Source organism: Neolamprologus multifasciatus, chromosome 19 (genome assembly GCF_963576455.1).
Source record: "Neolamprologus multifasciatus chromosome 19, fNeoMul1.2, whole genome shotgun sequence".
NCBI classification, from domain to species: Eukaryota; Metazoa; Chordata; class Actinopteri; order Cichliformes; family Cichlidae; genus Neolamprologus; species Neolamprologus multifasciatus.
This window is the reverse complement of record NC_140457.1, coordinates 14,750,606-14,894,784: the sequence shown is the minus strand read 5'-3', so window position 1 is coordinate 14,894,784 and position 144,179 is coordinate 14,750,606. Positions and strand designations below refer to the sequence as shown.

The following is a 144,179-nucleotide window of genomic DNA, read 5'->3' as shown; positions in this document are numbered from 1 at the left end:
CACCCAACCAACGTCATTGCCAAGTATGCCAATGAAACCACGGTGGTTGGGCTCATGGATGGATGAGATGCACCGTACAACAGAGAACTTGCCCTGCTGGTGCTCAGAAAATAAGCGGACGTCCATAAAACAAAAGAACTCATAATGGAATTCGGGAGGCACTGCCAGATCCACTCCCCTCTGATTGTAAATGGAGAATGGGTGGAATCTTCAGGTTTCTGGGCACCCACATTTCCACCGATCTCACCTGGACTCACAACACCAATGTCCAGTAGAAGGCCCAGCAGCGGCTGCACTTCCTTTATGTCCTAAAGAAGAATAACCTGGACTGGAAGCTGCTGCTGGCCTTCTTTCGCTTCTCAGCGGAGAGCATGTTCTCCTACTGCCTGGGTGTTTGGTACACAGGAGCCACGACTGAGAACAGGAACGCTGCACAGAGGGTAATTAACGCTGCCCAAAAAATAATTGGCTGCCCCCTGCTACCCCTTAAGGCCATTGCCAGATCCTCCTGTCTCAAGAAAAACATTGCCACACAGGTGACCCCTTGCACGTTGCTCACCTCCTGTTTTACATGCTGCCCTCTGGTCGGTGCCTCAGGTCAATCAGGTCCCACACCACCATAATCACAAACAGCTTCTTCACCCGGGCCATTCGGACTGTCAGTAAACACTAACCTCACACATCCCACACTGCCGAGTCATCTCAATAATCTAGTCCATGGTATGACCAACCCTGATCTCTCAGGTCACTCACACACAAACTCTTCAGACCAAGTTTTTTCTTTGCACTACGTCTGAGCACTTTGCAACTCTGTTGTGTACCTTTCTCTTGTTTTTATATACCCCTCTTGACTGTATAAATTTCTCCTTTTTGCTATCTACTAGCTCTAGTTTATCCCAGCACAGTTGGTGTGAAGCACCCACAATGTTGTTGGACATGTACAATCACAACAAAAGGCTATTCTATTCTATTCTATTCTATTCTATAAAATACAATTCTGAACGTAATATGCTTCACTTACTTTCTGTATGTAACAGTGTTTCTCATATCCAGATAATCCAGATGTTTACTTAATAGAAGTGCTGCCAGTCTGATTCAGCTTGAAGTAATGAGGTTTTAGTTCTCTTTGAGTATTTTCCAGATGGGACATATCCCATGGCTAAGAGAAGGTATTTCAGTGGTTTTAACTCTGACGCTATGTGCTTTGTGGTATTTTTTATAGGAAACCCATTATTATACATGGGAGTGTTACATAAAAACTGGAAGTTCAGACTGCTCTTAATTCTAGAAGTTTTTCCTACTCTTGGTTGTGCATAATGTAATGTCAGTGAGAGTGGATAACTTGATACAATCATCTCAAGCACACAGCTCTGGCTGCCCCAAACAGGTGCTGTTCAAATGCTGGCTTGTGAAGAGCAGCCAACCAAAAGAAGGTGGACTTCAATGGACCGTGAAGGCCCTTCAGTAGCTTAGTTAATTTTAAAATCCTCAAGATGGACTGTGCTTTCTAATAGAGAAACACATAAACAGTTTTCAGTACAAGACTGAATGTTTCTGTCACTAATGCATATCACAGAAATATAAAATGAATTATAAAATTAATTAAATTAATTGACTTAGCTGGTCACTAGCGTGTGTAAATATATGTGTGACCTGCATAAGATCGCCAACCATTGTCTGGGCATCTGTCATTGTCAATAAAACGGGGCCATAGTTACATGCCTTCCTTTGAACACTGGCACAACTGTTTCCTTTTTTCCAGTCATTTTGGAATCTGCTTCTTCGGATTTATGACTGGAAAAATGTGTTTCCAGGCTTGTCAGCAAAGTCACGAATGTTTTAATGATAAAAGTATGAAAACCACATATATTTTCCCCTTAAGTTTAATAGTTCCTTTAATATTTTACTTTATTAAACTGATTCCGTTGTACATTGCATTATTAGTTACTGCAGAGCACTCAAAATTTCAGAATTTATTAAATTTACTGTAATTGAATTAAGAATAATTGAAGTGTGTACTATTTATTTTCAGTTAATCCGTTTCCTTTCTGGTAGATGATGGGCAAAAGAAGAAATGAATAGGAAACTCTCAGTTTATCTTTATAATGGCTTAGTTGTGTGGGGTTGTGGACCAAGAGAAAGGAAACTGTGCCATAATCTTTCTTATTTACATTTGTGTCTTATTTAAATATTCTCACCATAAAAGGCAAATTCTCAGCACATCGCTCTTCTCTTGTCCTAAGCCCTCATCAAATCTTTCCTTGACCTCAATGAAACATCATCGAGGTTAAGGAAAGGAAAGGAAAGAGTTTAGGAAAGGGAGGTAGGAGGGAGTTTTGAAAAGCAGCCTCTGTTTTTCCTCCATGTCGTGTAGTTTTACTTCCTGTCTCTGCCCTTGCTTATTCCCTGAGTATCCTCAGCTGTATTTTATTTCCCACGTGTTTCATTTCCTCTCGTCACTACTTGTGTAAACATTGTCTCTGTGTTGTATCCTTCCTGTATTCTAATCTTGGATACATTGTGCTTTCTCGTGTATTTTCCAGGTAAGTTTTGGCTTTGTGGATTTTCTGGTTTTCTTTTTTTCCCTAGAATTTGTGTCCTTAAGACTAAACAACATTAAAAGCTCCCTTTTCATTTACATCTGTCTATGATTCCGGCATTTGGGTCCTCAAGATGAATTTGACTTTCAGAAAGCTAGCCTTGACCCCAAGGATCTCACATATTCTCTGCACTCAGACACAGAATCAAGAAATTTAATGAACTCAGGAGATTGTGTTAGATTTTAGTACTCTTCAGTACATTTCACTTCACCAGACCAATATCCAGATATCTGAGATTAGGACCATCATCTTCAGCTTCATCATTTCTGTTTCCATGATCTTCTTCTGTACTGTCAGAATTATTAACACACTCCAGAGACTTGAGCTAGGAGTGAGTTAAGCAGTGAAGTGGCAAGGAAACTGAAGACACAAGGAAATCAAGATAAGTACAGAGCACAGATATAAAAATATGGCCTGGTTACCACCATGAGATAGTCAAGATACTGACTATATTTTTAAAATGATGTACTGGCAGACTGCCAGGCATTCTTGTCATGTTTCAACACAAATATTAGAAAAACTGTTAAAGACGAACGCCTGAAAGTTTTTGCAGGTCTTTCCTGCAGTCACAATGAATCAGGATCTGGAGTTTGGAATAGACATGTAAATAAAAGTCTCCTTCTTAATTAGCTCATGTTTTTCTGATACATTTTCATCTTCACCGTTGTCTTTTGGCTGCTCCCTTTAAGGGTCGCCATAATGGAAACCCAAATCAAAGTCTGTGTATTCCTGAATCCAGAGGTTTGATCTTCAGTCACCACTGCCGCTTAGATTTATTTGAGTAACTTGGCTTTAACTCATTTTGCTGCGGTGTGCTGTTTGTCCTGCTGGGCTGATTATATAACAGATGCTTTTCAGTGAAATCCTATGCAAAGTGTCATCAGTTGTTATCAACATGAATGTGCTCTGCAGCGTCTTCTTCCTTGTTCTGGTTGGCGTAGGTTCTGTGCTCTTAAAAATTCTTCAGCAGGCTAAAGGAAGGTTTCTCAGAATGATGTTTTGAGCTGGGGTGTGTGTTTAATGGTTTAAAATGATGAAAGGAACAATTATTTGTCTGAATATGAGAGAACCATTGGTGTATTTCTCTCTAATAATCTTACTGTATCAGGTCTAATTTAAATTCTTTATGTAACACTGTTTTTTTTGTTTGTTTGTTTTCCAGTGATATCCAGACATGGCATGTTAAATTCATAGAAGTGATATTGGGGAGCTGTCAGTCAGTAGTGAGGTTTGAGTGGTTTACCAGTTGTTATACAGCCCATGCATTTATCTAAGAGCAGGTAGTGTACTGGCTTTCAGTAACTGAAAAGTTACACACTTTTATGCTTTATTACTGGAACCTCATGCTGCTTTTTCATATTTTCTGTCATATACTGTTACAGTGGCAAATACATTAAACAAGTCCATATTTAAAAGGCTGAGGTCTGCATATGTGGGAGTGATCCTGAAAGCTGGAAAGTCATACTTCAGACTAATCTAACACTCAGGTTCACATGTTTGATTTGAGCATTTGAGGCAAATGAGTGACTTTTCACTTGCCACACAAATGTGTTAAAAACTAAATGCACATATAAAAAGGAGTGGTTTTTTTTCTTTTTTTTTTTTTTTTTAATCTTCATGAATACAAAGATTTACATGGTTGTGGGAACATGTTTCACGTAGTTTGTGTTGTGAGCAGAGGTGGCAAAAGTACCGGCTGTCTTTACTTAAGTAGAACTACTAAAAAAAATACTCCAGTAAAAGTGCTGAAGCAACTTCTTTACACAAGTAAAGTACTCAAAGTAAGAAAGCAAAAAGTAGCTCCTGATTCTAACAATTTTTTGTATAAAGGTAACAGAACCTTGTTCTAAATATATGTATACTAATATAATGATAAAATAATATATTAGCACAACTTTTGAATAACACAAAGTTAGTGTTGTTTTGTTTGTTTTGCAGGTTGTTTCACAAAATGAAACTACATTATTTATCAAATCACATTATATACTACCACCTTAAACACACCATGCATACATGCCACTACTGCACATTCATTAGGTATATCGACTTTAGCACAATTCTCGGAGCATGTCAGGTTACATTTCACTGTGTGTTATACTTGTAAAACTATGCATGTGACGAATAAAGAACTTTGAAACTTCAACCAATATGTGGTTAAAATTCTGCCATGTGTTTTAAATTTGCAGTTTATCGAGCATCACTGAGCACTCCTTACCTTTAAATCTAACCTCATGTCGTGCCTGTCTTCCTTCATCTTTCTCAGAGTAAAGTTATCTCTCACTCTTTCTCTCCCAGTGAAAGACAGCAGCTGGGCCTTTAGCTAGCAACACACTGTGCGACACAGCATACAAACAGTTTGTGTGTTCGCTGTGTGTTGAGCCAATAGAATTTAAAATTACCTGCCACTTTATTTGCACATAAGTGAAGTTTCTTTTTAAAGTCAATATTTCAAGATTAAAGTCAAAAATGGATTTTTAGAAAAAGGTCTAAATGTGGAGATTACTGTTGCTGTTTCAAGACAAACTGCCATGGCTGCTGTACCCTCTAAAAACACCATGTTTAGTTTGTTAGTGAGACAAATCGATCAGCCGTCTTGTGATACATCTTTATTGCACGAGGCTGTGACCATTGATCACCTTGCATCTGTCCATTACAAACCGTTTCCTTTTGTGCAAATCTACTCTTGCTGTAAATTATGAATCCTAGAAAATAAAAACTGGCCATGAACGCTTTCTAAACTGATGATAGCCTAAAATAAAGTGAAATACATTGAAAAAAAATTATGTTTGTCACTGAAAGATGAATGCTGTGAAGTGCCAAATCATCTATCATCATCTAACAAAACTACTGAAAATATAAGCAAAACATCCGACTATCTATGATCTGATAACAACCATGGCACAGTTTAGAGAACCAAACACAGGTCTTGCCTATTATAAATATAATTTATACATACATAAATATATAAGTGAGGTGCACCTACACATCGCTTTTTAAAGGAGTACCCTCAAACACTGTTATATAGAAATATATTTATCAATATAAATAAATGTTGGCTGTCATCTTAAGTACCAAAGGAACAACTAATCTTCTGGCATTTGCTGCAGAAATTAATTTTTTGCATTTCCAACCATTTTCATGTGCAATAGTGCTCCTGTTTATGAGTGTATATATGTGAGGTGTGCTGTGTGAGATTCTGGGCTGATAACAGATGGTTTTTCAGTGATATCCTATGCAAAGTGTCATCAGCTGTTATCAACACGAATGCATTCTGCAGAATATACTTCCTTGTTCTGGTTAGCATAGATCATTATGTTGCACCGGTGCTTTCCTATGAGAGGAAAAGTAGGGCATTTTACACCATAACTGGGATGTCTGTTTGTGTGGGCTCTTTACTCTTCACGCATTCATTTACTGGAAGGTCAAAATTCACCCTGAGTCAAATGTTACTAAATGCACATTTAACCTCATAAAAGATCCATATCTAATGATGGAGAGGATGCTGATTATTTTTAGTTTTATCATCCCTGTTATCATCATTTCCTTCTGCACAGCATTAGTCAAGTTCTGAGAAACAGTCTAGCAGAGGGTTTCAAACTCAGAGAATTAAGCAGCTGTCTTGATTTGTGGTTTTTCTTGGCTTATCTTGCGTCTTCTTCTTTTTGTTAGTGTTCCTGTGATTATTATTGCATTTCTGGGTGCTGTCAGAAATATCACTCCTTCTGGCGTTATTTTAGTTCCTGTAGTGAAGCTCACTTTTTTGTTTCTTCAAGTCTCCAGTAGTCTGCATTTGGGGCAACACTTTTTCCCAGCCCCATACAGTAATTTCATTTGCATGAATATATTCATACAAATGTATTTGTGCAAACACACACATATAATAAAGTCTTCAGGAATTTTTAAGTGGCTGCAAAGGTTAGAATATGTATACTCATGACTTGATGTTTCAGATGATTGTTGGTGTGAAAATGACACTGTGAATTGTAAAGCGCTCTTGGTACGGAAGCTAGATAAGATCTCTGTAAATTATGTATCCTATAAAATACTCAAATAACGTTATTTCCTGGAAAAAATGACCATAATCTGAAAGTAAGTATTTTAGAGTTTACATATCTCATATATATCTTTTTCATGATTCACACTAAAATCTGCTTGGTTTTAGCAGATATTCTTTTCAGCATTTGCAGCCATTTTTATGTGCAGTTGTGCTCCTGTTTACAAGTGTGGTGATCACGCTGTGGGCAGGGACACAGCTGAACCTAGGTAACCTATGATCCACCGACCTATGATCCTGGGCCTGCAGCTTTTTGTGCCACTGACTAAAACTAGATAATGAAAAGTTTTGTTAGCCCAGCAAAAACAAACATCACTACATAACTACACTATCAAATCACAGAGCTTGGATTTTGCCGCTGCTTTCTAAAAATTATTATTTTGATTCAGCCTCTTTGGGAACTAATTGAAATATGAGCATTTTGAGTATTTTGGACTGAATATCAGTGTTACTTAAATGGACGTGCATCTCTGCATCTCCAGAGTAACAACATAGTAACGACAACATGCCAGAAAAGCGACAGTTGGCTTCAAACTTAAAATGATATCTTTTCTGGTTTCCTGTTCTCTTTTTTTTTTGTTTAGAATCCCATCCAAATTTGACTCTGTGACGATATCTGGAAACCAAAACAACACAAATGACGAAGTCATTGCACTCCTGATATAATTAGCTTGTTGACGGTGATGTTGATGTTTCCAGTGTACATGCTGGTCATCAGTGTGCTTGGAATCAACTTTAAGGGTTTTTTGTTGGGGAGTTTTGCATTTTTGCTAATGGTATTCTGTGTAAGAAATGGCTATGACTGGCCTTTCAGTGAAATCCTACGCATATAGTCATCAGCTGTTATCTGCATGAATGCGTTCTGCAGCATCTAAGTCCTCATTTTCCTTAGCATAGATCCTTATGTGGCACTGGTGCACAGACTTCGCCAGGAGCGGAAGAGTAGCCTACTGGGGTCTTGACTTGATCATTGCTCAACATGCATTCATCTACAGGAAGTTACAATTACTCAGTTAGCTAGAATATTAAAAATAAAAGAGAAATGTACAGTATTATTCAAGCTCTTAAAAAAGCAGGCCAGTTTAACTGTTTAAAAATTGATAAGTCCATCACCAACCTGGCATTTATCCTGGTTCCTAATCCACTGCCATTTCACATGAGCAGGATACTAGATTTACTCCAGGACATTCACATTCTCGAGTGTCACATTGTGCAGGTCATCTTCTAACTCAGCCTTCTTCTACTGTGTCCTTAACTCCGTTCTCTATGTTAGTGTAGGAAAAACCATCCAGAAAAGAGCTGAGGAACTCATCCACCAATGAAATAAATAAAACATCCAACTTTATGTCCTCACACGCACACACTGAATTGCAGTATTGAGATATTTTAAGTTAGGACGTGTGCTGTGATGATTTTAAACGCCGAATGGGGGATTAAGTCTGTGAAGGTTCTCAGTCATCCAGGTCATCGTAGTCAAAGGAGCTTGCAAAGAAAAGCGTCTGGACTTCTTTAAGTTACTTGAAGACGTTTCACCTTTCATCCGAGAAGCTTCTTCAGTTCTAAGGTCAAATGGTGGAGAGTCCCAGATATAAACCTAGTGGGAGTGTCACCCGACAGAGGGACAAAAGGACCCCCTGATGATCCTCTAATCGCCTGAGCCAAGGTGTGGAACTGGGTGTGGGTCCCAAACAGCCAGAGTTTTGGGTGAGCTCATTGTGAAACCTGGCCCCACCTTATCATGCGAATTCCTGAGGTCAGATGGCCCAGGGTGTGAGTGGGCGTTAAGGCGTCTGGGAAGGGATCTCAAAACTGGATTATAGATGGTAGAGAGTTGGTGTCGTAAACCACCGCCTCTGTTCAAAGATGGTCGCTCACAGTGGACATAGATGGCTTCTTTCACTCCTCTTTCAAACCATCTGTCCTCTCTGTCCAAAATGTGAACATTGGCATCCTCGAAAGAGTGTCCTTTATCCTTAAGATGCAGATGGACTGCTGAGTCTTGTCCTGTGGAGGTGGCTCTTCTGTGTTGTGCCATGCGCTTGTGAAGTGGCTGTTTGGTCTCTCCAATGTAGAGGTCTGGGCATTCCTCGCTGCACTGTACAGCATACACCACATTGTTAAGTCTGTGTTTTGGCGTTTTGTCTTTCGGGTGAACCAGTTTTTGTCTGAGTGTGTTGCTGGGTCTGAAGTACACCGGGATGTCATGCTTGGAGAAAACCCTCCTGAGTTTCTCTGATACACCGGCTACATAGGGGATGACAATGTTGTTGCGTCTGTCCTTCTTATCCTCCCTCGCTGGTGTCTGATCTTCTTTTCTGTGCCTCTTTGCTGACTTTAAGAATGCCCATTTAGGATAGCCGCACGTTTTGAGTGCTTCCTTTACATGTGTGTGTTCCTTCTTTTTCCCTTCAGGCTTAGAGGGAACATGTTCTGCCCGGTGGTGTAGGGTCCTAATTACTCCAAGTTTGTGTTCCAGAGGGTGATGGGAGTCAAACAGGAGGTACTGGTCCGTGTGTGTGGGCTTCCGGTAAACTTCGATGTTGAGGTCAAAGGAGCTTGCAAAGAAAGTGTCTGGACTTCTTTAAGTTACTTGAAGACGTTTCACCTCTCATCCGAGAGGCTTCTTCAGTTCTAAGGTCAAATGGTGGAGAGTCCCAGATATAACCCTAGTGGGAGTGTCCCCCCACAGAGGGACAAAAGGACCCCCTGATGATCCTCTAATCGCCTGAGCCAAGGTGTGGAACAGGGTGTGGGTCCCAATCAGCCAGAGTTTCAGGTGAGTTCATTGTGAAACCTGGCCCCACCTTATCATGCGAATTCCTGAGGTCAGATGGCCCAGGGTGTGAGTGGGCGTTAAGGCGTCTGGGAAGGGATCTCAAAACTGGATTATAGATGGCAGAGAGTTGGTGTCGTAAACCACCGCCTCTGTTCAAAGATGGTCGCTCACAGTGGACATAGATGGCTTCTTTCACTCCTCTTTCAAACCATCTGTCCTCTCTGTCCAAAATGTGAACATTGGCATCCTCGAAAGAGTGTCCTTTATCCTTAAGATGCAGATGGACAGCTGAATCTTGTCCTGTGGAGGTCGCTCTTCTGTGTTGTGCCATGCGCTTGTGAAGTGGCTGTTTGGTCTCTCCAATGTAGAGGTCTGGGCATTCCTCGCTGCACTGTACGGCATACACCACATTGTCACCCGAAAGACAAAACGCCAAAACACAGACTTAACAATGTGGTGTATGCCGTACAGTGCAGCGAGGAATGCCCAGACCTCTACATTGGAGAGACCAAACAGCCACTTCACAAGCGCATGGCACAACACAGAAGAGCGACCTCCACAGGACAAGATTCAGCTGTCCATCTGCATCGTCCCTTCCCAGACGCCTTAACGCCCACTCACACCCTGGGCCATCTGACCTCAGGAATTCGCATGATAAGGTGGGGCCAGGTTTCACAATGAGCTCACCCGAAACTCTGGCTGATTGGGACCCACACCCAGTTCCACACCTTGGCTCAGGCGATTAGAGGATCATCAGGGGGTCCTTTTGTCCCTCTGTGGGGGGACACTCCCACTAGGGTTATATCTGGGACTCTCCACCATTTGACCTTAGAACTGAAGAAGCCTCTCGGATGAGAGGTGAAACGTCTTCAAGTAACTTAAAGAAGTCCAGACGCTTTTCTTTGCAAGCTCCTTTGACTACGATGACCTGGATGACTGAGAACCTTCACAGACATTTCGATGTTGAGGTTGCCATTCTCTTCAATGTGCACAGCGCAGTCCAGGAAAGGCAAACAGTCGTCCTTTGTGTCTTCCCTGGTGAACTTGATGTTTTTATCCACAGCGTTGATGTGCGCAGTGAAGGATTCCACTTCTTGTGTCTTGATTTTGACCCAGGTGTCGTCTACATATCTGTACCAGTGGCTGGGTACTCTTCCTTTGAAAGAGCCAAGAGCCTTCCTTTCCACTTCCTCCATGTAAAGGTTGGCTACAATAGGTGACACGGGGGAGCCCATGGCACAGCCATGTTTTTGTCTGTAATAGCCTTCGTTGTATTTGAAATATGTAGTGGTGAGGCAGAGGTCTAACAGTGTGCAAATCTGATCGGGTGTGAAGTTGGTCCTGTCCTCCAAGGAGTTGTCTTCTTGTAGTTGTTTTCTCAGAAAATGACTACAAGAAGACAACTCCTTGGTTGAGAAACTCCTCCTGTCCTCCAAGGAGTTGGAGGCCTCCTGTCCTCCTACAAGTTGTCTTCTTGTAGTCGTTTTCTGAGAAAACGACTACAAGAAGACAACTCCTTGTAGTCGTTTTGTAGGTTGTAGGTCTCCATGTAAAGGTTGTAGCCAACCTTTACATGGAGGAAGTGGAAAGGAAGGCTCTTGGCTCTTTCAAAGGAAGAGTACCCAGCCACTGGTACAAATATGTAGACGACACCTGGGTCAAAATCAAGACACAAGAAGTGGAATCCTTTACTGCGCACATCAACGCTGTGGATAAAAACATCAAGTTCACCAGGGAAGACACAAAGGACGACTGTTTGCCTTTCCTGGACTGCGCTGTGCACATTGAAGAGAATGGCAACCTCAACATCGAAGTTTACCGGAAGCCCACACACACGGACCAGTACCTCCTGTTTGACTCCCATCACCCTCTGGAACACAAACTTGGAGTAATTAGGACCCTACACCACCGGGCAGAACATGTTCCCTCTAAGCCTGAAGGGAAAAAGAAGGAACACACACATGTAAAGGAAGCACTCAAAACGTGCGGCTATCCTAAATGGGCATTCTTAAAGTCAGCAAAGAGGCACAGAAAAGAAGATCAGACACCAGCGAGGGGGGATAAGAAGGACAGACGCAACAACATTGTCATCCCCTATGTAGCCGGTGTATCAGAGAAACTCAGGAGGGTTTTCTCCAAGCATGACATCCCGGTGTACTTCAGACCCAGCAACAAACTCAGACAAAAACTGGTTCACCCGAAAGACAAAACGCCAAAACACAGACTTAACAATGTGGTGTATGCTGTACAGTGCAGCGAGGAATGCCCAGACCTCTACATTGGAGAGACCAAACAGCCACTTCACAAGCGCATGGCACAACACAGAAGAGCCACCTCCACAGGACAAGACTCAGCAGTCCAACTGCATCTTAAGGATAAAGGACACTCTTTCGAGGATGCCAATGTTCACATTTTGGACAGAGAGGACAGATGGTTTGAAAGAGGAGTGAAAGAAGCCATCTATGTCCACTGTGAACGGCCATCTTTGAACAGAGGCGGTGGTTTACGACACCAACTCTCTGCCATCTATAATCCAGTTTTGAGATCCCTTCCCAGACGCCTTAACGCCCACTCACACCCTGGGCCATCTGACCTCAGGAATTCGCATGATAAGGTGGGGCCAGGTTTCACAATGAGCTCACCCGAAACTCTGGCTGTTTGGGACCCACACCCAGTTCCACACCTTGGCTCAGGCGATTAGAGGATCATCAGGGGGTCCTTTTGTCCCTCTGTGGGGGGACACTCCCACTAGGGTTATATCTGGGACTCTCCACCATTTGACCTTAGAACTGAAGAAGCTTCTCGGATGAGAGGTGAAACGTCTTCAAGTAACTTAAAGAAGTCCAGACGCTTTTCTTTGCAAGCTCCTTTGACAATGGGGGATTAAGTATGAGCAAAAAGTACCTAAGATTTGGAAACATGCTGTCATTGTTCCAGTTGCTAAGGACAGTTCACCTAAGGTACTGAATGATTTTAGGCCTGTGGCTCTGACTTCTTTAGTGATGAAGTCATTCGAGAAGATGATTAAGAAGGAGATTTTAATGCATGTTGTCACGTAAAGGAATGTTATTTTACTGTCACTATGTTATTATTCACATGCACGGTCATTATTTCATCATTACTTCATTAGTCTGCATCACTTATCATCAGGTTATCACCCATATTATCATGTATTATTTATCATTTAGTATATTTGCCAGAGCACGCAGAATAAAACACATTCACAGTAAGTCAGATGAGGACGCTGAATTTTAGTTGGCCTGGACCTACAATCTCACACAACTGCACACTCGTCTTACACAATTGTTATGTTCCCAAATACTGATGATTGGAAACATCTGGTTTTAAGTCTGGGAAAGAGTTGTTGTTCTGAAGAAGGTGACTCCCAGGAGTTGTTCTGACGTCATAATGGCTATAAAGCTTGTTGTAGCGAACAGAGAGAAGAAGTCCGGCTTCCCACACTGTATAATACGTGTGTGTTTAATAAATCACTTTTTGGACACTCCCTAGGACTCTGTCTGCGCTTACTTTTCCTTCCAAATCAAAAAGAACCTTACAATGTTGAACACCATCTTGACCCCTTCCAGTTCGTCTATAGAGCAGGGAGAGATGTGGAGGATGCTGTTCTCACACTCCTGCATTTCTTGAATAAGCATCTCGAGGCTCCTCACACCCATGCAAGATTATTATTTGCTGACTTTTCATCGGCATTCAACACAATTGAACCCTTCTTACTTGCTCACAGACTTTACAGTCATTTTAAGCTTTGCGCTAGTCTGATTGGCTGGCTGACAGACTTTCTGACCAATAGGTCACAATGAGAGTGAATCATGTATTTTCTGACGTGCTCTCCTCCTCTACTGGATCTCCCCAGGGTTGCTGCCTCTCACCCCTTCTGTTCATTCTGTACACAAATGAGTGTTGCAGTAATTTCTCGAACAGATATATCCTGAAGTTTGCTGATGACAAAGTGATCGTCAGTCTTCTTGTGGGGGATGAGTCAGGCCATGGGAAGTTTGTAGATGATTTTGTGGATTGGTGTGATGAGTCCTTCCTTTCACTAAATGTGTAAAAAACTAAAGACATGATTATTGATTTTAGGAAGTCCTTTTATAGCTCTTCACCTACTATCATTAAGGCTGCTGATATTGGGATTGTGGACGGTTATAAGTATTTAGGTGTGATACTTGACCATAAACTGTGTTTTGAATCTCCTGCTGATGCCACTACTAAAAAAGTTCAACAAAGACTGTTCTTTTTAAGGAAAATTAGATCCTTTAATGTCTCATCTGAGATGTTCTCTTTGTTTTATAAGTTTAATTGAATCTGTGATGTCTTTTTGTATCGCTGTAACCTGAAAGTGAAGAATAAGAATCGGTTGGGACTTCTGGTAAGAACTGCTCGTAAAAGTTCAGGGCGCTGGCAGGATGGACTTTTGGCCCTTTACAACAAAAATGTGCTTAGGAAGGCTCTTTCTATTGTTAATTGCTTGAACATCCACTTCACAGTGAGTTTGAGTTGTTGCCTTCTGGCCGCTGCTTTAGAGTACCTTTGAGGAAGACCAAAGACTCCAGGTTTCTTTTATCCCTACTGCATCCCATCTCCTTAATGGCAAATAACCGTGACCTGTGACTTTCTATTACTATTATTGTCATTATTATTTTATATTATTGTTTTGTTTACGTTTTTGTTGCCTGCTGCTAAACTAAACTAATTTCCCCTTGTGGTAAAATAAAGAATTTGAATTCAATTCAGTTCAATTCAATGGAAAGCATTTGATAAAATATAATTTAAAAATACCTCAGTGATACTGTTGCACGCGTTCTAATGAAACACTGTCAGGGTGCACACCATCAAAGGCTTCATGAGTCACTAAACCACTCAGTATATCTGCAAGGCCATCAGTGTCTTATATGACATCTCTAACCTTTTTTTTAATAGCATCAAAGAAACACTAATAGAAAATCAGCGTAATGTAAATATATTACATATCATAAGCCTAATTTAATCTCATGCAGGCCAAATAACAAAGGTACTGTTAATTGTACAGCTTCATAAATACCAATAATTTTGGACTTAATTAAATTTACATAGTTGTTCATAGTCAATGTACTTACAATATTTAAAAGTATTTTCTCTTTCATGTTGAAACTATAGGAAAGCTGATGAAATGCCGACAATCAGGTTTCGCTTTGTTGGCTTTTTTTTCAAGCAAAAAATATATATATATCATCACCTGAAATAAAGGTAGATTTAAGTTATTGCATTTGGATTTGTTTCTCTGCAAACATGACAGTATGTAAAGAAATGAAAGTTTAAATATGTAGAAATTTCAAACAAGAAGCAAGGTACGGAAGAGTAGAGCTGCCACCCAGGCAAAAGAAAAATACAAGTGTATCACGTTATAACGTGAAAAGTTTATTGTTCTAACAAGATACTTTTCCTGTTTGTACAATATACTATCATGTTTGTACAATATACTTTTCACGTTTGAACAACATAAAATCACGTTATTACAATATACATAATTATCACGTTCATACAATATAATATTTATATTGTACGAACGTGATAATTATATTGTACGAACGTGATAATTATGTATATTGTAATAACGTGATATTATGTTGTTCAAACGTGAAAGGTATATTGTACAAACATGATAGTATATTGTACAAACAGGAAAAGTATCTTGTTAGAACAATAAACTTTTCACGTTATAATGTGATACACTTGTATTTTTCTTTTGCCTGGGTGGCAGCTCTACGCTTCCGTACAAGGGATGGTGCAGAGTTATCTTATAAGGCCTGAGTTCTGCACCACTATAAATAAAGACAGAGTCAGACAGAGTGTGAGAGAGTTCAACACACACCCCCTTCCCTAATCCCACAGTGTCTTTGAAAATGTAAATACCTTGTAAATTGTCAGCAGCAGCATGTTTAAAGACAACTTTGGAACTCTTGTGGACACGTAAATGATTTCCAAGAAAATACTACAAAAATAAATAGTGCAAACTGCTACACTGTTGAGGCTCAAAAGTGCCAAAATTAAATGAATATTATTAAATTAATAAATAGATAATTATGTCATGTGCCATTAATTATTTAAAATAGTAAATGATGCATCATTAATTACACGTCTTTAAATGTGTGATTGATTGATTAATTAATTTCGTTTACGTAAAAACACATTTAATTTGTTTCATTTGAGGTCGTTAGCAGAATCTGTTGTTTGTGCTTTCAGTCACTGCTTACTAAGCAGAAAAACTGCAAAAAGCTGTTAATGAATGCAGATAAAAGTGATAATGACCAAACCATTGTCACAAGAGGGATGCCAAATGAGCAGCGTAAAGTGGTCGTTAAACTGAGTCAGGAGCCAAAGTGATATATAGAGTAGTAGACATCAAAAACACCAGGAAAATTAGAAGTAAGACACTCATAATTATCTGTAGGGACAAGGTCAGTCATCAGATCAGGCAAAAATTACAGGCCAAAAGTTGACAAGCACATTGACTGAGGACAATAAGATTGTCCTTGGACTTATTTCTGGTGTGCCGACAGCTGTTAGAGCTGAGCAGACCAAAGAAAATATAGTAGTCTCTATGGTAACCAAGGCACAGCGCTTAAAGACAAGAGGAAATAGAGATTAATGTGACAGTTTAGCTGTAATGCTAAAGTGTGTGAGTGTGTGTGTGTGTGTGTGTGGGGGGGGGGGGGGGGGGGGGGGCGGTGAAACAAGCAATGAAGAGTATATGAGCTATGCACTTAGACATTATACATCCCCAGAGGTTTTAAGGGCCAAAATTATATTAAGGGCACATTGCTGCTGTGTGTAAAGGAAAACAAAGTTAAAGTGCTAGTACTGTGAAGGACAGCGCATCTCAGATTACTGTGGCTGTGAGGCATGTACTGGAGCAGTAGTGGGAAAAAAAGAATCAGTGAAAAGAGCGTCCATGCAGTCACACTTAATGAGATCAACATTTAACTATACAGCTTATATGTCAGTATCACATTTAAAACTGTTTAAAGCTACTGGAAACTTCTCCACTGGCAGCTGTATTGGTGGATATTGGATAAATGCCACTTAAAATTGGGAGTAAAGTTTCCGCTTACATATTGGTTCAAAGTCGAGGGGCATAATGAGAAGAAAAGGCAATCTTGCTGTAGTGCTGGGAGTGTCGTAAAATTTACTTTATGAGTTTGGATGGGTTTCAAAAGTAACAGGAAAGTCCAATCAAACAACAAATGAAAAAATTTAGAATACGCATGGTGTAGCTATAATGTAACATTTATGGGGGGGGGGGGGGGTTATTATCAGAAAGTTTATCAGCACTTCAAGGTTCAAGGTTACTTTATTTCCATTTAGATGTTTCCTTATGTACATGACAATGTAGCAGCACAGTAGGGCAGAATAGTGCTGGTGGAATTAATGAGGTATGAAGTTCACCAGTCTTACAGTCTTCTTGAGAATTGAACCTTGTTGTTTTGGCCTTGATAATCCACCTCCTGCCAAAACCCACATGGTAAGATGATTTATGGGTTTCTTCAATGGAAAGGATTTTGGTACGAGTATATATATGTATATATATATATATATATATACATACACACACACACACACACACACACACATATATATATATATATATATATATATATATATAATTTCCGTTGAATTAATGACAAAATTATTTGCTGAAATGTTTATTTATTTCATTCCGGCACGTTAGGCCCTCCGTACCACAACGGTACTTAAACAGAGAAAAGGGAGGGATTGACCAAAGTGCGTGGCAGCAGCGCGAGCCATCGGTTTACTTTCCCCTCGAAGTCAGCGACAGCCACAGTCAGTAGCACAAGGTGTTGGATGTGTATAGTTGATTTTTTTGGACGCTTTCTTTTTTTTACCTAGGTACTCTTGCGTACAAAGTATGAACAAACTTGTTTTTTACTTTTCTGTCTGTGTTTTTTTTTCTTTCTTTCTTTCTTTCTTTCTTTCTTTCTTTCTTTCTTTTTTTTTTACCTTTTTTCTTCTGCAGTTTAAGGTTAATTAAATCATAACTACAACTTAACAGTATACATAATGATTTATAATGAAACGTGTTTTCTGCTTTATATCATTACTTGTGACAAATAACAAAGTTTTGAGTTAATTTTCTGGCTGTGCAGGTTATGAACTCTGTCATGTTTGTTTAAGGTGTAACTGCAGATTCTTAACTGGATTTGTCTCAACACGTTTAGCGTTTTGAGAACCTTTAACCAACAGTTGGTTTCTGTTTTGCTGAACCGCAGTAAGTTCAAAATGTGAATAACTTTGGGTTGTTATCGTTTATGTGCAAAAACAAATACAAAATACTACATAGGCGTGGGGGGGGGGGGGGGGTTAGAATTAAGTACTTTTAATACAAAAAAAAGTTTTAAAAGCAACAAAAACAAAGTTCAGCAAACCTTTAGAGAACTGAGTGTTTGAGTTATTGTTGGTGTTGATGTTACTCAAGATATAAATTATCTGTCATTAACACCAGATTTTCATAGAAAATCTATTTTCTATGAAAGATTGAGTTTGTTTATTTTTTGAGGAGGGGGTTGTTTGTTTGTTTGTGTATTTACTCTGTTAAATGTCTAGGCAAGGGGAAAAATCTGTTGATTTTTATTTATTTAGCACCAGTTTGCACAAACTGTTCCCTTAAGGTCTTTATAGTGAAAGATGAAGACTATGATAGAGAAAAACCTGACACGCATACAAGCCCCTGGGGGGAAACACTTCTTTGAGACAGGAAGAGGTCTTTGGCAAACCCCGATTCAGGAAGGGCTAGCCATCTTTACTGTGAATAGTTGGGAGATGAGTGGAAAAAGAAGAGAAACAAGTGGTTCATGGATAAGCAAAGGAAAACACAAACTATGGTAGAATGTAGATAAAAGTTTATGAGAAATTGAAGGAAAATACTTTGTGCATCATAGTAAGTTGTCTAATTGGATGAGCCTAGAGCAACTTCAGTGTTAGGCTTGGCAGTACAGTGGTGCAGTGGTAAGCTCTGCTGCTTCAAAGTACAAAGCTATTGGGTTCAAATCCAGTCGGGGACCTTTTGCATAGTGTTTCTATCCTCTCGCTGGGTACTCTGGGTTCCTCCCACACTCCCTGAATTGAATAAGTGATTGCAAAAAAGTATGAATGGTTTGCCGTCACCTGAACCAACCCTAATTGCAAGGGGGGTTTTTTGTTTTGTTTTGATTTTTTTTAAAGCGAGGCTTTAATCCTAATCACAAAACTAAGAAAATTAACTCAATTAACAATTAACTCATTGTTTTTTAATTTTAGTAAGGGTTTAGAGATGGTGAGAAAAGTTCATTAAAAAAAAAAAAAAGATTTTCTTTCAGGACAGGTTCTGTGCCTGAACTTGCCACAGTGTTTATTTACTAGGAACGAACTGGAAATACAGCAACAGCTTTTGCATTATGAGTTTTAATGACAATGAAGTATATCGCTGTGTTCCATATAACATAGCATTTCATAATGTTTTACCTGTGTTGCTGTCCTCTCTCTGCAGCATCCGTTCCAACTCTTACTCAGTCAAGATGTCTGGAGACCAAAGCAACACAAGTGAAAACCATTGTATTCCTGAAGACAACAGCTTGGTCTTCACTCTGGTTCCACCCTACATCCTGGTCATCAGCGTGCTTGGAATCATCTTTAATGTATTTGTGCTGATGGTTTTCTGCCTCCACAAGAAGGTCTGCACTGTGGCTGAGATATACCTCAGCAACCTGGCTGGAGCTGACCTTGCTCTGGTGTGCTGTTTGCCCTGCTGGGCTGAATATACAAGAAAGAGATACGACTGGCCTTTCGGTGAAAGCCTGTGCAAAGTGACATCAGCTGTTATCTACATGAATGCATTCTGCAGTATTTACTTCCTTGTTCTGGTTAGCATAGATCGTTATGTGGCACTGGTGCACCCGCTTTCCCATGAGAGGATACGCCGGCCGTTTTATGCCAAACTGGGATGTCTGTTTGTGTGGGGTCTTGGCTTGGTCTTTGCTCTCCCCATATTCATCTACAGGAAGTTAGAATTCAACCCTCAGTCAAATCTTACTCAATGTTCACTTGACTTACCTTCACTAAATCAATATCTGGCATATGAGGTGACAACCATAACATTCAGCTTCATCGTCCCTGTTATCATTATTTTGTTCTGCACTGTCAAAATTATTCAAGCTCTGAGAAAGAGGCTAATGGAGGCTTTAAACATTCAGAAAACGGATCAGAAGGCCACCACTCTCATCCTGGCAGTTCTCCTGGCATTCCTGATCTGCTGGGTGCCATTCCACGTGACAAAGATACTAGATGTGCTCCAAAACACTGGCATTCTGAAATGCCACATCACACTGATCGTCATCCAACAGATCTCTACGTACTTTGCCTTCTTCAACAGTGTCCTTAACCCCATTCTCTACGTCTTAGTAGGGAAAACTTTCCAGAAACGAGCAAAGGAACTCTTCATGTTGTGGAACAAGAATCAAACAGCATCTTTCAGCCGACTGTCCACACGCCTGACAAGTTTTAAATTGTGATCATAGCTCAAAGTGATGTGCAGGACTCCAATCTTTTGAATGTGTGCTGTGATGGTTTACCCAGTTAAATGGACAATTATTTACTCAGGCAAGGAGAAAAATGTTGTTTTTGTAATCTGAATGTTTGTTGTTTTTTTTTTAACATTGTGCATGCATTACTTTTTCTTCAGAAAGGGATATTTAGCCATAACATGTTTATTTCCTAGAGGTGGTAGTGAAAGACTGTCAGTCTGTCTCTGCTTGGTGTAGTGAAGTCTGAGCGTTCTTTGACCGTTTCTCCAGTTGGAACATAACTCCTGGCTTTGGCTAAGAGAAAGTAGCATGCAGAAGACAGCTGGCATGGAAGAAAGGCTAAAGATAACTAGCAAGTCGTCTGAAATGTGATTCATGCAACACTCATGAAGTTAAAGAATGAAAATACACTGTTAGAAAAAAAGTCACAATAGGACCTTTTTATTGTCTTGGGCTTTGTTCCATGTTTCATCAGACTCCGACAGAGGAGTGAATAACAGGAGACATTACCTCATACCTCAAACAAGTTTTGTTTTACCAACCGTCCATGAACCCATATCTGTTTAGATGTCACATTTTGAAAAATATAATTATATAACTATAATTGCAAATAATTACATTTAAGGCCATATTTGAGCTTTCGTTTGTGCTAAATTTCAATGAAGTTAAAATTCAAAGGCAAGTAAGGGTGTGGTTGTTCTTCAAAACCAGTGATCCAGTATAGCTTTCTCTTGACATCCTGTTGACATTCGTAGCATGACAGGATATGAAGCTCAAATTTCAAATGTGCCATTCTACTGCTCCATTATCGGATCAATTATCCTCTAATTGATATCTATTAGACACAATTTCAGATTTAATGCTATAATAACCCTGCTACATAATTGAATAGCATTCCCACCTTTATTTTATATTGCACATGTGATAAACACAAGCTGAGATAATGAAACAAATATGCAAAAGAGACGGCAGCAGTTTAACAGTGTTTATACTATTAACATAATATTTGCATGGTTAGATTTTCCACTTCACTTGTGTGCATGGTTATGTAGTTGGAGTGCTCTGTGCTGTGGCATGATCCAGATTTACTGCTACCAACTTGGAATGTTTCAGTGATGAACTTAAAAAAATTCAAAGAGGGATTTTTTTTTGCATTATATTAAAGTATTGTGCTTCTATTCCCGTTACATCAAAAAGAAACTCTGCGTGTATATATGCAAGGGTTTTAACCTCCTAAGACCTGAACTCTTTCATGGCATGCATTTTTAATTTTTTTTCGGGCTGACTGGGACCTGATGATTGTAAAAAAAAAAACAAAGAATTATGTGATTTTCTTTTTTTTTGACCTGATTTTCATTTCTAAGAAAAATAAGATCCACATATGAGGACATTCGCTTTAAATTTTGATAGAACAGTAGCAGTATGTCCTCACAAGTGGATATTGGGCCCTTGTAGAGAATAATAAAAAAAAACAGTCTGGACAACCCTAAAATGTGATGTCCACATATGTGGACGCCAGGTCCTAGGAGGTTAAATTTACAGTTTAAATACAATCAACAATGCTTTAAGTAGTTTATTTACTGTTTAAAATCACTGCTGGACACTGAAATGCATACCTCTTTTTCACAGCACTTTTAATGTAACACTCAATATTAATCACTTGTAGACAATAAATAAATAAAATGTTCCAGACTTCTGTTGTCCCTTGTGGTGTGGTTCTTTGTAATTTTTAATGCTTCTTTAAGCTGCCCATCATGAGTCTTACACTTTTTAAAAACAAGTCTGTATCCTCTATACTTCAGGTTCAATCTGTGGAATGAGCCCCCCCTGGTGGGCCAGTGACCCACTACAAGTGAGGATGTGGACAAAAAGTATGGAATTAAAGATTCTAAAGATAAGGAAAAATTAACATTTTGCAGATTTATAAGCAGTCTGCAGTTACTTTATATCTGTGCAATTTCAACGTCAAATTCTAATAGAAACCACCAAAACATTTTAAATAAAATGCAATTCCTAAATTTTGTAACAGTTAAATGTCTGTGTTGCACTACATGTCCCATGTAGTGCAACACAGAGCAGACGCAGACACAGAGCAACACAGAGCAGATATGGCCACAAATCAGAGATGGCATGAGTTTTATACACCGGATGGCAGCAACTCCAACAAGCCTTTATTTGGTAAGCAAGAACCAGCTCTCTATGCAAGATATGTGGTTAGTGGGCTGTCTATGCCTGCTTTGTCTCAAGAGTGCACATTGCAATATCCAGAGGTGGGAAGTAACGAAGAACAAAATATTTTGTTACTGTACTTAAAATTTTCAGTTGCAGAACTTCAGTATGCAGCTGGCCCTGCAGGGGCCAGTTCAGAGGGAACTGTGGTGAATTCAAAGTAAAGTGCGGTGTGTGACTGCACTTTTAATGTAACACTCAATATTAATCACTTGTAGACAATAAATAAATAAAACGTTCCAGACTTCTGTTGTCCCTTGTGGTGTGGTTCTTTGTTATTTTTAATGCTTCTTTAAGCTGCCCATCATGAGTCTTACACTTTTAAAAAACAAGTCTGTATCCTCTATACTTCAGGTTCAATCTGTGGAATGAGCCCCCCCTGGTGGGCCAGTGACCCACTACAAGTGAGGATGTGGACAAAAAGTATGGAATTAAAGATTGAGTAGGAAAAATTAACATTTTGCAGATTTATAAGCAGTCTGCAGTTACTTTATATCTGTGCAATGTCAACGTCAAATTCTATTAGAAACCACCAAAACATTTTAAATAAAATGCAATTCCTAAATTTTGCAACAGTTAAATGTCTGTGTTGCACTACATGGGACATGTAGTGCAATACAGAGCAGACGCAGACACAGAGCAACACAGAGCAGATATGGCCACAAATCAGAGATGGCATGAGTTTTATACACCGGATGGCAGCAACTCCAACAAGCCTTTATTTGGTAAGCAAGAACCAGCTCTCTATGCAAGATATGTGGTTAGTGGGCTGTCTATGCCTGCTTTGTCTCAAGAGTGCACATTGCAATATCCAGAGGTGGGAAGTAACGAAGAACAAAATATTTTGTTACTGTACTTAAAATTTTCAGGAGGCTGTACTTCACTTGAGTATTTATTTTTCCGACAGCTTTTTACTTTTACTCCCTACATTTTTAAACAAATTTCTGTTCTTTCACGTTTACATGTTCACAACAGGCTTATTACTTTTGGTTTAACAGATTTGAAGGCTGTTATTCTTAGGTCACTGTGGGCCTTCGAACAGGAAACAGATTAAAGCCTAAACAGTAACACATGAAAGGCAGTCCTGTTCACCTATTAATCAACAGGGTATGTGGCACACAAAGAGATGAAAAGGGGAACACTGCATGCCATAATCAACTGTTAAAGTGGGCTGGTGTTTTTATTTATTCATTGCTTATATTTATGTTTTTTGGCACAGCACCATGACAACTGCAGGTGTCCACAAGTTGTGGTTGCAGAACTTCAGTATGCAGCTGGCCCTGCAGGGGCCAGTTCAGAGGGAACTGTGGTGAATTCAAAGTAAAGTGCGGTGTGTGACTGCACTTTTAATGTAACACTCAATATTAATCACTTGTAGACAATAAATAAATAAAACGTTCCAGACTTCTGTTGTCCCTTGTGGTGTGGTTCTTTGTTATTTTTAATGCTTCTTTAAGCTGCCCATCATGAGTCTTACACTTTTAAAAAACAAGTCTGTATCCTCTATACTTCAGGTTCAATCTGTGGAATGAGCCCCCCCTGGTGGGCCAGTGACCCACTACAAGTGAGGATGTGGACAAAAAGTATGGAATTAAAGATTGAGTAGGAAAAATTAACATTTTGCAGATTTATAAGCAGTCTGCAGTTACTTTATATCTGTGCAATGTCAACGTCAAATTCTATTAGAAACCACCAAAACATTTTAAATAAAATGCAATTCCTAAATTTTGCAACAGTTAAATGTCTGTGTTGCACTACATGGGACATGTAGTGCAACACAGAGCAGACGCAGACACAGAGCAACACAGAGCAGATATGGCCACAAATCAGAGATGGCATGAGTTTTATACACCGGATGGCAGCAACTCCAACAAGCCTTCATTTGGTAAGCAAGAACCAGCTCTCTATGCAAGATATGTGGTTAGTGGGCTGTCTATGCCTGCTTTGTCTCAAGAGTGCACATTGCAATATCCAGAGGTGGGAAGTAACGAAGAACAAAATATTTTGTTACTGTACTTAAAATTTTCAGTTGCAGAACTTCAGTATGCAGCTGGCCCTGCAGGGGCCAGTTCAGAGGGAACTGTGGTGAATTCAAAGTAAAGTGCGGTGTGTGACTGCACTTTTAATGTAACATGAAACCACAGCCGTGTGGCTGTGGTTTCATGGTCAGAGTTAAGTTGCATCAAGTGTAGCAGAGATTAATTGAAGTTAAGCTGATGATGCTTAAATTCAATCAATGAATTCCACCTTCATGCCACCTAGAAAAAAAAGACAGCACGTAGTGTACTGTCGGTCAGTGGCGGTCCTAGCCTGTTTGGCGCCCTGGGCGAACACCCCCTCTGGCGCCCCCCCCCCCCGCCCCCCCTCACACACACACACACACACACATGAAGAGAGAGACAGAGTATGCATTGTATGCAAATGGCTACTAAACAGACATCATAATTCGTCATACAATGAGAACAGGACAAATCAACAATTGACACTGACTAATTAATATTATATCATTGTATATATTGTTTGGAGTTTAGTCTGTTACTGTTGCTATTTTTACCATTTCTTCTTGGAGGAACTGTAACTCACATAATTTCCTTAGGGATTAAGAAAGTATCCTGATTCTTAATGTTTTAGGATACATGACCTGCCATTATCCAATGACACATCTTGACACACCTGTATCTTTTGCTCGTTTCTCCTTGTAGGAGTCATAATTAAATGTACTGAATTTTAATGATCACTGGGTTTTCATTTGTTTGGTTGCTATGGTGATGTGTAATGGGAGTCACGTGGGTGCTAGCTGCGACATCAAGAGGGCGTTGTCAGTCTGTCATAGTGTAGAGCCTGTGATGTTTTAAGAGTTTGAATCGCGAGCCGATCACATTGCTCTGTAAACTTTTCAAGCACTTTAATAAACAAGCGAGCAATTCCACTTCTCGCATTATTGCGAGAAGTGGAAGTTAACAGGCAAATAGGCAGGCTCAGTCCCCGGCCTCTACTCCTCCTATTCTTTTCTCTTTTTTTAGAGTTTAAAAACGGGTTGTGTGTAAGGCTTTAAATCAACAAAATATAAAATATCCATTTTAAATTGTTATTGATCCCTTTACTCCTGGTCCTAAAGTGTATATTTATTTTCTTACTCTTCTTATATATATTGTTTGTTTACTTGCACTGCTGTAACTGGAGCCTCGTCGTCTGGACTCTCTATATACTGGACTGTATGTAGCGGAGATGACAATAAAGTTTACTTTGACAGGCGCACCGAGGGCTCTCGCGCTCACTTTTCGCGTATAGAATTTTGAAAAAACATCGGTGCAAATTATAAGTCTGTATTATAATGTCGTAATATTATAATTTCGTGTTTTTTGGTTTGTTTGTAATTTGTTTTATTTTGCGAGTTGGTCATTTTTGCTGCTCCAGCCAGCCAGAGCATCCCCCGCTCTCTCCTCCCTGTGCCGCAAGCAGCAGGCGCACCTCGCAAACGGAGGGCGCCCTTACTCCCAGCAAATGGGCGATAGAAAACCAATGCCATTCCCAATATGCGCTGGGATGATGGCAGCATGAGAAAAGGCCGTGATGCCGCCCCCACCACGATGCCGCCCCGGGCAACCGCCCGTGTCGCCCGTATCTAAAACGTATCTACTGCTGTCGGTGTAGAGAATGGAAATACAGGACAACTCATGAAACATCTGCAGACATCTTGTTGAATTCAGTTGTGTACATCCACAAACAGCAGCAGATCAGGTTATCGCAGCCTGTACACTAAGAAAATCTAGTGGAGCCCACAATAGAAATTGTGAGTTGTGACTGTTTTTCCACATTGAGCAGTTAAAGCAGATTTTAGGGCTCCCCTGCCTACTGAATCCCACAAACCTCTTCCCTACTCATTTTCCCGTTTAGAAGCAAAGTCACCCTCTACAATATAGGCAACAGAAAATAAAGCTTTTTTCGTTACTTTAGGTTCAAGGTTATTTGTCACATGCATAGTTATACATGTATAACACACAATGAAATGTAGCCTGACACGCTCCTCGACATGTGCAAAAATGTACATACATACATAGGGTGGATGTGCAGTAGTAGCAGCAAGCAGGTGAATTCTGTACATTAATATGAATAGACATCTGACTATTTTACAGAATAGACAATATACACATATTTAATACTTTACTGATTCAAGCTGAGTACCTTTGTTAATGTGGTGGCGCGAAGGAGGATAATCAGTTAAGGCAGGGGTGTCCAAACTCCGGCCCGCGGGCCAACTGCGGCCCGCAATCCATTTTTAATTGGCCCGCAAGTAACTTTATAAATAGAATAGAATATGGCCCGCACTTCAACTTTTGCTTGAGTGTATTGCACTTCTTAGTTTTAACACCAGGGGGAGCTACTGTCGATCAAGGCAGTTGCTCCACCAAAAAGGACAATCACAGAAGAAATTTACCCCAAGTTACCAAACATGGCAGAACCAAAGAAGCGAGACGTAGAAAGTGAATGCAGAAAATTTCAGACATGGTGGGAGAGTGAATATTTCTTCAAAGAATTCAAGTTGAAGTGTGTCTGTTTGATCTGCACTGAAATTATGGCAGTTATGAAAGAGTATAATGTACGACGTCATTATGAAACCAAACATTAGGCCTATGCATCCTACACTGGTGCTGAGCGAGAGCAGAAATTAAAGCAAAGGGTAGCTCTCCTGCGGGGTCAGCAACAGTATTTTTTTCGTGCTCAAAAGGTCCAGGAAAAGGCTACAATAGCCAGCTATGAGGTCACCCAACTCATCGCAAGACATGGCAAGCCTTTTTCAGATGGAGACCTCATAAAACATGGCCTCGTTAAAGTCACCGAAATAATGTGCCCGGAAAAAGTGCAGGACTTCAACAACGTCAGCATGTCCAGAAATCCAGTTGTTGAAGACTTGTCAGCTGTGCTTTTGATTTTTACTCCATCGCATGCGATGAGAGCACCGATGCCACAGACACTGCACAGCTGCTATTTTTTTGCGGGGAGTGGACGAGAGCACGAGCACTTTAGGTGAGTAAAAAATATATTCCACAGTACCCATGTGTTAATGTGCAGGTACACATGCTTCAAATATCAGTAATGCGCATCAAATCTGTCACTACCCTGTTTTTGCGCACCACTTTCTTATATGCGCTTTTCTTGTTAACACACAGAGTACACACCGCTGTGCACAGAGCACGCACACGCAAAGTCAGCTGATCTCACCTGATGCAGATTTGCTCCTTGATCAAGTGACATTTGTCCGGATTTTTGGCACGAGTGGCGTACGATCAGCACCGCAGCTGGATGGCCCGATTTACATACCCAGCGCAGCTGATACTCACCAGAATAATTTACTAAAATTTTATGCACTCCTGTTATTAAGTCCAGTTCAGTCTGTTAATGTTGATAACGGTTTCAAACGAACGTTAATAGGTGTGTTGCTAAGCCTAATAACTTAAATAACAAACTTGAAATGTACCCGTCCCATTTTCCCCTTTATTGTTTTTTCTCTGTACTGTAAATCTTCTGTCTAAGAAGAAATCTGAGGCTGCTGTTCTGAGAATGAGCTACCAAAGCTTTTTCTGAATAAATCAATAAAGATCCATTTATGGAAAGCTGTGATGAAGGCAGTTTTGTCTTTAATTATATTCAACAATGTAATATATTCGACCACTTTTAAGTGATTTTTCTAACTTTAATACACTAAAGTTAAGGTTATATACCTAATTTCTATTAAGTGGCCCAGCCCCTCCAATATTTTTATGTATGTGGCCCTCAGTGAAAAAAGTTTGGACACCCCTGAGTTAAGGAGACCACAGGATGTTGACAACGCCACCTGGGGAGGGAGTTACACCCCAGGAAAGATTTTTATAGCCAATGTAAATGTTACACTAGCTACCAAAGCCCATAGGCTCGTTATTAATAGCAGAGGTGAGGCTGATCAATTTTACAAATCAAAATTTATTAAGGAAAACTACTAAAAACACAGAACTGTAAAATCAGAAAGGTTCTTAAGGTAACAGGGCTGAGACTGCAAGACTGTTAATTAGAACACTTTATTAACAAACAATGATTAACATGAACAGGCTCGCTGTCACGATGCTACCCTAGAACAATAACAGCTCAATAAAATAACTAAACAAATAGTGGAGAACGACCACTTGAGCAGGCAACCTACAGAGAGGAGTGCCCAAGGGTGCCACCAATTACTGACCCGTATAGTTCCACTGCAAACCTCACTGTCACTCACACTGACATCTAAATGGTGCAGTCTACCTATGCCCGGTGTGTACACTCTCACGCATCGGGGAGGGGATTCCACCTCACGTGCCTAGCCCCTCAACAAGCGGCCGCACCTCCACTAAAGCAACAAAACAAAGCATAAAACGTTGAACAAATTAATAAAAGAGATAAATAAAACAAACACACCCTAAGATACAGTTCTTTATAAACGCAAGATTAAAATATATCAAACAATTCCGAGTAAAAGACTATAAAACCAGGAGTCAGTCAAGGCCAGTCCATAAGATGACAACAGGCCACAACAAGACAGAATAAAAGCGAACAAGACGGAACAAGACAGCAGCAGTATGGCACAATCCTGTAACAAACGAGGGAAACAGTCGTCAAGTTCCACCCTACTATATGTCACATTATAACAAACGCAAGAGTCCCACTTAACACTCTCTAAGGCAAGGGCGTAGATTTGGCATGGACGGAAGGGACATGTCCCCACCAATATCCAGCGATTATTGAATTGTCCCCAACAATAATTTGATCTCTTCGGGTAAAGAAAATCAAGACCGATAGAAAGAAAAGAAAAACGATCTGTCAACGTCTCATTCACCCAGCGGTGCAGAAAGAGTTAAATTACGTTCTCTACTGGAGTCCTACCTCATGTGACAAATATGGCCAATGTGATTGGCTGTGCCTTTCAGGGAGCTCTGTTTAGTTTTAGCAGCGGCAAGCCTGCGCTGCGAGGCCCTGCAAGTAGGAGAGGAGGACGGCAGCAAAAAGGAAGAACCTGGATATAAGGAAGTATTTTTCAAAGAAACCTGTAAGTTTCTTAAAGTCAAGTTCACTCATATAATGTGTCCGTCATAATAATGTTACAGGCTATATAGGCTTTGGCCCACATCAATCTAAAATTGTATGTAACCATAAATAACGTGTTTTGGAAACTAACTGCACAACAGGCAGCACTATTAGTTATCTCAGTCTCAGAGTAGCATTTCTAATTTTGATTGAAGCTGTCAGAGAAAACGGCAGCCTCGAGCAGGCCAGGATGTTAGTTTACAGAGGCTGTTAAAAATATATGTCTAACATTAAAATGTTGGTGACACAATAATTTCATCCTAATGGTACTGACATATACTGATATATTCATAGGGTTCATTTCTGAGAGAAAATGTAATGAGGTAGTCATGATTTTACAAATATTCCACCTTATAGTGCAGTTTGCACAAATTGTTTTAAAAATTCACTCACCCTACAAACATTACTGATGAGTCAAGATCTTCACAAATTGACAGAAACACTGAAGCAGCTACACATTTTATTCTTATTGTCATGTATGTCTTATTTGTCAGGTGACAGAAGAACCAACACAAAGTTCAGAGAGCAATGGTGATACAAGATCACAGGTGAAACTGGATGATGACTTGTTGGTTCATGACTGTATTTGAAGCACATGTGTGACTGCATGTATTTGGAATTTCTCATTGTTATTTATCAGGTGACAGAGGCAGCTCTGCCATGTTGTAGCTCGGACAGAGGTGAAGAGGCGAGGTCACAGGTGAGTGACTAATGTTTTGGTGCTATAGATTAACTAGTATTTATTATCATGACAGTTGTTAGGCTGCTGATGTAAATTGATTCATTAGTGTATATTTGGCAAAGAATCTGAATTGACATGTCTCACTTTTTATATGGCACGAATCAATGTGTTATTTTATCAGGTGGCAATATGTCCTAGTGCAGTCAGAGGGGAAGAGCCAGGGCCAAAGGTGAGGCACATCAAGCACAGAATAATAATTGTAATCTGAGGATAAAACACATGTACTGAGGCTGAAAGAAGCTTCAGTGCTCTCAGAAGACTAAAAAGTTGGGTAAGGTTAATAATGACTCAAATGAGATTAAACAATGCTGCTGTATGTCCACCAGGAGAGACTGGGCAGTATAGATGTAAAAAAAAAAAATGCCAGCAGTTTATCTCAGTTAACGAGAGGAGAAGGCATGTGTTTGGCTCCTTCACATAGTTGACATTGAGTTGTTGTGTGGGACACCAGTAGTCCATGTCTGTTGCTGTAACAGTAGTTCATGTTTAGAATAAAAAATCCCAGCTCACTGATTTGATAGCGGCAATAGTGCCTAAACTGTTGCATAATTTTGCTGAGAGATCTTTTACTTTGTGGTAATCTTAGATGAGTAGTTTTATGGACAAAAACCACCAGGTCATTCAGTGTCCCATTAGTGCTAATGTATCAGAGATGTTGGTGTACTATAACTGAGTAATGTTGTTAAGTCCTTAAAGTCATATTCTTTTATTGTCATGACTGTATTTGAAGCTATTTTTATTTTTGTATGATACCTGATTTATATGGAATATAGCTGAAGTAAACTAAATCCAAAAAATACTTAGTCATTTGTTTAATAGTAATTTAACATTATATAATTCACATATAAAACTATGAATTGTGATTTTAAATGGTTTAAAAGCATGTAGAATAGCATATGTAGGCAAGTATATTTCTCCTCTTTTTATTACGAAGCAAAAAAAAAAGAAACAGGGCAGGGTTGAATCATACGTCCCCACCAGTGCCAAAACCAAATCTACGCCCTTGCTCTAAGGGCAATACTAAAATGAGCGGCTTTCCTGAAGAAATCAAACCGCTCTGCAATGCTTAACCACTCAACGCTCTTGGCCACCTTAGATGGAAAAGACTGCCAAATGCCTCCGTGCGTAGTGAAGCGCAGCTGTTTCTTATAAGGCCGCTAATTATCAGCTGGGAAGGTGTGGATGTCAGTGCTGCATTCGCGGACATCGGGTAAAATCCTTCCCAAAATCTACTTCACTACATCAAAATTAAATTTTAGACTTAAATAAACTCAGTATTCCTATTTTCTTTTTCACTTTCAGAAGTTGAATTAATCAATCAGAATCAGCATACTTTATTAATCCCTAAGGAAAATATGTGGGTTACAGTTGCTCCAGTATAAATAACAGTAACAGAAACAGACTACACTATTTAACAATAGCATATGTTACACATTTAAGACATTTAAGCAATGGCCCAATATATATATATATATATATATAGGTCACTCAATAATAAATATCAAGGATTGACAGAGTTGATTATAAATAAATATCAAGAACGTTAACAGGATTATTACAGAGTAGAAAAGAGCATGTGCAAAAAGGATGTAACTGTTGCAGTGTTTACAGTGTATCAGATGGAGGAGTTTTACAGGAAGATGGCCACGGGCAGTGGGTCTTTTTAGTACTTTAATTAGTGTTTTAATCTTTACTGGAGTATTTTTTAACACTTGTATCCATACTTCCACTAATGTACAGAATGTCTATACTTTTCCCATCAATGGCCATATCCCACTTTAATCCTCTGAGCTACACTGGCAGAACACCATGACATGCAAATGCTGTTCCTGGAAAGTTATACAAATGTGTATAGAATGGGGACACTCTAATAAAGTAAATGATACATTTTGGCACATTCAGAACAGTCCCACGGTTTAAAAAAACACAAATATATACTTGTGAAGTGTTTTCTAATTCTGTTGCATTTGTGGGATTTTAGATTCACCTGTACTCAGACACGGAATTAAGAAACTTGATGAGCACATTTTGCTTATGTTGAGACAACGCCGGTCTCTGCGATTCTTTTGGTCCTGGTAGAGATCACTCTGAGATGTTTCCATGTTTTACACAATCCTTTTATTACCCATTATTCTTACAGATGCATCTGGAGATCAGCACACTGCATTCCTATGCAGTCCTATGCTAAAGGCTGATCTAAAGAACTCCACACAGCAGTTACAGTTATAACCTCTGGTCTCCTCCCCCCCTACAGTAAACACCCCCACAATGGAAATACACTAGTACAGTGGCCAAGGGCGCTGACACCCTGACCCCCACCTCCTTTTAAGGTAGTGTCCGTTTGCCCTTTGTCTGCCCCTCACCCTCAGTAACTCTTGCTTCATGCCCTGGGGGTGGGGGTTGATTGTCCTTCTGCCCTGCACCTCAGTTCTTTGTTCCCATCCCAGGCCTATTTTCTATTTTGTATCCTTACACCCATTACCACAATATTATAATGCTGCAAGCGATCACAATATATTCTCTTTAACGCTGATGTACATTAAGGAATCTATTCTCAACACTTAGTACTGTAAAAACAGGACAGCTTCCGTAAATCATCAAACACTGTTTTTATTTTGAACACAACAACACTTCCCCATTATTTGCATTTTCAGATCTCGAATCGAATGAGCTTCCCATTCGGGCTTCAGTCACCGCTGTGTCAGGATGGACTTGACAATCATCAACAACACAAACTCATGCACGGCTTACTCATGGGTGCAGAGGAAGATGTATCCAACGGTGTACACTCTTTTTTTTAGTGTGGGCTTTCCAGCCAACTGCCTGTCTCTGTATGTGGCCTGGATGCTGATGAAGAAGGGGAACAGCATGGCAGTCTATCTTGTCAGCCTGTCCATTTCTGACCTACTATACACAGTCACTCTGCCTATTTGGATAGTACAGGCCATGGGGCAACACATAGGTGACGAACTTTGCAACCTCATGGCTGTAATCATGTACAACAGCTTTTTTGTTGGTTCTGGTCTCCTTTGCTGCATCTGTGCTGATCGCTATCTGGCAGTGGTCTACCCACTCCACTTTAACTGGATCAGGGAGGTGAGGACAGCAGTGCTTGTGAGTATAGCTGTCTGGGCTTTGGAGATTGCCATCCACATTGTCTTACTTCACCACATGGGGGCGCTGCAAGCTTCAAGATACTTGTGTGATCAGCACATACCCATGACACAAGAAGATGCCGCTGTTGCCCTTACAAGGTTCGCCTTGAGTTTCTTGGTTCCTACCTTCATCATGACTTTTTGCTATCATAACATCATGCGCTCTATCAAACGTAACACCTCCATCCAAGTGGAAGAGCGCAGGAAAGTGGAATGGCTGTTGTTGCTACTCCTTCTAACCTACATAGTGTCTTTTATGCCCTACCAGTTGGTCATGCTGCTCAGGGCTATACTGGAGCCTGGGACCTGCGTCTGGGCAACTAGGCTCAAAAGTGCATTCATGGTGACAGTTGCCACCACAACGCTAAACAGTACACTGGATCCTAAAATATACTGTCTAATCAATGAGAGCGCAAAGACAGAGATTAAGAAAACTGCACAAAATGTGAGCTGGCTTTTTATGCGTGGAAAGCACAGTGATAGCTCTGTTTGAATGATTTCTTTCCCCTTCTTTAAACATAAAATGTAAATATAATGAAAATCTAATTATTATTTGGGGCTCTGCAACCTATATGTAACCTACACGTGAACTAAGTTTAGGCATATTATTTATTTATTTTTTTTATTTCTTATGAATATTTGTCTTTAAGGTGATGTTTAATTTTAACTGTGATTTGTGTAATTTGAAATATTTGGCTGTGATGTTAATGGTTTCATTTTGATCCAGTGTTCAGTATAATTGTGTATCACTGCACTTGAATATTTGAGTGTGGTTTTGCACAAAGAGAAGCACACTGTGGAATTTTCCTACTAACCACTTGTATCTATAACACTTGACAGCTATTCATGCTTCCATGAGATACTAATAAATGAAAGCACTTGTTCTTTTAGAGTGTGCAGTCATTGAAACAAAACCATAAAGCCATATCTGCGCTGTTCAAACAACAAGCTGAAAAGACATCTATCACTTTATGGGACGATTATTGGCATCACCTCTACCTGAGTTCATGTCTGTTGACACGCCAAACAGACACACACTTTCATATGGGCTTAAATTAAAATCACCTGGTTCTGTAGTTTGTTTTGTCATATCCTGTCACCCAGTAAGTGATACAGTTGTTAAGGATAAAATGCAGCAACTGCTGACCCTTCCTCTTCTTTCTAGCAGATCGATTAAGCGGTGCAGATGAAGAAACAGAATACGTCAGCCTTTCATCTGTTTTATTGGTTTTATGCTAAGAATTTATAGAAATTTGAGTGGAAATACAACTTGATACAGAACTTTGTTAATATGATTTTATGGTTTAAAGGAATACTATAAAAAATATATATATAACTAGCCCTATCAAATAATTCCATTGCAATAAAAATGTGACCTTAGGATTTTCTATTATGTTGCAATTTCAATGAAATATAACTCAGAATTTAGAGTACTTAGGAAAAGTTGTATTTGCAACTTTTCACATGTTTTTCGTGGTAGACAGTATAATGTAATATAATATAATGTAACTGTGAGGAAAAGTGAAACACAGTGCCAGTGTAGCAAGCTTGTTCATTTTCATAATTTGAATCTGAAATAGCACACAACCAAAGCCTAAACAAATCTTGTAACACTGACAGAAAATTGTTTTACAGTAAGGTATTTGGTGAAACGTGATAACAGGGAAACGGACACGAATGAGTTTGTTACAGGGGAATTGACATAGGAAAAAGAAAACTCTAAAGCAACCAGGAACTGAGAACAAGACTAAACGGGAAAATATATATAGAACAATATAAACAAAAATAAATGGTAACTAAGGAAATAGTGGGGTCGGAGCAAATAAAGCAAACTAGGAGCGAATAGAAAATATTTAAATATAACAAAACTAAAAACTCCATGAACTCAAAACACTGGGTAAACAACCCAATGCTGCAAAGGCGAGACTATTGTAACAATTTAATTGCACTTGCATAAGGTTGACTCACACTCATGCTGAATGTCAAATTAATCCGCACAATTGAAACATTCTGCCTTTTAATCTTAAACAACCAAAACAAAAGGGCTTACACTCAACAGCATCTTTCAACTACTCTTTCTAAAAAGTAAATTTTCCACTTTTTAAAAAAAATAGTGCATAGGTAGAGTTCTCCATTTCCACTTTCCATTGATAATTTGTAGTCCCCAGTGGTGTCAGACTTGAAAACTTTAAAAAGTCCTTTCATGAGTTGAGATGTAGTCACGTGGCAGGTTTGTGAACTTGGTAGAGACTCTTACAGGTATTATGTATTTACATCCATTCATGTATTGCTTCCTTATTTTTCTACAAGGTGTAAGCATATGAACACAACCTCTACAATGGAAAACTCAACCTTGACCAGTAATCATTCAGAATGTAACCTGGTCGACGACGCAGCCAGGAGAAGTTCATTTCTGTTGTTCTACATGGCTGTCATCGCCATCGCCATCCCTTCCAACACCTTCTTCCTCTACGTGTCCTGGCAGCACATTAGAAGGAGGAACGAGCTCGGTGTGTATCTGTTCAGTCTGGCTCTGAGTGACCTAACCTTCACTGTTTGTTTTATTCTCTGGTTGGACTTCCTGTGGCGAGGAGTTTGGATCCATGGGCGTTATGTTTGTGTGCTGTCCATATATATTCTCTTCACCAACTTCTACACCAGCGAAGCTCTCCTCTGCTGCATTGCGGTTGACCGCTACTTAGCAGTGGTTCACCCATTAAAGTGCAGATGGTGGAGGAAAGTTAGCACTGCAGCAGCAGTCACTGTTACCATTTGGTTGTTGGTGGTTTGTTTCAACACCAGCACCATCTCCTGGGAGGACTCATACCATGAAAAGAAAAACTTTTCAGTGTGCTTTGACATTTTTAGTCCGCTGTCAGCGACTCTCCTCCGGGCTAATGTAATGCGCTTCTTTCTGGGGTTTATTATACCAGTTCTCCTAGTGTTCTTTTCCACCTGGAGGATTTGCACAGCTGTAAAATCCAATCAGGCCACTGACAAGCAGGAACAAAAGCGGATTTTAAAGCTATTAACATTGGTTCTTCTTGGCCTTTTGTTCTGCTTCGGACCTATTCATGTCATGATGCTTCTTCGCATACTGGTTAATGACTGCAGGAACATTGCATGGATCCTCTATCCCTACAAGATCAGCGTTGCCCTATCAAGCCTTAACTGTCTTGCCGACCCACTGCTTTACTGCTTCATTACTAGCACAGGACAGGCATGTGCCAGTCAGATTGTTCTCTTTTTGCAGGAAAAGAAGAGAGGAATTCTGTCACCTATTTAACCATAGGGATTGTGGCATATAAGACTTTTTGTCAGTAAGATTATGCAAAAAAAATACCAAGCAGAATTTTACTGAACTTTGTGGATTGGTGGAGCATGGCCAAAAATTAACAAGAAAGGCATTTTTATTATCCCATAACTTATATTTCATAAAACTGATGAAATGTTTGCTCTTTACTTTAATAAAGCTCAGTGACTACTGACACAGATAAAAATCCTTAGCAGTGACTTACTACTTCCGTGAGTGCACAACAAGACTGGAAAAGAGATATTTAAATGCCTGTGCTTATTTGCAACTGCTGATCTGATTTTGTCTCTTATCAGCGAGTTACTGGTCGGAGTGGTTTCACTTCAGCTTTTTAGTCACGTTGTTTGTATTTTCTGTCAGACAACTGTCTGGGTCAGGTGCCATGTGGAAAGAACATTTGCATTTAACAAACCAAAATAAATTTTCTCTTTCCATCACCACGCACACAACATTATGATCTAAAATGATTATTTTTCAAATAATGCACTTTTCTCAATTGTCAGAGTAAATGTTATATTCATTTTTGCACTCTTAAACTTTAACTGAAAGCAGTGTAAATAAAAGAACTTTGTGAAGTATTTGTCAGTGTTTGTTCTCATTTAGCATCCTAGTCTCTGGCAGATTTGCTGGTATCCATATGGGAGTTGAGTCATCTTAATGTGAGCATGAAAACTTAGAAAGAAAAAAGAAGAAGTGCAGCTCCCCCAAATGACCGATTGAGTTCTTAACCAACAGTGAGTCGGTATCCATGGACTCCCATTTTAAAAGATAAGCTTTGCAGCATTGTGCTTTTTGGAGAATTTGCACTGTTGTTATCTCACAAATAATTTGGCATGATATGCAGTTCATTGTCCTGACAGCTCATCCAAGAAGTCTGTGCTCATGTGTTGGTGAGTGAAATTCTCCTACTTCACTTGTGTGTTTCAGAAAACTTCAGAAAAACAAGATTGTGATGGTGATAATCCACATGTCCACAGACAAATCTTAAAAAAAAAATGATGGTAAGTGTTGTTCAAAAGAAAGAAAAGAAAATGATAAAAACTCAAAGGTGCTCGGTGGGAAGGCTTTGCTTTTTTTTCCCCACATGTATTTAAAGTGACACACTCCTCGGGTTGCTGTTACACAACAACAAAGCTGTAAAGTGCATGTGCTCCACCTGAGTGTTCTTTTTGCCTCTTTTTTTCCATCCAGACTATCAGATAAGCATCGCCTATCACTGAATAGCCTTCACCTTCAGTTCCCCTTGACTCTGTAACAGACTGGCATCTTTATAAGTAAAGTAAGCACATCAGAGAAGACAAGTACCTCTGGATCAATAGGTTTTGTTAGTGAAGCCCTACCTCTGCCTGGATGTTGGCAGCGTTTCAGCAGTGGCACGTGTCAGACAGCCTGCTCTCTCAGGAATGATGGATAAATGAGGCTGTAAATTGCACTGGTGGTCTGACTGTACAAAAATGTAACAGGATGAAGCAGTGCAAACTGAGATATGGTGCTGCAATGAAGACCGCTGACAGCTTGGCTTAAATTGCTCCCATTATGTGAGGGTCCACCTTACTGGCATTTGGAAAGCTAGCATTGAATCAGTGTGTCGGGAAGTATAACTACACTTTGACCAATCCTAGCGCTGGAAGCTGTGGCTTGCAGGTGTACTATGGGAGTACTCAAGGTAATATATACATGCACATGCACTCTATCCTATTCTATTCTGAGATAGGTCTCCTTTTTTGTGGTTACTCTTTTTCTTGGTACTTATGTAGACCATTAATTAGTAAAATCAGTTACCCCTAATTAGTCCATCTTTCTCAGACACATTTTCTTCAAAGCTACAGAAATAAAATTGAACTGAAATGAATTTTTCACTTAAAAATGTGACCTCACTCTCAGTTTGATATGAGCCCCCCTGACATGACCTCACAGACTCGTGCTCCATTAGCTGATAAAGTGTTTTTTCTTGTGTTGGGTTTTTTTTAACCCAAGCAGAAGAATTTTTTTTTTGTTTGGTCTGTGTCTTGTGCTTTCTAACAAATAAATTTCTGTACTGCTTGATTGATGTCAGCTGACATTATAGACGGTGACAGGAAAAAGAAAGAACTTATTACAGACAAAGAGCCTGTGGCCACCTGACAAACCCTAGAGTTGTTGTTGTTTTTTTTAGATATTTCTTTTGGCACTATTGGCTTAGACAGCTCGTGCAGTGTCACTTAAACCCATCATATACACTCACCAGACACTTTATTAGGTACACCTGTTCAATTACTTATTAATCTAGTCATCATTAATCTAAACAGCCAATCACATTGCAACATCTCAGTGCATTTAGGCATTTAGACACAGTCAAGACAACCTGCTGAAGTTCACACTGAGCATCTGGACAGTAGATCACATATGTGGCTTTGAATGTGATAAGGTTGTTGGTGTCAGGTGGGCTGATGTGAGAAATTCAAACCTCCTTATCTACTGTGACGTCCCTGCACAACCATTTCTCAGGTTCACAGAACATCTGAAAAAATAACAAAAGCCATTTTCACCTAGAAAATGAAAATGGTGAAAATGGCTTCTTGTTGTCAAAGGACAGTCAAACAGCTTCTACCTAACCTGAAAATAGCACCAACTCAAATAACCATGTGTTACAACCAAACTATACAGAGGAGCTTCTTTAAATGCACAACCTGTGGACTCTTGAAGCAGATGGGCTACAGCAGCAGAAGACCACACTGGGTACCTCTCTTGTCAGCTAAGAACAAAAAACTGAGGCTTTCCAAAACTAGACATCAGAAGAGAGGGCAAATGTTTCCGGCGTAAACTAGAAGAAAGCATTCATTGATCCGACCTTGGATCAGCTGCTCAGGCTGGTGGTGTTGGTGCAATGTTGTCAGATTTTGGCCCTCTTAATACAAGCTGAGCACCAATTATACCCCACAGTCTACCCGAGTATTGTTGCTGACCGTGCCTATTCCTTTATTACCACAGTGTGCCCATCATGGGTACACTCATGTCACAATGTTCAGTTTATCTCAAAACTGATGTCTTGAATTGTCTCCACACATGTTTGGACCAAAATCTGAGGAATGATTCCATTACCTTGTTGAATCTATGCCATGAAGACAGAAGCTCTGAAGGCAAAGAAGGGTCCACCCCAGTACTAGCAAGGTGTACCTGTAAGTAACCACAGAGTGTAGCTATCTCTGTGATACACCTTTTTTCCTTGACTTGTATAAATGACATCATATTACACTTTACTTCATTATCTCAGTTGTCAAGCAAGTCGTTATGCAGGTTTCACATCTCCCTCCTGTGATATTTTATGTCAAGCTTGCTCTGCTCCTCTAGGCCCTGTCTGACACTCCCTCCAACATTTCTTCTGTGTCATCCTTCCAGTCGCTTTTAGCACTTTCACACTTGTCTCTTCCTCACAAGTATTTGTTCTGAAAATAACCCCACAAAGCCCGGAGGCAAGATATAATCACATGTTCAAGTAGGGGAAACAACCTATGAGTACTGTAGTGGAGCCCTCTTTATGTATTAGTTTAATGTATTTGATGAAATTCTGTTTCTTTCCTTGAAGTGAAACTTTGTTTGTATAAACTACATATTTGATATATGAGCAACATATGAAATATCTATCAAATAGTAGTTTTTGTTTGGTTGGGGTTTTTTTGTCTCATATGAAAGCGTGTTAGAGGAAACAACCAGCAATTCAAATGTCGGAAAATTTGCATATTCCTTTAGCTGGTACTGGTTACTCACTGTGATAAATTTAGCGCTTTAAATTTGAATGAATTGCTTTTTGGGAATTAAATTCTGCATATCATTTTCAAGTCAAAAACCATGGCATTGTTTTGGACCATGATCTCAGGTTGCCATAGCTGCTTTCTATCACTTAAAAATATATCAAAAGTTAGATAAGTCTGCTCTAATAGTAACTATGAGAAATTGTTCCATGTATTTATATTAAGCAAGTTACACTACTGTAAAGGTCTATTTGCAGAATTATCCAAAACTTCAAAGAATTCTGCATGCTGCCGGCAGAATCATGACACATACACAGTAATTTCCACATTACCCCAGTATTGAAGTCACTTGATTGGTTCCCAGTTCAATACAGAAGTTGGTCCCCAAATACATCTCTGACTCTCTCAGTGTCTATAACCAATCAGGCCTCTCAGGTCATCAGGTGCAGTTCCCAAATTTAAATTGTGCTGGGGGTGTGTGTGAATGTTCAGTGGTGGTTTACTTCTTTTTAAAGTTTTATTTTGCTGTTTTCACTTCCATTAAGCCTACATATTTTTTTGTTTGTTTTTATCTTCTGGTTTAATCATACTGAGTTCAAGTAAAATGAAATTTGCTCGTCAATGCAGCATTTAAATTAGGAGACAGAGCGCACTTACACCAACATGGACTTGAGGATCCGTCTAGCTGGCATTTCAGTTAAAATTAGCCAGTTATTGTCACTTAAAATAATTTCTCTAATCTGTAAACATTTTTATTTCATAACGTGGAGAGCATTATTATAGCGTCAAGGTCAATGGACTCCCGTTTTAAAAGCTTTGTAGCATTGTCCTTTTTGGAGAGTTTGTACTGCAGTTATCTCAGAAATAATTTGGCATGATGTGCAGTTCATTGTCCTGACAGCTCATCCAGGAAGTCTGTGCTCATGGTGGGTGAAATTCTCCTACTTCACTTGCGTGTTACTAATTAGCATTTATCTGTGCCTGTGCATTGCACCTGGTCTACAGATAATGTAGCACAAGATGTAGTACGCTGCCATCTGGTGATAATATTCTCACACATCACTATTGGGAATTTTTCTTTTTGCTAGTCCAAATGTCAGACCAGAAATAGAAGGCTAAATACACTGTACTGTAAGCTTTTATGAAAAGTTATTATTACAATTTAGGTTGTGTTAGCTATAGTAATGTGACTTCTACCTTCTCACTCATGCTGTTGGGAAATTACCAAAAATGTCATAGATATTCCAACCATTCTGAATAATGAACATGAGGTCTGTCTCTGTCACATAGTTTGCTGGGCAAAATTTTAAGTTGGAGAAAAGCCGCAGTCTAGACTGCAGATTTGCTTTGTAAATGACTGTAAAGATATGATACATAAATAGGGAAAGTGTTGACCTCCACTGATGCTTTCATTGTGAGTCATTCATGGTCATTTTAAACATCTGCAAACGGAAAGGAAACTGAGCAGATTTCTCCATTATAATCCATCTTCTGGATCTGCTTACAACAGTGTGTGAATTTATTTCAGACCCGCTATCCTCCCATTGATTACCCTTGCTCAGATAAGGATGTGTGCCCACGCATGTTATTGGCCGCTTTGGATGGGATACGCATGCTCTCATGGACATTCATGCACGCTCTAACGCTGATGGATGACATCAGTCACAGTCTCCTTAAATGTCATTGTGCATGAGGGAAAACTGCAGCCATAAGAAATGCTTTTGGCATGAGGAAAGGTTTAAAAGCCTGGATGTCCATTAGTCCCACTCATTAATGTTTGCAGCATCAAAAACAAACAACACATTTGTGTGCGCAAATTCAATTTAACCTTCAATGAATTTAACCCTGACTGCGCCATCTAGTGGCCATTATAGGGGCAGCAGAACAGGAAATGAGGTGTAGCAGTTTACAGAGCCACAAGCTTGGCAAAGGTATATCATTTAACCATGATATTTACTCTTAACTCTTAATTATGCAGCATCATGACTGTTTGACTCTGAGGGATAAAAATGACAAATCACATATCAGTTCAATAGACATCAAAGTCAAACATCCCCACAACCTTATTCTTACCTACCTTTAGGACCATTTAGACAAAGGAGGCCTTTGGGTGAAGCCAGATTTAAGAATCCACTCATCATGATGCCCCAACTGCGAGATTTAGAAGTATACTGTCAGTAGATGTAAGCATCACGCTAAGAACGTTTACTTATTTATTTAATTTTGGGGGAAACTGTTTGTTTGTTTGTTTGTTTGTTTGTTTGTTTGTTTGTTTGTTTGTTTGTTTGTTTGTTTGTTTGTTTGTTTGTTTGTTTGTTTGTTTGTTTGTTTGTTTGTTTGTTTGTTTGTTTGTTTGTTTGAGTTTAAAGCATTTTAAATAAAATTTACTTTCAGGAAGTGACCTGATCCCTCTAAGAGTCAATGTAAAATTACTGTAAAGTTATTATGTCCCACTGTGTTTTGGTAAATTGTGTTTTATTCATCCACTTTTCTATGTGTGACTTGGCATATTAACCTTAGCGTGTACATGTATACCATGCTGCCGTACCCACGTCAGATCCTTATTATATTCAATTGAGACACAAAGTTAAGAATTTGTTAAAAATATTATAATATTTAAAAGTGAGACAATATGAGGATCTTTTTCTTTGCTTTCTTTTCTTTTTTATAGTTTTATGTTGAGTTTGATGTTGTTTCTCTCGTGTTGTAAGTGTGTGGGGGGTGAAAGTATGCTGCATATTATTTTCTAGCATTTTTGCTGTGTCAGATTTTACATACCTAACTTTATATGTTTGGTTTGTGAGTCTTATTGTAGGGCATTTTTATTACCAGCTCAATCACACACAGACGCGTCCATCAAATGAGCTCACCGTCCTCTACAATATAGACGACTCTGATTAATTGTTTGAACACATGAGTAAGTAGACTAATGAATGACACAGGGCAATAATGTTCAAGAGTGAGATTAAAATCTGCTGGTGATTCATTATGTGTAGGAAAGCCATTGAGATAAGGGGACAGAGAGACAATGAAAGACAAAAGAGAAAAGGAGTGCAGCAGGAGGAGGTCACATCACTATCTGAAAGAAAGTTCCACAGATAACACCAATTGTTAAATGCAGATAATTTCTCTTTCTTCACTGACCTGTCTCCATGGCATTTCTTTCTTTCTTTCTTTCTTTCTTTCTTTTTTAGGGCTGTCAGCTATTTTAAAGCAAGGTGCATGTGCATGAAGACCATGGTCTTCAGTTTTCTGCAACACTTTTCTGAAATAGTGTTGTATTAAACCACCCATCATAAAAACAATATATACAAACATTTTAGAACTCTGTCAAAAACTAGTTTTAAAGTTTTTTTTATTTATTAAGGTAAATAAAACTGAATGCCCAAAAAAAAATCATTCAGTGCCTAAAACTGCAGTTTCTGTTCTGTAAATAATTGTAATTTGACATCCTAATTTGAAAATAATGTGCTGTGCTTTACTATTGTTTATGCTATTTGTTAAACAGTAAATTTGAACATTCGTGGACAACAATAATAATTATATTTAGCATTAAAAATATAATTTGAATGAAAGAACTTGTGCACACTGATAGACTGACAATTACAGAAACAGAAGAAAATTATTTTGTGCCGTTAATTAGGGCAGCTTTGGCGTAAACCCCACATTAGATGGTGGTTAAATAAATTTGTTAAGCTCTGTGCATAATAATAACTGCAAAAAGCTTCACAGAGGAAGATTCACTATCATTACATATGTTATTTAAACAATTATAATAAAAAGTTTAAATGTTGAATGGAAATAAGAATATGTAACTTAAATATATATTATATATTATAAATAAGAACTGTCAAAAAATGAAAAGAAGAAAAAGAGTAAATCAGCAGTGTTGATGAGGCTGTTGGTGTTCACACACTGCCATTTTCACTCTTTATTTTTTATTCCAGTAAGCTAAAAAAAAAAAAAAAAAAGAAAGAAAAAGAAAAAGTCCTGCTTTCAGAAATCAGAAATCAGAAGCACTATTGTGTAGTTATCACAATAGTGCTTCTATTACTTTGTTTTTATTGGTGCAAAACCTTTAAAGCAAGCTTCATTAACTGTAGTTATCAATAGAATATGTGGTAAGGAGCACATTATGGAGGAGAAGAAGAATTGCTGAATTATATGTTTATATGGCTACCTTTAATCCAGAGCCTGACCAATCTAGGATCTTTAAGACCAATACTGATATTTGTTGATGTGAAAATCTGATATTCCAATCATCTAAACATATTTACATATTTTTTTATATATTTTATATATATATATATTTACATATATAAACATATTTACTTGCTTACATCCAGCTTTGCTCGGATCACATGGTCGTTACCTTCCAAACACGTTGCTTCGTCATAAGGGAAGTTACAGTGTGCCCTCTGGTGGACAAATTATGCAATGTCAACACTCGCAACATGGTTGAAGGGTGTTTCTCTCATCTTTTATTTCCTTTATTTGAAAGGTAATAAAAGATGCTATTATGTATTGTATATAATACTGGCCCATTAATAAATTGGTCAGGCTCTAATTTATCTTAGTCCAAATTTTGTCGATACTGCATTCATTTTCTGTGAGTACTTACAGAATGAATATACCTCTTATGTTTTGTTCATTTATTCTGTTTTAAAAAGGCACTCACTACATTTAATGTGACAAAAATAAACTGTACACAACAAACAGCCGCCCAGTGTGTCACAGGTTAGGGTCATGGAAAGGTTAATGCTATCAGATAAGCAGGCTACTGGAACAATCTGTGTGTGTGTGTGTGTGTGTGTGTGTGTGTGTGTGTGTGTGTGTGTGTGTGTGTGTAATGTTCACCTTGAGGAATGCATGCAAAGTACAACAGTGGTACATTTAATCCTGTAAAATTTAAAGCTTTTTTTGAGTGTCAGTATATGTTTGCAAAATACAAATCAAGTGGAAATGGACTAAAATTTTAAGAAATGCCCCCGTCCACATATAGCAGTGTCAAGATGCTTTGTGAGTTGTGTTGTTAAAAAAGCAATACAAAAAAGAAACACGTTCAGTATATTTTACAGTTCAATGAAAAATACAACTTGGGTGATTTAAAAAAAAGAAGTAAACATAGATGTAAACATGCTTGGCGAATACAAATTAACAGCATCACATTCATCAATTAAAATCCATCCAAACACTCTCAACGTGTTTGTGATCATTTGAATGTCATTAAAAAAATGCAATTGTGTTTTACATTACCGACAGTCTGCGTTTGTGTATGTTTGTCTGTGTTGATTCACAATTCAGAAAATGGTAACAATCATTACAGAGACACATTGTTTGTCTGTTGAGAGAAGAGTAGTAATGAAAGAAGTGTATTTTGCTCATTATGATAGCTGCAAATTCAAGCTTTCCAGTTAGTTTATGCCAGCAATGAATGGTTATGGTTGGTACCATGCACTTCAGATTGTTTTTTCAAGCTGTTAACATATTGTAGTTTTTCGCATCAAGCTACATTTTCAAAGCCAAACATAATGTAGCAACAGTTCTACATGTCATCTAGGTAAATACGGCCTGGTGATCCAGCAAAAACACAACCTACTTTCCTCTGTTCGATAAATATTAAAGTCACTTTGTAGCATGCTGCTGGGCTAAAAATAGACCCCTAGAGTATGAGATGACAACCCATAGATCAATAATATTACTGAATGAATGGCATGAATCTAGCTCTCAAACGGTCCTGCCCACATTGTTAAAAAAAAAATACGATTCAGCATGAACAGATGGAAGAAGAGCCTTGAGGGCTAAAAAAAACCCCAACAGAGCTGTTCAATACTGCTCCTGTAGAAATCAAAGTTCTTAAGTAGCCTATTTAACAGCAACATCTCAATGAGGTATTTCTACTGCACCCTCTTCTGCACCGTTAGTTTTATTCATTTTTGGCAACACATTTTCTTCCCATAGCTATGGCATGATGACTGACTTCTTGGGAGCAGTTCCAATCTAAGCATAGGAAACAGAAAGGCACATTTCTTGACATCTCAAAGGACTGTGCACTCTCCCAGTCTGAGTATCTTTCACTCTTCCTGTCTCAACACTCCTTGTATGTGGATGAAGTGTTTGTGCATTCAATACTTAATTATTCTCACTGTCTTTGGCCAGTGCCGGTGTGAACCCATTCAACTTTGAGCGCTCCATTGTGTACTGTGAGAGGTTTGTCAGACTGGTGTTTCCCTCTTTTCTTTCTTTGTTTTCCTCATCTGGCTCACCATCTTCTTCTTCCTCCGTTCTCTCCTCCCCGAGCATGGCGCTGCCATTGTTTATGCTTAAACTTGTCCGCCGAACATCTTCAGGTATGTTCCTCCGCAGTTCACGGTTCTTGTTGCGCCTGGCCAGCTTACTGAGGGATCCGAATCGTAGGTTGAAGAGATTTTCCTCTGAAGATGATGCGGTCTCTTGCGTTTGCTCGTTTCCCTGAAGATCGTACGGCTCGCATGCCCCCTTCAACCTCAGGTTGTTCAGTTTGCTGTCGATGCTCTCTTGGGAGGACGTCTTGAAGCGGCTAGCATCCAGACTGGCGAACAAAGCCCGTTTCTCTGGTGACAGCATGTCAAGGGAGTGAGCTCGCTGCTCTAGGCCAAGCTGACGGCGCTCCATGCTACGGATGGTGGCAGCCCGCTGGAGCTTGTCATGGATCTCAACACTCAGACGCCGTCGAGTTTCACGAAACTCTGCTCGGACATTTGCCTTCCATTCAGCAGCATGTGCTTTAAACTCCCCAACCTATGAAATATGAACATGGAAACAAAGCAACAGTTAAAGGATAATATACAGATTAGCAACAGTATCCCATATATAACATTCAATATAGCACCATATAACATCTACTACTGACACAAAGAAAACGTAATTTCATAATTACGAAAGTGGTCAAAAGTGGCTTTTTACAGGCAAAGTCTCCCTGCCACTTTCAACTGTATTTGCTATTCTAAAGAGGCCCTATTATGCTATTCTTTATTTTTTGTCATATATATATATATATATATATATATATACACACATATATATATATATATATATATATATATATATATATATATATATATATATATATACATACATACATATATATACCACTAATTTACCACTACACTGTTGGATACTTATATTTAATGTGGCAAAAGTTCCAGTGAAATATTGATTTTCAAAGTTTTGAACCAGCATACTGTTGAGAGAAAAAACGCACATATCAAAGTAATTCTAAAGCCAATAATTTATTGATTAAACATTAAGCTGTCAGAGAGCTTCACTGCTGAGCGTGAACTCTTCCAATATGTCAAAAAAGGTCCTTTCATTACTAACTTGGCACAAGCCTGTTTTCAGTTTAACACAAAAGTTTAGGAATGTAATAAATGTACGCTCTAGCAAAAGTGTTTAACCCTCATCGGGTCTGTGATGTAGTAGTCATTAATTACTAAGTTTGTGTGTTGCTTTTACTTAATATCTGAAACCTGTTTTGTTCATTCTAACTGTTGTGCTAAATTATAGCTTTGTAGCCATTAGTAAGGTTGGATCTTACATTTACCAATACCAGCCTTGGAAATATTAAAGAAAAGCTACTGTCTAAAAGACTGCACTCATGAATGTTAGACTCAATTGACCTATGCCCCATTTTCATTGCCCTTGCTTTAAATGCTACATTTCCAATTATTCTTCTTACTCTTACGCTCAGCTGGCGTCAGGTTGACATTGATTTGCTTAAATGTTCATGAAAAGACGAGATGATTTTAAAGAGAAGGGTCACTAGGGAAACATGCATATCCACTTGTTGGTTGCTGATTGGTTGCTGGGGGTTGCTGGAAGTTGATAGAGTGAAAACATTTGCAAACACCCACTGAAAAGTGGAACATATTGAAAAGAGAAAGCATCTGCCTTCAAAATAAAAGTTAAGTCTTTCTGAAATGTCTCTCTGAAATGTGTTGTTTTATATCTTTTTAACATTGAAGCCAAATAGTCTCTGCTTCCAGTGTCCATCACACTTTTTACAGTCGCACCACAGCTCAGAGAGTAAATGGCGAGGGTTTGCAAAATTACAGATGTTGGTGGAAATTTGCAATCAACCAAAGATATCAGAAGGGGGTTTTTGGTGCAGCACCCTCTTTATAACAGATTTTAATTAGTGACACACAGCAACCTCCAGCAAACATTACCAACCGCTTGGGGAAATACATATTTTTCCATAGTGAAACACTGCTATGCCAGGAGGATGCCACCTGGTCTCTAAGCCTGTGCGACTGAAGTCTTTAAGAGATGGAAGCACAAGACAATACAAGAAAAATAAGAAGGCTTTTAATTCTGAATACTGCAGCACCGTAGTGAGATCCTAAAAATAAAAAAATTGAGACGCAAACCACAGATAATTTTTAACTCACTATAAATATTTTAATAATTATAACATATAAGATGCTGCCTCTGAACCTTCAGATCCAGAGTAGAGTTGTAAAATAATACATATACAAGACTTACCTCCTCTTTGGTCTTTTTAGACAGTATTTCGAGCCAGTCTCCGATCATGCTGAGGACGGCTGCAAAGTACGCTAAACCTATGAGGATCCAGAACCACACCAGAGGCTTGTACCACTTCATGTAGTCGATCTTGCGATTTCCACCTGAAGAGGAAGGAAAATGTCGTTATGGTCAGAAATTAAGCCCAAAACTTCAACAGAACAGCTTACTGTGCCCGAATTTTGGAGCGTAGCTCTACCTGCCACATAGTCTCCTATTCCCACTGTAGTGAGCGTGATCACGACAAAGTAGATGGCATCCAGTGTGGTCCAGCCCTCAATGTGTTTGAAGATGACAGCAGGGATGGTGACAAAGACAATGCAGCCAGCCAGGATGAACAGGATAACGGATGTGACCCTTATCTTCGTCTGGCTAATCTGCTTGTGTTTTTGCTGAAAAGAACAGGAGGTGCATTTAGAACCAATATAAGCAACTAAAAAGATGATGTAAGAGTGACAGTGTGAGCCACAAAAAGCAATGAGACATGGCTCACAAACAAAAAAGAAGACACCATTACATATGCCATTAGGGTAAGAATAAAAATGCAGCTAAATGTTATAATGATATCTGCATATTTGACTTTTTTACACAGCCAGTAAAGAAGAAAACATCACAATGTGTTACTTGTATCTCACCCTGAATATCTTTTCAACTTTTAAGACGCTTTTTACAAAGATGGTCCCCAGCTGGTCTCCGATCCCCGCCAACAAGAAGCCAAAGAGAGGGATGCCAAATATGGCATAAAGGATGCAAAAGATTTTCCCGCCTTCCGTGCTCGGAGCTATATTTCCGTAACCTGTTGAACAATTGAAAGCGGAATGAGGAGGAGGAGGAGGGGAGAAGAAATGAAGAAACAGGACAGGAAGGTCAAAAAACAAAGCAGGGCTGAGAAGAGTGAGTGGTAAGATGAGAAGCAGAAGACAATCAAGACCTCCTTATGCAACATAATCAATTGAAGCCCTTATGTAATACCTTTCAGTTCCAGGAGCAGGGCTTGAGGTAAGTAATAATTAGATTCCCCTTAAAGAAAATTGAATTAATAATGACATACTATGATACAGGGAGGTAAAAAGAAGGAGCTTGAGGAGCGTCAGTGAGGCAGGAGACACACAAGTCTTAAGCCACCTCTCAATGCTTTTTACTTCTAATTGTGGATATTGGATCAGAAAATACTGATTAGTGAAAAAAAAGTATATTAGTTTTAAAAAAATGGAGTCAATGGCTTCAGCATCAGAAAAAGAAAGCATGCAAGGATCTGTTTCAAATTTCAGTCTCTTTAAGAGAAACACATTAACAGTATATATATTGCTCATATAATTTTTAAATGAGTGTCTTCAATTTTTCATCTATTTTCTATTTTCATAATAGATAAAAGGAAAAAGATGATGTCCTTAAGGAGGCTTCAATCTTATCCTGTTTATCTGTAGAGTTAAAGCCTCCCTGTTTTTGTTTCTGTAGAATGTCTAATTAATATTGATTGTATCCTGCTATCTTTGAAGGTCCTCTCAAATATTTTCTTTTTCCCTTAAATAAAAATACATATAATTTGCTTTTTTTATTATTATTAATGGAGGGGGTCCTATGGGGTGATATTTGTGTTGATCTTCTATTTGTGCACTAGATTAAATGAAGCAAGCTACCAGGTTAATTAAATTTCTAGACTACACCATTAAGGAGGTCGGGGACATGCTGTTTTTCCAGTCACCTAAAGGATGGTACCCACAGCTGATAGAGGGAATACAAACAGTAGTGCCTCAGCTTTGATTTTGTGATTGTATATCAAAGCCAGGTACCCAAAGTCTTTTTACTTTCATTTTTAAAAGAATTTCAGTGAGTCACAATTTACTGTTTCTCTTTAAAAAGCAAAAAGGGCAAAATGAGACAATTTAAAAAAAAAAAAAAACTCAACAGTGTCTTCATCATACACTGAATAATGAGTCAGGTCTCACATACATCTTCAACAAAATGACATCAGACTGAATTCTTGTGAATGGGACTCCCTCTCTCTCATATATACTTAAGAATGGCAAGGCTTAACATTGATGCCATTTAGTAGTCCTCACTACTACAAACTTTTCCTTCTTGTACATCCTCTTACATCTGTTCGCGCTGTATAAATGAAGACTGTGCTTTCGAGAGTACCTCGTGCATGTATTTTTTATGAGATTTGAGGTTCGCCTCAGTCTACATTATTCTTAGATTGTTAAAATTGAGTTCAAAAGGAATTTTGATGGTTCACACGTACAATGAAAATTGCATGGACTGTCAGCAATACAAGGTTCATCGTGTTTTAGAGTAATAAAGAGAGCATTATCTAATAGTTTTACCGATAGTTGTAATGACAGTTCCAGCGAAGAAGAAGGCACTGCCCAGGTCCCAGTGACTGGAATTGTACAATGTGTCTCCAGTAGGCCTCACTCCTCCACTCACAGAATCTATAGCATGCTGGAAAGTAGGGAAATATAGAAATTATATGGATTAAAATTATTTAAAATTGTTTAAAACTGAAATGTGTACTTTGACATAATTAGTGAAAGTCATGCCAAAATGCTTAATAGCAGCTGGCTCCTGTTTTGCCGCTGAGCTTTTACAAACTAATCAAGGTTATGACTGTATGCCAGCTCAGCTGATGACAACACAACAAACACATGTCTGCTTTGATTTCACTATACACGGCCCCAATGGTGTAAACAGAGTGAGTAACAACATCCTACTATTGTTTCTGTTACATGTGCCTCTATGTATTGCAATTGATTGCGTAACACTCGTGAGGAAACTGAGATTAGATCCAGTGCAACGATCTCCAACATCAGCCCAGAAGGTCACCACCTGAATACAAAGGAAAAAGGCTCTGAACAATAGAGGAAGGGAATGCAAGTTAAATGAGGTCTGAATCATTCTTATATCCATGGAACGAGCAGGGGCGCTACCAAGGGGGGTCCTTGGTAGCGGAATAAATAATTTATTAATTACTGCATATATGATTTTTGTCATTCATATTGTGTCACTTTGTAGGTCCCTCACAATTTATAGTCATCACCCCATCACCTCCGGCACTCCTGCACTGTTTTGCTTTTGGTGTGCCACCACAATATTTTTGGTGGTGCCCACATGGCCACCCCCATGAAGAAATTCTGGAGACGTTCCTGGCCTTGAGGCTGTGGATTGAGTTACAGTTAATTAAATCAGCTGATCACTGTTGTAGTTCAGTCCAGACTCATATTGTGTTGAGCTACCGTTTTCTGACTGTTGTGAACTGTAATTGGAAACTCAATAACTAAGCATTGCAATAAACATGTACAATTGCTATTTTTTTAATTTCCTCTTGATCATCTTTGGCTTGTGAGTTTAAAAAAGACTTGTTTGTTTTTTTTAAATGAGAGAAAGGCAGTTAAAACTTAAGTAAAAGGTGGTGCAGCAGGCTCTTGTGAGCCTTTCGAATTACTAATCGTGTGCACATCAAGTTGATCTGACCACAGGATGCGTTTAAACTGTTCAGTGTCTGGCTCTCTTCGAGGAGCTGTTTCTCCACACACCCAGTTTCCATGTTTTCACAGTTCACATGGACCAAATCCACACAGACTCTCACTTGCAGCCCAAACACTGCTGTTTCCCTGTTGTTCGTTCACGTCAGCCTTTTTTTCTGCGTTCCATCGACTAGTTTGTCTAGTGCAGGGAAAACATTTACTGCTTCATTATTTTCATTGATTGCCTTCTGTGCTGCATTATGCTGCCATGAAAGGTTAATTGACTATCATTTGGTCTTTCTACATTTTCTGTATATGGGCATGCTGTGTTCTCTACACAAGCATTTATAGTTCTTTATCTTTAGCCTCAAAACTTCTGCTGACATGAAAGTCACACAGAGCAGCCCCCATTTTATACAGTGAGATGTGAGATAACCTTTCAGAGAGTGCAGAGCAGTATAATAAAGTATGTATGAACTGGCGTGATACGCATTTTACAGCAGAGAGTCTGGGACCACTAAACACCTCGCTGCACATGCCTATTCAGAATCTTACATGTGATTACCTCGGCTCCATCAGTGCCCTCTCTCCCTAATGAGACGGATTTTTTGTATCTATAATTAGGCAGTTTCAATTATGTTACTTCATAGGTTTTAGCAGACACAGCTGCTTTATGGGGGCAGTATCAAAGTGGTAATTATATAATAAACCCCAAATAACCTAATTCTGGAGTCAAGGGAGAGCTATAAATAGCCGCACAATGTATCTGAATACTGTATGAGGAGATCTATTTTTGGCACTTGTCTGTTTCTCAGCCATGTTCATGCTTCATGAGAGAAAAATCCTCCTTTTGCACATGCACTTTGGAGCCATGAGGATGGTGACTTGTGTTGTGTTGCAGCACATTAATTAGCAAGACAAATGGTGTTTTCGTTTCACGACTCGTGCTCCTTTCTATTTTGATTTCACCGAAGAATCACTGCAGAGTGCTCACGAGTCCTCGTGGCTAATGTGTTTTCTGTTTCTTCAGTGCAGGATCATTACAGAGCAAACACACTCACTGCAGATTTTTATCCTCTCGGTGTGCCTTTCTACCCCACAGCGGGGGACAGCGGTGATCCTGCCAGCATGGTGCCTTACTCTATCCTTCACCCAACCTCATTGTGATACATTGCCAAGCACTGTCCTCTGCAGCACTTTCAACATTACTAATATCTAAAGCTTTAACCTAACCCCCTTGAAAACTTAATGCTTGTTGCAATGAAGGACACTGAGGTTCATCATATACAATCAGGGTAAAAAGAAAGTGCACGGTCTCTTTCTAAGGTTACGTATCACGGTATAATAATAATATAAAATCATCTGGTCCTTACCAGTTCCTAAAATTATTTTAGTTCCAGCTCAGATGAACAGCATCACATGATATATTATACCATTTTTTTTTTTAACAACTAAGCCGAAATACAGAAATAGTGGATTTAAACTAATTACATATAGTGATTCAGCAGGTTACAGAACCTTTAGCACCAGTAGCTTGAGTAATCCTTTTCAGTAATCATCATCAGTCTCTCACATCATTGTGGAGGAATTTTGGGATACATATAACTACAACATTACTTCAGTTCATTGAGGTTTGCAGGTGTCCCTTTACGCACAGCTCTCATAAGGTCCCACGACAGCACTTCAGTGCATTGCAACACCCTGACTCTTTCCCTTTTTAGCCGTTCTGTTGTAGTTTTGTTGCTGTGCTTGTAATCAAATCTTGTTGCGTGACCCAGTTTTGGCTAGAATTGATATTTGCAGGTTTGACTCACTGACTATAAGGTGCCCAGATCCTGTGGTTGCAAAACAAGTCCAAATCATTACGCCTCCACTATCATGCTTAACAGTTGGCATGAGGTGTCCTGATATGCTGAGTTTCGTTTTTGCCAAATGGGGCATTGTGCATGTCTGTTCAAAGCACATTGTTCCAAAATCGCATTGTTGTTTGTTCAGATGCAACTTTGCAAACGTAAGCCAGTTTTAACATTTCACCTGCTAACTTCGGGCCTGTTGACTCGTTGTCTAAACTTGTGAATTTGCTGTGATTTCCACTCCTCAGAAACTTTGGAGCTATCTTGAAAGCTTTCCACGTATGAATAATCTTTCTCACTGTGGAATGATGGATCTCAGATTGTTTGGAAATGCCCTTGATGGGCAGTAACAATTGGTTCTCTAAGATCATTGCTGATGTCTTTAATCCTGAATGCACACATCAGAAAGCTCCACATAAGAAAACTACCAAAACCTTTGCTTTTATAGATGTGCTCACACTTTTTCCTGATTAATTAATTTAAATGCACTTTTTTTAGATTATGTTAAATGAATAATGGCATTGTGCAAAATATCATGTGATTTTCATTATGTCCTCACAGAATGGTCGTATATGGCTGGTTTTTATGATTGACTTTTCATGTGGAACAAGTGATCAGATTCAAATGAAAATAGCAATATAATAGGGAAAAAAATAAAGGTTTATTATTTATGCTTAAAAGCCCAGTGTTAAGCTGTGGAGGTATTTTCAAGGAAAACCTGAAATGGAAATGAGTAGAAATGAATCTTTTTTGCCTTTCTTTTTCAGTGCAGCCATCTAAAGAGCTTAACCTTCACTAGTTAGTGGAGCATTTTGATTTCGCATTTGATCAAGTATGTAGAATTTGCTTGACGTTTTCCGGAAAAGCACAATTTGTGCTATATAAGATTATGACGGAAATGGCAACACGTCCTGACGTAGATTCTACTGCAGGTAGCTCGGTGAATACAAAAGTTTATTTTAAATAAGTGACTCATCAATAAATGAGACCTGACTGGTGTCAGTAACAGCACGGCTCCACATCGTGCCATAGTGTGAGTCATCAAAACAGCAACAGGAAAGCCAATTAGGTCTGCTGTCTTCGTGGGCGCACAGTGGGTGCGTGGACGACACAAATATTGAAGAAGACACGAGGAGGTCAACAGACGTGCATGGGCACACACTCACACACATTAAATCAACACACGCTGTGCCCTAACAAGAGCTTGCGATGTGATATACTGTCTGCTTCCATCTCAGGCATGCACATGCTTCCCAAGGTTGCCATTTTTCTGTCAACTCCTCCACCAAACAGTTTGACAACAGTGAGTCACCGCTGCTGTGTCCCCACATAAAGGCTTCGGCTGAGTGACAGGCTTGACATAGCACACACAGGCCGATAATGGAAACTGTTAGAGGACCGGGCAGACTTTTTGATGGAGTACTTGTGAAGCAGCATGTCCTCCAGGCTTTTGCTTGAGACACCAGGAAAAAAAGTGTTATTTGTTCATATGAGCTTCACACATGGCATACACTTAGTATTGGAATCCCATAACAACTCAGCAGATCAACATTATATCTACTGATTTACAGAAATTTCCATATTATGTTTTGATTATGTTAGTACCTCACTTATGAAGCTACGATAGAAAGGAGAGGAGTAGCAGTAAAAAGCTCATAATTATACATATAAGTGCACAAACCGAGCATGACTAATTTGCCCCTATTCTTAATTAACTATATCAGATCAATGACTTGACATGCCATTAAACATTTTCTTATCTATTTGAATTAGATGATTTGTCTAGAAGAATCTCGTGTCTATGATTCCAGCTCTTTTACTTTGAGCAGCAGGAGGTGTGCGTGCCTGCTGGTCTGTGTAATGAATAATTGATTCCCTCCGGACCCCAGGCACTCCATGCTAAAGGTTCTAATTTCCACACACTCCTCCATAAGACATACTGTTATTGATTTTTGAAAGCTCTTGATAGGGCTTTTGTGGCTCATAGGTTGAGCACTGCTAGAGAAATAAAAGAAGAAGCTAGAAGCAGAAGAAGAAAAGAACAGAGGTGGGTGTGGAGAAGGAGAGAGGCAGTCCGATATTCACTGGAGTAGTGTTGAAGATATTAACGTCAAATGGAGCCATCCTAGTGGAAAGTGGAACACACCATTAGCATTGCCATTTGGTTGTTTCCAAGTCTTTATTATTTTCAAGCTACATTCGAAAAACAGGAAAGCACAAGATTTCTAAAAGGCTGTTTTTTTTCTCTCTCTATTGCCAAGAAAAACTATTTTCAGTCTCTTTTGATTCCTGTTAATTGTGTGCTTGTGTTTATATTTCAGCTCTTGTGTTACTCAGTTCTTTTGATTGTCCAGAATGTTTCTTTCTTTTATTTCTAGATGTTCTCTGCAAACTGATTGCGTTTTCCCATCACTCCCTCACAAATCAAACTTCCCACTCACCCACTCGTACATCTCAAATCATTTTCCACTCCCCTTTCCAGTTGTAAGTGTCAGCTGGGTGTAGTGACCTTAAATCTTGATCCATAATTTTGGATGTGGTGCTAGAGAGTAATGTGAACCGCTGCCATAGTGTGTTATAAAGTGGCTGACACCATAAAAATGCATTGTAAAATGCACCGTTAAGTCTCAATGAGATGGGAATGGTCCTGTTTTGTGGGTCTGCTTGATAGTGCACACAATTATAAAAAGTTTCACAAGCTGGCTTGGTAAAATGTGGAACACTCTAAAGACAGCGTCAGACCATATGGTTTAAGAGTTATCAGACGAGTTTTTTGGGCGAACAGCTGTGCCCGGTAAAACACCGGCACCCTGCTTCTATACAGCAGATGCTGTATTGAGGGGGAAAAGCAGATAGTGACGGGATTTTGTGGAGACTGTTTAGAATATTGAGTTTCTGAAATCTCTCTTGGGTCTTTCAAGATTTTAACAATTTTTGTATGTCATAATAGAGCAACATCACACAGTATTAAAAAGAAAACATTGAAAAAAAACTTGGTTCCTGGCATTTCTCACAGTAAATATAACAGCGCTGTCACAGCCATGAGCTTGTTTCCTTATTTAAAACATGTGGGCGTTGTTAAAGCTGCACTCTGTAATTTCATACTGCACTAATACATCTATTATTGAAGGTTTTTTAGCTATTCAAATACAAGTTAGTTATTTGTCAAATAAAATGGGAGAAAATGGGCCTTATTGCTACCATTACTGTCTTTACACAGCAAGAAAACTAGAGAGAGCTGCAATTAAATAAAAAAAAATGTTTGTTGTGAATACAGCATAAAGGTCATTGTGAAGACATTTTTGCCCTCTTCTCAATGATCATGCTGTCTTTTGTTATGTAATATCAGGCTGCATGTGCTGGTGTATGTGTTTATTAGAAAACTAAATGCATTTAGGTTTCTACGGGAGGGTTGATTGTTATCAGTTATCAGCTGTTACTCAGGAAACCGCTATTCAATGGGAAGGGCAGAACAAATGTCTTGGTCAGGCTGTAGCAAGCAGCAGTCATATAATTCGATTAAAAGTGCCTCAAAAAGCCCTGAGAGCACAAACAATTTTTAAATTGTATAAAATTCAGTGGCTCCATTGAAGTCCATTTTTGCACTTACTTTAGTGCAAAAATGAAGGAGTTCACCCACTGTAGTTTTTATTAAGAGGGAAATTATCCACAGAGGTCAAAACTATTTTTGTGCCAAGCTTTAAATGTGTTCTTTAACGCTGTAAAGTTGGGCATTTTACCATGGGAGTCTGTGAGGATTGACTTTTGGAGCCAACTTTAAGAGACCATTATAGTAACTACAGTTTTTGGCACTTCCACATTCCTTTTATTTGACAGAAAGGAGCACTGTGCAGCCCACCGTAAAGGATGGCATGCTTTGCCATCCTTTTAAACTCTGCTCCCATCCAGGGGACCCTGCCTCCTGCTCTACGACAACTGGGAATAGCGCCAGCTCCCCATCCTTTTACCTCTACCTAATTGCTCTGTACTATAATAAAGTGCACAGAAGCTGCCAAAATGCCTGGAAGAAGGAAACAAACACCAGACAATCATGTCCACTTTCAAGCGCTTACCTTGATGATGGCGTCCAGCTCATTGGGAGTAACACATGGGTGTCTTTCGAGGAAAGAGGCCTTCTCCAGGGTGATGCTAGTTTTCAGGTTGCTCTCAAATGGCTGCTCCAGAGCCCTGAAGGCAAGACCTCCACAAACCAGGTAGAGAACAACCACAATGAACACCGCCAGCACTGTCTTCCACTTCATCACTGTGTGGGGCCCCGCTGTCGAGCCATCAGAGTTGGTGTCCATGCTAGCCACAACACTGGCAGAGCGAGATGAGATGGACAGACGTGGCAGTGGACAGTGACCACTGGCTTTCGGGTCGCAGCCCATTGGGTTTTGCATGGTGGCAACACTTGCCTGGACCAGGGTTGACTTCACCATGCCAGGCTGGACCTTTTTGGGTGGGACCAAGTTGGTCTGGACTGCCACTAGCAAAGAAAGTAGGAGGGAAGAAAGGGCTGCTGTAACGCATATTTTTTAAAATATAGATTACAAAGATGGAAACACTAGTGGTTTACTGCACGTTTGTCTCTCTGATGGTCATTTATGATGTGTTATAATAATTGGCTAAAGGCTCTTTTTGTAAGAACCTTTTACCAAATCAACAGGCATTTGGACATTTCATTTGTTGATTTGTTCACAGATTCTTTTTCTTATTATCACCTTTTCTCTCACCTTCAGCCTTTCTTTTGGTTTATATTTCGAATTTTGTGTTGTGGAGACATTAACATAATTTCATTACAACTGTTTAAAACCTATGTGTCCTTTATGAAGCTTTGAAAACATTTTATACCTCCTACACTGGGCTAATAAAAGGCTTTATGTAAAGTCAAACACTATTAGAAAAGAAATCTAGTTATCCAGCCTACAGCTTTGCCAAACATAGCAAGACTCCTTTGTCATCTCAGCAGCTTGTTATCCTGAGAATTTCTTCATGTAAAATGTATTTCAGATTTCACTTGTGAAAAGGAGTCCACAATCACTTGGCCTCACATCTGCCTTACAGATCATAATTTGTACTCTTATTTTAACATCTGATTTCAACCCTGCTCTGTTACAACACATGGATGGATGGATGGAATGACTGCCTGAAGCTAACACAGATATATAAAAAGCACACCAATGAAAACCTTACAGTAATGTTGGCAGAGGTGAAGGTGAAAATTGAGTTACTCTCTTTGAATGGAAGCAGGATCCAATTTTTCTAATAGACTGTAAGTGAGGGATAAGTGCCACTTTCAGTTATTGTCTTCCAAAGAGGTTTCATAACAAATGCATGTGTACTGTAGCAGGTCAACCATCAAACATCACCTATGGAGATAGCCAAATTTCGACTTCCTTAATGTATATAAAGCACTGCGTGAGCTTTTTCAGAGCTCTAGACTTCACCCCTGCCCTGACGCCCCCACAACTCTAAAAAGGGAAAGCATGGAGTGCCTCTGAGCCATGGGTGGAGCTTGTTGTCTGTGATGTAACCTTTGAAGGTAGGGATGAGAAATGTATTTGTTTTGTTTAATGGGGTGATATTACTTTTGGGATATGCTAAGTACAATGTACACATGCTTAATCAAGTATTTATGACTTTAGAGGAGGGGAAATGTATTTCTTTAATATTTCCTGGAGACTTATTCCATCTTGCCTAAACCTCAACTTAACACATAAGGGACTTGCTTTCTGTTCCCGTAGTGTGAGTGTTTAAACAGATTCAGGTCCCAACAGCATGACCATGCACTCGCACACACACACACACACACACACATCGACCCATGAGTCAAAGAATGTCCAGGAAGTGGCTTGTTCCCTGATCTAAGAGCTATTCATCTTCCGAGTCAATTCTTATATAAAAGACTGAATCAATAACACCAATGTGATGTCAGCTTAAGGTGGAGAAAAACACTTTTGGTTTACAGTATCTGTCTTTAAAGGTGCTGACTGCAATAGAGCACAAATCTATTAGAAAAAAAAAAGAGTGGGTGGTGAATCAGCTGAAAGACTCGGTATCGTATGCTATATTTGGTGCAGTGTTTTTTTAGAGATGAAGTGGAACAGTTACTGGTTAGTGAATTTCAAACTAGGCCAAGTCCATGACTAATCTAACTAAGATTTGAATTGCCTTTTATCACAGTGTTTGACTGCGTGAAATTAAATAAATGAACTATGATTGAATGTCATATATTTAGTTTATTTGGTTCATTTCAAAGTCAACTTCATGCACTCCTGAGAAAAAGCAGAGAATATGAAACTATAATCTATATTTTACAGCTAGAGTTGAAACCAAAAGTGCAGTGAGCACTATAAGGTTTGCATTTCACCTTTCTGAGGCTATGATCCATTAATGCAAAATCCTTTTTGAACCATGCAACAGCTTCGAATTGATTTTTGCAAATTAAATAAGGCTTGAGTGGAAAGTGGTGTTTTTTCTTTTTTTATCTGATCTCAACCTCTCAGCCCTCCCTTTGGATCCAAGTATGTCTGGCCAAAGCAGAGGAAATGTTCTCATGTAGTGATGCCCCTCATGTCGACCACAAAGATGGACAAACAAAGCATGTGGATACAGATGAGGAGTTTGATGACAGTGTCTATCATATTTACATCTGAGGTACAGTTAAGTGTACAAAAAGAAGTCTAGTGGTATTAAACATAAAGGCTCAGGCAAGCTTTAGGCCCTGTGGCACTGGGCAGGTTGTAGGCGTTTAATTCGGCAGCTGAGCCTCAAATTTCAAACATTAAATCAATCCCAGTGCACACCAAACACTTCCGGCAGTGACGGATTTCAAAATAAAACCTCTGTTAAGGGAGGCGCAAACAGCATCCTCAACACGATATCCATGCATAGTGTATTAAAGCAGAATTCCTTTCCAGCAGTGACTGGAGACTTAGCACGACTCTTATATGCTTTTGAAAGGGCAAGGGGTACATGAGTCATGATATTATTTAAAACAACAACAACAACAACATTTTTCTTCAAATAAAAATCGCATGTCTGAAATTCTTATAAATTCTATTCCGCTCTCACACTGGTTATTTCTGCCAGCCTGTCACTACCAGAGCTCCGCATCCAGCAGCGTTGCTTTATACGTCTGAGCGGACAGATAGTGCAGACTAGAAAAGCCGCGTTGTCGTATATGAATGGTAATTTTGCATCACAAAAGCAAATAAAGGGACCGCTCAATTAAATGAAAAGAAGCATAAATATGAATTTCTGTATATTGAGTCTGTGAATAATGCAGCCTGATGAGATTGTGTATCAAGTATTTCCATTCAGATGTTTAGGCTACTGACATTAAGAGTACTATTTAATTGCATATCTGAAGTTATTCCACAGTAAAACAGCAATATTCACCAACCTTGTTCTGGATCCCAGTTAACTTGTTTTCTCGGGTTTTCTATTGGAAATTTCATCTCTAGGTTTGGCTCAGTGAAAACGCAGGTAAATTCAGTCAGCGTGATCGCAAAAATACAGGAAAAAATGGACAAATCACAAGAAATTCATGTTGGACACATCATCTTTTCATCGAAGTGGGAGTGGATTGCACAAAGGAATAAACGCATCGCAAAACCGCATTGTCTGTCTTCCTTTCTTGCACCCCTCCTTTTTTTTTCTTCTCCACCTCGCCTGGACGCGTGGTGTTCGCCTGACAGACTGACAGAGATACGTGTGGCACCTTGCACTGAGCAGTGGCACCACTCCGCGGTCCAAACCACTTCCAAACTCACACTAGAGCACGCACGCAAATGGTCCGGTCCAGAAACACAGCCGGAGTGTGGCCCAACCTAGCAACTTTACGCACGCGTTACACCGGCAGCGAGAACAACGGGGGAGGATGCTGTCCCCTCCCTTTAATTCAAATAAGCGCTCTCCTCCACCTGCCTTCACTGTTAATGTGCATCGAGCTTTGCATCAGAGGCATTTTCTCTCATTGTGGAATGGTTCAATACTCACTCTTATATTTTCCCCCAAAACCAGATGATCCTATTATCATTACCGTAACCAGCGTCTGACCACATGGCGCAAAGATGATCACCAAATCAGAGGCAGACTTAACCCATTACATCATTCACGCATGTGAGGAACCTGTATTATTTATGAGCTTCAGTGGTACAGGGAGGTCACCTCTTCCGTCAGCCCCCCCCCCCCCCCCCCCAAAAAAAATAAAAATAAAAATAAATAAATAAATAAATCACTGCATCTTCTTTTATGAATCACTTAATAAAAGAAGATGCGGTCTTATGGAAAAATCGAAATAGATCATCGTGTGGATACACTGCAAATAAACAAATATATATTATTGTAAACTGACGTCTTTACGATCCTAAATGATCAAAGTCAGCTCTTTGAGCATCAAAAATATTGATCACTTTACAATAAAGTTATTGTCCAATGTAGTCATTGACCAGTTCTCCTTTGAACCTATGCCCAATTCAAGTGCCAGTAAAATATGTTGCCTGTCACACTATATTCTTTTGTTGGTAAATGACGCAAGGGGTTAAAAGTTAAATCAAACAATGCAAGGAAAATAAGAGAATTAACAATATGATGCTGACAGAATGTTCTCGTGGCCAACACGTACTCAGATGAATCATAACTTATATTTGTGGTACTGTATTTTCCCACATTTTACTGTAAAACTAGGTCACTGAGGATTTGGCTTTTTATGATAACAGCACACCATGGTCAGATTTTGTTGCAGTAATGAAGAAGAACGGCTACCATTAATGATACGCTTATTGATGATTTTGGTGCAACTGGAAAGGATCTAGTGACCCACACGGTGAATAAATTATGTTTGCTCTTAATAGCCACATGAACAACCAGAAAGCTGTTTTAGTCCATTGGAGGCAGTATTGGAGGCTTTGTCTGCAAAGCCACAAAACACATTAACCTCACCCACCAACGTAGAAAAAAAGTTATGCATTAGTTAATGCATTTTGAAATGAAAAGAAAGAAAGAAAACCTTTCAGTAAAGCAAAAATATGGCTGAAATCTGTCTAGCTGTTGCTTCTGCTTTTATTACTGTCACACTGTTAAGACTACTACTTAAATGTTATTTTAATACCTAAGCCCTTTCAGCCAGACATTTAACAAAATGTTATTTATTAGAGAGAAATACTTCAAACCGGGGGATCTGTGGAGAGATGGGGGATTTATTCTTGGAGACCAAACATGGGCTTTCAAGGATGATTTCTCACTTGATGACCTTTGAGAGGGTCAAGTGGTCCTGAATTTACGGCTGTATATGTTTTCCTGTTTTGTTTTGTTTTTTACACTGGCCCCACTTGCTCCCCCTGTTAGTCTGCAACTCCACACCCAGAAATCCCAGTGCTGAAACACAAATATTCACAGGAGATCTTTGTCAGGTTGTCTATTATTATTTTGTGCATGTCATGTCTTTATCATATGTACTGTACTCTACAGACTGTTGAGATAATTATTTGAAATATTTGATTTAATCAAGTTTGGATTTAAGGGCGTTTTTCTTAGGTTGTCATTTCGATTCAGTTTTCTCATTCATGTTGTGTGTGTGCGTGCTCCTGTTGTGCATCAACGTGATGACGACAGCAATCATAGCAACCAGCATGGCGACGGGGAAGCGTTACTTCGCTCTTCATTTGCTAAATTTGCTAAACCTTTAATAGGTTATTACTTGTACGGTATTTGATTGTATCACTACGTCAGCATGTTTACGGTTAAGTACAGTGAAATTTCTGGATGGATCCGAGCTCTGCCATCTCTCCCTCAGAATATTTCCGAGATTGGGATATGCTGAGTGTAGTATTATGGACTCAAGAATAGGTATGCTAATGCTATTAGCATTGGTTAGCCATGTAGCTGGATAATGAGTCGGGAGACGTTAGCACATTTAGCTTTTTTGCTTAAGCAGCTATCTAAAGATAAGCTCATGTCCACCGTATTCACTGTTAATAATATGGCTTCAAGTCGGTCAGCACAGTGGTTACTAGTCCCTTGTCTGTACCGAAAACAGCTTGTAAAACGATGCTTCAGTAAAGCCAGCTTACGTTTAGTGACATTTTTAACCTGTTAAATCTTTATTCGTTTCTTCTTGTTTCTGGTTTGAAGAGATCCACGATATCAGCTTAGTACTGCCCTCTATAAACTTAAAACCAGTATGTACTCTTATTGTTTGCTGGAGCTACGTCTTATTTATTTTCAGTGTTATTCAAACATTTACTTCAAATGATGTTACCACTTTTTGAGTATTTACTATTTTTATTTGTAAACAGTCAGTGTTATGAGCATTAAAACCTATAGCACAGAATTTACCCCCGAAAGTCTTGGAACCCCTTAACAGTATATTGCCAGGTCCAAAAGAAAATACTCTGTACTGTAATATGTTATTAGTTAAATGATCAAAAAATACTAGGAAACGTATAGATTCCTGTTAACTAAATTAGCATTGCCTTACTGTGTTTCTTGCTGTGGTAAACTTGCTGTTTTAGTTATCTAAAAACTATTTAGTCTTGAGAAGCGCTGTGCACCACATACTTATAAAATGAAATGATAAATGAAAAGTTTTTAATCATAAAAAACCCTGTAACTGATAAAGTGTGAGTCATAACACTTTTTTACATTTTAGGAAGTGTGTCATCTGGACTGGGGTACAGCCCTGGTGTGAGAGGAAAGGCTTTGAAAAGTAGTCGTAAGTATTATTACATGCTCATGAGTACTGGTCATCTGTAAGAAGAGCTTAATTTAATAGTTTATCATATATTGTTTTGTGTTTTTAGCTTTCTGTCCACTCTCCTCTAGCAAGTTGACACAATCCATCATTAAAGACCACATGGTGTCTCATTACAAAAAGGTTTACTCAGCTAAAGGTGAGCTGCATGGCAGGTATATTTTACAGATGTAAATGGTAATTTGGGGCTGTTAATGATTTATTTGAACTGTTCTTTTTTCAGGGTGCATTGATTTTACAGCATACATCTTTAATTACTTTTTAAAAAAAACATTATTGGATGGATTTGTTCATTTGAATTGTCTCAAAAAAGTCAAAAGTTTGCGTACACTCAGATACATACACTAACTTAAATTTCTTAATAACTCATGCTTAAGGTTCTTTTAATTTGACAAGGTCAAAGCCTATTAACATCTCATTGGCGATCATGATTAACAACTGGTAGTTTTTCTTTGGAGCATAAGAAGGTTGGTTTAACAGGACTCATTAGACTGATTGATATTCAGAACAGTAGGAAGGTCCAAGGAACCCACTGAAGATCTAAGAAGACCAATAGGAGTTTACTCTAGATTTACACAAGTTGGAGCCATTTCTAAACAACTGCAGATTCCAAGATCATCAGTTCAAACAGTTATAAGGAAGGTTTTATGGTTAGATCAGACAAAGATTAAGCTATTTGGCCACAATGACAAGACTTAGGTTTGGAAGATTAAAGGTGAGGCTTTCAAACTTAAGAACACTGTACCATTTGTCAAACATGATGGTTGTAGCATTGTGCTTTTGAGCTGATTTGCTGCCAGTGGTACTGGTGTACTGCACAAAGAGGATGAAATAATAAAGAAGGAGGACTACCTCAAATCAACAACCTGATGATTGAAACTTGGACACAATTGCGTATTCAAATGGGACAATGATCTAAAACACATATCAAAACAGATTTTGGAATGGATAAAGCAAAGCAAAGCCCCAGTCTCATAGTAAATGTGTGAACTTTGTATAAAAACTGGTTCTGCACCAGGAAACCAACATGTGAATGACCTCAACCGATTCTGCCAGGAAGAGTCAAATATCCACCTAGAATTGTACCCAAAGCTTTTTTAAGTGTTTACCCAAAGGATCTCGTCCAGGTGCAACATGCTAACGGATATTTAACCAAATACTGGTGTCGATTTATGTATATATTTGAGCCTGTCTGTATACTTCAGACCAAAACTAAGTATTGTGTTTAATTCTGTTGTGTAATAATACTAATAGTTTCTATCTTATCCACCAGCTGCCATTGATACCTCAGTACCCAAAAGCTTGCTGTGCAGTGTGAAGTGTAAGTATACATATATATGGTGGCCATACTCTGTTCTTATGACTCATACAGCAGGAGATGTTGGGACAAAATAAATTTCGATTGTGTCATAAGTTTAGATAATAATGAGACAAATAATGCCATAATTAGCAGTGCGTATTATAAATAAATAATAGGCAAATAAAGTAAAATACATGCTTTGCTGCTGGTGATAGTTCTGCAGTGCAGAGAATTGTATCTGTTGTGCTACTTCAGTTGTTTTAATACCTCTTTACAGACAATGACCAGATCAAGCGGGATAGCTTGAGGAAAAATGGCCGTCCTCAGTCAGCACCTGCACAGAGGAATAGCAGAACTTCATACTCTTCATCACAGGTAAGAAAATCTGGCGTTGTCATTGATCACTGCTTCATGTGATGCTAACAAATTTTTACTAGCAGATTTCAAGCAAACGCAAAGCCAACTTTATTTGCTTGGAATCTTTTTCAGTCTACACAACAACAGATTCACCCCATGTGTGTTTTTTAGAGCAGATTATCTGTGCAGTATGATGACAGCACCTACCTGTGCTCGAGGAGCTCCTTGGTCTCCAGCCCTAGGTTCAACACCACCTTTAAAGTCAGTGAGATGGTTTATCCATCGCTCAAAGTCAGCTCTCATCACACTCGCCCAGCATCAGAATTGAAGTATCGGAGCCCGGAGGCAGCTTTTCGAAGAAAGTCGTCAGCTTGTTCATTGGCAGCTTCTGGAGATCAGAGTTCCTACAAAACCTTCCAGGACCCTGTCCGGAAGACATACAGCGGAGACTTGCTACTGAAACATTCGCAGCACTTTACACAAGACAAACCTTTCACTCCTAAGACCTTAAAATCAAATAAGAGCTCATACCTGTCAAAATATCGCTACTACAGAGCACCACAGAGAAAACCTACTCAGGACTGCAGCAACTCAACATCATTTCAGCAGGAGATGTGTGATGGAAGGTAACAGCTGAATGTCTTGATAAGACTGCAGATCTAAAGATGTGTCTTGGGAGATTTTTTTTCAGCATGTGCTGCTTGTGTCTTCACGTGTCTTTTGGTTGTTTTCATACAGCGTAAAGAACAAGGACTGCATGCTGGATGTTGATGAGCCATCTCAGGTAATTTGGAGAATTTGATTTGATTAATAATGAATACATATCACAATTTATCAGTAATACTTTGATCACAAGAACGCTTTGATAGAATCGAATTACACTACCCATTTTCCAGCCTTCTTTTCTTTTTTCTCTGTTTTTTTTCTACAGGGATTTATTACAGAGCATGAGTGGTTTGAGGATGAGCTTAATGACACATATTCATCATCAAGACAAAAGAGTCGAGCAGCCAAGGGCAGAGAGCGCGGTTTTTTCGACTCCTTGTCCAGGTGAGCTCATGCAGTAGAAAAGGACATTGCATTTTATTATTTATTTAATTACTTTGTTCAGTAAGATTCTTAAAGTGTTTCATCTTCTAGGGTCTCACCAGAAAATAGGAAATCTCCCAATATGATGAGAGTATCCACAGAGTAAGTTCACCAACCTTCTGATTAGTAGACATAGACAATTTTTAACAATCTAAATAATCTAATAAATGAATTATTGTGTTTTGTTGAGGAATAGAGAAGAAGAATTAATGTACCTTGAATTCATTTCTGCTGTGACAGAAGATATCTTGTCCAGGGGACACATTTCTGACAGGTTGAAACATTTTAATTTTTTTACATTTTCTGTGCCATAATTGGATGACAGATGTACAGACGTTTGCACAGCTTCTTAATAACTTTGTATGTGTCTGATAAAGGAGTTATTGATTAAATAGTAGCTACGAGTCTTATTTTGAGTAATTACTGACATGTAAGTGTCTGTGTCCTCTGCAAGGGTCCTAGACCGTGTGTTAAATCGGCACATCGACATGAATCGTCATCAACTAGATGAGGTCAGCATGTAATTTCATGCATAATACAAAACATTTTAGGCAAGTCATGTTCATGGCTTTTTAAGCTGTTCTTATAAGCCCGCTTTGCTTGTTTTTAGGGTAAAATGCGCCACCTGCTGGAAGTGTTGTGTAAAGACTTTGAAGAACCAACCAACATATCCAGCTCCACTGCAGAGCTTGAAAAAAAGGAGAATTATCTGCTTGATAGCCTCCTACCGTGTCTGGAATCAGCGGGAAAACATGTAAAGACCAAAGAAGACAATGACTTGTTCCCTTATGTGTCCCCAATTAAACACTGTGATTTCCCAGCTTATACTGATCCCTTATTGGCTTCTACGCCCTTATACTCTCCTACAAGAACTCCTTCTCAAACTGAAATAACTGAAAAAGATAAGAAGGGTGACAGTGAGGGAAAGTTTATTGACTCTTCTTTGGTCAATGAGCATGTCACTGATAATACAACAGCCAGTGAAGAGGATTTCCATATAGTAGGCACAACTGTTACAACCAGCATCCACAGTGAAACCCAGGAGAATTCTGCTATAGCCAGTTATCAAGAGCAAGCTGATGGACAGTCTAATGAGCTTGAGGATCTAGGGAAAAGTTTGTCAGAGTCGTTGCATGTGTCCAGCAACACACACTGTGAAAGTGCTGCCAGTGAGCAACATTCAAATACAGGGGATTCTGGCAGCGATGATGAATTTTAAGTTTTTATTGTACTGTGGGATTTTATGTCTGTCTACATATTTACCGAGTGAAGTGTGTTCCAGAGAATGAAGTGATATTTCACATTTTTAAAAGGTGTCATATAAAAAGAAATAACACGGGTTATTTACAAGCCTCACTAAAGAAGGTTGGACTTCTGCTTTGTTTTCGATGAATTTTTAACAACAAAAGCACAATGAAAATGTCACAAAAATAAGTCTGAGCTTTAAAGTTCTCATTTAGGATGGGGATAAGCTTGATCACTGTAGTGGCTGAGCTGCAGTTTACCTCTGCAGTTAGTTTCAGTATACTGCCCTGTCAGTTTTAAGTATGATGTAGCACAAGTTAACATTTTCATACAAGGTGTGAAGTGTGTTCAACCTGAAAAGTCCACTGTTACCAGAAAGTGTCTTGACAACTGCAATAAAATTTGCTTTTCATTCACTGCTTGCTTCTGATTATTGAGACTATCATTGAGGTTCTTAACTTGGCAAATATTGCAACTGGGAAACTATAAAAAATAATCTATTATATGTATATAATGGATTTTATGTACACTTCACGGGTAATCTGCAATATTCTACTGTTCAGTTATACATGTCTACATCCTCATACACATTCATTTTAATAACTCATTTTCAATGCTAATGTGCAACATCCTCAAGTAAATTCTTATTTTTTTAAAATCTTTTAAATACGTACCAGTGTTTACGGTGCTTAATAAATGTACAAACACGCACATAATTTATATATATATATATATATATATAATACACACACACATAATTTATATATATTATGTGTGTGTGTATTATTCTGTCAGTAAACGTTTTATATTTATCTGTTATTTAATTTTCGTGCACTGTGTCAGGGATTTCGTTATGCTTGAATCTTGAAACTATTTATTGAGCAATATCGTGTGTTTGCCATTACAGCTGTCGACTAAGCTATGGGTCGATGTAAAAAGTAAACAGACAGGTCCTCGCCAGCAGTGCCTGACAGCTGTCCCATTTCTGGCATTTTCACTGCTCGGCATTCCAGCTGTCTGATGTCATCGCTCTGAAAACCTGCATGTATCCTTCCGCTCCAGAGGAACTACAATAGATTTTAAACAGTTTGCTTATGAAAATACATCTAACCAGCTAGCTTGTATAAATGTTTAGTTGAGTTGGTGTTGATTTCAATGTAGTCCAGGAATGAACTGAAAGCTGATCAAACAAACACCAAAGCAATAGCGCCGCGGATGAAGACCGAAACACTTGTTGCTCTTCTAATCCCAGGAAGCGAAACACGCTTGGAACTTGGAGTGAACACTTGGACCAAAAGGCATGGGGGCTCTGTTAGTTTGGATCCAGAACAAACTACAGACAAACAAACTGCCTGTTAATCTAATAGTTATCCAGTAAGCAGCAATCCATTGACTTTGGTGGTGGAATCCCTAAGGACTGACCAATAGTTGGACTACCAAGTTGCATCTGGTGGCTAACGGTAACGTTGATGTTTTTTTTCCCCAAAAAATATTTACCGGGGGCGACGTCAGCTTCCCAAGGGTGTCGTCTATTTGCTGGAAGTTAGCGGGCTAGCGTAAACGCTAATTCCAAGCCAGTTGTAGTGAATGTAATGGATTTTCTTAAAGTGACTTAAAAGCAGCTAGATAGTACCAAAAATACCAAATTTGTAGACCAAGCGTTTTAATTGTAGCAGTAAAGAAAGTCCAATTGTAACTATCAATAATTTGAAATATAATGGATGCATGGTTTATGATTTTGAAGTGCCTGCTTCTTATAGAATCGGTCGCACTTGTTGGTGTTTGGATCAGACTATTCGCCGGAAAGTGAATACTGTAGCCATAGGCGTAGTAAAATGACCATTATAGTTAGCAGTAAGTGCACAGGTCAGAGGGGACATCCGTAGGATTTGCCCTTTCTGCTGTGCCCAGATTGTTAAACAACTCAAGAGGTGGAGGAATTGTAACGTTACCGAGACCCAATTGCTGTCAAAATGAAGCATTAAGTCTAGTCTTAAGGGTAAGTATCGTAACATATTCTTTAGTGATGAGTAAGGCCACGCTCTTAAAGCTAGTTTTGGTTATGGGTTTTGGATGCTCATCTGATTGATTTTTCCGTCTGACTTTTCAGACCTGTGTGCTGATGATGACCCCCCTGACTTGTTACATTATCACAACTTTCTGGACATCAAGGAGAATACTTCCTCTGGCCTGAGTGGAGACCCCCTCTCCACTGTTTAAGACGCCTGAAACATGCCCTTGCCGTTTGGCTTAAAACTCAAAAGGACTCGAAGGTATACTGTTTCAAGCAAGAGCTGTCTTGTCACACGGATTCAGCTTCTCAATGGAGAGTTTGTTGAGTTTACACTCTCAGTGGAGAGCACTGGACAGGAATGTTTGGAGGCAGTAGCCCAGAGACTCGAGTTAAGAGAGGTATGTAGGTGTTTTTCACGCAATACAAGTGCTGATTGTTCTCTCTTATATGGACTCTTTAAGACCTGCCATCTCAGCAACAAAGTATTTTTGTGACCATTGTCTGCTGGTCACATTCTTACTTGAAACTAGTAAGCAGAACATCAGAAACTATGATAACCAGTGTGTCATTGTCTACTCATATAATGTCATTTCCCATAATATTACCCAAGATGTAATGACTCAATCATTTCCCAGTTAAATGCTTTACATACACATATATGTAACTCACGTTGAGAAACATGAAAGATAATGTACTGAGGTTCATGTCCAAGTCTGGCATTTATTTAGCATGTTTGGTTAGTGATGCTAATGCAAGGCCTCCACCTTCATTTACTTTATGTCACATTGTTTGCTTTTTTTAATGTTAGTAGAGTTACTAGGCGAATCATGTGGGGAACTAGTCAGTCTGTTAAACTACAAAAAAGCACAATTCACTGTTGCATTTCAACCATGGATGTATTCGGGTTAGTAGGTCCTGTATTTTGAATATAACTTTTTAGTATTGCTATAAAAACACATTTTTGTAATGTTTACACAGTGCTTACTCATATACAGCAGCTATTGTCCAGTGTAAAATGCCAGTAAACACATTTCTAGTTGTTTTTTTCAGCTGCTCTCTTACCAGTGTTCATTGTGGGCTATTCGGATAGAGAGGGCAGCACAACCTAGAGAAGTCTTCGATTTTAGATTTATTTTAGATGATACACAACAGCTACATAAAAAGAACCAGACAATTCGTATTAATGTTCCTATTTTTTGAGAAAATTTCATTTCACTGATGACGTTAAATTAAAACAGAAAGACCTCGTGTCTCTAGTCTTATTTCTATATAGATAGGTTTTTAAGCTCCTCTGTTTTCATATTGGTAATTGTATAATTTAGCCTTTCTAGTTAATCTAAATCTGGCCTAAGTGGGATGGTATAAGCGTTTCATTATTTTGCAAATTTATCTTGCTGTGCTTATAACAAAAATGGCAATCCTTCCATTGAGTAGTTTTCATAAATGACTTTTATCCAGTCTTCAAATTGTAATAGAACAAATTGTACTCGCGTTTTACTGGATTTATTTCCCCGTCATAAAGTAGTACTGCCATTAAGCATTTGCCTTCATTCATTGTTCTATGCTGTGACCCACATATACACTGTGAAAGTGTCAAATGGAAATGTGTTCATAAATACGGTTTCTAAACATTTGTTGATATCACGCCAACATGGCCAGAATTTCAGACATTGCAACTTTGGATTTTAAGGTCTGTGTTATATTTATAAACGGGAGAAGATGTGCAGATTTACATTGGCACTGAGCTCTTAAGCGGTAACCTATTGGTCTAGTCTTTAATATGTAATATAAGTCTAAATGTGCCTGCCTGGATTACAGTTTACCCTAGAATGGTTACTGTTTAATCTGTCCTCTTGCTTTTTTTTTTTTGCTTGTTAGATAACATACTTTAGCCTGTGGTACTTCAACAAGCAGAACCAGCAGAGATGGATTGACTTGGAGAAGCCACTGAAGAAGCAGCTGGACAAGTATGGGCTGGAGCCCACCGTTTACTTTGGAGTCGTGTTTTACATACCCAGTGTCACCCAACTGCAACAGGAGATCACAAGGTGATCAGTGGCAGGAAGTGTCTTTACAAAGCCACTGCCCTTTTTTCTCTTTTACTGTTTGTCGCTCAAGACTACTGGCAAGAAAGACCTTAGAGAATTTTAGACAAAATTTAGTGCCGCCACATCAAGTATTAAAAAGTTGTACTGACTATCAGCTACAGTAGTTAAAACACTCTTACTTGATTGTACAGTTTTTTTGTTTTATTTATTTTTTGGCCATTAAAAATTCAGTGTTAATTTATCTGGTGCTGTATGCTAGATGTTTTGTAATTAACGATGTTATATCTGAAACATGAAGATAGTTCTTGTTTTGCTTGCCAGTCTTCTGCTCCTAACAGTTACTTCCTCTCTCTACAGATATCAGTATTACCTGCAACTGAAGAAAGATGTTTTAGAGGGCAGGATATCGTGCTCACTCGAACAAGCTATACGTTTGGCCAGCCTGGCAGTGCAAGGTATTGTGGATGTATTATACTAGCCTGATGGCAGAATTTGTAGTTTGGTAAGTCCTGTGTTCCTTCTTGCCCTCACAGATGGCACAATGTGTTCAGTGTGGTGTCACATCTTCTGGTGCAAGCTGCTCTGTGTTGTTTCAGTTGTGCACATTGCAGTTTTTGTTTTTGACCTGCTACAGTGCTGCTGATACTGCAGCCAGAAAGAAGACATGAGTATGTGTTCATGTCAGTTTTCACTACCAGTTTAATGATGGATGTGTCATTACAGAAGCATATAAGTTACTGCATCAGCACTGGTACAGGACTGCTCCTGTACCAGAAAAAAAAAAAGCAAGAGGACAGAAAAACATGAACCATTCTAGGACTGCTCCTCCTGTACCGGTGCTGATGCAGAGATTTTGTCACCTATTGTTCAGGAGAATACTGCAGTGAGTACTTGCGCCTTCAGCTTTGGTATAAATCGTCCGCCTTAAGCTGTTGCGACGTTATTTTTGCGAGAAACAAAACGAGCGCTGTGAATATAAAGGGGTCTCAAGTCTCAGGCAAAGAGATTGCAGGAGTTGTACTGGAAATGAGTTTTCATCAATTATTTCTGAATAGAAGTCTAGTTTTCCTCCTAAAGCACAGCTAAAAAAATTGAAATCAAGTTGCATACAAATTGTTGGGATTAATGGTACTTTTTTTTAAAATCTCAACATCTTGTTTTAGAGGTTTGCTCCTCACAGTAGTTTGTCAGAAACCTCTGTTTAGCTGTTTAACGGATAGATTATAAGAACATTTTTACAATTTTTGTTATATATATATATATATATATATATATATATATATATATCAGCACTGAAGACAAACTCTACATCCTAAACAGATCTATAAAACTGATCAACAGTGAGTGAATTTGAACACTCTTTGCTTGAGTTTGAGCTCCGGTAACGTTCGCTCAGCTGGAAGAATCTCAGACAGTGCTGGCAAAGTTATATCAGGCGCTGCAGCTTACTTGCCTGGGTGTTACAGCATAGCTGTGCTCCTGAGATCACTTACTGCTGCAGCCATATTCAAATGCCTGACTAACATTCAATGTTTAGAAAAGAACACTGAATCTTCTTGCAGTTGCCCTTCATATTTAGTCGGTGCTTTGTTTGCAATGAAAACTTGTGCAGTGTGCCGCGAGTAAAGCTGTGTTGCTCCTGTTTTGTGTAACGTGCAGCAGAGTTGGGAATGGAGGACAGTTGTAGCCTTTAAGCACAGCTGATGTCTGGGGAAAAAAAAGAAAAGCTGTTAATGTTGCCAGAAGGAAGCCTGAGGCTGTAACAGTTTAGGACCTCTACGTTATCAGACGCTGGCGGGCTAACAAACGAACATCTCCCCTTCTAAATTTAGTCCATCATGTCATCATACACGACAGCTTTCCAGAAGGCATTACACCGTTCTGCAAGTCCTGAATGTCTATTTTGAATTGTACTGCAAGCAGAAATAGACATAGGATTTATTAAGAGAGCCTTGGAGTCTGCTTTGCTACAAATGTCTGTACTTTATGCTCTATTGTTTCTTCTTGCCCACAGCTGACTTTGGAGACTTTAATCGATATGATTCCCAGGAATTCCTTCAGAAGTTTGAACTGTTCCCCATTGTAAGCATTCTCCACTTGTTCTCCATTAAATTCAGATGTTCTTTTGTGTGGATTGGATCGAACATGTTTCTCTCGCTATGTCTTTGCAGGACTGGATTCAGGATGAGCGAGTGCTGGAAGAGGCCATTCAGAAAGTGGCTCTTCTTTATCAGTCCTTCAAGTAAGCCAGATTTCACAGTCTACCCGGTCACACAAATGGCTAGCAGAGAAAACACACTGGCTCTGATTTGGTCTGTTCGGAGATTGTGGCTTTTGGTTCTTGGTCGTCTCTATTCGGAGTGGAATGTATAATGTAAATGTTTAAGGCAAATAACACATTTGTAACAACCGTAAACACAATTAATTTAACAAACTGTCATTCATCAGATCTTACTGACTATCTTTACCTCATGAGATTAAAAAAAATAAGTAAACAAATTATTAATGAAGCTGTGTCACTTCTATTTTTAATGTCATTAACTTTTTAGTATCTCCTAGGAAACGTGAGGTGATGAAAGTTTCAGAGGATGACAAACTGTTTTACACTCGAAGCCTTTCTGTTGATCCTTGACTATTTTACAAACTGGGGTTCCCTGAACATCTGACTGAGGATGCACAATAAGGGGCTAAATGGCATTTATCTGAGATACAAACCTGACAACTCCTAACAACAGCTTTGTTGTTTCTCCTAACAACAAAGCTGTTGTTAGGAGAAAAAGACCTTTTAGTAGTGGTACGGAGGTGAGAGGTTGGGCACTGTCGCCAGATGGCAAGAAGATCCTGAGTTTGAATCCACTGGGTGGCATGTTTGCATGTTCTTCCTATACCTGTGGGTACAATGGCTTCCTCCCACAGTCTAAAGATGTACAGGTTAGATTAACTTAAGCGTGAATGGTCATCAGTCTCCGTGTGTGTCCAGAGTGTGCCTGGCCTCATGCTTCATGACAGCTGGGATTGGCTCCAACCCAACCGTCACACAGAATTGGAGCAAATGCACAAGCAAATACATATAAAGTCTGTTTCGATTAATACACATCTCTTCTGATTAATATGTTTATATGAGTCACAGTACTGTTATCATTTTCTTGATATTTTTTAAAAATCTTTTCAGGGGTTTGCCAGTTCCAGAGGCAGAGATGTTGTACATGCAGGAGGTTGAGAAAATGGAAGGCTATGGCCAAGAAACCTTTCAAGCCAAGGTAGGTCTGTGAAAGCCACTGGATCATCACTGGATCCTTTAACAAGTATGACACTGGCTTACAAAATTCTCCTTTGGTCATAACAGGACAATACAGGTGCAGATGTTACCCTGGGTTCCTGCCTTGACGGCATCTTTGTCAAGCACAAAAGCGAGCGTCCGCTTGTTTTATACAGGTGAGCCTAGGGAAAATGATTGCAGTTATACCTAAAGAACTTAAATCTGATTTACTTCTAAGAATGGGGGGAAAAAGGTCTGACGGACACAACTCAATCTGGAAGACCGAGTTTTGTGGCACAGCTTACTTACAAGCTATTCTTGGTTAAGGTTGTCTCCTTAATGTTCTCCAGCCTTGAATATGGCTCAGGACGTAGTGGGTCAAGTAGACTGTGATAGCTGATAAGGATGTTTGGGAATGTTATCTGTCAGTTTTGTGAGTATGTGAACATTAAAGTATTTAGCTATGTACCAGTATGAGTTCTAGATGGCTTTTGATTGACTCCCACATATGCATGTTTTTAAAGCAGCCATGTCTGTAAAAACGCCCTGAGGTTTTGTGACCACCATGACATCATGTGTTGTTGTTTTTTCCTTTCTTCCCCCCTCCTTTCTTCCTCTGTGCCGCTGTGCTTTAATTGGCTGTGTAGGTGGCATGATATTAACAACATGAGTCACAACAGGTCTTTCTTTGCCCTGGAGCTAGCCAACAGAGAAGAGAGTGTTCAGTATCAGACCGTGAGTAACTGCAGTGTCTTTTCCATCCCTAGTGACATTGCTATCTGTTATTGGATTTTGATAATTTGGAGATGGCCTTCATCATTAACCTTAGCATAGTGTGTGTGTGTGTGTGGCCATAAAATCACATTGGCATTCCCAAGATTGCCTTTATTTGTCCATAACTAAGCAAATACTAGTCCGTATCACATGTTTAGCCATCTAATTTTTGTTTTTCTTTCTCATGTGTAGGAAGACATGGAAACCTCCAAATATGTCTGCCGGATGTGTCTGGCCAGGCTCAAGTTTTATAAGATTAACATGAGTAGCCTGTGAGTGTTTTTTCTCTCCACTCGTCTACCCCAAGCTCCTGTCTCTTTGTTCATCGTTGTCTCATGCATGGGTGTCATCTTTGGTGTAGTCTCATGTCTGTACTCCTTTCCTCCTCTCTCTTCAGAGAGGAGTGTGACCCCCTGCCTTCTGAGGGCTCCCAGAAGTCCCTTCTCTTTCTATCCTTTCCTCGTTTTCCAATGCTCTCTCGTCCCTCTCTGCCTTCTAATAAGGGGTGAGGAACACAGTCAGCCAACGCCTACAGTATTCCTGCCAGACAAGTGCCATTATTCATTCCTTTCAGCTGCTTACCCAACAGTGCCACCACAAATACGCTTCCTGCATATTTGAAACGGGCCTTGGGTTTTGAACCACACAGTGATTCTTAATTCAAGTGAAATACATTTTTAGACTTGAGTTACTACTTAAAGCCAGTACACAGGGATGCACATTTTGACTTTTAGATGAATTTCAGCATCTGTGAATCTAAAAGTAATGTAACTGAACTGCGTTGGGTTGAATCAAGGGACTGTTAAGAGTGTCAGAACTCTATACGTGTTGAGTAATGAGTCAGATACTTTCATGAGACGAAGAGCTTAGTCACGTTCTTTCACTTCTGTGTTGCATATTTTCAAGTCTAAAACAAGGTTAGACTGCATTTTATTCGGGCAGTGCGTTATGTTGTTAAGAGAAAATCTAACTTCTGCTAAACTATCTTTAACAATTGGTAAATGAAAAGCGAATGAAAACATGACTCATCAAGCATGTACACTGGTGTGCTGGAGAAGAATAGCACAACATGTTTTATGGACTTAACCTGGTCTGCACCTTTCCAGGTGTGCCATATCAGTGTCCAAGAACAACATCAAGTATTGCAAAACACTTTTTTGTAATAGCAGTAGTGCGTAAGTTCATCTTTGCTGACTCACGTTTTGTTTTGGGTTTTTTTTCCTCTGCTAGACAACCCCAGCCCACAGTTGTCAACCCAGTCAGACGGAGATCCTCTACCAGGGTATCTCTGGTAATGCCCACACTCACTTAAAACACACAGATTTAAAAAGTTGCATCTTTGCTTTATTAAAAAACAAACAAAGAAAATGTATTTAATGGGAGGGGGATGCATACAGCTTACAACATAATGGTCTTGTAAAACAGTAGTTTATTTTGAAACGCATCCTTAAGAAAAATAATTCTGCATTTGTTTTTAATTGAAAAGTTGACAAATTTTTGCACTCTTTCTAGTGGGTATTGTTATAATGAATAATCATTGTTTAGAAGCAGTGTTTGATTCTTTGCTCCTTGGCAGCGTTTGGCTCATATTAGCACTGATTAAATCCCTTTCTTTCTTTTTTTCTTTTTTGATTTCCAGCCAAAGCCACAGACCTACATGATGCCCCCTCCACAAATGCACTACAATGGCCATTTCACAGAGCCTTACACGTCATCACAGGGTAAACTCTTCTTCTTGTCTTTTTTGTTTTGGTTAAGTCTAAATGCTTAAACTGTTCTATAGTTATAATGGGATTTTCTCACTTGCTCATAGACAACCTGTACATGAACAGTCAGAACGGTTTCTACTACCACTCTCAGACCAGCCTGGACTGCTCTCCTCTAGAATACAGTAGTGGAGGACGTTTACGTAATGGCAGCGTGTACAGTGCCCACAGTACCAGTTCCCTAACCAATCCCCAGCACTACCTTCAGCCTTCACCCATGTCCTCCAACCCCTCTATTACAAGCGACATAACCAGACCAGACTACGTCCCCTCTCACCGGCACAGCGCTCTCATCCCACCTTCCTACCGTGCCACTCCCGATTATGAGACAGTGATGCGTCAGAAGAGCCGAGGTGCAGGGGGAGGAATGGTTTTGTCTCAAGAGCACAGGCAAAGCCACTCTATGAGGAACCTAAATATTGGAAACTCCTATGCCTACAGTAGGCCAGACCCTCTAGTTTACAGCCAGCCAGAAATCAGGGGGGAGCATGGCGGGGCAGCTCAGCACCACCACTATCCCTTGCATTTGGGCTCCAGCTTCCACAGCCCTTCTCCATACCCCTACCCTACAGAGAGGCGATCTGTGGTGGGGGCAGTAAGTGTCCCAGAGCTCACAAATGTCCAGTTACAACAGGCACAAGAGTATCCAGCCCCCAACATCATGAAGACACACGTGTACCGATCACCTCCACCTTACCCATACGCTCATCCTAGACCAGCTAACAGCACACCTGATCTGTCACGTCACCTGTACGTCAGCAGCAGCAATCCAGACCTGATTATAACAAGGCGTGTGCACCACTCAGTCCAGACCTTTCAGGAGGACAGCCTGCCCGTTGCACACTCTTTGCAAGAGGTCTCAGAGCCTCTTTACAGCGGCCCTCCACAAAGGCAGCAGTACCATGCTCAGAAACGTAACTCCATTGAGATTGCTGGGTTGGCGCAAAGTTTTGAGGGGATGAGGGTCAAAGAGCACACGGCGTCGTCTTCAGCAGCTGAAATGGCCACACCTCCTCCAGTGCTGCATGGCGGGCGCTCTCAGGGATCCCAGCTCAATGTGTTTTTGGAACAAAAAAATCCTGAAGACATTGAAGACATTAAGGAAGATGTGCAGTACGGACATAAAAAGTCCCTTTCAGATGCCACCATGCTAGTTCACAGTAGCGGAGAAGAAGAGGACTTTGAGGATGACAGTGGACGTCACACACCACTTTCTCAGGAGGCATTCGTTCCCGAGCAGCCGCCACAGCAGCATCACAGTCTGACATCTCTCTCTTCCCTGACACCTCAGCAGCAGCAGACTCCGACAGAGCCTCCTCCTGCATATCCCATAGGCTCCTCTCTTGACCCCTCTATAACCAGCACCTTAACCTATAAGGTTCATACCCTGATCCATGAACGTGAGCCACTGTACCTAGTATCAGAGTTACAGCAGCCCAGGATTATGCCTTCGGTTTCAGAGGGAGACTTGAGTGGTCAGGAGAAGCCGAGGCCCAAGAAAGACTTCAAGAAGAGGCCTGTGTCTGATGTTCCTCCTGGGAAGAAAGCAGTAGAAGGTTTACCTCCCGTGGTGAGTCTTGTTTCCAAATTTCCCTCGTTGTTCAGAGTATTTTAATAATATGCTGTTTCTTTTTTGATTTTGATTTTTTTTTAACTGGGAGTTCTCCCAAACAGTCCACATGTGTTTTGTGGACTTGGAGACTTTTGTAGTATCCTGTGGGGATGCGTCATGAGTATGGACTGACTGCCCTGTTACTACAAGCCTATAACTGTTGCAGGAGCTTGGAGCCAGCAAATAAGTCAGACTCGTTCTCAATGCATGTAGGACTCCGCCAGGGCTGCCCTGGTCACAGATTCTGTTTATAATTTTTATACAGAACTTCTAGGTTTAGCCAAGTGGCAGAAAGCTTCCACTTTGATGGCCTCAGGATTTCACCTCTGCATTTGGCAGCTGATATGGTCCCACTGACTTCATCAGGTGGTGGCCTCCAGGTCACAATGGAGCCGAGCATAAAGTGGCAGGAATGAGAATCAGTCTGGAGAAATTACATCTCTCAGCTGGCTTGGGAACGTCTCGCTACTCCCTCACATTAGCTGGTGGCGGTGGCTGGTGAGAGGGATGGATGAATGGACCTACATTAACTATAATACATCAATGTATTTCTTTACAGTAGTAGCATAGCACGGTAGTGCTTTAATAAAAAAGTTGGAAAAGCACTCTTGCTGGGCTTTTCTTTTTTTGGTCATTGTTTCAGACCAATTTTCTTCTCACTCCACCTCGCTACAAATTAGCTCTTTTGGTGCCTATAGCTTTAAAAGTATTGAAGCTGAAGCCACATATCTTTCAGCAAAAGGAGCGGCCAATGGGAGTACAGCACATGTATATGACCTGATTGATAGAAAAGACGTGAATTAAACATTCTAACTTTTTTTTTTAAACAGAGCCCTAATTACAGTAGTTGTTTGGAACTAACCCAAATGTTGATTTTGTCAGCAAACAAGAGAGTTATAAAAAAATAAATAAATTTAATGCAGAGAAACGGCTTGGGAAATAGCTTGTAAGAGGTGGCTGGTTTAAAAATTAAACAGATCCCAGCTAATGGGCTGTGTTTGTGTCCCCATTTTATACTCTTCCCATAGTTTTTTTGGGAACTCAACTGCATTAAAACACAGCAAATAGGAGCACAGAGCAGGAGAGAAACAAACATCTAAAGGGCCGAGGGGAAAACAAGCCAGCTGAGTTTGGCTTGTTCTGAAGCACGAAAGGCGACATGAAAACCAGTGACCCAACCCAGTCCTTGTTTATTGGATTCAGATCGGTTTTAAAGTTTCCACAATTTCTGATTATCCCCCAGGGTTATAATTACGACATAGCTCTGGCCTGTGGGAGTACAATTGGAGCTAATGTAATGTTAGCCACAAGTATTTCACTGTTGTTGTGGTGACATTGCCCTCAAAAAATCAAAGTAATCTGCTGGGTCTTCAGTGCCTCAGATGGCAGAATCGCATAAAGATACTTGTGTTCGCACTTACAACAAAGAACAGAGCATTTGCTCATAGCTCAGACATTTTAGAGCTCACAGAAGCATCTTTTGCAAGAAGATAATAATGGCAGGCTGCAAGGCTGCTGCCTGAGGTTGGAAGGTGTGTCTGGATAGCCATAATTGTATAGCTGTGACACACAGCCTTATATAAGCCCTGATGGCATGTTTACAGGCAAAGTTCCTGAATATGGGCTGTGTGCATTTCTGTGTATCAAGTGTTTTGATACTTGCATGGTATTTAAATAGCTCCTAGACCCATGTAATGATCGACAAAGACATGGTAATATCATTTTCTACAATATGCAGTTATTTTAGGTTTATTTGTTATTTATTTTAGACATTTAATTTTGTTGTGTATTGCTTCATTTTTAACAACATTGTCATAATTTCACAATGATGTACAAATTACTAGCAAGAAAACACTAGCTTGGTTTGTCTGAGACGAGGGTTGTCTTTTGGGTTTTTTTCCTGTGTTGGTGTTCCTGTAATAATTACCTACACATAAAACTGGTTTTACTGTATACCTAATGACTTGTTACTGTCGCTAAGCGCACTATGTATTTATGGTGAATACATTCGAAAGCAAAGTGGTTTGGAGTCGTGCAGTTGCAGCAGACTGTAATGTAAGACTGTAATGACAGTGAAGACGCAGTCACCTGTCAATAATCACCAATAAGGGAAAAACATACAAGATTTTCTTTCTTGAATCATCAGTGTGATTGCCAGTAGTACAAGCCTAAGTCTGTTTCTGTCTTGGCCGGTTGCTGCACTGTTAATGTCAGAAAACAAAAACTGCTTTCTCTGTAACCTGATGCCTCTGCCCCACATCAACATCACATGAGTGCACATCCTGAAAGAATTAGAAGTTTCAGTGGCCAGCAAGTAATGACGCAAACGTATTTGAAAAGAATGCGGTCGGTCTACCTTGGTAAACCAGATAGGTGACATTCCTCTAGAAACGCCCAGCGAGGCTGCGTTGTCCCCGCCTCTTGTCCGTCTGTTCTCTGGGGTTCACTGTCATTCTCACTTCTTCTCTGTCACCACTTTAACGTCTTTGTAGGGCATGAAAAAAGGAGCCAAGTCAGAAGTGAAGAAGATGGGCCCTCTGAAAGTTGCCCACCTCAATGGCCTGTCCATATCCAGGCAGCCAGTCCACAGCGAGATTAAGGATGAGCCTGAACGAGCCTCGAATGATGAAAGGGTATGGCATCTAAAAATGTTTGAATTCGCGAGTGATTTTCTGTGTGAATGGGATGTGTTTGAACTTCGTTTAGACTCTTGGAGGACTTTTTATGGAGGGTATGTGTTTTTGTTCAGAGCTTTGAAACACAACTGAACTTGTAAGGATTGCTAATCTTTATGGTTGTTGTGCTAATAGTGAAAGTAAACCTAAAAAGTTGGGACACTAAATAAATGCAGAATGATTTGCATATCCCATAAACCCATATTTGATTCACAATGGAACATAGAAAACATCAAATGAGAAAAATAAAATGTTTTGAATTTGATGGCAGCAATGTGAGTCAAAAAGGCAGGGACAGGGTCATTTTTACTACTGTTTAGCATCTCCTCTTCTTCAAAAACAGTCTGTAAGTGTCTGAAGAACTGAGGAGACCAGCTGCTGGACTTTTGGGAGACGAATGTTGTCTTTTATCTTCTAGCTGCTGAACAGGTCTTCTCTGTCATATTTTTCATTGATGCCGTGATGTCAGATGTTTTTTAGTTGGTGAAATATCTGGACTACAGGCAGGCTAGATCAGCTCCTTCTACCACAAAGCCAGGCTACTGTAAAAGATGCAGTATGCATATGCCTTTCAGCATTTATGCTGGCTTTCTAGAAATATTCAAGATGCCATTTTTATAGGCACTAATGCAGCTACTTGTCATCAGAGATGCAGACTTTTGAACTGAGTGCTAATAACAAGCATGATGGCCTCTTTCCTCCTTAGTCTGGAGGATATGATGTGAAAAACAGACTTTGCATTTTCAATTAGTCTGTGAAAATGAGCTTTGTCCCAGAACAGACAGTGATGGTTGTGGATTATGATTACACATCACTTCTTTGAATTTGTGGGAGACACGGTGAACTCTGTTCAGGCACTAATTTCTGGATGTGTTCCTGAGCCTATGCAGCACCACCTGAGTGTAACCACAGATTAGACATCCAGTATTGATTTTACAGTCATTGTTGTGACCTGTTTGTTAAAATAATGCATTTTCTCAGTTTAAGCATCTGATATATTTTCACTTCCGTGCAAAATATCTTCTTTGACAGCATTGTCCATGACAGTGACATATTTTCCATTTGCATTTGTCAGTGCAAAGTGTTGGAGCAGCACATGGAGAAGGGTGAAGTGTTGAAGGAGTACGAGAGCATCCTAAAACGTCCAAGAGGGGAGTACACGATCGCCCAGCTGCCAGAAAGCGGAGACAGAAACCGCTTCCAAGACGTCCTGCCTTATGACGATACCCGAGTGGAGCTGGTTCCCACTAAAGAGAACAACACGGGCTACATCAATGCATCACACATTAGAGTAAGTTGTTTTGGGGATGTATGTACATACATTTGCAAACCAGATAACTAGAAATACTGTGCAAATACTCCCTCAGACTTCTGCGACTCTTAAATTTCAGTTGTGCTTAATGGTTTGTGGTAAGGCGGCGTGTTAGTCACCTTTACTTCCTCTTTCTGGAATTTCAGGCATGACAACATAACATCTTCCATAGATGAATAATATTTTCTGCTGCACTGGCTCTCCCTTTTTAAAAGAAATGACTGAGAATGCTCCTTATGTCTTATTTCTCATTAGATGACAGTAGGTGGGCAGGAGTGGAATTACATTGCCTCGCAGGGTCCCATGTCGCACACGTGTCAGGATTTCTGGCAGATGGTGTGGGAACAGGGTGTCTCCATCATTGCCATGGTCACTGCCGAAGAGGTACGTTGATTTAATTTTAAACCCCTTCATATTTTTTTCCCTCCCTGTCTCTATGTGCACTGACATATGTGCATCATCTCCTTCGTTCAGGAGAGCGGTCGAGAAAAGAGCTTTAGATACTGGCCCCGACTTGGCTCCCGGCACAACACAGTGACGTACGGGCGCTTCAAGATCACCACGCGGTTCCGCACAGAGTCCGGCTGCTACGCCACCACTGGGCTAAAGATCAAACACCTCCTGACGCAACAAGAGAGGACTGTCTGGCACCTGCAGTATACAGACTGGCCTGACCACGGCTGTCCCGAGGACTTCAAAGGCTTCCTCAGTGAGTGGATCAGTATCAGTTTATAATCAGATCTTTACCTTTTGAGCCTAATAACCTCTGCTACATTCAGGTTTCCAGAAATGTAGTTAAATATAAAGTTTGCGTTCTCATCTTTCTCCAGCCTACTTGGAGGAGATCCAGTCTGTGAGAAGACACACGAATAGCATCAGTGACCCAAAGAACTCCAACCAGCCTGTGCTGGTGCACTGCAGCGCAGGAGTGGGTCGGACTGGAGTTGTCATCCTGTCTGAGATCATGATAGCGTGTCTAGAGCACAATGAGGTAATTTTCTTACCCTAATGAAGGGTTTTTTTTTGTTTGTTTTGTTTTTTAAGTGATTTTTTGGGGGGGGGTTGTGTGTATTATCTTTGTATTATCAAAAATGAATATTTTCTCTTTCAGCCATTGGATGTTCCCAAGCACCTGTTGGCGCTACGCAATCAGAGGATGCTGATGGTTCAGACCTTGTCCCAGTACACCTTCGTGTACAGGGTCCTCATCCAGTACCTCCGCAACTCCCGGCTGATCTGACCACGGGCATCAGCACAGATGATTGCAGTGGATGTTGCTCCACAGTTGTGCCAAACTGCAGTGCAGTGATGCAGATGTTTGAATCTGTTCTGAAAGGTGGCTGCTTACATTCTGTTCTGGCCGTGTATTAGAGCCGGCAAGCCGGGAGGTGCCGATTGTTGAGATGTGCAAGACGCTGTGCCACATGAAGGGGCACAAAGACTTGTGACCTGTCTCTAAACAGTATTATATATTATTTCTTACATATATTGGCTACTTTATAAAGCCCAGCACTTTCAGAGTACCATGCTGTACATAAAGAACCAATATTAAGCTGCATTAAAAAATTCTTTTAGATATCTATCAAAAATCATTGGTTGATTTTTAACTTGCCTAAGAACACTTTTATTGTCAGTATGTTTTGAATTGCTGTTGCTTTATTAATTCCGATAATGAAGGATTTATTTTTTTTAAGTTTGGAAAAGCTTGGAAAATGTGTTTGATATGAAATCCATGGATTTAAACTTTATTTAGTGACCTCTGCTGGTGCAGACGGAAGGATGCCAATTCATGCAATAAACACAGATATGGCTGTGTGATTTAGTGTAGTCATCTGTATTATTAATAGTTCTTTTTTTTTTTTTTAAAGACGCCATACCTGCCCAACATTTGTTTACTGAACCAATAAACCTGCTGAAAGAGGCGTGGGAAGTGATGAAAAAAAAAGAAAGCACGCACTGGACTGATCAAAGTAGAAATTTGCTGCATGGGTTTAAAAAGCAAAAATAAATGCTGGGTTTAGAGTAAAACTGGAAAATCTTTTTTTTTAATACATTCGTCTGTTTTTATCTTAAACTGAAGATGAAGTGTTATGTTTCTGCGCTGTAATGCTGGCAGGCCTCCGTAGCTTGGTAAAATATGAAGGAGTGCAGTGATGCCTTCAGAAACACGAGGGTTGCAAACATTAATAAATTCAGCTCATCCCTGATATCATGACAGCAGCGTCTTTGTTTCAATGAAGGGCATAAAACTAAAAAAAAGAGGAGGTGGTGTTGCAACAGTGTTACCATAAGAGTGCATGCAGTGTGTTGAGTTTTGCATCACCTCTGCTGGCCATGGTGCTCGGTTTGAAGTGCAAACTTGTATGGATGTTGTATCTCTTGTTTCAGTATTCTGGCTGCCACACTTGTCCCGACTCCATAGAGAAATGTCACTCTGTAGATACACTTCCTGCTTCCACAAATGGCTGCCAGACTGTTAATGAACACTTGTGCAGTCATTAAACCGGAGTTGGGTTCAGCTGCTCTGCTGCAGCTGTGAGTTGCATCCAGATCCATTTTTTTCCCTGTGCAGAACAAAATTGTTCTGGATGCCAAAGTAATACTAGTTTTACTGACCTGATGTTTGGGGGATTTTTTGCATCAAAGGAACATGTTACTCAACAGGAGGGGGTGAAATGTTGCTGAGATTTATTAAGTGGAACTTTTTGGGAGGGGGGGGGCACCATAATTTCCTTCTGATTGTTTGGTTTTGGCAGAAAGACGGAGTCTTAGTTTGGAGACTGAAAATATGGCGTAAGCGTTTTGTCCATGTACAGGTTGTTCATAATGTACACAATGTAAAAGTGTGCTTTGATGAATATTGGTTGTTGTACAAACTGTATCTATTGAACTGAACTTGGTATGCTATTGGACAAAAACAAAAAAAGTGTAGAAATTATTTTCAGCCAAGAATAAAAACTTGGAAATAAACTGTCATCTGTAGCTTCAATTTATGTGAGTCCATGCTTCCACCTTGTGGTAGAAATGTGCTATACATGTGCAATACAACATGATTGTAGAATTGAAAGAGGTTTATTAATTAAAAACAACAAGAAAAGGCTTCTCACCATTATATAAATAACTATTACAGGATCCTGGAAGGGGAAAAAATAAAAACAGTCTCCTGTGCTTAAAGGGGCATACTGAAGGATCAATCAATGGAACTACAGTGTAGTTGTCCTCATTGTAATCAGGTTATTCAGATAGCAGTGGTTTCAGTCATCAGAGTCCATGCAGCATAGGGAGCTATTAATTTATAAAGGTCACATTTAAAATGCAGTCATCGTTTTAAAAATCCTTCAATCCATCTGCCTCTTAATATTTCAGATGTGCATATTTACAGTAATATGCACAAGAGGCAAAAGGTTACATTTTGTTCTGAAGCATGAATATGGTATATGTGCTGAGCAATGTTAAAGATACAGGCTGTGTCCAACTACTGCAACACTAAATACTTAACACCTGAACGCTGCAGAATGTGTTTTTGTTTTTGCAGTATATAAAAGGATCTCAGCTCGATTTATCATTTACAGTCACTTTGCCAGCGTTTAGAATGCAGTCTTCATTTGGACTGTAACTGCAATATTATGGCCACAGTGTTTCTGTTTGCCACTTTTGTATGAGTGAAAACTCATGTACTGAGTGCTACTTTCACTTTAAAGACACTGATGACAGTAGTGGGGGGGGGGGACGATGAGCACAGATAAAAGCTTAAGGTTTTCCACCCAATACTGACAATCATCCATCAGATTTTTAAAAAGTTCTCTCATCCATAAAAACCAAACAAACAGTTGAGGTCATGTGAAAAACTACGTCTAGTGTCGCAAGAAAACAAAAACAACAACAAAACCCAGCAAAAGACAATAAGTGGAAGCTAATACTGGTACCGTCCTTGCTTCCCTCCATGCCCACTGTGTCCTCCGTAATCTCCGTGTCTGCCATGTCCTCCTTGATTCCACCCACCTCCTCTCCAACCACCTCCACCCCCTCCTCTTCCTCCTCCTCCCCATCCACCTCCACCACCTCGACCTCGTCCCCCACCACCACCGCCGCGTCCTCCCCAGCCACCACCTCCGCCATCTTGTCTTTTCTGCCAGGGGGGCATCTCAGGAGGCGGGGCTTCGATCTCTGAGGGACGTCCTCCTCGATCTGGTACTCTTCCCATCAAGATCTGCAAAGACAGGTTAAACAGAACGTCTATGAAGAAAACGTCCAAATCAGCCCCCGACTATTCTGGCTGTGGGAAACGTTTCCTGCACCTTGTTGATAGCACAAGCGGTCTTCTCCCTGCTCGAGCCACTGCTGGTCTTCACCACATTGCAGAGATCTTCTCTGGCAGCCAGCAGCGCCGCTATGTCCACAAAGGACTGAGGCCTCAGAGAGTGTCTCTTAGGCTGGTAGGCTCCTGCCATGCTGTCCACCTTCACCTAAAACACAACACAACTATCTAAATGCTTCTCGCTATTCGCCAAATAACCACAAAACATTCTTCAAACAAGCAGACGTTAGTTTGAAGTGTGACTGTAAACATACCTTGGCTCTGTCTGACCACCCAAATGACTGAACAGTGACGTCGAGCCGTTTGATCAGCATCCTGCGGCGACATTCGTACTCCGACGATAGAGTTGCGTTGATGCTTTGTAATTTTTCCTGCAAGCATTAAAAAGAGACCTGTAACAACAATACAACCAGATACATACACAGTACAGTGTAGCTACTAGCCGATCATATACATACCCACTGTTCACTACTGAGTGATTTCTTCAGCACTGGGTTTCCAACAGAGGCACCAGGAAGGGTTTTAAGCAAGTTTTCAACCTGTTAAACAAACAACAACAAAACAATCAAAGAGAGACAGTGATGTAAAAATACAATGATTAATGTATCACACACAACAATTTTCTCCTAACTTGCTATCTCAAGTATTTACAGCTAATGAAGCAATGCAGGAAGAAAATGAAGGAAATGTGTCGATGTCTGTCTGTGCCACCTAATAATAATGAGCAGAGAGTGCTACACATTTAAATTACACGGCCAAGAGGTTTTTTTTATGTGTTAATCTGATTATTTTGGAATGGGTGGGACGGTAGTTGCCTCACAGCAAGAAGGTCCTGGGTTCGACCACACCATCTCCCCAAGGCCTTTCTGTGTGGAGTTTGCATGTTCTCACTGTGTCCGAGTGGGTTCTTATCTACAGCTTATAGAATACTTTTTTAAAAAAACATTGCATCATGCCTTGTGTTAAAGAAGGAGGAGCAGATCTTTGTTCATTTTCTTTTTTGTTTGATCGTTTTGCAATTACCGTAAAAGAATTGTGCACACTGCTACTACTATACATACATTTTGATCAGTAAATTGAGCCTTATTCTTGCTCATCCTAACTGAAATTACGTGCAGTTTAAACAGCCTCACCTTATTTTGAAGTTGAGAGAAAACTCCTGCGGCCTCCTGTCCCTTTGGCACAGGTAGTTTCAGAGTTTCACAGATTGCTGTGAGCTCCTGGTTCACTGGACTCTGGCCTTGTTTATCAGAGACTTGCCTGCTTCTCATAATCTGGGCGGCCTGAAGCTCAGAGCTTAAAAACACTGAAAAACAGACACAAAAATCTAATCTTCCTACTTACTTACAGTTTACAGCCCACAGAGTGGATTACACAGAATGATACATACAGACAAACTTGAGATGGTCTTTTGTTTTCTGCCCAGTGCCCTTGAGAATCCCTGAAACTTCACAGGGGCAGTGCAGCTCCCTCAGCAGACCACTCATCTCCAGCTGGAGGCTGTCCATATCGTCTTGGAGGAGAAGAGCAAACAAAACAGATGTGAGTGCAAAGATTAGACACCGTTTTGTTTGTTTTTTTAGATCAGATTAAGGTGAGAATGGATGCTGCTCACCTGGGCCTGAGGTGATGCTCTCCTCCAGGTCACACAGGGGCTTTAACCTGGCTGACAGCCACTTGCAGAGGTCTACATATTCAAGCGACTGCAGGCCTCCTTCTGCGGCTCTGAGCAGCGCCTTCTCCTCGAGCAGAGGGCCGTCATAGCTACGGACCAGCACACACCAAAAGTCAAACACATCTAGGAGTTAGAGGGGGGTCTTGGCTGATTTATTTTGATTGAAAACACGCCGCAGGATGTGGAAGCTAAACAGTTATGCTAGCAGTGACTTCGCTTACCCAAGCTGCTCTAACGAGTCCAAAATGTCACACTCCATCGCTGAAGCCGCGAGCTGTTTCACGCGCGTGTATCTACTAAAACCATGACAGCACAGGGGGCTTTAGCATCCATTCATTCCGTTATCGTGGATATCCGCCTCCACTGTGGTCCGACCAAGACAATGACCCGGAATGAAACGGGCGAATTTCGGAACAACGTTCTGCAACTTTGGTTCCGCCTAGGTTCCGCCAATTTTAGCAAAACTGTAAGTAAAGCGTGTCTATTTTCAAAATTGGAGGTATATATTGTTAAAGTTAAAACAATAAACTTTGTGCATTGATGTCGGAAAATAGATGACAAATACAAATGCTAACATCTAATCAGCCAATTATATTGCAGCAGCTTATTTAGGCATTTAGACCTATGACCAAATTTAGCATCAGAATGGAAGAGAAAGGTCATTTAAGGGACTTTGAACTTTCTTTTTTTCACAAAAATTGGTTCTTTTATGTGCATGTAACCTTTAAGTTGAGCTCGAATCTGTACTTTTGCGTGTAAAGCTCTATGTCCAGGCCCGGATGCAGGGGAAATGGACGAGACTGGTTCGACCCACCATCCAGTTCTTCCTGGTGTCGTTCCCTCTGTATGTGGGATACACGCGCGTCTCTGACTACAAACACCACCCGGGCGACGTCCTGGTGGGACTGCTGCAGGGCCGTCTCATCGCTGTGCTCACAGTGAGTGCATTTCTGAGTCACTTTTATTGATGTTTATTATTAAAGCTGAGGATATTTATCCAATTATATAAGGTGAACACTTAAATCCTCTATTTTAAAGTGTAGAATAACATATTTTTCCACTTTTGAATCATTACTTCTGAAACCAAAGGCTGGCTGAGCAGCCTCTTCCTAAAAATAAAATGGTGTAGTATAAATGAAGGATTTTGCTGAGTTTTGCCAGCTTTCAGGTTGGCAAAGAAGTTGTGGTAGCCTGTAAATATAGACCAAAATTACAGTGTGCTTGAAAAATTGAGGTCGTTCTGAAGGTAAAAGAGGTCTAACTAGCACTATAAAGGTGGAACTAATAAAGCGTCTGTTAAGGTTATGATAATATGAGGCAGACAGCTGATAATTTGGTTAATGCAGGGATACATTGAACCAAATAATTCATGCAACCAACAATATCGAAAAATGCTGTTTGCATGGCATAGGAAGTTTTGCCCAAGGACTAAATATCAATACTGAATATCACCACAGAATTAGGGAAAGTGTAATGACTGGAGTGAAACCAGACTCCAGACCTATCAGACTTCTCAGGCTGGGTATCCTCCACTCCTGAAAGCATCTACAATGAGGCCATCAGCGTCAGAACTGAACTGTCAGCCGACTGGTATGTGGAAAGTGATGACGACTGGATGCACCAAAGGAAGCAGCCAACATCATGGAGGCAGTGTGATGCTCTAGGGAATGTTCTGCTGGGAAACTTTGTCCTGGCTTCCATGTGGATGCTACCCCCCACCTAATGTTCTAGACCACTAACAACCACTTATGACAACTGCTTTTCCTGATGTGGAAGCCTTATTCTGCAGGATAATGATGAGTCCGTAATCCTATCAACATAACTGAATTTTGTAGGAATTTAGCACATTGGGTCTCTCAGCTGTTGATAAAGTCTTTTCTGCAGCGTCCTTTGCAACCACTGACATCGACTCAAAGTAGAGCAGCTACTCCTCTGTATCAAAAAGAGCCAGTTAACGTGGTTCAGACATCTGATTAGGATGCCTCCTGGCCATGTCCCATTGGGAGGAGATCCAGGACATGCTTGAGAGATTATATCTTTCAACCGGCTTGGGAATGCCTCAGTATCCTCCTGGAAGACTTGGGGAAGATGTCTGCAGAGAGTGAGGTCTGGACATTTCTGCTTTGACTGCTGACCCATCAACACTGCCCCAGATAAGTGACAGAAGACGGATGAATCAATGGCTAGATGGGTTTTGGGCTTGAACTAGTTCTACATTTTGTAGTCCCACCTCACAACGTATAGAACCTAAAGGATCTGTTGCTGAAGTCTTGGTTGTCAATCTTCAGAGGTCCCCACCCATTTAATGTTGCGGTTCACTAAATGTATGTCTTCTTCTATTTTGTCTTCTCTATGCAACATTGTATAAGTTGGCTGTGATCAAGAAATCAATCAAGTGCAGGCAAAAGATTAAAACTCACCATTTTATTATGATAATGTTATTTGATATGTCAAATTACAAGTGTATGATGTAACATAAAAACTGTTACAAACATATGTATGCATATTTACATTATATTTATGAAAAGTAACAAGCTACATCTGTATAAAGAAAATACAACTATGACATGAGTTATTGGTACTATAAATTTTACAACAGATACTTGGTATTCTCGAACCATGATAATACCTAGACGTGTAGAAACCAATAAAACCAGAACAAGAGACGTTAAGATGGAAACTAGGATGGACGTGAGGCACTTTTTTGAGGTTGTCAGGATGTGAAAGCAGATGGCACTAAAAGGAAACCAAAAAAAAAAAAAAAGATGCACAGGAAAAAGAAATGTGCACAAATAGAGAAAGTGAAAGAACGAAAAGTAAGAAAACAGGCAGTGTTTTACAGAATAGTTAAGAATAGTACCATTTATACTGCAAGTTTCAAAACACAAATGTCTTCCACTATTTAGAACTAATCACGTAAATGTTACATCGAGCGCTGTAAGATGAAAAAAAGCTTACGTATAGTATCATCAGTGCACCAAAGCATCGGAGAATTGAAACATAACCACTCAACTGCTGTAAAAAGTAACCGTTTTTAAAACAATACACTGAAGAGAAACAGGTTTATATAGCTTTTTTTTCATCTTTCTTAATCTACACAATGTCAAGAATGTACACTTGTATGCATTCCCAAAGATATGCACAGTTTCCAAGATTGAAAGAGGATAAAAGACTAGCAGCAAAGTGGTTAAAACTGAAGTCTTTATATAATGCAGGTCAAAAAAATATATATATATATTAAAGCGGACAGACACATGTTGCATATATAATACAGTACATGACAGGAAGTTGCACTGTGCTGGTTAATGCAGAATGAGAAGTGTTATTTCAGCATTCTCTACACTTTGTATAAATGCACGTCCTACATTTTGCTTCTCAGCCAGCAAGTTTTAATCAGGTTCATCAAACCTTGGTTCAGCTTGCAATAATGCAGGGTAATCAGATTACAATGGGAGAAAGACAACCAACGAAACATTTGGTTACACACACACACCAACGCACACGGCCAACCTACCTGGAATCTAGCACGCACACACATACAAACACACAGCCGTGGGCACAATATAGTAACACTCTCGCACCCACACACATGCACAAGTGTCCACTTCATCACACAGAGCAATCAAACATTTCAAAACTGACCGTTGTCGTTATATGCTGTTGGAGAATTAAGGTTTAACAGTCATTCATAGCTGATTTTCTCTGTCAACACAATAAAATTAGTGATTGTATCTAGCAGCTTTATACGTGTGTGTGTGTTTGTTTTTTATATATATATATATATATATATATATATATATCTCAAACTTTAAAAACAAGTGGACTGCCACTACTGTACCGTGTTAGCACTATCCTTCCTTCTACCATACAAAACTAGAGAGAAACTCTATTAGAAACTCAATAGTCATTTCCATCACAAACGCCCTCTACTTTTCAATGTGAAATAATACTAAAAGGTGACCTATGTACAAATGCTGTCATTTCAAGCTACGGTATATGCTGACAGCAACGATAAATACAACTCTATCTTTAAAATTTCAAAGGCAAAAAAAAGAAGAAACGAAAAAAAACAAAAAAACAAACTGGGATTATTATCAGTACTTAAATATAGTGTTACATATTTACAAGTGTTTGGAGTTTGGTACCAGGGGTTTGTCGTCTACCTATATATAGCATTTAAAATGTCCCGTCTAGTCACTGACTCAGTCCGCCAAGAGGTCAATGCGTTTCCCCACATTCGAAGGTTTGCATAGAAAGTAAAGGGAGCATTGGTTAGGGAGGAATCTGGAAGATAAATTGTTCTCTTGTACTCCTAAGTGAGGTGTGGTTTCTCTCTCTCTTTTTTTTTTTTTCCTTTTTTAAACTCAGAGTGACAGGAGGTGGGAAAACATGCATATCTGATAATAACAGCATTTGGATGTTGTACCAAATTTGCTATTAAAAAAAAAAAACTGAGGTGGATTACACTTTTCAGTTAGGGAGCATTTGGGTTATTGCAGCCAGATGTCCAAACTAAGCTGTTCTTGTAGCGACTTTTACTCTAGAAGCGTTAAGTTCAATTTTGAATATTCGGTTGGGTAAGACTGCCAAACAGTCCATGTAGATACTGTTTCCCAAAGGGTTTTAAATTTGGACATTTGGGTGAGGAGTGCAGGATAGTGTCTTTCTTGCCAAGAGTTAGACCAGAAGATTATCATCATTTACATCTGTTTACTAAATATGAAGCTTCATTCATGTAGTTACGACTGAAACGGAGGCAAACATAATCCATCTCCTGAGGTTACCAATTTACAGGTCATACCATGTTTGTGCAGTGGACTACAGATGTCGACATGCTGCCCTCGTCAACCAATATTGGCCTACCAGGAAATCCAAGTGGACAATATTTCTGGTCATTAATTTTGGCTATAGCCCTGTCCACATATAAAGTGATTTTCACTTGCCACCTCTCGCTTTGCAGCGGACAGCTGCTAGCAGACTTTTCAGACACCGGTTGCATAGGAAACCTTATTTCCTGCCCTATCTTTTGTCAGTCAGCAGTATCCTTTGCCATCCCATTGGTAGTTGTTTCAAATTGCTGCTTCTAGCCATTTCGCACCGCTAACTGTTATTCCATCTGTCATCACTACAAGACTCCGAATTTCACTGACATTCCATAATCTCTGGTCTCCACAGCGCTTTTTTTCTTCTTCTTGTGAGTATTAAAAACAAAACAAAAAAAAAACCCAATGTGATGAAGAAGCTTTTTAACAGTCTTATTTAGGGTGAAGATTTCTTTGTTTCCCTGGACAAAGACGGGAATAAATAACAACAAAAACACATTAAAATGTGGAAAAATATCATGCTGGCGTTGGCCAATTTATTTTTAAACATCCGTGCATCCATATGTAATTCCTTTTTTTTTTTAAATGCGCTTTTTTATTATTTTTTTTATTTTTCATTTTTTTAAATTTAAAGGGAAAAGGGATTAATGCAATTTAGAGATATCGGTTAGCTGCTTCCACCTGCTTTCAGTCTTCATATTAACAGAACAAGCGTCACTCTTCTCAATCTAACTTGGCAAGAAAGCCGATGAGTGCATTTCATTACTTTGTTTACTCTGAAGCCAGGGCTTCCAAAAGCAGGATGGTGGTCAGTACTGTTATGAGTCAAAGCCTGAATCACGTAGTCACCGGTGACGTTACGTAACATAAAACCACCTCTGCGTATGCAGACCTATGCACACACACACACACACATACAGAACATCTCAGGGTTTAGTAGCTGAGATGCTCAGCGTTCCCAAAACAATGCATTCATTCCTTCACTCGTTCGTTCGTTCGTTCATTCATTCATTCGTGGAAGGAGTGGACTAACTTTTAAGAAACAATGTAATACCACATTTGCACAACATTTGAAGGGGAAAAACAGAACGATTCAGAGGTCAAACAAGGGAATTTAAGAGGGTGCTGCAACCAAAGCTTGGAGAGCAGTGCTTTAAAAAGAGGGTTGTTTTTTTTTGGGTTTTTTTGTCTCTTTTATTTTTAACCCACTAAAAAACAAAAACAAAAACAAAACAGGATGTTAACTTAATTTTTGAACAGACTAATTCCAAAATCTGGAGTTTTATCAGTCAAAGAATAGTCAAATTTAAGTGCCATGTCATTTTAACCAAGGAGCACTGTAACCCCTTACCTCACCAAAACAAAACTTGCTGGTTGAGCAACATTTTAACACTTGATTAAGAACTAATTGTAAAACTGAGCAGGAAAATAAGAAAAAAAAATAACAACAAACAAAAAAACCCACCAATTTCACTACAGCAGTAAATAACTGGACTATAACTGAGATTCACTGAAGTAAATGAAACTGTTGTGTGTTGGTTTCTATTTATATGGTTCAAGAGGTTCTAAAATGCAATTTTCTTATGAGGAAATAAAAATATATGGGGGGAGGGGGTGTTTAATGTAGTGAAGTTGTTACCATATTTTTCCCTTCTAATTGTAGAATCGATCCCTTTATTTTGGAATGCAATCAAACGATCTAAATCACCTCAGGAAGGCGAGTTAGTCATTTTAACGTCTTTTAAATGAACTGTGCAAGCTGTGCCAAGGTGGACCTTCAAAATCAATCTGTTACTCTGCTTAAAAAAAGTGATGGAAAGGAAAGAAGGAAATCAAATGGCCAGACATCCACCACAGCAACTACTCTCAAGCATTAAAATTACAATAGAACACGGTGGTTAATATACCACAAGAATTTCAGAGGATTACCTTTACTCGGGGGGAATATCATTTTATAGTGCACTTTTCTCTGTCTAATAATTACATTGTCAGCGAATGCTTAAGCCATGAAGGAAAGGCCACTGTTACCCAACTGCAAATTCACAAACAAGCAAAAACATATCCCTTTTAGCATACCCAAACAGCAAGTACGTTTTTTCCTCAGCGCAAAATAGTTTTGATTTCTTTTTCTTTTTTTTGTCGTGAAGTTGTCGCTCTCTGTACAAAAGACAATTTTCCTTCATGAAGTTACACATAACTTGTACTACTGTCTGATATTTGTGGCCTGGCTTATGAGTGTGAATGTGAGAGAGGTGTGTGTGTTTGTATGTGCAGATGTGTGTAGTAACATCTCCAAGTCTATTAATCGTGACTTCTCCTCCTCTTCTTCTCCTCAGCTTAAGCTCCTGAGCTTAGCTTGATGCTCAGAGCCCCCCTACCCCCCACAAAGCATATGGTTTTGTCCTCCGCTGCTGCTTGTCGGCGACAAACACAAACTGAAATCTCCAAAAGCCCTCAAAGTGGGGATCAACAACATATCACCCCGTCTGAGAGGGGAATGAAAAAAGGATGCCAGCTTATAATTTTCCGCTTTTATCCACTTCCTTTGTTTGCTAGCTTTGATGGCGTCCCAGTGTCCGGTGTCGGGTCACCCCGCGGCCTTGTGCTTGCCCCCACAGCAGCGGCAGGCCTCGCCACAGTGGTGGCACGCGCGCAGAGGCAGGTAGCAGCACATGCAGGGTGCGATAAACGAGAGCGCCACCAGGGCCAGCCAGCGCAGACAGAACTGCTCGTCAGAAGTGTCACATGAACAGGGGTCTGAGAAGTCACCCTCTGAGTCAGACATGCAGTGATACAGCATGCTCTCGGCGCATAGCATACAGCTGACTTTGTAGATGCACTGTTTAATTGGGTCGGGGGCATCCTGGCACTGCCCCCGCCAGTTGTCTTCGTGGTTGAACATCTCCCGACAGTAAATGCACCGTGAACGCTCGCCGTCCTCTCGCCGCCGTCTGCTCTTTTTGGACTTCATGAGGGGCGACGGCTGAGTCTTGATGGCCGTGTCCTTGCCCAGCCCAAGCCCTATACCTGTTCCTATACCCATTCCGGGGCCTGAGTGGGAGTCTCCACCGGGGCCATCGGGGAAGAGGTACTCGCACTTCTTACTGTCCAGTTTGTGAAATGCAGTGGGGAAATCCAGGTCCTCACGGTCGGGTTCAGGTTTCCACATGACAGGGTGACGGTAGTCCTCGTAGCCACGGATGAGCACGTCTTTGCGTGGGTTGATGCGGACGATCTCTTCTTCATCCATGCGAAAACTGACACGGCGAGTCGACTTAAAGAGGAAAATAAGAAGTCAGATTGCTAGAAAGACTACAAATCAACACTTTGTGGAAAATACTACATAAAAAGTACCTTAATTTAAAGAATTATATATTGATATAAGCCAGTAAGGCAAAGGCAGACCTGTGGAGGCAGGTAGCGCCTGTTGCTGGAGGGGAACTCGTCAAAGGGCTGGGCGCGAACGTAGCAGCCCCTGAATGGCTCGGTGGAGACGACATTGTTCAGAGGAGAGAAGGGCTCTTTCATCGGGGTACAGATGGAAGGAGGCTCATCACACACCTACAGGCATACAGAATCAAGTAAGTATGCGAAACAGGATGAAACTTAAAACATGTTCAAATTTCTTCCCTAGTAACACATCACAAAGAAAATCTAGTGAATTAACACTCTGATGATGCAATAACAACTTTTGTAATTATTTTTAGTCACTTTGCTTACCAAAAAATCTGCAAATTATCAATTTTTTTTGTTAATCCCCTCTGAAAAAAGCCATTCTCACTTTTCACGATACTGCTTCACTGTTAAAAGCTCTAATGGTCAATCAGTTCAGTTTTCATGATTACAACAGCTTTGACTCAGTGTGTGTAGGCTGTCGTTTGTGTGTGTGTGTGTGTGTGTGTGTGTGTGTGTGTGTGTGTGTGTGTGTGTGTGTGTATGTGTGTGTGTGTGTGTGTGTGTGTGTGTGTGTGTTCCACTTTAACCACCAGGGGGCATCCTGCACCCACGCTTGTCCAAATGACTGAGCTGTGTAGATGACTCAAGGCCCTTCTGTTAAGAACTCAGAGTTCCCATCAGCCTTGCATGTGTTCCCACAAACATTTTAGCTGATGCAAAAATCTACAAACACTGGCCTAAAAAGGCTCTTGACAATACTGAAAAAAAGAGAAATGTTGGAAACCATGCGCTGCAACGTGAAAGCGAACAATTAATTCCTTCCAACAATTACAAGAAGAAAGCTCACTGTTGACATCAATCGGCCTATAAATAACATCTTGTGAATGACACAGAGGACATCAAATGCAGGAAAATATTTTTACACATCTACAGAAATTATATTTAAAAAAGGAGCCTCCAACAGCAATAGCCTCATACTTTAAGTACTCATGGCAACAAAAATCAAAAGCAGCAGTGATTTTCATGATTCATGCATGCAGAGGTGATGAGAGTTGGGGGAGGATAGTTATTATGTTAAGAGCCTTGTGATATTTTGTGGAGCTTGATTTCAGTGCAACTATGTTCACAACTTCCAGCTTATTCAAACGTTCACGCGAGATACGGGAAAATAAGCAGAACTGGGCACCGGTCGCCCTCAAAACATGGCTAAACTTCACATTCACAGACGTGCCTGCCTATTTCTAAACGCTCCTGTGATGTCTCAAAGTGACCCCGCTAAACTGAAGGTTCTTTCTCTCTGCGTGTCGCAACCGAAAATACACAAACACAGATGGATGCATGCCGAGGCATCTTCGAGTTCGATCGGACCGTATTCGAGCCTCGTATGCACTGGCTAGCTGACCCTCTTTTTCCCCCCCACACACATCTCGACCTCATCAAAGCAGGGTTAGTCCTCCTCTCTTCTCCCACCTTCTCTCCCTCTCTCTTTTCTGTGTGTGGAGGTGGTGCTGGCTGTAGTTAGTCAGTGCCGTGTGTAAAGTAGCCCACGCCAGTGCTTTAACGCACAGCGGAAATCTGGTTTGCTCCCAGCTGCTGCTACAGTAATTACTGTCCTGTGGTTGCTAAGAGATGCTTCCTTTGACTTCCCCCCCCCCTCTCTCCTCCACTAGCCCCCTACCCCACCCACCCCACAGACTGCTAACACATGGTCTGTGTGCGTGTGTGTGACTTTGTTCCTTCATTGCCTCCAAACATACCAAGTGGTGCAACACACATCGACAGCGTCTGCAGGGGAATGTGAGGAACAGGAGACATTGGAGGCAGAGGGAAGAGAAAGAACAGAGCAGGAAAAAATGAGATTGTGTTGTATTTGTGTGTGCGCGTCTGAGAGAGCTAGAGCGAGAGAGAGGGGGGAGAGGGAGCGAGAGGCCAAAGAGTCTGCCGAGGGAATGTCATAAACCAGCTCCAGCTGGAGAAATGCAGCAGAGAACTTAAAAAGCCAGATGACAGCTGTATGTGTATGTGAGAGAAAGAGAGAAAGGAGCGAGGGGCGGCGGGGCAAATGGGAAACAGACTTGGGCTTCCTTTTAAAGTGCTTGCCCAAGCCCCCACTATTCAAAGGCATGCGTGGGGGCCAATCTGGAGCTGATCTGACCCTAGAGATGTGGCTGTTTGAGGGAGGAGACGAGAAGGGGGAGGAATGCAGAGAGGGCGTTGTAGGTGGTGCGGAGCCACGGGCAACCTGGCTCCACACCAACATCAGGGATCCATGCACTTCCGCCCTCAAAGGCACAGGGGTTGAGGACAGGGAAGGCTGGCCCACATACTAAAAGCTTACGACACACACTTCAACAAAGCAAAGGAACGTTTTGTGTGCGTGCCTGGATATTTGAATGCAAACATGAATACATGCTTTACTTCTCTATGAGCTTGTTTCTCACAGGCTAGAAAGAAGCCTGATGGGTGCTCATCTCTGGGTCCTGCCAGCTTAAAATTAAAAATTAAAAAATGTAAAAAAAAAAAAAAAAAAAGCCCACTCCTGATGTGTCCTAAAGGAGTGGTTGGCTGTTTTGGGAAGTGAGTCTTTATTTGTAAGAGTGAGGTGAGATGTATGTAACAACTTCCGGCCTGCTGAGTTACATCAATCTACAAATACATTTTGATAGATTTTTGTCAAATTCACAGCAAAAGAGAATAAAAGGCATATTTCATAAAATGTCAAATGGCTACCTTTAAACTACTCTTCTTCACAGCTTGGAGATGTCTCATAGAAAACGACATCATCGGTCAGAGTGAGGCTGTGAAACTCACTGGCCAACAAAACCCATGTGTACAAAACAGATAAGAGAAAACTTCCTGCCAGTTCTAAATTAGATGTGGATGTTTTCCTGTGGTATTCGAGAAAAGAAAAAAAGCAAAAGAACAAAAAACCCTCACATACATATTTTACTTAGTACTAGCGGAAGGACTGTAGCGGTACAGCATAATTCCTGGCAGTGGGTCATCACAGCTGAGTAGGGTGTTGTGCAACCACTTTTCTCTATGGGTGAAATATGTTGCATGTTCAGTGTGTGTGTGTGTGTGTGTGTGTGTGTGTGTGTTTTTTGAGTGAGAGGAAGAATGTGGTAAGCTTGTGAAGGGCATACATGTGGGTGCTCAGCCTCAGTGGGCAGGATGTGGGTGGAGAAGACCATCTTCAGCGCACGAACACTGACAATGCACGCGTGTGTGCGTGCACATACCCGACGCACACAAGTCTTTGTAACAATGCAAGGCTAGGATGAATTCCAGCAAATTTTGATACCCGTCGATTTTTAGAGCCATTTAATCAAGGAACAAAAACAAGGCTTCATGGTGACCTCTGGTATCTGTTTTTGGCACAAGGTCACAGCAAATCCATAGAGAGCTGCTACTGCTTCTAAAAAGACCTACTACTAATAAAAACTACATGTGTGGTCAACCAGGGGTGGGACAACATTTTGAAATCTTGATGCATCATCACACCGCTTCCTCTTGTGATACAATTATTAACATTCTGGTGCCAAATATTAGCAGAAAGTGCACACGCTCCAAATACAGCAACTAATCTGACTTACTAGAGTGATTATTTCATGACTCCGTGTGAAGTGAATGAAATTACTATCCATTTCCCACCTCTAGTGGTCATAACAATTTCTTTCTTTCTTTTATGCTTTTTTTGCATTTTGCCTTTTACACACCCACACATGGCAGATGGAGGGAGCCACAGAAAGGTTGGGAGGGGGTGACATGCAGCAAAGCTTCTGTACTTCTTTTTTTTTTGAAAGTCATCATTTATCTGCACAGACACTGACGTGACTTCGTGATGGAGCTTGGAGCCACACAGCTCGGCTAACACTTTGCTGTGTGGTGGTATTTGCTGCTTCTCTGGCCGCAGCCTCTGGTTCACTTCTCTTTTTCTGTAGCCCAGGTCTCTGACCGCAACATTCGGATGCCAAATCACCATGGTGACACCCTCGGTGGCTTGCTGAACACCCCCCTTCTACCCCTCTCTGGCTGCACCCCTTACCCCTCCTCCTGCCCCCCCGCTGCCTAGCAACAGCGGTGCCATTGGATTTCCTGTATGTTCAGGCTGATTCCTTAAAGACGAACTTTGCCACAAGAACTGGAACACCACTTTCTCCTCCATCACTGCTCTTCTAGTCTGCATCATGCAGATGGGCAAGTACAGAGCAGATCAGAGGTAAGTATAAGCCTCTGGGAGGTTCATAGCTAAAAATTTAATTCACATGAGGTCAACAAGAGACCACAAACGTGGTTCTGTCTATTCCATATACAGTGGTAAATGGTAAATGGCCTGTATTTGTATAGCGCTTTTACTAGTCCCCCCTAGGGACCGCAAAGCGCTTTACACACCCAGTCATCCACCCATTCACACACTGGTGGAGGCAATTACTACAGTTGTAGCCACAGCTGCCCTGGGGCAGACTGACAGAAGCGAGGCCATATCGCGCCATCGGCCCTTCTGGCCCACACCAGAAGGACACAACGACCGAGACTGTCAAGCCGGGGCTCGAACCGGCAACCTTCCGATTACAAGGCGAACTCCCAACTCTTGAGCCACGATCGCCCCAGTGGCTCAAGAGTTGGGAGAGTGTGCAGAGTGGAGGAAATGATCAGAGGTGAATCAACACACCTCAGTGTTGCACAACAGTTAATCCTTATTATGTGTAGGGTTTCCTTACAGCACTGGTGCATTGGATTGCTTAACAGTGTCAGAGGCTTCTATACTGTCACTAAATGTGTCCTACAAGAGCTGCCCTTCCTACTAATGTGCCTTTATCAACTTTGCAATCAGAAGCAGAACAGGTGGGTGGCTGGCTTTCCTGTAAAAAGGCCAGATATCTAAAACAAATTACCAAGGGTGTGTTGCCTTGAACTATACACCTGCTGCCTTTCTCTGCTAAAGAGAACGTGACATTCTTAAACACACATGGTGACAAGTCAACCGCTGTGCAAAGGCACTGAGTGTTGTTGTTGGTACAATACATGGTGCATGCAGTTATTGTGTACAGGTTTAGTTGGTCCCAAATTTAGTTAGCTAAAGTCATAGAGTCCTATCTTCACGCAAAGGAAGAATAAAGAGTCTTACGAGATGTGACCCTGACATCAGCATCATGGAGAGATTAGCTTAAACAGGCTAAACGTGAGTTCACAACTATCTACTGAGTACCTTGAAGTACCTTGTTTTTTCAGCTAAGACAACATCAACATCCTAAAGCCTTATTTGACTAGTAAAGATGAATGCTCCAGGCGATAATATATCATCTTCAATCTTGACAAGACTGACAGCTGCAGAGTTAGAGTACACCACATTTGCTGGCCAACACCCAGCTTCACCTCAGGGTCTGGCTGACACTGGTTAAACATCTGTAAATCTCTAAGAACAACTGTGAGACAACAAAGGCAGGTGTCAGCACCTGGCTGGGACAGATCAGACCTCAACCAAACATGTGGATCATGTCATTTCAGAGTCGGTGACAAAGCAGAGAGAACTTCACTCTTTTCAGTCATAGCAACACAGGTTTTCTTTACTAAACTTTAATGTCACTCACCGGTAGTCCATCCTCTGGATTATCGCCTTCCCCAAACGGTCGACAACCTGAAAGAGAGAAAGGTACGAGAACTTAACAACAGCTCAAACAGGCAAAGTATACAACACAAAACTCTCGTAGCTAAATTTGATTGACAAAAGCAAGGGAAGACTAGAGGGTAAAAATTCAAAGAACCCAGGCGACAACCTGCATCAGTCTGAATCTTTCAGCAACTTCCTTCTACCAACAAAATATTTCTATTTGTTTGTTTGTTTCTCAAACTGTTCCCCTAAGCATGGTTTAAAGTTACCACGCTGACTCTTGTCGGGCCGGAATAGTTCAAGACTTCTGCTTTCTTCTGCCTGTGGCCTAATGGGGAAATGAAAGCTGCTTTGTGTTAGTGGGGTTCACAGAAGTTAATAAAATAAGCATGCAGAGAATAATGTAACCGTGACCTCGGCTAAAAACCCACGTGCCATTTTCGCACCCCAAACACCTCAGTTACCGAGGTGGAGGAAAGAGCTAACATTTTTCATCACTGCACACATTGACTTCTCCTGTAGATTGTGTAATCTTAAGAAAGACACTTACACTACTTATATTTTCATAGTGTTTTGCTGAACACTATTCTCACAAACATCACTTTTTAAAAGATAACATTTTAATAAGTTATGTCAACAATGTGAAATAACTTGTTTAATGTATGCAGTCTGAAGATTTTTTTTTAAAGCTAGGTGAAGGTGTAATTGAATAAAGTCTGCCAATTTCCCTGCACATACTGACACTGTATAGTCCAGATAAGTCTTGAGGTTTGTCAGATCACAACAAGCAGAATGCAACACCACCGTTTTGTGACATAAGATAAAAACTTTGCTTGGAATAAACCTACATTTTTAGTATGTGTAATATATGGCTGTTAATGTAACCAAATCCAAGAAAAAAAAAACAAAAAACAAAAATAAAGCATTACACAACTAAAAGAAAGCCACCAGTTAACCACTCATTCGTGCAGGTGTGTGTTGCTTTACAGACAGCAGACATTTACTCTTTCAGAACAATAATTGAAGTAAATCTGAGTTAATATGTGCATAACGTTGCATAAAGAACTGTTAAATCACATTTAAAGTTAATAATTTGATAATATTCACCAGGTAATATCATCAGAAGTATAAAATCTAAAAGCTGAGTTCAGAACGATGAGTTATACCTATGCACTTCCAAGCATATGGTCAGAATTAACATAAAATGCAGCCATTTACTAAAAAATATCAGTGCACAGGTACAGCCAATCAAATTATTGTGGTTTCAGTCAGCTTAAATTAACAATTAAAAAAACCCGAAAAAAAATAAATAAAAAGAAGAATCAATGTTTAAGGACATTTCTAGATGAGAAAACAGTTTGGCAATGCTGTAGAAAGCAAGGACAAAACTATCTGAATGTGTGTGTGTGGGGGGGGGGGGGGGGGGGGGGGGGGTGAATATATTTGTACCCAAGGGCATCAAGAGGTTCTTTTTAAACTTTGGTTCACTTATTTAGGATTACTGAGGCTTTATTTAAAGCACTGGGGCATCAATCTTCCTGTCTGCATTCAGAGAGAGAATGCAAAAAAACACAGTAATGTGATCTCTGTCACAGAGAGGACAGAAGAATTCACTGAGCTTGTGTTAGACACAGTCTGTCCATCAGTCTGTCTGTCGCTGAGTCACATGGAGAAAGGTGTGTGTGTGTGTGTATGCATTTCTCCACTACTGAGAGAAAGAGGCCTCCTGCAGCCCAACTCTGGCAGCGCTGGGCCACAAAGCTGCCTGAGCCATGTGCCTGACGTTGCCATGGCAACAGAGGACTGCAAGACTGATACACGTGTGCGTGCACGCAGATACGCGTGCGCAGACACACACACACACACACACACACACACACAGGCAAAAACATATATTCCCTTCCTGCCTCTTCTCTCCCCCACACACATTCACGCAGCAGTCCAGCAGCAGAACGATGCAACTGGAATACAGAAGAACTGAGGAGAGGCATTACACAACACTGGCAGAATACAGAAGATGCCAGGAGAGAGAGGAGAACGGAGGGAGGAGAGGACAGCAGGGGTGGGAGGGGGAGAGAGAGAGAAATGCAAGGGAATGAAACCCCACCATCACCTGCTGTAGCTGACATTCACAGGAAGAAGCCGAAGCATTTATTAGCACACCAAAACTATACAGTCTCTGAATGAGAATCTTCACAATCACCCGGGCCCTGCTACACGAGATATCCATGCCTCTTTGCCATCTGATTATCTGAACAGCACTGAAACGGCCTCAAATCATGAATATCAGATATGTTACTGATATTTTGTTGTCAAACTGTGACAAAAGACCATAACAGCTTCCCAGCTCACAGTAACACCTTCAAATGCCAACACCCCATTCAAAACAAAACCCCTCAGGTTTCCACACATCATTTTAGCGTACCAAAATAGAAGACATTATTTAAGAAACTGGGAGCAAATTTTGGTTTGTTTAAAAGAGACACTAATCATCCTAGAAGATGACCCTGTGGTAATGAAGTATGCTGTTATTGCCTGTTTGTTATCTTCATGTGAAATTTACAGGGAAAGCAGCTTGCAAAGCATGTTCTACATGATTACCTTTTACCTAGATGGTGTGGACTTGTGCCCAGGAAGTTCAAATCTCAGATAAACGGCTGTGGGCAAGAAGCAACTGATGCTCAGTGGCGATAAACCTTTACAAATGTTCCACTGTACCTCCTCTATGCTCCCCATGATTCCTGGGTCTAGAGAGTAAAGGATATTACAGCTCCTCAGCCAGCCAGCCAGCCGGTCGACCAGCATCTTGTATAACACAGGGCTGGATAGCAGATTGCTGAGTTGGCAATTCTCCTACTAATTGGATGACTTTGCAACCTCTGGCACTGTGCTGAAAAATAATGCTTATTAGGACCTAAACCTGCCCACTCAGTTCCACGCATAAAGTAAATACCTATCTTAGCTTTAAAATATATAAATGCCACATTCAGTCCAAATACAAAATTTTGTTAGACTAGTCTAGCCAGTCCTCAAACTATCTTGCCAAGACAGAGAAGGACAAAAGCCCAGTCTGGTCAAGTTTCTTCTGAGTGAAGCTCAGCCCATATCTCAGGTTGCGATCCATTCTATGAGTTTCTCGTCTTTCCCACCAACCCTCTCCTGTCCTCTATCACCCACTGTCTGAGCAAAGCATTGCATTGCCAGTCTCTACGGATGTGGCAAGCTTATCTGGGCAGCTGGGCTTGATAAGATAACACAGCAGGGTTCAAGCTTGGGTGAGAGAGCAGGTAGCATTGGCGGAGGAGTCATCAAAGGTAATCAACGGCACACATCTCTTCTAGAACAGATGCTAGGTCAGCCTTTACAAGCCAAGATAAACAAGCAGGAATACAGGCTGTGAATGCACACCAGTAGAATACACACCACATCCATGTGCATACATCCATCTACATCCAACTTTTACATGTACTGAATGGTTGCCAAGACACACAGTGCAAATTCTAAACAAATGTGATGTTTTGTCGATCGAGTAAGAGTTTGAAAGGTGGTGAGGGTAGTAGAGGGGGAAAAAAAATCTGTGGGCTGCCTTGATTTCATGATATGGAAACAATAGCCAATGCTGGCTGATGGACTGTTAAGTTAAGGTGCATTCTGCTGGCTTTCTATTGGCTTTGTTATCTGGTTTGACCTGTTCTAAACTAGCAAAAAGAAAACAACCACACACACACACGCATGCAGACAAAAAGGCAAAACACACCCTGGTTAATGTCCTCAATGGCCCTCCGTATTCCCCGGTCAAAAGCACGAGCATCAGCAGGGCTCTGAAAGGTCAGTCCAAACTTCTTGTCGTTGATCCTCCAGTGGTGGAAGATGGGGTTGACCTTGTTGTATACTAGGTCTTTCTGCAGCACACACTCCAGTACCACCTAAAAAGAAACAAACAGAAGAGTTTGAAAGTGAACCAAGCCATGCTGGTACTCTTTGAGATGTTTTAATATAGCTGGATACAGAATTTGACCTGTGTGGTTTAATCCAACCCCATAAGCTGTTGTAATGTGTCAAATTCAATTATTCCAACACAACAGGAATATAACAAAAAGACGTAGAAGATTTCTGCCATTTGAACTACACATATGGGCAGTTCCAGAGCTTCTAAAATCAAAAATGGAAAAAAAAAAGAAAATCCCCCCAAATCCAATACTCAACATACTTCTTAGATAATTTGTAAAACACATTCTAAATAGTGGGGTTTTCATTACAAATAAAGTTAAACTTGAAGAGCAGTGATGGCCCGAGAGTTGGAGTGTGTGGAGGTGTTTTGGAGCCAGGGAGCCCAAGTGTATGGCAGAGAGAGGCTGCGTTTCCAAAGCCTATTATTAATCAGGGCTACTGGGCCACCTCCTGGCCTTCCTCTAGGCAGATTAAATGAAATGAGAGACGGCCATTACAGTCTTTGAGGTTTTTACTGACGCGCACGAGAGGTGGCTTAATGGGGTGTGAATGTGTGACTGTGCGCACCGCGATCTGCGTGAGAGCATGCGTGAGCGCATGCGTGAGCGCAGGAGCTGGTGCGATGAAAAGCTCAATGACCCAAGTGCTACGCTGTGCATCTTTGCGGTCCAAATGTCTTGTCGGAGGATAACGGTCACAAACAAAGTACTCGATTGCTGAAAGCAGATGGCACCGTTCCCCGTGGATCTGGACAACAGTCAACATGCACACTTCAAGAGGCTAATACGTGGCAGCTGTACAAGAGGTTGATGATATGTGTGTATGTGTGTCAGAGGGGGAGTGCTCAGGTCTGAATTTCATTCTGTCTGTGTGAGTCGCTTTGCAAGTGTGCTGCACATAATTCAAGCGTCTGTCTCCATATCATTGTTTCATACATGTCTCTAACAAGAAAAGGAAGCAGCGAGGGTTAAGCCTGCGTGACTATCCTAGAGCTACTGGATGAGTGCACAGAAGAAGGGAAGGATGGATGTGAGAGGCTGCTGGGGTGGCAAGGACAGGGGAAGGGAGGAGGGGTCTGCTGTGCCTCTGGGGGTGATTGTGGAGGCGAGACTGAATGGAGCCGGAGCAGGTAAGGTGAGCGCACAGCAAGGCCGACTGAGGAGGAAGTATCACAGTTGCATGGAAGGTTGATACTTAACACCGCATTCCATATTGTGCTTAGAGAAAAGAGAGGAGGAGGAGCCTTGCTGACAGAAAAAGAGACAGAAAGGGAACAGAGGCAAGTGATGTTAATGGAGGAGAGTGTCAGAGAGAGAGACAGAGACAGAGAGCAGTCAAGACAGTGTGTAAGAGAAGAAAAGAGGAACAGATGGAGACTATGCTCACATGAATGCAAGAAATCAGGCTTCTTTCAGAATGATGATTCCAACCTTGCTATCATTTTAAGACAAAAATTGTAAAGAATAATGCAATTTAAGTTAAACAGGGTGCATTGATAGTGAAATAACCCAGCACAGCCTCACCCCCTCCAAGACTTAAAGCTATAAATGTTACTGGTAAGTCAAAACAAACAAACAGAGTTAACAATTATTTAAAACAAACAAACAAAAAAACGGTCAAATAGGGCCTTGCCTCCAAGGCAATGCTATTTAGAGTAAGCCTGGAATGCACGGCTGTACCAATCTGCAGGGAGTTGCAAACTATGAATGACAGGAAGCAAGGTGGAGTGAAAGAGCTTAACTGAAGATTTGTCATAATCCGAGAGCCAGCATAGTAAGTAATCATCAACCAATTAGAGCTGTAGTTTTAAGAGAGTCACCGAATAGCAGCGAGAATGAGAAAGAGAGACGGAGGGGAGGTGGGGGGCCAAGGAGGAGAGTGATTGGTAGCTATATGGAGAGCCAGCTGAGTCATCACCAGTACACTCTGTGCCGCATCACTGCGCTTATAGACAGATCCCCTCCACCTCTCCTCTTCCGTCTCCAATCTATCTGGCTCCACCTCCATTTCCTGCTCTTTGACTACATTCGGCTTCCCGAATTCCTCTAAATCCCACCCCCCACATCTCCAGTCACCTCAGGAAAAAAACTTGTCTTTTTGATTTCAAAATAGCTGCATTTATGATTCATTTTCCTCACAGGTTTCTATCAGGGATTGGTGATGTCACTGCCTTTTTTCCCTTGTGTTTATTTTTGGTTGGATTAAAACACCCAAATTGTATCCTTGAAAAATAAAAAAATGTCTAAATAAAAATACATCTAAAACCTTGCAGACCACTGTCCTATTTTGTATGTTAGACATAACCCAAACCAAGGAGCCTTAGTGATATTCATCACTAAATCTAAACATCACTCATACAACATAATTACACAGTTCATATTCTTATGTCTTTTTTTTGGGGGGGGGGGGGGGGGGGGGGGGGGGCTGTTTTCTTCTTGGACGCTGCTTCCGATGCCCTCACACTGCCGGTGGCAAAGTGGTTGATGCCAACACCCTGGCACTGGGTGGTATCCTGACAGACCTACATATGTCTGGGTGTTTGTTGTGGTGGCTGGGGATTCTGGTGGTGATAGGGGTGTTTTACCACATCCCAGAACAGTTGTCGGGGTCTCTGAACCATGTCTATACCCTGTCTGAGCAATGCGTTCCCATCACACCCTTTTTCTGTGACACACACATCCTGGGTTACCAAGGCACAAAACACAAGGACTGTAAATACGAAACATACATAAAATGTGTTCAGTGAAAGAAAAGGAAAAAAAGGAAAAAAGGTCATTTAGGCACGGTGCTGTAAGAAGGCTCTAATAACCATCTGCCAGAAAGCACCAGATTCTGTGCATCATGGTGGCCACCTTTTGTCATCTGGCATTTGACAGACAAACAAATAGATTTACACTCCCGATTACCACAGACCAAGGATTATCCCAGTGCATCTACTGGGTCTGTTTTACATCTACAGCACAGAATGAGTCTCAGGAGCTTTACAGCAACTACTCCATAAGCCAAACAGATTAAAGCCACAACACAGCACTTGATATTAGGGCCTCATTGTAACTACTAAAAATAAAATAAAATAAATAAATAATAACAACAAAGGTCGATCAAATGGACCATTACGGCAAGGCCATGATGATCCACTTGGTAACGTAAATCCGTTGGGTATCTTTGTTGGCCTTCAGACAACAATTCTGACAGCTAAAGAACCAAACGGGACAGGCAAAAAAAGAAAACAAAAAAGAAAAAAAAGGGACTTTAAGAGAATACTTTTTAGACACAAATAATTGTACTACCCTGTTGATCCAACTCTGTATATTATAACATTACAAACAGGCAGAACTAATAATGTTTGCCTGCGCCAACATTAATGTTATAGTTTTATTATTAGCTCTAGCTGCTAGCCACAACTTTAATGATAACTTCACCGATGTGGCTATCCGATAAATGTACCTTATTTCCACAGCGTGTGCTTTCTGATGCAACCCTCCCATTTATCCGAGCGGCACTGAGAGTATACTAGTTTATGCCCAGTGAGGCAGGGTGTGTGGCTATCGGGTAATAGCTAATAGTTAAGCAACTAACAGTAACGTGTGCACCAGCCAGGTTAACATTTATGATAACTGTTCAGTACTTCATGATGTTGAAACTGGAGCTTTACTGACCTCTCAGTAGTGTTGGATGAATGTTCATGTGTTCAGTAACTAGTGAGGGAAGGTGTTGTGTGAAGTTGTGTCAGTTGCATGAGACAGAAACGGCACTGCTGGTATCAATACTGTTGAAATGAGTAGCTAATTCCACTGTATCAATTAAGATCTGATTTTTGTTTGACAACCCTATTAGAAAACTAGCATTTCTGGCTACCAAGGAAAATATAAAAGTAATTGTTAGGAGAAGCTTGAATGTAAATGGATTTTTTTGGAAAAAAATAAATAAATATTTTTGCATATATCTGAAATGAAATATTTATCAGAACTTTCAAAAATTATTCTACTTTTATTTTTACCACACTAACTACAGAGTGTGTTGTATAACGAAGTATTTATGGGTTAAAAAGGGACAGATTAACTTTTAGTAGTTGAGTACTGATGGAAAACCAGAGTGAATGTGCATTTCCATCTCTCACATTCTATTCTCTTTAATAATTTCCTGTTCTTCCTGATGATTCATCACAGAAACACGCAGTTTGCTCCTATTTTCAGATACCTGTGCCATGGAGGAAAGTCTAATAACCACTTCCTGTGTGAGTACATGTATGAATGACAAAGCATTGGAGGGGAGTCCAGAGCAGCGGGGTTTGCAGTGATCTCATTCAGATGAAGAAAAAAAAAGAAAAACAACTTTGGATGTCTGGCCATGTAGCATAAAACACTAATCACATTTATGAACTGGAGGTTCTCTTACCAATTTGTCTTTAAGCCTTTCGCCTTTAATGTGGAACTCCACAGCGGTGGGACTAGGGCTTGGACTGGGACTAGGACTAGGGCTACAGGGGCTAAGGTTGCTGCTGCTTCCTCCACTGCCTCCACTGTGGGTGCTGTTGGTGTCCTCCGCCCGGGTGACCTTATAGACGGTGACACAGCTAAGTCCTCCACCGCCCAGGGGAAGCCACCCACCACTGGAGTCATCCCGAGTCATGACCACTGCTCTCACACGCGCATAACTGTCACTGTGGAGAAAAAAAGGAGGAAGAGAAAGAAGAAGGAAAACCCAGCGGTGTTAGTGAACATAATCTAGAATCATTAACATATTTTCAGTTGTCTCCTGGGTTCTTTTCTTTGCTTAAATCACCTTTATTACAAAAGCAGCACTACACAGCCTCAGCCTTGACCAGTAATACAGTTTAAGTGCAGAATAAACAAAATGTTGAGCAAAGAGAACATACACAAATGATAAAGTGAGAAAATTACAATTTAAACTAGGGATGCTGCAATTAGGAAATTCTGGGCCAATGTCTGTCTTTTGCTTTATTTGCCATTTACTTACTCGAAAAAACTGAACATAAGAGATTAAATTTTGCATTAAAGATACGTTTTTGGTTTTAGTACACAGCAAAACAACAGACTACGTCTGAAGCGCCCACTGTGTGTGTTTAACCCCAGGCCTAGGGTGACTGACCATGTGGCCAAGTTAAGTCTGGCCACAGCTGATTCCCAACCTTTCTCTTGAAACAGGTGGTTTTAAACTAGACAGCACATGACCTGGTTTCCAAACAACATCATCCACTTTCCTTTAAATCACAGTGTATTATGACCATTATGAGATAGCCCTTTAAGATAATTAACACTGTATGTAACAGAAGGCAAACACACTAATAAAAAGTTTAGTTTTTTTTAATGAAGCAGAAATAAAACATGGTGTTGATCATTTACTGTATTATAAAAGTTTCAGGGAATTTATAGAGAATTAACATGAAGCAGATGGTTGAAAAGTACCTAAAAAAAAAAATCATCTTCTTTGAAATATCAATAAGTCACACACTCTAAATTAACAAGAAATTTTAAATCAGAAATAAAACTCACAAGAACAAATTGCTATATTGTGCCAATGTATCAGTAATAAAGTAATAAGAGATTATTATCCCAATTACATAATGTAACTTTAAATCTGCTCGCCTCTCATTCCATGTCTTTTTCTGTCCCCTCACTTGGAGACAGATGTTCCGTGATTAGATAACACAGCACTGGGCCACCGGAAATGACAAAGGTCAGGGGGTGTTGAGGGCAGCGTTTTGCACAAACTGCTGGTAACATATTAAAGACTTGGAAAGATCAGAGCGCAGCCAGAAATAGTCAAAGAACTGAAGTATATAACTGCCGGATGTCTCCCTGTGACACATTGCTCTCTGGCCAACGTCCGGGTTAACCAATAAAGATGACATCAGAGTCTGAAACATTTGCAAAGAATGTATTTTCAATCAGCGGCCAAATCTCAAGCATTGACTGAGGCAGAGAAATGTCACTATGAAGAACATATAATATGAAAACAGTTAACATTTAGCTCTTGTTCTAAAAGAGGAATAGCATCATCCTGGCTTCCCTCTTGGCTAACTCAATGAGGCCAACCTTTGGTCTCATTCCTTCCCCACCCTTGGCAAATCTCAGTGTTCAGGATATTGGTTAGTAATTAATCTAAGAGCCAGTGAGCATTAAATCTGAAGCCATCTTTTTCTTCATGTGAAAGCTTTGACCTGCCACCATGTAATAATTGACCAAAGTTTCCTCAAAAGAGTGATGAGCATGTCAAATAAGAGAAACTCAAAACAAGAGACAAATACAGAAAGTGATTTGAGAGTGGGGTAATGGCTTTAAAGAAATAAATGCTATATAAAGAGCATACATTCAAGAGGTGATCAAAAACATTCCAAATACATGCGTGTTCTAAATCTGCAGGTTGTGTAGATAAGTGCCTGTCTGCCATCAGAAATAAAAAAGAAAACCAAAGAAAGAAATTTCTGACTAGCAGAAAAACAACAGAATTAGCTGCCAAATTAGTTGTCTTCCTTTTACACTTTTATGGTTCTACAACAGCTCATAGTGCATGAGGGGATGAGACATCTGCAATCAATAATTGTTGGTCGTCATCATCAGTGTGAGCCGAGCTGAGTCTTCTACTACTGCTTCAAATCTAAGGATTTGTCTTACTTCTCTGTTTGGACAAACATGTCACAGTCAAAGTCAATCAGACAAAAAATGAGGTTCACTTTGCAGAATACTGGTGGGTAAAAACAAAAATGAAAAAATAAATAAAATAACAACTTTGTGCGCACATGTTAGACTCCAAACACATGGTGTAGACCACAAGCAGCAGAACAGGCTTTAAACCTAAACAGGCTCAAAGCACTTTAAGTTAAACTGCTATTGTGGTACAAACATTTACTAGCCAGTGTGGTCAATGGCTTCCTGATATTCACTTGCCAAAAGGAAAATGTACCAGCATCTGGCAGGTGTTAATTTCTAGCCCTGTTAACGTTATAATCTATCAAATGCCCTTTATATCCTTAGCTTTTCAAATTTAGACCTTTCAATTACTACTCAAACAAACAATCTCTCCATCAAACTGAAAAAGTTACATCAAATTCTTCTGTGATATTAAATTAAGCACAGTCTGTCTGTATCTGACGTCAATTTTATTTTATTTTATTTATATAGCACTAAATCACAACAGCAGTCACCTCAAGGTGCTTTTTATTGTAAAGTAAATGCTCTACAATAATACAGAGAAAACCCCAACAATCAAAACAAATCCCCAATGAGCAAGCACTTGGCGACAGTGGAAAGGGAAAACTCCCTTTTAACAGGAAGAAACCTTCAGGAGAATCAGGTTCAAAAAGGGGCAGCCATCTGCTACGACCAGTTGGGGTTGGGGGAAGATTAAATGAAGAGCAGTGCATAAACACACAGCGAGTGAAAAATGGCAAGTATGAAGAAGCACCACCTAGGTCTGCTGCAGAAAAACTAAGGGAGGATACAGGGTCACCTGATCTTGCCCTAACTATATACTTTTATCAAAATGAAAACTTTAAAGCCCAATCTTAAAATTAGACAACTACATGTCTGTCTCTCGAATCCAAACTGGGAGCTCCTTCCACAGAAGAAAGGCCTGAAAGGCTTGGAATCTCCCAGTCTACTTTTAAATACCCTAGCAAGCCAGCTATCGGTGAGCAAAGAGCTCTATTGGGGGAGATATGGTATTATGAGGTCTTTAAGATAACATGGGGCCTGATAATTCAAGATCAAGGTGCAAAGCTTGATGTCAGGAAGACTTTTAGGTTTTACTGAAGTTATCTAATTTCCAAAGATATTTTTAAATATTATTTTGTCAAGTTTATGAATATTACTTTGTGAATTTGTGATTTTCCCCTCACCTGATGATTCAACCAAGCCAAAAAAAAAATGTGTTTTAGATATATTTGAATAAAATATGCATATACACTCACACACACCACTTGTCAGTTCTGTTCCTAACGCCCACCCCAGGCTTATTAGACAGTAACTGGCTGTGGGAGGACGCAGGGTGACAAAACGCAAACACAACTAATTTCCTCTTTGCAATCTGCTACAAACACCCTTTTCTGGCTTAACCTTAGTTTAACAGCAGTGTCACTAAATTTGTGCATGAGAACCCATGCCCCCCACACACACACACACACACACAATGTACTTCTGAGCAGCCAGTCAGAAGAATATGCTGCTGCTGTTATACCTCTCTACAGCCCCCAATAAAGAATATGGGTGATGGGTGCAGAAGGGACTGTCAGTCAGGAAGGGGTCCCTGGGGTGAACAGAAGGCAGGCGGTGGTGTCGCTCAGCCATGACCAGGGCACAATGACCAGGGCCTGACCCTTCAGACCTACCATCACACACATGCCAGCAACCATGACACTCACAGGGAGGGGGGCAAGGCTCAGAAAGGAAGTTAACTGAACTGAACTGCATACATGCATTTATGCATCTGGTCTAAAACACCCATGTCACCCAAGAGAGACTCCTGAACAAGAAGTATTGTTATTACTGCACTTACTTAACATTTATAATCAAATAGACACACCTACATCCTGGAGACCAAGAAAAAAAAAAAAGAAAAAGCAAAACTCAGCCAACAAGTTTTAGATCAGTTTTTCACAGCAGTTTCTGTTCATTCTTAAGAGGAACACTAGCCCCAAAACAAATGTCACGGCAACTTGCTGCAACACATAATGCGTATATGCAGGCGCACACACGTACAAAGTTCAGAGTAGGATGGCGGAGACAAAAGCTGGCCTCCACGCCCCTTGCTGGGAGCACACAGTCGACTGGACACACAATTGAGAGCGGAAGCAGATCAGCTGGCCTGGGCCTGCAGGGGAGGGGGCAAAAGAAAAGAGCCCCCAATTCTGAATTATTCCAAGTTGTTCTGCTGGATGACTGACTTCATTTCCGACCGAAGCAGGAGAGGAAAAAAAGAAGGAGGGGTGAGAGTGTAACAGAGGACTGCTGGTGGGGGTGATGAGCATGATTGCTGGAGACCAAGGTGACAATAAACAGCCCACAACCAACACATAAAGAGGAAGCCATAATCGAGTATCTCACTGTATCAAACCTCATTTGCGAAAAGAACACACAGAAGGTCTAAAATTATAACTTGACTTCCACTTGAAGCAAACTGTAGTTTCAGTACTGTAACAACACTGCACACAAAATGTATTCAAATACATATGTGTACTGTGTTTGTAGTTTGACAATAGATGGGCAATACAAAAACAAACAAACAAAAACAACAAAAAGACCCTTTTTTTGGCTGAATGACAATACAGTTATGTAATTGTATCACATTTTGCATTATTTTCGGAGGTAGCTTTTTCCATGTTTATAAGCATAATAAGCATGAAACAGCAACTTAAGTTAGTTTGCATGTTGCTACAGTGAAGTCAATGAATGTGCTCCTGTCGCTCACAGAACCTAGTAGATAGAGAGATGCAGCACTAGAAACTCTCTTCTTTGAAACTAGCCAAGGGTTTTTCAAAAAGCATGCTAAACGTATCGCAAAAAAATAAAAATAAAACTGGAAAAAAATAAGGAGATCTTTCGAGTGAGTGAGATAGGAATGTGGATGGGGCTGCACAGACTCAAGAGATCCAAATACTATAGCACAGACGTAGCTAAAGGGGAAGAATAAAAAAAAAAAGGGGCTATGTAAACAGTCTTTTTCCACATCTTCTCCAATCAGTTTGCTAGGGATGTGCATGACTAGTAGACTGGACAATGAAATGTTGCTGCTCCTGCTAGCTAGTACCCGAAATACTAGTAGTGCAAAACGACCTATTCATATTTATTAACATACAATAGCAGCTAACTGTTTGAAAAGTTACAGCGCCACTTGCTACTATTTGAGAGAAGACAACCGCAAACCTCTTTCTACTTGACAGGAAGGCCTACACAAGCAAGGTGGAAAATAAGACAGAAGATAGCCACATAAACCAACAGAGTTCTGCAGATGTAGAAGATGAACAACTGTGTCAGAGTAAAACAGAATGTAAACACCAAGATTAAGCAAGAACCACATACAACACAGACATGTGGACATTAGCTTGTGAGGAAGAGAGCTACTTGTGTTAACGCTGTTAATGATCACAATCTGATAGCCACTTCTGTCCGCGTGACAAGCGCTGCAGTGGCATTTGAAAAATGATTTGATTACTGAAGAATACAATTAACAGTTTCAAATATGCACAAAATATTTTGATTTTGCTTAATTTTCACTAATTTCTTACTTTTAGACTAGTCGGCTATTTGAACAACTAAAAATGAATCAGTCGGTCAGGAGCAAAGGAGTTGATATACAGTCCAGCCCTATTTTTTAGTGCATGAATATGTAAATGTGAGTGTATTTTGTTACTACATAAAGGAATAACCAAAGCGGTTTTCACACATCCGCATACACCTCTGAACTTTTCTAGACACGATCTGGCTGAGTTGTATGTGACAATGCAAAAGACCAAATCAGGCAGATTGGCCGTCCTACTCTCCATTAGAGAATAGAGCAAGTACTGTAACTGTCTGGACCACAGCAAGTAAATCTCTCTCTTGGATTCCTACTTGCTGAAAGAGAACCTCTATTTATGTACTACTGTGTGTGAGAACTAGAATATTGATAATTGCACTTTTTATTCATCTGCTATGTCTCACAGTTAAAACTATGTCACTCGTGATAAATGGCTATTTACATACTTTATACATTGTGTACAAAATTACAGATATCACTTGCTCACAGAGAAGAGAAGAGAAGAGAAGAGAACTGGGGAGCACGTGCAGTGCAGGCAGGCAGGCAGGCCTGGGCCTCGAGGCCGGCTGCTCCAGTGTGGTGGAGAAGGGGGATCTTGGGACAACCATTTCCTAAGTGGACAAAGTGGCCGTTTGTCTGCTCCTCTGGCCCATGGCTCGCTGGACTCCAGCATGCCATCATGCTTTGCTCCTGTCTCAGCTTTGGGCCTCCCACCCCAGAAGAGAGCAGGAGGATTGGGGATATTTTTTTTTTTTGGTGGGGGGGGGGGGGGGGGGGGGGGATCATGAAAGAAAGACAGGAGGGGGGGAGAAGAAGGGAAGGAGAAGAATGAAGACGAAAGCAATAGACGAGGGGAGAGAGAGAAAGGATGTGGCCTGAGCCCTGGGTGCTCTCCAAGTCGCCCTCCCTTTCCACTCCGTCTCCCCCTCCAGCCCAGCCCCTCCCTGGCCTGCCTCACTCTACACAATGGCCGCTTCTCTGCTGAAATTTCACGTTATTGGATCCCGGGCCTCGAGTTTTGTCCTCCCACAATGTCCAGGCAGCGGAGCATGCTGCAGGGGAGACACACTCTGCAAGCTAAAAGCTGGAAAACCATTCCTCCTTTCATTAGCATCAGAAAAGGGGAGAAAAGCCCCCTCGACACCACCTCTTTTATTTATTTCCCCAATCACCCCTTTTCCCTCACCATCTCTCCTCCATATCAAAACTGGAGGAAGGCTATCAAGCACAGTCAAGCTCCACTAGACCACTTTGGCTTGTAGGACTTTTTATATTATTTGGTGGGAGGTCATTAAAATACCATTGGGAAAATAAACACAAGCTACTTATGCCAATCCGATTCCATAGCTTATCCTCTGAGAAGAAAGTGATCGCTAGGAAAGTGGGTGGGACATGGAAGATTTAGCAAAAAGGAACTCTGAGCGTTTGAGTCGCTTGCTTTACTTCAGAGGCTGTTATCACAGGAAAATTGTGATATTTTGATATTTCCTTAAGTACTTGACCTAAAATATACCAAGTGTAGTAGTATTAAGAAGGGGGAAATATTTTACCTTTATTTAACAAGTTAAGGCGAGTCTTCAGAGTGTATATTGCAAGTTTCTACTAAAAATACCTCACAAATCATTCATTCTTCAATGCCAGTATATCCCACCTAATGCCATACTAAAGATCATTTCAGTACCTGTATCTTTGAAACCAGGTGGCCTGGCTCAGGCTACGTCCACACTAATGCGTTTTTGTTTGAAAACGCATCGTTTTCTCTCCGTTTTGTCACTCCATTTTTCCTCAAGGGAAAACGCAGCGTTTTGAAAACGCTCTCGAAAACATTTCAAAACTGAGCTGTCCCGTCGCAGTATGGACACTGGAAAACGCAGACTTTCTAAAACGATGACGCATTTTAGTCATGTGATGCAGTCATGTGACCAATTAAACAAAGATAGCGGAGGACATTATACAGCAGTTGTTTTGATTGCTCTCAATTTTGACAGCCCTACAAAAGATTAATACCAGTTTGTACATGCTCCACGTAGCTTTTCTTCCAATTCTTTAATTTTCACTCACATTTGCGCATGCGCAGGACTGGAACATAATTATTTTCGGCCGTTTCAATGTGGACGCACAACTCTGAAAATGACTGAAAACGCTAGTGTGGACGCGGCACGTTTTCAGACGAAAACGCAGTTTTCAAATCTATCCAGGCTAATGTGGACGTAGCCTTAGGTGAAGGCAGGCAGTCGACAAACACGAACAAGATATCTTCTTCCTTTCAAACATCTCTAAGTGTAATCATGTAATTATAACAGGAATTTGCAATGTCAGTTATAAAACTGAAGCAGTGTGTATTGTGATTCTGTCTGTCAGACAACAACATGGTTATAGAAATAATAATTAGAGCCGTGCCAAGAAGCAACTGGAATGGCATGAAGGGCTATGTTTCTGTTGTCATGCCATTGTCGTTCTGCTGTCTGACAACAGGAATACAAAAATATTTACATGGTAACAACTTTATTAGAATTCAGCTTTACTAAAACAAAGTAAAAGTGAGGACTGAGAATATATGAGAGGTACAAAGATGGAACAGAAACCTAGCATAGTTAAGACCACACCTAGTCCTTGTTTAGTCATTGGAAACTGGGTCTTCCTCAATTTATGCTCTTTAGCATTTCAAAGACATTCTGGCCAGTTTTTGGCCTTACATTCAAAATGAGTGAGTGACATTCGCTTTATGACCTTTGTAATGTGCCAATTTAAAGGTTCTTTTATGTGCTTTAACAACAGGCACTTGGTCTGCTTTGCTCGCAAATGAGACATTTCAGAGTTGGGAGTTTGCAGAAGCGACTCTAGCAAGGATATAACATTGGCCAACTGCAGATAGTCATTCAGAATTTATTAGGGTAGGTCTGTGCTACTCAGACGAATCTGTTCACCAGGCAGGGGTTTGCGCTTATCTCCTTTTAATGTGAGAGGGGGCTGCAAATCTGAGTGTTTTTTTAGAGAGCTTTTCTGATACATGCAGAAAAGGAAATAAAATAAAATAAAAAAATAAAGGATGGGAATCTCTCATGTTTCATGGTTCACTGAAGACACGAAAGTCTGTTAAAAGTTGATGAAAATCTAAATTGTACACATCTCCTTCACCATTTCATGAATGAGAGGCTCGTACATGCAATAAAACAAAAGAGTATGTTATTCCAAGACTGAAAAGACAAACTAATGGCACACATTCTTTCACTAGGATCATGCCTCATTGAAGAAATAAATAACATGCAATCTGGGACTCAGCCATTGATTCCAACAGTGCATCTAATCTGAATGGTGCAAACTAGCTAGCCAATTAGTGATGGTTCAAATCTCCCAAATAACCAGAGGCAAACTCAAGGGCACAGACTTACCCCAAAACAAACACCAACATGGCCAAACATGGATGCAGTGCAAATTATGACATAAGGTCAGAGCAAAACACTTTTAAACAGACCATCTTGTTACTCATTAACAGAAGTAACAATAGGACAATGCCTAGAGAAACACCAGCATCACAAGCCTGCTTACATTAACTGCAGTGAAAACCAATACGCTTGCTATAGAAAGAGAAGTGAAAGAGAAATTTGCCCTATCTCCTCTCAACACCTCAGGCTGCTGGTGAGTCATCTCGCTCACAAGAACATTCAGCTTAGCTACCAACTGACTCAGGGAAAAAAAAAAGAAAGAAAATTTAAAAAAAAAAAAAAAAAAAAAAAAACAGGCTTACTCTGCTGCTGCACCACACAGTGAATCTCGACTTCAAAATGTCTCACCATTCTTTTATACAAAAAAAAAAAAAAAAATACCTAATGCATACGACAATTTAACCACTCATTGTCATGTCTGTTGTTATGTGTCACATACAGCAGTTAGTGGCATGGATTACCCTGGAGTCTAAATCAAAGATAGACCAAACCAGTGCACGAATGTCAGATCTACTCACTCAGACGGCATTTCTAACACTGATTTTCAAACCAACCCCTCCATTACTGGATTGGGCCCGCAACCCCAACAGCAATGTTGTAGGTGCCGCTGAACTGTGGCACTATAAATCAAAAGATTCCCATATGTGTATCAAATGCCAAAAAAACTATTCTCAAACATCAATCAAAGCCACATATTGAGATGATCTTAATTTGAACCACAAGCATTTGGAAAATTAAAACCTCGTGCCTGCCATTACAACAAAAAGAGGAAAAAGAGGAACCACAAATTTCGACTGCTGCAGCGTCTCTGGGCTGCTTTGATGTAAGAGTAGTCCCCAAAGACCAACCATCTACTCGTCATAGCTACTTTGAAACTAATGGGGAAACAGGAAGCTAAGGGGACAAGGCAGCCATCTAGCTGTGGGAGAAACTATTGATATATCTCAGGAGGAACTTGGGAAGGTCAAACCACCAAACCAAGATGATGGCCCATGAAGGTTAAGAGAAACTGCAATGACAAGTTGTACATCATCGCAGCACGCCCAGTTGTTAGGAGTACTATAACATTATCATCATTATGAATCGTGCATTTTTCAAGCAGTTCTTACATGAACCTCTTCCTCTCAATAAAAGTCTGTTCCAAATTCTAAATATAGCCCCTAGACAGCACAAAATGTGATCAAAACTTTCCTGAGCAGATAAAAATACATATCCTTACAGGCCTCTAATTTTAATCCTATTTACAAATGTGAATCATTAAGCAATTTATTTGATAACACGTTATGTGCGCATAAATTCCCTCATCTAGGATCTGGCTCGATCTTTCCCAGAAACCCATATACACGCCAAATGTTTCCAGAGAAATACCGTAAACACTGCAGTGTGTCTACACAGACGCACACACAGAAACCCCTTCCTGTTTTCAAAGCGTTTGCAAACTCAATCAAAGACACAAGGTTTAGGATTTACATCTGTGCCCTTTTATGTCTGTGGCCTCACAGGAAAGAACCATCTTAGCCCAGCTGCAGCAGAGAGCTCACTACAAGGCTCAGCCTTCATGCTCCCGCATGCAGCATAACTAAACTAAAAACAATATCCACAATTCAGACACTTAGTGCTAAAAGCACTTCTTAGAGGCATTAGGATATGGTCTGTGAACATCAGAGGACCGTCCTGACAAAGAAATAAAGATAATCACTGCTATGTGGATGCTGTGATGGAGACACACACACACTCTTCTGGGGGCTTAGCAGTATATGTATATATCTACACATAGCATAATTTCACATCAGGTCTTTCTCTTAAAAATCTGTAAATTGGTTTGAAATATCCTCCAAATACACTGCTGACATTTATGGCAGTTTATGTGTGCTCCTAAAATACTTCAAGAGAAAATTAAAAAATTAAAAGAGGGAAGTGGCTTGGGTTTTAAATACACAGAATCCAGGACCAAATCTGGCCATGGGAATGGAACAGCCCAACACTATACAAGGCCTGTTCGTGTGTTAACATGTCTCGGTTACAGCCAAAGCCCACTGATTGTACAAAGGTTCATTGTCATTATTGAGACAAAGCAGCAGGTTCTAATAAAATAGGCAGACGTTCAGACATTGATACTCTCTACACAAGATAAGTTTTAGGATTACAAAACATTTTATTAGGTGGACACTGTGTCAAAGTCTGTAGAAAGACATTGTAAACTTCCCATTATATCCTAACATATAAGACATATATGTACGTCCTAAATCTGCCATGCATCTAATGAAATATGAGAATGCAACCATCAACCAGTCAAGTACAATACTTTTATAAGTGCCCTTACATATCTATATATACATATTTGTCAAATAACACCATTTCATTAGCCTCTTAACTACTGCAGCCACAACCATGACTTCCTCAAAAGAATACAGAAGCAAAACCAAAGACGTGGTTAGCTCAGCAGACTTTGTTAAAGGTAAGGTGTGTCTGCAAGCTTAGACTAGTAATACAAAGGTTTTGGAGGAGTAGGTGGTGGAGGTCACAACTAACAACTGGCAGTAACCCCAAATAATACTATCTATAAAAAGGTCCAGGAAATTGTTTAGCTTAACATGAGGGCCACAGGATATAGGCAATTACCCAGGCCATAAAGCACTAGCCCTAACAGCTGAAGTAGCTGTCTCCCTTTGTAGTTTCAGGACATGATGGGGGTTGTTTGGGAGGAATGTGTTTGGAAGGTTCCGCAACAGGAATGGGAGTGCAAACCAGCCCACAGGTGATAAGATCACAACAATGGCAGATAAAACGCTGAGCTGTCAAATCAATCACACAGATAGGAAGAGGACACAGGGAGAGGAATCACTAAAAGATCACACTGACAACAGACAATACCACAGCACTACAGGAATCTAAAACAATGAGCCTATACCCTAGACATGTTCGGTGAGGTACTGAGGCAACTGACCTTCACTGATGAGAAAAAAAAAAAAAAAAAAAAAAAAAAAAGAGTCCTTCATCCTTTAAGTAAAAAAAAAAGAATCAGACTATATACTTGGACCAGCTAAAATATATTAGCAATATTAGCATGTGTTTATTAAAAACTGGAGGAGGATAATGAAAAACGATAATTTGGAAAACAAGAGATATAAGCACAGTAGACCTCAAAAGGCAGCCGCTTTGGTAGAGATGAATATTTTAGATAAACGTGACATTCACAAAGAGACTGCTTGCACATACTGTGCTTGCATAAATCTCCCACGTCTCCCAGGAAGACCACAGTCCTCGTCTACAGAATTCACATTAGCCTTACATCACAGCACACATCCCAGACGAGACGCAAACCAAAATCTCACAAGGCTTTAAGTGCGTTCTTGTCATTTCAGCCATGTGAACATTGTTGCACCAAGGCCAAGTAACATGTTCTCAGCAAAGGGCGTGCTGTGTGTAAACCAGCTCGGCTTACCACCTATCATTTAGACTAAACCACCTCAGGGCTATCTGTTCACAAACCATGTGGATACTTTCACATTAAATGTTTAAAAATCGAGGCTGTGAGAGCAAAATGTAAAAGACATTAATAATAAAATAAATAATACATCCCTAGTTACATTTGTAAATGATCCTACACTTGTTCTACATATGAGAAAAAAGGCAGTTTGATTAAGAATTCAGAGGCTCAAAGACCAACATTTAATTTATCAGTGGAAAGTGGCTCAATTTCACAATGTAATATGGTGAAGATTACTATGAGGGGGGAATGATTATCCTTGACTCTTTAAAAAAAAATGTGGCACACCAAATCTTTTCTGGTCATGAAAAATATTTCATTAAAAAGACGCTTTTCAGCAAAAATAAATGGCTCAGGCAGCGCTCAGTATTCCGTTCACTCCATTACTATGAATCATACAAGAGGAAAGGTGGTGAAATCTTAGCAACAATGTTTGGATCGCTTCGCCATTTTAGCTGCTGCCATCATGCTGTGTGGAACTGAGGATTTTTATTTTTTAGCCTGTGGCAGTAGTTCTGAAAAATTGGGGATCTGGGGCATGGATGAGTTCCCGAGATTATTGAAGGGAGCCGCATCAAATTTAGGAGATGGAGGTTTCACCAATTCACACAATTCAAGCTGAATCAAGTTTTAGAGCAAATATAGCCTGGAATGAATTCATGTGTGAGCTCCTGTGCTTTGACATGAGGAAAGATAAATAAATCCATGACACATGTTACATAAAAACAAAACAGCAGTGTAGTTCAAGGACAAAACCTCCATGCATTAAATCAATCAGTCTCACAAAGGCCAGAAAGATTGAATGGGGGAAAACAACCACAACAACAAAAAACATGGGTGTGTTTCAGACATTAAACCGTGACACTGTAAATGGCTGAAAAGGGCATATGACTTCCTCTGTGACAAACGCATTGTGAAAGAAAAATCACGTCGAGATGGTTAAGAAAAAACATGTAAAATAAACGACTGGAAAAACGAGCACAGGCGCTTATATGCGACGTATTGTACCGCGAATGCAGAATATGTGATCACTGTGTGACCGTCGGTGCAATGCGAAACAGTGTACAGTGCTGTGAATGGGCAGGCAGGTACTTTATGAATGGAGGGGATCATGTGACCGCAGCACCTCCCGAAGCAGATATTTCTCACTGACTGTCAACAAGCGCACACAAGGGATCAGCCCATTAAAACAATACCAAAATGCGACCTGAAATGGGCGCGACGTGTACAAAAACACAGCATGTACATATTATAATCGATGCCCGTAGGTTGTGAGGCTCTGGACGTGAATGCGATGCCGTTTTTAAGCGTTTTTATGAATGGAGGATTGTGATATGTAAATGAGCATGATTGAGAAAAAAAATGGCATCTTCGGCTTTTCAATGCCGACTTTGCCGCATTAACCGCGAAGAGCCTTCATTAAAGAAAGGCTAGACTTAAAGACAAACACAATCCGCAATATTTTAATCGATGATTATGTTCCGAAATCATGGCGGACAGCAGTTAGACACAGATCTGGGCTGTCAATGCAGAGGACTCAGATCGTGATGTACTGAGAAAGCACTCACATAAAATTATATTTAGATTACTGCCATCTATGCGTCTGCTCCGAACGATCCTTCGTGAATGAATACATTTCCCGAACATAAATAATAATACACCAAGCAAGTGCCTCGTAAATGAGCAAAGATTAGTACACCTCAAATGTTGTGGCTTTAATTTGAATTCTCACAGCATATACTGGTTAGCAGTATCATAAGCCTGCAAAAAAGTAGCAACGAGATTAATATTTTACTACGGATCGATGCCACTGTTTCCCCGGCACGGTTCTGTTTAATCTCACAAGACAATCCTTTCTATTAGCTTGATAAACAAACAAACACGGGGGGAAAGTACAACGTGTTTCTTATTGTTGATATTAGTAAACCAAGACGATGAAATGGCAACGTTGCTCGGTTAGAAATGTCACCGGGAACTAACGTAGCTCGATGCTCGGTGTGTTAATATCTACACATATAAGCACATATTGAAGATTACCTGTGTGTTTAGATGTAAATAATAATAATAATAATAATAATAATAATAATAATAATGTGTGTGTAAAACAGGACTCACTCGTTGTTTGGATTTGTTGAATCTTCACTCATTTTTTTCCTCACGGGGATCCAAATCCTAGCAATAGCATCGACGACGCAGTGACGGCGGGATAAAATACCACATATATCACCATTTTCCTTCACATACAGAAATAACCCCTATTTCGGATAGTAAATAAACGGCGTACAAGGAGCATGCCTAACTCAGCGTCCCTATGAAAAGCAAGTGAAGCTAGCTGGACGTTAGCTTTTGCTGGCTGGGCTCTAACGTTAAATCGCGAGGAGGAATGACAATCGTTGATTCATTTTATCCTCCCTGGAAGTAAAATCCGACCACAACAAATGGGCCATCTGGACCATCCTCTTCAACTGACACAAATCCCCGGCTTGCAAAAATGTGCATAGATCCTCAAAAAATGTAGAAACCGTTGTAGGTTGTATCGTTTGGCAGGTTATTTATGGCTGGCTGTCGAGCATCCATTCGCCAACTTCAGGTCCAGGACAACACTTGAAAAAGCGCTGTGCAGCGTTGCTCCGTCAACGTGTCCGAGTAATTTTCAGTAAAGGCATCCAATGCCCCCCAAAATGGTCCGACTGTTTTCAGTATTAGCACCGACAGTTAAAGTAAAAACACATAGACTTGAAATTTCCTTGAGAACTTGATGGACATCTGCTTTAATCGAACTCCATTTTCAACTCGGGGGGGAATGAAACATCGGAAAAATGGGCGGATATGTCGACCCTCGCTTGAAAAAAGGATCCTTCCGCGACGTAGTAAAAACATAACACTTGTGATAGAAAAAATACCAACCCAGCTCACACTTTGCTCTTTATGCTTAAAGAGTAGCGTATATTATACTAAACCGCGTTCCCCCGTAAGCGTATGCAATAAGTTAGTAAGATTTCTTTCTAAAGTTGACCTAAAGTAGTCCCCCCACTTCCCAAAAGAAGTTTCCCTTCAATCACGCATTGAAACAAGAGGGAAACGTCTGTGTGATAGCACGCAAAGTAGGCTAGAAAATAATCTAGAGGAAGGACCTGAGCTGACACGGAGACTTGGTCATTAACAATTTCTGGTGTATTCTTTTTTCAATTGTATTATCGTGATCTACCTCCATCCGAACCGCTTTTAAAATCCTAATGCAAAATAGCGGGGAAGTGCTGCAAATATACACAACCGAGAGTGCTGCAGCACGTGGAATTATATCAGACCCTCTTCACGATTTATGTGTTTCAAATCAAGATGGTATTTCTATCTCTGAGCGTAGGCCAGGGTTATTTATTATTCAGTGATAGCAGAATGAAAAGTGAAAGACTGTAAAGACTAATTCAGAAAATGAGGGGTTTTTTTCCTCTAGAATGTAGAAACAAAAATCTGAATAGGGCACGGTGTGGGATTTTTGAGAACTGTAATTGGCCGTAAATGTAAATAAAAGGCATTAGGATTACACTATAAGCTACAAAAATGGGGTTTGGGTGATCACTAGAGAGTATGGCACTAAAACAACTGCTTGTGGCTCAAAGTTGTGCTGCTAAAACTGCCTTACCTAGCTTCTAAAACTGTACCAGGCAGCTAAAGCTCCCTCCAGAATAGAACAGTCAAAGAAGTTGCCAGAAAAATCCATGTGTGCTAGTATGAATCTTAGTTGCAAATGTGTTAAAATCCTTTCAGAGCAAATTGGCAGCCTGGTTGCATAAGACTTAAATGCTATTGGATTTCTGTGCTGTGTGGAAAAGGCAAGAGATCAGGCTAAATGATTCTGCCTGGTTGTCATAGTGACAACATGTTGTGTGAGAAGTTTCTTTGTATTTCTCTGGCTTTCATACAGCTTGTGCTACAGTATTATGCTGACGGCCATATGAAACATCCCTCTGTGTTGACTGTACATACACTACAAGTCAAAAGTTTGGACGCACCTTCTCATTTAATGGTTTTTCTTTATTTTCATGACTATTTACATTGTAGATTCTCACTGAAGACACCCAGACTATGAATGAACACACATGGAATTATGTAGTAAACCAAAAAATTTGAAATAACTCAAATTTTGTTTTAGATTTTAGATTGGTCAAAATAGCCACCCTTTGCTTTGATTACTGCTTTTGACCATCTTGGCATTCTTTTGATGAGCTTCATGAGGTCGTCACCTGAAATGGTTTTCCGACAGTCTTGAAGGAGTTCTCAGAGATTCTGAGTACTTTTTGGCCCTTTTGCGTTCACTCTGTGGTCCATCCCACTGTAGGATGTTGTGGTAGTTGTGCTGGTTCAGTATGCCTTCAGTTTTGAATAAATCCCGATCACATCTCCTTCTCCATTCTTCACTGTGGGACCCATGCATGTAGAGATCATCCGTTCACCCTTTTATGCGTCACACAAAGGCACGGCAGGTAGAACCAAAGAGCTCAAATTTGAACTTATCACCCCAAAGACAGATTTCCACTGGTCTAATGTCCATTTCTTGTGTTTCTTGGCCCAAACAAATCTCTTCTGCTTGTTGCTTTTCCTTAGTAGTGTTTTTTAGCAGCTATTTGACCATTAAGGCCTGATTTGCGCAGTCTACTCTGAACAGTTGATGTAGAGATGTGTCTGCTACTGGAACTCTATGTGGCATTTATCTGGGCTCTAATCTGAGGTGCTTTTAACTGGCGATTTCTGAGGCTGGTGACTCGGATTACTTTATCCTCAGCAGAAGTGGTGACACTCGGGCTTTTGTCAGTTTTGTCACAGCAATGGTCTTTGCGACTGCACTTCGGGGACAAATTTAAAGTTTTTGCAATTTTCCGGACCGACTGAGATTTGCTTCTTAAAGTAATGATAGACTATCATTTCTTTTCACTTAGCAGATTGGTTTAAAAGTCTTTGGACTTGCTGACAAAAATGTAAATATCCATCCATTCAACTACTTTTTTCTGCTTATCCAATTTGGGGGCGTGTAGTATTTGACAAGGCTAACACCAGAGAGACAGTTAACTATTCATGAATAGTTAACTATGTCTGATTTAGACTCACCCGTTAATCTAATCCAGGTATGTCACTGAACTGTGGGAAGAAGTAAAGATAACCTAGGATACAAGGATTGTTTTTAATACTTGAATTGAAATCCTGTAGAAATAGACTGTAGAACCCACGGACATCAAATCCTGTGTTTCTTCCCTTGAGATGTTCTGCCAGGCTTTTACTGCAGCCACCTTCAGTTTTGTCTTCAGTAACTAAAATTATGCCCTATTGGGCTGAGATCAGGTGACTGACTTGGCCACTAAGGAATATCCCATTTCTTTGCCTGGAAAGACTGCTTTTGCGGCATGTTTTGGGTCATTATCTATTTATACCCTGAAATACCGCCTGATCAGAGTATACCCCTATACACTTCAGAGTTCTTCCTTCTACTTCTATCAGCAGTCATATCGTCAATAAACACTAGTAACCCGATTCAGTGAGCAGCCATACATGTCCATGACATAACATCGCCTCCGCCATGTCTGATAGATGACGTGAAATACTTCATGAGCTATTTTATTTTTTCGCCATTATTCTAGCAGAAGTTAATCTTGGTTGCACCAGAGCTGGGCAGTCTTGTTTAAAAGTTTTCTATCAAAGTCTAATTTGGCTGTGCTGTTCTTGAGTGTAACCTTGTTATAAACTGTCTGTATTTACATCCATTAAAACTCCTTTTGATTTTAGACTATGACAAGGATACACCTACACTAAGAGTGTGCTTAACTTTTGAAGAGGTTTCTCTTAACCTAGAAATGAATTCTGTGATCTTCCAGGTGTATTGGCCAATATTTGTTTTACATATTGTTCCAATTATTAATCTGATTACTCCCAACGTTTTTGCTATCTCTCCAATTGGTTTATTTTGTCTTTTTTTCAGCCTTGTGTTGGCCTCATTCACTTGCATGGGCATGTCTTTGAACCTCATATAAAATGTCATGTCAAAAGCTATGAAATTCAAGTTCAAAATTCAGAATCAACTCTTTTATCTGCTTAATTTGTGGACTAGGCTTCTCTTTGTCATGAAACTGCTTGTCAGTCAGTTGTCCAGTGAGCCTCTGAAAATGAAGGATTTTATGTATAAAAATGGCCATAATTCCAAAACAGACTGCCTGAGAGCAAAAGCTCTCTTGGGATTGTTTTCTCAAAAAAAAAATATTTCAAGCTGACATGAATGTTTATACAAGCAGTCTGTATTATAAACGGGGTAATCAGGTTAGGATACTGCATCTTTGTTTTATTTAACATGGCCTCTTCACTTATTTCTGATTAAGTTACCATGATCAGGTCCAAATGAAGTGTCCCTTGATTCTTAAAGAGCAGAAAAGAACAATGAACATGATTTATTTTTCCTACTAGCATGCCTTTATCCTTTAGAGTATTTAGAGTTCAGGAAGTCAGCCTTCTTTCTCATCTCACAAATATGGATGACCCTAGTCCATTTCCTGTGTTTTTCACACTGAACATACCACACAATGTAGCATATTTAAACCGGCCAACAGGAAGTTTAGCTGATAGAAGCATCCTTAACTTTACTCACTAAATGCAATCAGACTCATCACAATATTCTTCAAGGCAGTAAACAAGATAACATTCCTGTATTGCCAACAAGGAACTACAGAATGGATATTTTTAGCCCGATACAATCCTCATTCATCAGAACTAAGCTGATGAGTGAAATGATTTACATACCGCAGTCTGATGTGACAGGTGTTAAGTCATGTTCCTTTATTTTTCAGTGACTTTGCAGCACAAATTTTTATTTACTTGAAGCGTCTGATGCATCTTGTAATGTGAAAAGAATGTGATAATTCAATGTGAACAAAAATGATAAAACTACCAGACAAACTTGTTTCCATTGCGTTTTTATTATTTTCGTGTTTGCACAAAAACTCAGAATCTAAACTTCAGTAGATAAACAAACTTGCTCATGACATGAAAGCGATTTTCTCTCCTTGAATGCCTTTATTTAAAATGCAGCATCAGAAAGCATTTGGACAGCAAAATGTGATCAACTGCACCTAGGATCACATGGGAACCTGTGATTCTGTACCATCCATCCGGTTCACAGTGAGCCCATCTGACACTGGGCGAGTGATTGGACATTTCCTGGACAAGTTGTTAATCCTTCACAGGGCAAAAGTAGATAGACACATAGGCTCACATTTGCACCTATATAGCTAATTTTGGAATGGCCACTTAACCTAATCCTGAAAACACTACAAAAAAGGGCTCCAGCAATACTAAGCACTGCACCACTGGGCATGGGAGATTCATCTATAGCAGACGTTTCCAACTCCAGGCCTAAGGGCCAGCATCCTGCAGGTTTTAGATGTGTCCTTGATTGAACACAGCTGTTTTAAATGGCTAAATGACCACCTCAACATGGCCTGGTAATGAACTAATCATTTGATTCACGTGTGTTGATCCAGGGTGATATCTAAAACCTGCAGGACACCAGGCCTTGAGGCCTGGAGTTGGAAACCACAGATCTATAGTTTCTGGCCTGGCCAAGAGAGAGAATCAGATGTCTATCCCCAAACATATTGCTCTGATCATCTCAGAAGCACAGCAGCTTCTAGAAATGGAGAACTATAACTGTGTAGCCATACAGTCTGCAGTAAACTCAGGCCAACGAATGACCCATGTAGGCTGGTGGTTTGGTGAATGAGTAATCTATTATTCATCCCTTTGTTTGTTATACAGATGTATATATATGTATAAATATATGTATGTATATATGTATTGTAACTGTAACTAATTGACAACACTAAACTTTTAACCTAATTTAGCCACATTTGTTATTGTGTAGTTTCCAGAAATGATCATCTCCAGCTTGTCTGTGAGGCACACTCGATAACTACAGTGGACTCTCAGTCATGTAGGCCAAGAGGTGTGGCTTACACAAGAGGTGTTGATTTTTTAAGGCCTGGCAGCTGAACACAACAATGCATACCTATGATTAGTGTGGGCCTGGCCTCGGAAGTCTACAACTTTTAGGCAAGCTAATTGCAGGGTGGTGAGTAGAAAAGGTGTAGTGGCTAGAGGGGAAGGAAGTATGAAGGCCTTCAGGCGTGTTTGATGTGCTTTGAACCATCTCTCTCTTTCACTCTTTCGGACTGTTTATGTGCATACGGTATGTACCAAAGATACAAACATTTATTATCTTGCCTAATCGCCCTCAAAATTCCAGTTTTGAAATCTCTGACTACATTCAAGCAGCATGAGGGGATTTTCAAGAATGCCTCCAAACAAATCCATCTCTCTTTTGAGAGAGATTTATGTGGATAAGTAGATGAGTAAAGTGTGTAAAGCTTAAAGAGCTGGTCTTGTGACCACGCACAAGGATGTTCATATGAAAGGTCAGTATGGATTCAAAGCCCTTGAGAGAAATACATCTCTAGAGTCATCAAAGTTCTGTAAATCACCAGAATTTGAACTATGTGGAGACCAACAAAACTTTCTTTCTGAAAGGCATGGCCACACTGTGTGCTTTATAGAAAGACTGTTATAATAAGTTATATGTCCCATGTGTGCAGAAAAAAATAAAAATAAATAGTAAGTGTGTTACTTCAAATAGTTTGTTTTGCTTTCTTAAATGTCTGTTTACATGTTATGCATTAAATCTTTTGCAGCTAGGACAGTTTTTCCATTCCATTTTAGACTGACTATTACATTTAAAACTACATCAGCTCTCAAAACTTGGTGCACCAGTTGGTAATGTCGCAGCTACAAAAATGGGAAACTAAATTAGTTTCAACCACAGTTCGCTTTTTCAGTATTTGAGACTCTGTCACTTCCTATTGTTTGCATGTTGTGTGTGGGCTTGACTGAAACTTGATCTTGCTGGGGAAGCTGTGTTTAGGGTGAGGTGGACAGGCCTTTGTTACTGCCTGAGGGGTGTTTATTTGGGCGGCTTCAGTTGGCTTCCCTGTAATCATCACCCAGCCCCACAGGATATAAGGGATTAATGAATATGTTGGAGGGGAAGTTACAGATGACTATTTATCATTCTCATGGGGATGAGAAGGAACGGCATGAGAGACAGTAGAAGAAGAAGTTGCAGAAGGTGCATTTGAGCAAGCGCACATATGTGGGCGTTTGTGCAAATACGATAAAAGACATAGGAAGGAAGGGTAAAAAGAGAAATCCTCTCTATCGTATCTTATTGGTCCTTCACTTTACAATAGTTAAATCGTTTAACATTTTTACAAATGCAATCATGTGAAAAAGTTTACACAGGACTCTGTGCATTCCTGTGAAAATTAAGTACACCCCATGATTCAGGAACTTGTATAACCACCTTTACCAGCAATAACTTGAAGTGATCATTATCTATATGACTTCATTAGACTCCCACATATTTGTGGAAGAATTTTCTTTGCAGTTTTGCTACAGTTCATTGAGCTTTGTAGTCATTTGTTTCGGCACAGCCCTCTTATGGTATGCCTTTGACTGGACCATTGCAACGCTTCAATTCTTGGGTGAACTTGGGATGTTGTTAAGAGAAAACAGCCCTTTCAAACAAGCCATATTTATTCAGTCTTTTTAAAATTGCACTGTCATAAGCTTTAACATTTAACGCTGACTGCTGCCTGAGGAGTGTGTAATATAGATCTTCAGAATTATGTCATTCTACTGAGCTTTTCTGGGCTTATCCTTGGGGGGAACTTGCTGAGACATCCACACCTGAGAAGATGGTTAGTGTTAGGCATTGTTTTAACACACGCATAAATGTTCCATATCAAAATTTCTGCTTTTATAGAATAGCCACACTTGCCAATGATAAGTTAATCAAGTGAATTTGATTAGCAGAAACTGCTACTTACCCCCTTGATTTCTATGTAAGCAATCAGGTGATGGTGAAAATTTTCACATGGCTACATTGAGTCCAGTAAAAACTGTCTTTTTCAAGTGACTTGCTTAACTGTACATATAGTTAACATACACTATACAATACAAAATCACAAGCCAAGAGCCTAAGCATTTTTTTTAAGACTCTACAATTAAGGTTTGAATCATTTGTAAATACTCTATTCTGTTTCTGTTTACATTTTAAATGGCTTCTTCAACTTTTTTAAACACTCCTGAACCATATAGCACAGCATAGAGGGAAACTGTAACCTGGTGACAAAAGGTCAGTCACATAGTGTGAAACAACAACTTGATGATTTTATGGTTGTCAAGCTTTAGAAGTGCTACTCGATGGACTGCGGTATCATCAGACAGAGCCAGACTACCCTCTAGTTTCCCATTGCACTATGGATGGATGCATTAAGGAGAACTGGTTAGTGGATTTCAAGATGGCACTTAACCAATTCGACTAATTCGACATTGATACATTTGCCAAAAACAAGGGTGGATGTACAGGGGGCCAACTGCCCCCTGCTGTAGAGCCTTGCCCCCTAGCTGCACCCCCTCCAACTTTTATGTCCTTAAAATCCCTTTCGTCTGTGCAAGATTGCTATTGTTTTGCCAGTGAGGACTGCACAGTGTGAGTTTTTCTAATTTAAAGCTTATAAAAATCACCTTGTCTTTATTTTCTTAGAAGAGATAATGATACAATAAATATTTTTTTCGTGGATATTTTGTTGACTCCATTTGCATATAGGGGATTTTCACATACTTCACTGAAGAGGCATGTGAAACCCTGCCTAGATCTTTTGCCCCTCATTTAAATTTTCTAGATCTGCCACAGGCCAAAAAACAAACAACAAAACACTTCCTCCACATTGTACCTGGATGTGCTGTACTGTTACCTGCTTGCATAGATGTAAGGTGGTAAAATGAAATAATCATATAGTGCATCGGGGTCTAAATATCACTGCACCTAAAGGATCAAATACTCAAAAGTTAAAGACAGATTTCATTGATAATTATTCTGCAGACCATCCCCTTTTTATTTTGTACAGACATTGCCCAGCTACATAAGATGATTATGTAAGTAATGTCACAGACTTTAAAAATGCACGTTGTAAACATTGTGTGTGTGGATGTGTGTGTCTGTCTCATGAGGGTGGGTGAGTAAAAAAGTAACGATTAGTTTTCAGTCTAATGTTTCCATACCACATCAAATCAGAAGAAATCGATGCCTGGAAAAACTCTGAGCCAGACATGACTCCTTATATTACTCTTCAGAAGTCTTCAGACATCTCGTCTTTTCCTAAAACATCCCTTCACTCAAAATATTTACGTGCACTCTCTCTTTTTCACACACACACTCACACGTGGATACACATGCGCACACACACATTTTGCTATGAAACTCTTGTAACAATAACTCCCCCCTGCCTCCCTCCCCTCCTCAGCTTTGTAGCCCCCATCCTTCTATTCCTCTCCCCTGTGGCCACCTCCTCTTAATCCTCAAGCTCATCTGGGAACCACCAGCACCCCTCTATAAAGAAATGTATTGTGCCCAGATTATTTGATTGTTTTCAGATGTTGGACCATTCCTACACAAAAGAGGAAGAACAGGGTTTGTCCAAAGCCGTCGGCTACTAGGCCCATGGATGGACACGCCAGGAGGAGGAGGGGGGAAAAAAGGGATCGGCGTGGGGCTCGGGGAGCGGACACACGAGTCAGGAAGTGACCCTTGCAATGCAAGATTACAAACAATGTGCTCTCTCAACTTCTGCAGTCCCTGCTGTGGAACATACCACTTCTGCGACAGCCAAGGGGGTGGCGCTTGAAGGAAGAAGGAAGGAAGGATCGTTTCAGCCTACTCTTTCTCCTTAATGCTGCATCCATTCAGCGAGTTTGCTAGAGGGAGTAGGCGGGTCTGGGGTAGTCGGGCCAGGAAGGCACTTCACTGATGAAAAGTCAGCACATGGAAATGGATGAGAAGTGGGCTTGCGGGTGGAAGGGTGGGTGGGGTGGTGGTGGTGGTGGGGGATTGGCTTGCAACCAGCAGACATGAACTGGGATGTAAAGGGGAAGAAAGGGAGGGAGGTGAAGGATGAAAGGCAGGGAATGAGAAAAAGGATAAGGGTAGTGATGGGGAATGTGAGAATCTGGAAAGTAAGCGTAACACTGAGGGAAGAATCACAAAGACTAATGGTCTGATTCAGGGCTTGTCGAGCACTGGAGTTCTCTGCCTGTCAAACAGCATGAAGCAAACAACCTTTTTCTTTGTCTGAGGGCGAAACATTGTATAAAGGAAGCAGCCCGTTGAAACTGAATAGAGCTTTTGTCCTGAGGTTGTTGTGCCTTTGCATTTGAACAAGCCTCTAGATGATTAAAATAATCCCCATCATAAGGCTCCATTTCCTCACATTAGTCTATTTATCACTTCATCCTATTTCTTAACAAGTAACTGGATTTAACTCTTTAACTTGCTGCGCATCCTTGACAGTAGAAGATTCTTGTCACATCCCCCCAATCTGTGCTGGAATTGTCCAATTAAAGACAAACTGACATATTCTGTTTGATTTCTCTCAAGTACAGAGAGGACAGAAATTAAGCAAATCTCTGATAAATAAAGAAAATACCCGGATGGACGAGCACACACACACACACACACACACACACACACACACACACACACACACACACACACACACACACACACACACACACACAGACACACACACACAGACACACACACGCACACACACACTCCACCCCCGTCTACACTGTCATGAGTGACTCACAGCGCATCGCAGCACCGTATGAACTTCAAAAAGAGGCTGGCTGTACATTCACAGTGTATTCAAACCCCTGCTCTTTAAATAGCTCAGCCTCCTCCAAACAGAAATATACATGCATTAAAAATGATTGACTCACATGAGAATTAAAGAAGCAGAGATAATGTCATCACATTGTGTAGCGCACGGCAGCAGTGCTGCACAGACAATGCTGGTTTGTCTTCGTCAAAGCCAACATTTGTTCATGTAGGCAAGGCAGCACATGTCTGTTCTAAACAGTTTTTCTTATTATTATTATCATATGCAGACAAAGTTCCATGACATTTGCGTTGTCACAGCTTTTATTTAATTTAATTTGAATTTTTTTTCATTAAATGTTAAGCTTTGTTATCACCTGTAAGCACTTACATGCACACATGCCTACGCATGCTGCGTTTGTGACTGAGCGTAATTGTGTGTTTTTAAGCCAGGTAGTGTTTGTCTAAATGTGAGTGTGTGTGTTCTGGAATGCACCTGCCCTGATGGGCAGGCAGTGGAATGCTGAATACTGTCTCTCACCCAGGGAGGCAGGGCTGGAATGTAGCCTAGGCCCTAATTCTTCTCTTCACTGCACAGGAGAGTTGCATGTTCAAATGCTCACACACACACACGGATACGCGTCCAATCCTTAGTCCTGGTTTTGCTCACGGTGAAGGTTGCGCGTGCACCTATGTGCCCGAGAGCGTGTGTTGTGGCTGGGTGAGGGGTGTTCCCGCGAATGTGTGCGTGTTTCACTTCAACAAACTTTCTTTAGCGTGCAACCTGAGAGCAATTAATTTTTCCTTTTGAGCGGGAGCTGTGTAATTTTCATTGCTTCACGCATTGTTATTAAGTCGTTCCATGGGGCTGCAAATTCCAACCAACAAAGCAAGCTTGCTGCTCCTTTTAAAACTTGCCAGATCCACTGCCCGTTTACTTCAACCCCCTCATATTCTTATACACTCCACTGAAGTTCAAGTACTTAACACTACCACAGTCAGTGTCATCTCATTTTATTACAGAGCAAAGAAATCTAGATGAAAAATCCAACCTAAATGCTGATTTTGCTGCAGAAACAATCAATTTCATTTTTATAATACATCCACTCATGTATAATACAGCAAATAGTGTAGCTCTCTGACAACTGTACAAGATTTACACAACTAAACATAAAAATGAAAGTAAGCAAAGATCTAAACTTTCAGTTTGGTCCAGACAGGAGTAACTTCATATACAGTGCACCTACATTGTTGTACTCTATATGAAATCCTACCCATTTACTTCCTGGCCCTCAACCATGCCTACAGGCAGATCCAACTTCATAGCACTCACATCAAAGAGTTAATTAAAGAGGTAGGAAGTATGGGGGAAGCTGGCTGTTATAGTTTATATGTCTTTCACACCCCAACACACGTGCAATCTGGAAAACTAGGTCTCTTTATTTATATTGATTGATTAGTGTTTCCTTAAGTGGTATGGGTCCTTACAGGGTCCTGACTATCACGTCGAAGTTCAGTCCTCTAAGTAGTCAAAATGTGTCAAAGGGGTTTGGAGTTGGCGTTTAGTTGGGCACAACGTTTTTCCCAGTACTGTTATCAAAAACCTCAGAGGCTTTGTTTCCAGTAAGGTTGGCTGCTGGGGAGAGACTATACCACAAAACCAGTCACATGCTTTCAGTCAAAAGTCCCTTGACATGATTTCAGAAAAAGGAAAACAACAGTCATCTACTCAAAATTAACTTAAGAGGAAATCTTAAAAAGAAGAAAAGAAAAAAAAAGATGGTCCACATAGTGCTGTCATTCAGAGCCAATTTACTGCATGGTAGTCTTGAGACTCGCAGGGCCAATTGATTTTTGCGTTGCTTTTTTATTTCTTCAAATGGGACAAATAAACAGGAAATGCGTGAGGGGGGACATTGATGAGGGTGAATGGAGGAAAACGGGAGGCGAAGGGGTGAAAGTGGTGGGGATAATTCTAGTATTAGAGAGTGTTGCATGGATTCTCACCACAGCCTGAAACCAAAATCAGAGCGTTTCCATTCAAAATGAAAGTTACTTTATGTGGGCAGTAACAATAGCCCAAGTGACAGGGCCCTGTGGTCACACGGACATAGCTTCTGCCATGTCTGCTTGTGTATTACGATTACTATGTTTACCTGTATACAACATAGATTTTTATTTTATGATAAATTCTGGCTTTTTGTACTGTGTTTATATCTTTATGCAGTTGATCCTAAGCTCATTTGATTGTATGCACTTGTGATGGATTGTTTCTACATGTGAGTAGATGTGGATGTGTAACCATGTAGGTGTGTGAATAAACAGGCAGCAATCTTGTTGCTAGGTGAGATTTAAACCGCTTCGCAGTGCTTTCTTTTGGCCTTTGCTGCCACCAAGTGGCTGCGCATAAAATTGCAAGTGTTGCTTATCATGCGCTACAAAACGCAACGATCAGTCCAAGTTTGTGAACCAGGCTGTTTAATTTCACTTCTTTTCTTAGATAACTTTATTTTCTCCTATCAGTTTACACTACATTGACATCGTTGTTTTTTTTAATCTACACATGGCAAATGGCCTGTATTTGTATAGCGCTTTACTTAGTCCCTGAGGACCCCAAAGCGCTTTACACTACATTCAGTCATACACCCATTCACACACTGGTGATGGCAAGCTACATTGTAGCCACAGCTGCCCTGGGGCGACCTGACAGAGGCGAGGCTACCGGACACTGGCCCTCTGACCACCACCAGTAGGCAATGGGTGAAGTATCTTGCCCAAGGACACAACGACCGAGACTGTCGGAGTCAGGGCTCGAACCGGCAACCTTCCGATCACAAGAGGATCTGCCAACTCTTGAGCCACGATCGCCTGAAAGGGCAAGTCTTCATCCGAGCACCGTAGAAAGAGTAAGAAACAAGCCCAGAGTGCTTAACAGTCTTAACAACTTTTTAGCAGTGGCACCCCCTTGTGGTTGAGTCTAAGAAGATATTTTGTTAATTTTATCCATCTGACAGATTTGGATATTTTCCCATATCCCATTGTAATTTTTAATCGGATTTTAAAAATTGAATTACATTATCCCATTACAAAAAACAAAATGCCTTTTATAAAATATGAAGCTAGTTTTGCAAAATAAAATACACAGGTTGGCCTGTATATTTTATTTGGCTGTCTTTGTGGGTTTTTTTTTTTTTTTTTTTTTTTTTTTTTTACAGAACAACAACAGCACAGGACATGGACTGAAACAGACAGAAGTGGGGTAGACTCTGTGGTATTAGGATGCAAATGAAACAAATGAGATCAGAATGAACAAGGTTTAACACCATCAATAATGTCATCTATGGTAAGGGGAAAAAATCATCATGACATATATAGATTTAGCAGATTTTTACAGTGGATGCTTTCCCTGATGCAACCCTAAATGGATTTGTGTCTAACCAAACACCTTTTGATGTAATACACTACACCATTGAGCCATTCGTGAAAAATAAAAAAACGAAATATCAGAATTACATAAGTGTTTAGACTTTGTCATACCAAGAATTTATTTTTAATTTTCTCTGATCCGCACCCGGTCAAAAGTATACATACAGGCTCAAATATTTACATACACTCACTTAAATCCTCTAACTTCTTGTTAGTAATCATGATTGACTACAACTCTGAGTTTCTCTTTGCCAGCATATAAGGATTTTGTAGTTACACTATGACAGAAAATCGCAGATCTTTGGATATAAAAGCCTCATATTACGCTTTAGGAAAATCTGATAGGCATTTTCTAGTGTTCTCTCACAGATTATACAACAGTAGATTAAAAAAAATATGGTAGCTTATATAGCATATGAATGTAGTTTCAACTTATTTAAAACATGGATAAATATGTGATCACATGATAAAATAAAATTTATATTATTCAAACCATATATTTTGAATGAGAAAACAAAAATAAACACCTCAAAGGAGTAATTTACAGTGAATACTATGTGAAAGCAACTACAAATAGCCTGAAATGTTCCATTACATTTTAATTCCATTTTTCTATTGAGAAAACAGCAATAATAACACTGGAGCCTTCATGATAAAGCTACCTACCAGAATACCAGTCATCAACTATAACAAACATTAAATATTGTTTTAGTTTCCTTTAACATTGTCTAAACACACCTCTTTACCGCTAATGTTAAATGTCTGATAACCTCGAATGACATTATTTAATGACATATGTCAGTTTTCAGAGCATGGCAGATGACAGTGATCCAAGTTCAGCTTCACAGTGATACAAGCACAAGAAGCTATTCAATCTGAAAGTAGCAAGGTGACGTGAAAATTTAAAAATTTACCTTTAAAAAATAAACTTTGCCAATATCTTGAGATTGGAGATGCTCACCTCCTTCAAATTTCCCATGATCAGAAAGGATCCTAACATGTGTGCTGGTCTACTCCTAGTTACTAGCTGCTTTATGAAGCAAAGCATCTATCTATCTATCTATCTATCTATCTATCTATCTATCTATCTATCTATCTATCTATCTATCTATCTATCTATCTATCTATCTATCTATCTATCTATCTATCTATCTATCTATCTATCTATCTATCTATCTATCTATCTATCTATCTATCTATAGACATACACAGATAATAAAACACACAACAAAACATTATCAGTCATGGATTGGCCTCAACAGAGCACCCATAGAAAAGCCTTCAGCTTTGTCCTCAAGAATTATTCCTGATGGTTGCTTGAAGAAATTACAAGAAAGTTCAAGCTGTGATGAAGAATAAAGTTGGTCATACCAAACATTGACTGTCAAGCTTGCTAGAATATTACTAACGTTTATAGGACCTTGCCCTATAAACTGTATTTACATCTATATTTGCACATATTTTGATAAATCACTGCACCTATTTCCCATTTTCCCAACAAAACATAAGGGAATGAGTGGTTGCTCAAGGTACTTGCGCATATAACATGCCAACTGTGAAAAGAAAAATAACAGTAAAATATTGGAAGTTTTCTCCTTTCTCTCTCCCTTTGTCATTCTTTCTTTCCATAAGGTTTCTTAACCACTTATCCCGTCCAGGATTGCAGTGTGGGCGGGGTTGGTGATGGTGGTGACTGGAGCCCATCTGAACTGTCACGGGGCAAGAGGTGGTGTACACCCTGGGCAAATTGTCAGACTATCACAGGTCCAAGGCTGACAGACCTACAGTCTACTTAGAATCACCAGTTAACCTAACAAACAGGTCTTTAAACTGAGGGAGTTTATAGAAAACCGTGCTGCTGTAGGGCAACAGTGCTAACCACTGCAACAGCCTATAGCCTATTATTATATTACAGTTTTTCTCCATTGGTTTGGCTCATTTCTTGAAACAGAAATTACATTCTCAAAATAACATGGACAAACCTCCAAACCTCTTGGCAAATGTTCAAAACAGAATGGCATTTCTCATTCATTTTATCAAATGGCAAATGCCTTAGTACATGTCTCAATTGTCTCAGTGCATCTTTGCAAATGATTAAGTACAAGTAGCCTACAGTTATACAGTTAGCCCACATTTAGCACATTTTCCAAATGAATAGATCTTGTAGATCTAAACTGATTAGTTGATTCTCAGTCTAATGATCATTCCCTCCAAAACATGTCAGCATGATTTCATTGTATAAGTACTCGCATGCACAACCGTCTGTTCAATTGTCAAAATTGGTCAAGAACATAATGCCATGAATACCAAATATGAATTTCTTTGAATATTTGATAAATTGATGACAGTCATTGACAGTCAGGTGAAACTAGGTGTCACACACAGGTGTCTTCCATGATTGTGTGCTGCCAAACACAGATATATAGAGCTTGACCAGAGCCAGTCCGATCTCTGAACATGGATAGACAAGGCCAAGCAAACGGACAAGGGGAAGTTCTTCCTTAAGGAAGAGGAGGAAGAAGAAGAAGAGGAGGACTGAGAGGAATAGGTGCTGTGCTGTCCCAAATGAAATTCGGGCCACAATTATAGACCATGTCATAAACCATGGCCTCACAATGGCAGAGGCAGGTCGTCGAGTGCAGCCTAATGTGCCTCGTTCTACAGTCTC

At 40.2% G+C, this 144,179-nt stretch overlaps 7 protein-coding genes and 1 pseudogene across 16 annotated transcripts; 5 read left to right on the top strand and 3 right to left on the bottom strand.

The window, feature by feature from the left end:
* The first annotated feature begins 17,200 nt into the window (after nt 1-17,200).
* Nucleotides 17,201-21,328, top strand: LOC146496226 (B2 bradykinin receptor pseudogene; annotated as a pseudogene). Of its 6 annotated transcripts, none has more exons than XR_014871012.1 (2): nt 17,201-17,355; nt 18,975-21,328. The product of XR_014871012.1 is annotated as a B2 bradykinin receptor pseudogene, transcript variant X4 (transcript). The 6 variants fall into 6 exon arrangements; XR_014871009.1 differs by having other exon boundaries at nt 17,624-21,328; XR_014871013.1 differs by having other exon boundaries at nt 17,202-17,338.
* A 10,772-nt stretch (nt 21,329-32,100) lies between these two features.
* Nucleotides 32,101-34,502, top strand: LOC146496225 (G-protein coupled receptor 4-like). Its single transcript, XM_085144389.1, has one exon. It carries the CDS (start codon nt 32,780-32,782, stop codon nt 33,719-33,721), a length of 942 nt encoding a protein of 313 aa, XP_085000515.1. The 5' UTR covers nt 32,101-32,779; the 3' UTR covers nt 33,722-34,502.
* A 25-nt stretch (nt 34,503-34,527) lies between these two features.
* Nucleotides 34,528-36,629, top strand: gpr65 (G protein-coupled receptor 65). Its single transcript, XM_085144388.1, has one exon. The coding sequence runs from the start codon at nt 35,549-35,551 to the stop codon at nt 36,512-36,514; it is 966 nt and encodes a 321-aa protein (XP_085000514.1). The 5' UTR covers nt 34,528-35,548; the 3' UTR covers nt 36,515-36,629.
* Nucleotides 36,630-44,099: 7,470 nt separating this feature from the next.
* On the bottom strand, nt 44,100-62,334 carry kcnk10b (potassium channel, subfamily K, member 10b). Of its 2 annotated transcripts, none has more exons than XM_085143919.1 (7): nt 62,159-62,334; nt 58,228-58,643; nt 51,162-51,279; nt 49,470-49,630; nt 49,034-49,226; nt 48,796-48,938; nt 44,100-47,052 (listed from the first exon to the last, which is right to left on the bottom strand). In XM_085143919.1, the coding sequence occupies exons 1-7, from the start codon at nt 62,196-62,198 to the stop codon at nt 46,405-46,407; spliced, it is 1,719 nt and encodes a 572-aa protein (XP_085000045.1). In that variant the 5' UTR covers nt 62,199-62,334; the 3' UTR covers nt 44,100-46,404. The 2 variants fall into 2 exon arrangements, with proteins under 2 accessions (XP_085000045.1, XP_085000044.1); XM_085143918.1 differs by lacking the exon at nt 62,159-62,334 and adding an exon at nt 61,563-62,138 and having other exon boundaries at nt 44,101-47,052.
* Nucleotides 62,335-63,765: 1,431 nt separating this feature from the next.
* On the top strand, nt 63,766-69,320 carry spata7 (spermatogenesis associated 7). Of its 2 annotated transcripts, none has more exons than XM_085144437.1 (12): nt 63,766-64,009; nt 64,812-64,874; nt 64,963-65,052; nt 66,187-66,234; nt 66,491-66,588; nt 66,742-67,196; nt 67,309-67,354; nt 67,502-67,620; nt 67,711-67,761; nt 67,856-67,933; nt 68,114-68,171; nt 68,270-69,320. In XM_085144437.1, the coding sequence occupies exons 1-12, from the start codon at nt 63,994-63,996 to the stop codon at nt 68,876-68,878; spliced, it is 1,731 nt and encodes a 576-aa protein (XP_085000563.1). In that variant the 5' UTR covers nt 63,766-63,993; the 3' UTR covers nt 68,879-69,320. The 2 variants fall into 2 exon arrangements, with proteins under 2 accessions (XP_085000563.1, XP_085000562.1); XM_085144436.1 differs by having other exon boundaries at nt 67,850-67,933.
* Nucleotides 69,321-69,859: 539 nt separating this feature from the next.
* ptpn21 (protein tyrosine phosphatase non-receptor type 21) lies at nt 69,860-87,334 on the top strand. 2 transcript variants are annotated; one of them, XM_085143196.1, is made up of 20 exons: nt 69,860-70,364; nt 71,015-71,316; nt 72,797-72,966; nt 73,324-73,421; nt 74,981-75,048; nt 75,138-75,208; nt 76,139-76,226; nt 76,313-76,401; nt 76,873-76,960; nt 77,192-77,271; nt 77,397-77,504; nt 78,230-78,290; nt 78,639-78,720; nt 78,813-80,335; nt 82,870-83,010; nt 84,128-84,343; nt 84,620-84,748; nt 84,839-85,073; nt 85,195-85,355; nt 85,476-87,334. In XM_085143196.1, the coding sequence occupies exons 2-20, from the start codon at nt 71,137-71,139 to the stop codon at nt 85,602-85,604; spliced, it is 3,717 nt and encodes a 1,238-aa protein (XP_084999322.1). In that variant the 5' UTR covers nt 69,860-70,364; nt 71,015-71,136; the 3' UTR covers nt 85,605-87,334. The 2 variants fall into 2 exon arrangements, with proteins under 2 accessions (XP_084999322.1, XP_084999323.1); XM_085143197.1 differs by lacking the exon at nt 77,397-77,504 and having other exon boundaries at nt 69,862-70,364.
* Nucleotides 86,212-90,721, bottom strand: fam98b (family with sequence similarity 98 member B). The gene is made up of 8 exons (XM_085143199.1): nt 90,579-90,721; nt 90,298-90,446; nt 90,073-90,195; nt 89,816-89,988; nt 89,141-89,221; nt 88,937-89,053; nt 88,663-88,830; nt 86,212-88,574 (listed from the first exon to the last, which is right to left on the bottom strand). Exons 1-8 carry the CDS (start codon nt 90,614-90,616, stop codon nt 88,278-88,280), a joined length of 1,146 nt encoding a protein of 381 aa, XP_084999325.1. The 5' UTR covers nt 90,617-90,721; the 3' UTR covers nt 86,212-88,277.
* A 5,031-nt stretch (nt 90,722-95,752) lies between these two features.
* On the bottom strand, nt 95,753-128,522 carry spred1 (sprouty related EVH1 domain containing 1). The gene is made up of 6 exons (XM_085143198.1): nt 127,450-128,522; nt 112,540-112,804; nt 107,948-108,116; nt 104,171-104,217; nt 98,586-98,741; nt 95,753-98,454 (listed from the first exon to the last, which is right to left on the bottom strand). The coding sequence occupies exons 1-6, from the start codon at nt 127,479-127,481 to the stop codon at nt 97,768-97,770; spliced, it is 1,356 nt and encodes a 451-aa protein (XP_084999324.1). The 5' UTR covers nt 127,482-128,522; the 3' UTR covers nt 95,753-97,767.
* Between the last annotated feature and the right edge of the window lie 15,657 nt (nt 128,523-144,179).

Excerpts from the sequence above, each read along its gene's own strand:
- LOC146496225 (XM_085144389.1), top strand. The coding sequence starts at position 32,780 with ATGGACTTGACAATCATCAACAACACAAACTCATGCACGGCTTACTCA.
- gpr65 (XM_085144388.1), top strand. The coding sequence starts at position 35,549 with ATGAACACAACCTCTACAATGGAAAACTCAACCTTGACCAGTAATCAT.
- kcnk10b (XM_085143918.1), bottom strand. The coding sequence starts at position 61,617 with ATGAAATTTCCAATAGAAAACCCGAGAAAACAAGTTAACTGGGATCCA. Across the intron at positions 49,631-51,161 it reads AACTGTCATTACAACTATCG|GTTACGGAAATATAGCTCCG; the intron begins GTAAAACTATTA and ends ATTGTTCAACAG. Across the intron at positions 48,939-49,033 it reads AATAGGAGACTATGTGGCAG|GTGGAAATCGCAAGATCGAC; the intron begins GTAGAGCTACGC and ends CTTCCTCTTCAG.
- spata7 (XM_085144436.1), top strand. Across the intron at positions 64,875-64,962 it reads AAAGGCTTTGAAAAGTAGTC|CTTTCTGTCCACTCTCCTCT; the intron begins GTAAGTATTATT and ends TTGTGTTTTTAG. Across the intron at positions 67,621-67,710 it reads TTTTTCGACTCCTTGTCCAG|GGTCTCACCAGAAAATAGGA; the intron begins GTGAGCTCATGC and ends TTCATCTTCTAG.
- ptpn21 (XM_085143196.1), top strand. The coding sequence starts at position 71,137 with ATGCCCTTGCCGTTTGGCTTAAAACTCAAAAGGACTCGAAGGTATACT. Across the intron at positions 73,422-74,980 it reads GGCCAGCCTGGCAGTGCAAG|CTGACTTTGGAGACTTTAAT; the intron begins GTATTGTGGATG and ends TCTTGCCCACAG. Across the intron at positions 85,074-85,194 it reads GGACTTCAAAGGCTTCCTCA|CCTACTTGGAGGAGATCCAG; the intron begins GTGAGTGGATCA and ends ATCTTTCTCCAG.
- fam98b (XM_085143199.1), bottom strand. The coding sequence starts at position 90,616 with ATGGAGTGTGACATTTTGGACTCGTTAGAGCAGCTTGG. Across the intron at positions 89,222-89,815 it reads TCTCTCAACTTCAAAATAAG|GTTGAAAACTTGCTTAAAAC; the intron begins GTGAGGCTGTTT and ends TTTGTTTAACAG. Across the intron at positions 89,054-89,140 it reads CACTCAGTAGTGAACAGTGG|GAAAAATTACAAAGCATCAA; the intron begins GTATGTATATGA and ends TAATGCTTGCAG.
- spred1 (XM_085143198.1), bottom strand. The coding sequence starts at position 127,481 with ATGAGTGAAGATTCAACAAATCCAAACAACGA. Across the intron at positions 98,742-104,170 it reads ATCCAGAGGATGGACTACCG|GTGTGTGATGAGCCTCCTTC; the intron begins GTGAGTGACATT and ends GTATGCCTGTAG. Across the intron at positions 98,455-98,585 it reads GGCGCTACCTGCCTCCACAG|TCGACTCGCCGTGTCAGTTT; the intron begins GTCTGCCTTTGC and ends TTCCTCTTTAAG.